This window comes from Muscardinus avellanarius (assembly GCF_963383645.1).
Source record: "Muscardinus avellanarius genome assembly, chromosome: X".
In the NCBI taxonomy this organism is placed as follows: domain Eukaryota; kingdom Metazoa; phylum Chordata; class Mammalia; order Rodentia; family Gliridae; genus Muscardinus; species Muscardinus avellanarius.
Genome location: NC_137792.1, coordinates 8,459,588 through 8,603,766, shown reverse-complemented (window position 1 = coordinate 8,603,766; position 144,179 = coordinate 8,459,588). Strand labels below are relative to the sequence as shown.

General features: G+C 37.5%; 2 protein-coding genes across 2 annotated transcripts in view; one reads left to right on the top strand and one right to left on the bottom strand.

Annotated features, from left to right (window-relative positions):
* MOSPD2 (motile sperm domain containing 2) overlaps positions 1–46,098 on the bottom strand; it is a gene marked incomplete at its 3' end in the record, with an annotated part of 54,498 nt that extends 8,400 nt beyond the window's left edge. Inside the window, exons 1-10 of the mRNA XM_080719365.1 lie at positions 46,035–46,098; positions 23,428–23,583; positions 21,138–21,224; positions 16,389–16,543; positions 13,082–13,142; positions 9,747–9,785; positions 7,923–8,047; positions 4,975–5,151; positions 4,249–4,361; positions 698–794 (exon numbers count right to left, since the gene is read on the bottom strand). Of these exons, the coding sequence (XP_080575491.1) occupies positions 698–794; positions 4,249–4,361; positions 4,975–5,151; positions 7,923–8,047; positions 9,747–9,785; positions 13,082–13,142; positions 16,389–16,543; positions 21,138–21,224; positions 23,428–23,473 (900 nt within the window). The 5' untranslated portion in view covers positions 23,474–23,583; positions 46,035–46,098. The remainder of the gene's footprint in view (positions 1–697; positions 795–4,248; positions 4,362–4,974; positions 5,152–7,922; positions 8,048–9,746; positions 9,786–13,081; positions 13,143–16,388; positions 16,544–21,137; positions 21,225–23,427; positions 23,584–46,034) is intronic.
* Positions 46,099–52,102: 6,004 nt separating this feature from the next.
* Positions 52,103–143,652, top strand: FANCB (FA complementation group B; the record flags this gene model as incomplete). The annotated part of the gene is made up of 12 exons (XM_080718798.1): positions 52,103–53,029; positions 55,977–56,129; positions 57,089–57,187; positions 59,651–59,776; positions 61,665–61,828; positions 65,775–66,199; positions 66,317–66,554; positions 67,065–67,468; positions 90,376–90,577; positions 92,691–92,775; positions 141,641–142,131; positions 143,502–143,652. The coding sequence occupies 12 exons, from the start codon at positions 52,103–52,105 to the stop codon at positions 143,650–143,652; spliced, it is 3,465 nt and encodes a 1,154-aa protein (XP_080574924.1).
* Between the last annotated feature and the right edge of the window lie 527 nt (positions 143,653–144,179).

Genomic DNA, 144,179 nt, shown 5'->3' with positions numbered 1-144,179 from the left:
AGTCCAACTGTCACTTAGCTGTCCTCGTAAAGAAAAAAAAAATAACCTACCTATTTCATATTTATCCTGTCTGCTAATAGCTGGAATTTAATGATGCAAAGTCACAAAATAGAATGCACATGGGATCAAATGTTACAACAGTTTTTAGAAAATAAAAACAGTGGATAAATCAAAGCATATCTAGAACATCCTAGTGGCCATATTTAAATCAAATAGGAGATTAAAGAAATACCTACAATATGGGTGATTGTGGACTCAGTCTTCTTACACTTATGTTTAGTATCTGGTTCGTATTCAATACAACTACACTGCAGAATATGCTGTGCTTGAGAGAAAAATGCACTGTCCATTTTTTTGTTTTCTCTCAAACTGTTGTTATGAATTAAAATATTCATATGATGAAGCATGATTTACATGGCCTGTTATTTATAATGAACTTTAAACCCTGGAGTTAATTTGGCCATTAGCCTATGACCTCACATTGAAGACTAAAATGTGGATAACCTCTGCTACTTGGTTAGAAAGAGAAGGTATAAGAAGTATAACAACCCTAAATGCATCATGAATAAAAACACTGGTCAAGTTCAATCTTTGCACAAAATTGTTGACCGTCCAATTATTAGTCTTTCAATCAGAGTATGTCCTAAATCACTTCCCATGTCACTTTTAAACATAATTATATCTTTAAGATAATTACCTTAAATGCCACTATATTTTTAGTTACATTTGTCAGCACTATTAAAGTTTTCTTCTCTCCAGATTCTGCACTTCCAAAATACAGTTCTTCTGCTGGGCTAGACAGTGACAAAAACATTGAGCATTTGGATTGTTCAGAATAAATGACAATATAATCATTAGCTTGAAAAATATTTGATTAGTGTTTTATGTTCATTTGTATAAAGAGATTTCACTAAAAAGACTACAATTACCTAATATAATTTTGCATTTTAATCTTACTGATCTGTTGCATGATATTTAAGAAGCCCTATGGTTTTTTCCCTAAGATCAAAAGAAAAATAGAGAACAAAAGAGAGAACTGTAATGATTGAGAATCCTATAATCAACACAATCTTAAGGTGCACTTACTGAAACTCTTATATTAGATTATAAACCATGATTAAAGCAAAGAAAGTATCTATCATGGTTTGGATATGGAATGGCCTGTGAAGAGCTCATGAATTAATGTTCAGAGTTGATAAAATAAGTCATGATGGTTGTAATATCATAAGCAGATAAACACATTGTAATGGATTTATTGGATGGCAACCAGGACAGGTGGGGCGTGGCTGAGGAGGTGGGTCTTTGTGGGTGTGTCCTTAGGGATTGTGCTTGTGTCTTTGAATGTTCTTGTTTACTCTGTTTATGGCCTCCATGATGTGAGAGCCGAGCCCTATTTTTCTCTCCCTCCAGTTACCATGCCCTAAACTCCTCATAATTGGCCTCATGTGGACTGAACCTTTGACATCTTCAGCATAGTGAGCAAATAAATCTTCCTTTCTCTATGTTGTGTGTAGTCAGGCTTATTGGGACACAGCAGTGAGAATGCTGACTGAAACAATATTGCTATTTCAACTTTGCCTAGTTACAAATAGCTTAGAATTGGGTATATATATTTTTAACACCAACAGAGAAGAACATAAAAGACCATTAGGAATATATTTAAGTAAGAGAATAATTTCTTACTAATCAATGAGTTTTCTAAGTAATAGAGGAGAAAATAAACATAGAAATCAATCTGGGGTAGTAACTAAGAGAAGTACTTGTCAAACAGTATAATTAGAGAGTCTCAAAGTTCAAATTCTACTATTACTATCCATTTTAATGCCCATGGAACTACTAAAAATCAAAGACTCAAGCAAAATTTGTGTATTTAAATCACATTAGTCAAATCATATCAGGTCCCTTAAAACAATGGGGAAGGCATTTTGGATAGTGTTTCTCTTTTATTAAAAAAGGTTAATCCAAAATGGCTAAACTATAGAATTAGTATTAACAGATGAATGAGTTATGAAACTGTTTTACATACACACAGTGGAATTTTACTCAGCCATAAAGAAGAAAATTATGTCATTTGTAGAAAAATGGAGGAAACTAGAGAATATTATTGTGAGAGCAACCAGTCTCAGTCATGGGTCATATGTCTTCTTTTATATGAGGAAGTTAAAAATAAAACAAAACGCCGGGTGTGGTGGCGCACGCTTGTAATCCTCATGCTTGGGAGGTGGAGACAGGAGGACCGCGCTGGTTCGGAGCCAGCCTCACTGGCTTAAGAGACCCTGTTTCCACATAAAAAAAAGTTAAAAAATAGGTCTGGGAGTGTAGCCCGTGGGAATGTATCCCGGAGGTACCACACACACACAAAAAAATAATAATAATAATAAATAAATAAATAAATAAATAAAGGGACTTGAGATAAATGAGGGAGACCAGAGTAGAATAGTAGAATGTTATTTGGGGAAGGTAGTCAGGAGGGGAAAAGGAGATATGTTGAAGGAAACAGTTCAAATGATGCTAGGTCCATATACAAATATATAATCACCAATATAATTAACATGTACAGGGAGCTGGGAGGCGGGAAAGGATAGGATTCAGTGAGAATCATACTAAGTGTTGTGGGTATGTGTATTTATACTACATTGGACCTTATTTTGCTTTATAATTAAATTGAGCCAATAAAATATATTAAAATTATTCAAAGGCGGAGAATGGCAATGTATGTATATGTCTCCTAATTCATATACATATACAGACAATGGCAATAAATTTAATTACAGCACTACTCAAAATATATGAAAACAAACACATTTTGTCAACTAGAGAATCTTAGATTTTTTTAAATGTCTGTTGGTGGTGTTGACATGAGACATCTCAAACAGTAACAGAGGAAATTTTCAAGGGACAGAAAATGCTACATTAGATCATCACTAATGGATGTTGGTTTAGCAATATTAACATAAAATATAAGGTTAAATAGATTTACCAACTTTCAAAAGCACCATTGAGAAAGAGGTCCTTACATAATATTACAAGAAATAATTCTAACTATTTCTTGGTGGTACTGGGGATTGAACCCAGGGGTATTCTACCTCTGAGCTACAGCCCCAGCCCTTTTATTATTTGTTTTGAAACAGGGTCTTTCTAGGTTTCTGAGAGTCTTATTACTTGCTGAGGATGTTCTCAAACCTGTAATTCTCCTGTCTTAGCCTCCCAAATACCAGGATTATAAGCACGTGCCATTATGCCCAGCTTCTCTAAATCTATTTTATGGGGCCAAATGCATGCCGGGCTAGAGCTCTAAACTGAAGTATAGCCCTGGCCCCCAATCCTAATTTTTTTAAATTTTTAATTGGTGCATTATATTTATACATCATATCGGGGTAAAAAACTTGTGTGGACATGCATGCACACATCACTCATTTAGCCCCTACCCAATTCCCACCCCATTCCCTCCCCATCCCTCCTTCCCATGCTTGGCTTAGTGGTTGACTTCGATATATTTAAGTACATCGTGTGCTTTACAGAGTTTCCTTCTTCCCCCTTCCAATCCCCTCATTTAGGTTGTCTTGTTTGCTCCCCAATCCTAATTTTTTAACAGAAGTGGAGATGTGCTGAAATTAGGCTTTATTAAAAATCCTGTTTTTAATTCACTTTTGGCTTTTAAAAAGTAAATTAACAAATGTGTCTTTCAGTTCCATTTTTGGCACCACTCTAATTGTACAAGTATCAGAAATAAGAGAAAAATACATGCCATTTAAATTTATTAGCATATGAATATTTTATTACCTGATGGATGATAAGGGCCCTTTATACATATTGAATGGAATAAAAATAAGAAGTTGGCTTTAAATACCTACTATATATGGAAAGCAAATCATTTTTTTTTTTTTTTGGTACTGGGGTTGGAACCCAGGGGCTCTCCTACCTCTGGGCCATACTCCCAGACCTATTTGATGTTTTATTTGGAAATGGGGTCTCACTAAGTTGCTGAGAGCCTCACTAAGTAGCTGAGGCTGGCTTCAAACCTGTCCAATCCTCCTGTCTCAGCCTCCCAAGCACGGGGATTACAAGCGTGCGCCACCACACCTGGCTCGAAATCTTTTAAATAACCCTTAGTTTTGTATTCCCAGTTTCAAAAACACTGCAAGTTTTCCTATTATTGCAGTGATTCAAGATGATCAAGATATGTTGTCACTTTGTGTTGAAAGCTAATGTTGTAACAGGATAGTTAATAAAACCTTCAACTATTACCTGATATGTAATAGGGGTCCTTTGAATACACTCAGTGGTTTCTTGAAAGCTTTCATCTTTGAATCAACTTTTTCATTTTCTTCTGCTTTGGGAATAGATTCGGTTGGGTTAATCTAAAGACACATACACCAAGAAAGAAAAGATAAAGATATTTTAGTTTCCCATGGATAGCTGGAAAGATCTTTAGGCAAAAGAATTGATATTATTTTGATTCAATCCAAATTAACATGACCCTGAAAATATATTTGACTGCCTGGTATAAACATGTCACTGTAGAAAATATAACAATGTTCTTCCCTTAAGAACCTTTAGGTTTGTTTGAAATTACAACATTTTATTAATTTATCATAACTCTTGAAAATGTGTCAAAAGAGTGACAACTAATTTATTTAAAAATGAGACAGAAAAAGGAAGCAGATCAAGGAAAAGGTTTAAATGAATCAATTTTATTTTTAAATCTCCAACAAGCCAAAATAATTTAGACCAAGCAATTCCTTCCAGATGCATTTTGCTGGTTTTTATACAAAGCACGAATGGAATCAACCTTTCATACTCTGCAGCCATGCTATTGGCCAGCTCATTTTACCCTTTCTCTTTCTTTTTATACATAAAGATGTGGTAGGGCAGTGAGTTAGGTAAATTATCCCAAATCCCACAGCCAGCTAGTGGCAGAATTGGGGCTAAGTCATAGCTTTTGATTCTATTTTATCTTATTCATAAAATTACCTTTTTTGGAACAGTTGTTGGTTCCTCATTAGAAATTGTTTCCAAGTTTTCTTTGCCATCACTTTCTATATCTTCTTTACTTGAAGTTTCATCCTCACTGGCAACAGGGCCATTTTCACATAATGGTGTCTGGAAGTCATCATCTACTAGTGGTGGATAGCTGTACTTGAAAGGATCCTAAAAGAAAAGAATTTTGAGCCAGCATGGTGGTACAGTCCTGTATTCCCAGTACTTGGGAGGCTGAGATAGGAGGATCACAGTTTTGTGACCAGCCTTAGAAACTTAGTGAGACATTTAGCAGCTTAGGGAGACTCTGTTTCAAAATAAAAACATTAAAAAAGCGCCAGGGGTATAACTCAGAGATAGAATGACCCTGGGTTGAATCCCCAGTACCACAAAAAAAGGGAAGAAAATGATTTTATATCAGTCTGCTAAGAGGTAGACAGAGAAAGATTTCTTATTAGTTTGGCCAAAAAAAAAAAAAAAAGCCAGACTTGATTAGACAGAGTAATTCAAAATACAGGAGACATTTCAAACCAGGAAGGAAAAGAATAAAAAGGTAGTGTGGGACAATCACAGGTTACATATCTAAAGAATCAAGTTAGAGCTCTAGCTCATTCTTACTCCAAAAAGAATTTCAGATGGATCACATATCTGTGTATTTTTTAAACCAGAAAAGCACTGGAATGAAACAAAAGAGGCTTAAAAACTAACAGATAAGAAATCTAAGTAGTGAAGGCCTTTCTACACATGCTATAAAACCTAGAAGGCACAAAAATATCAATAATGGGCTGGAGGTGTAGCTCCATGACATGGTATTTTCTTAGCACACACAATGCCCTGGGGTTTAATTCCCAGCACTGCAAAACAATATCTAATCAGTCAACCGGCCAACCAACCAAGAAAAAGCCTCTAAAGACAAATAATATAAAGGAAGTTTTTCTCCCTTTTGGCTTTAAGACAGCCATAACTAGAAAAATATGCACCACCCATATCAGAAACAAAAGATGATTTTTGTTAATATAAACCTAGCAGAACAAGGGGTAAATGTGCTACAGACTTCACAGGAAAAGGCTGCCTTTGAAGTCATAAAAAAGTGCTCAACATCACTTATAATACAAGAAATGAAAATTGAAATCACCACAAAATACTTTTTACCCAAGATTGGCAAGGATTACAATGATGAGAATATGAGGTTTTGGCAATGATGTGGCACGAGTGTTCTCACACTATTTTGCTAAATGGATACAGTGTTGTTAGAAGAAATTTGGCATTAACTAACCAAATTATAAACTAAATATACCCATTGACTAATATAAACTAAATATAAACAATGATTTTACTTCTAGGACTTTAATATATATATACACACACACACACACACACATATATATATATATATATATATATATATATATATATATATATATAACTTTACATTTTTTTTGGTGGTACTGGGGTTCCTGGAAACCCTTCTACCTCCGGGCTACACTCCCAGACCTATTTTTGTACTTCTTAAATTTGGAAACAGGGTCTCTTAAGCCAGCGCGGCTGGCTTCGAACCAGCACGATCCTCCTGTCTTTAGCTCCCCAGAGTGGGATTACAAGTGTGCTCCACCACGCCCTGCATTATATTTTACTTTTATATACTATATCTAGTATACTTGCCTAGCAAGTATATATTCTCTGTAGCAATACTATATATATACACATATATATATTTATATGTATGTATGTATGTATGTATGTATTCACTACAGCAATATTAGTAATGATAAAAGATTAGGTTAGAAAATAACTATTGGTCCAAAGAGGACTAATTATGGTAACAGTAGTCCTACTATCATTTTTGCTATGGCTTCAAGAAATATACCATTAGCAACACGAAGATGAAAATAAAATAACCTTTTCCATAGGCAAATATAAAAATAACTTTTATTAAATGCTGCTGATTTTGAGATCATGGGCAGATTATTAAAAGTGACAATTCAAATAAAATTGTTACCATGATTTTCCATAGTATTACTTAGCTTTAAAACTAGGTGGTAAGCCAAGCATGATGGTTTGCGCCTGTCATCCCAGTACTTGGGAGGTGGAGACAGGAGGATCACACAGGTTCAAGGATAGCTGCAGCAACTTATTGAGACCCTGTTTCAAAAAAAAAAAAAAAAAAAAAAAGAAAAGAAAAAAAATAAAGGAGCACCGGATGTGGTGGTGTATGCTTGTAATCCCAACATTCCCAGCATTCAGGAGGTGGAGACCAGAAGATCTTGGATAGTCTCAGCTACTTAGTGAGGCTTTTTGCAACTCAGTGAAACCCTGTTTCAAAAATAGACTAAAAACTAGGGCTAGGGGTGTAGCTCAGAGGTACAATGCACCCAGGTTCCATCCCCAGTACCACAAGAAGAAAAAAAAGGGGTCTATGGGTTTCTATCAGAGGTGACATATCCCTAGGCTCAATCCCTAGTACAAAACTAACTAGCTAACTAACTAAATAAATAAACAAACAAATAAAATGAGATGGTAATATGGTAATATCAGGAATGACGTTTTACTAAATCATCGGTAGTATCTGAAATGAACAACTCTCATTTGTACTAGGCTAAAATGCAAAATACAAAGCCTCAGAAAAGGAAAGCAACAGACTTCAATTTAAAAATTTTGGTTTGAGACTTTTCTAATGAAAGAAAGAAAGAAAGAAAGGAAGGGAGGGAGGGAGGGGACATACTAAAATTTTTTTCATCTTTTTGGTCACTGGTTCTCATTGAATACAATTTTGCCAGGCAGATAGTATACACAGTAGATTGTAAAAACCAAACAACCTAAATATTGTCAAGTTATATTTAATAACTATATTTAATAAATATGTATTAGAAATATTTTTAAGAAATAAAACTGTGCTGCTCCACAGTGCTATTTTATAAACAAGTTTCAAGGTCTATACTTACAGTTCCACCCATATGGGGAGGCAGGTATTCTATGCTGACATAGTCTTGGACTTCGTTTTTACTTGTAAACTTCAACAAACTCACTGCTTCTGGGCCAAGCCAGCTCTTCACAATTTTGAAAGCAGCTAAAGAAAGAAAAAGTCACTTCATTAAATTATTTTTATTCTCCTTATCAATCCATTGTTTGTGTTAACCTGGGTCTTATGAAACCTGTTTGGGCTATAATCTGTGAATATTTATCTTTACAATAGAGGGCACTTAATTAACATTGTCAATTCCTGTAGGCTTTTATAGCGCGACTGTCACTTAGGGGTTTGAATTGTTCCATCCAGATGCGGCAAGATTAAATTACCCCAATGCTCATTAATAAACGTATCAGGGCTTGGGACTCTGAACATATCCACTGATGATCCCAACTACTAAGATTTCTAGACACTGAATCACACTGCCACATGATTTAGGGATTATCTACACAATAGAATGGAGAGTCATTTACTTTATGATTCTGATAAGCCCTCAATCTGGAAAACCTTCTCAAAGGAGAAATCAGGAAGAGAAGGAAATAGCCTTCCTCATTATGGGTGTGACCTGACCCCAGATTTCCTTCCTAATTCTAAACTTCTCTGCTTTTTTCCCAGGCTCTGCAGTTTATATAACTGCAGGGAACTTACTGAATCTACAGGAATAAACTGTTATTAGATGCAGCTGTTTGGTAATTACAATCTTGTCCTGTCATGCCATTTCTTATTTATCCTTAATTTTTAAGTCTCATTTCCAATGTGACATTCTAAGCACATTTTAAAGAAACTAAATGCGGAATACTGCATTAAATGTGCAAAAGTGTTGGTGAAGAAAACAGGAAATAAGAACAGCATGATAAACATTAAATAGCAGTTCAGAAAATTACATTTCTACTTCGGCTCACTATGATTTAAGGGGTTTTCTTCTTGCACAACAACATTTAAATTTTCAATAATTTCGATTTAATGTTTGTGAGTTGACAGGTTTGAAGCTATGGCACTGGAATTAACTAAAGTGCTAAATCTGACATTTTATAATAGCTTTATTGAGATATAATTTTTAAACAATGTTAGTTGTGGGTTTTCATTGATGCCCTTTTCCAGGCAAGTGAGTTTTCTTCTGTGTTGTGAAAAATTAGCCTCACCAAAGAGAGGTCTGGCCCTTGCCCTCAGCTTCAGGGAGGTAATCTTCACGTCTGATGGGATTGTCTTTCTTTACCTGGGGGCTTTGGATCACAGGAGAACAATATGATTTAGGGTGGGAGCTGGTCAGGGCAGAAAGACCAACGTGATTTAGAATAGGATCACTCAATATCAGTAGTCTTCTGGAGACTGGATATTGAGATCAAGCATAAGGTTAATCAATCATGTCTATATAATGGAGTCCCAATAAGAACTCTAAAAGCTGAGGCTGAGGTGAGTTTCTATGCTTAGCATATTCCGTGGGCATCCCACCTTCTTCCCGAACACTTGGAAGTCCATGAGAAAATCTACCCAAGGATTGTGTTCTGTGACACACTCTAATTTATGCATGACAAATTGAGGCTTTTGGATAGAGTTTTACTTGAATGGCTGAATACCTTAAGGCTATTTTTAGAAAAGATTAATAGGCACCCCCAGGGTCTAAGGACAGAATGTCAGCCCCATTTGCTTGGAACCAGTCTTTGACTATTCTAACGCCAGCTTTTTAACAGTATACACTAAGTATATTAAAGTTTTTAATTTAAGAGATGTAGAACTTGACAAAATAAGGAAAAAGCAAATCAGACATTTCGTTTTAGGAGAACATAAGTAATGTACTCACCATTCATTATCCAAGGCATATCAAAGATCACCATTTTTGCTGAAAGATGAAAATAATCCATTGAATGTGACTTAGTTTCTCCACCAATATCACTTATACCTGGCCTAGAAAAAAACTGGTCACTTAAGTAGAAGTAAAACCTGAGCTGGTTGACCGAGTTCTAATTCAGTGAAGTGTGAATAGTGCTGGGACTGAACTAACATCTCACAATGGTTAGTGTCTTGCCCAAGAGGATGACTGGTAGGAAATCGATAATGCACAGTCATTGTCCTTTGGCAAACAGTCGGTTCCTTTGTTCATTTATTGCTTTTGGTGATTGCAGAAAGGTAACAAAGAAAATAAGTGAAGTCTTTGAACATGATATGTCATACAAATACTGAAGACCACAGGATTTAAAAAATTCCATATCTAATTGAGGGTTTCAATTATAACTGAAAATCTCTAGCGATTATACTGTTAAACCAATCTCATAGCTGTCCTCTCCACTTTTAATAAATCATAGTGCTCTAAGAAACAAACAAAAAACCCATTCCTACTTTTTTAATCTTATGAGTTCCAGGAAGCCAATAATTCCAAAGTACACAGAAGTACTATTTACACACTGACTTGAAGATATTAAAGAGCCTTATTGACAACTATGAGAAAGAACCAGACACCACAAAGAAGAGTTTGGAGGTCCAATTAATTCTTCTATTCCAGATGAACTGCTACGCCATTTCACTCTTCTCTGAGCAGAGAACCTCCAAGAATGACTATAATAATGTAGGACAAGTTAAGTACATAAAAAAGAATAAGGTAAAAGTTAAGAGTTACCCTGGTTCTTCACAGGCCAGTCTTCATCTGGAATATGCTTAAGATATACTGGTCATACTTTTTTTTATATACTAGGGATTGAACTGAGAGGCATTACCTCTGAGCATTTTCAATATTTATTTATGTATTTATTTATGTATTTATTCATTTATTTATTGTGGTACTAGGGATTGAACCCAGGGACATTCTACCTTTAAGCTACACCTACAGCCCTTTTTAATTTTTTAAACTTTGAAACAGGGCTTGCTAGGATGCTGAAAATCTCACCTGTGATCTTCCTGTTTCAGTCTCTCAAATACCAGGATTATAGGCATGCACCACCACTCCCAGCTTCATTTTTTAAAATTTTGAAACAGGGTCTCCTTAAGTTGTTGAGGGTCTTGTTATATATATATTGCAGGTCTAGGGATGGAGCCCAGGAGCATTCGACCTCCAAGTTACACCTGCTGCCCTGCTTTTTATTCCTTATTTTGAAACCGGGTCTCACTGAGTTGCAGAGGGCCTCACTATTTAGCTGAGGCTGTCCGCGAACCATGATCCTCAGGTCTCAGCCTCCTGAATGCTGGGATTACAAGCGTGCGCCACCACGCCCGGCTTGTTAAATCTTTTGATGATGGCCTCAAACCTGCAATTCTCCTGTGTCAGCCTCCCAAGTACTGGAATTATAGGCATGCGGCCCCAAGCCTAACTGAAATCATGGTTATATGTCATGATAGATATTGAAGAATGACAAATTTAGGATTCCACAAAATTCAAGTCTGCAAAACTATGCTACATTGGTAGAATATATATGTATATGAAATGAACAGCATTCCAAATCACATTTACCTAGATCCCTGAATTTATTAATAGTTCTCTCAAAACTATTTGGATGTATTTTATAAATATGGCATTCATATTATTTCTAAGGGGCTCTTCACCAACTCCTTTAGATATTCAAAAATCAAGTGGATATTTTATTTTCACTTTGTTCATAAGAGAAATAAACTAATAATATGGAGTATCTACAGACTCCATAGGTACCTCTATGGATTGGCACTGCTCAACAAGCCTTAAGAATCAGAGTATTGCCAGATATAGAGAGGATTCTTTTTTTTTTTTTTTTACAGTACTGGGGATGGAACCTGGGGTCATTCTACCTCTGAGCTACCCCCAGCACTATTTTTTATTTCTTATTTTGAAACAGGGTCTCACTGAATTGTAAAGCACCTCACTAAGTAGCTGAGGCTGTCCGAGAATGGTAATCCTCCTGTCTAGCCTTCTGAATGCTGGGATTACAAGTGTGTGCCACCACAACCAGCTGGAAGGATTCTTTTTGTTGTTGTTGTTTTTGGTGGCACTGGGGTTCCTGGAAACCCTTCTACCTCTGGGCTACACTCCCAGACACCTACTTTTTATACTTTTATTTGGAAACAGGGTCTCTTAAGCAAGGCTGGCTTCGAACCTGCGTGATCCTCCTGTCTCTGCCTTCCAAATGCGGGGATTACAAGTGTGTGCCACCACACTCGGCTGGAAGGATTCTTAAGGGACTGTAGATCCTACAGGTTTGCCAAACTGTATATTACAGGCCATTTTCTTTATCTAAGCACATTCACAAATACTGTCTCTATAGAGATGAGAGTATAGGGCTGGGATGGCACTGACTCAATATCCATTATGGTTTTTATCTGTTTCTCACTTCATGTTACCAATAATAATAATATGAAAACATGCCAAAGTCAGATGATTTAGGGAGTTTTGTGCTTTAGTGTTGCCTGAGTTACAAATCCCCAAAGACTCTAATTGAAGTATTTTCCAGGAGTATGCCCAGAAAAATCTGTGAATTTCCATTTTAGATGCCCCTATTGCCTCTCTTCTGTCTTTTCCTTTTTAACCCATTGGGGTTAAATATATTTGACTGCATATGGGCTTTGTCTGCTTCCCAGGGAAAACTCATCATCTATACTCAACAAAAGAAAAAGGTTTAGGAATTCTTCGTTTAGGTAACTAATTGAAGAGTTACAACTAAAAACAAAGAAATAAATGCCAAATGCCAGATTCAAATGTAGGGCTCTCTAGTCAAGTATTTTCTTATGACAATTTTTAAATAGCAGTTATTAATACAGAGTATTTTATGTATTGATGTTGCTATCCTTGCATATAGAAAGTTCTATATAACAAGTATGAATCAATTTCTAAATAACTATTCGAAGTAATTTCTCAATTGAAAAATTAATAAGATAGGCTAATCCTTAAATGTCTATTTGTATGTATCTGTGTATGAATATATGGTGTGCACATGTTACAGGATGCCATATATACAGTTTAAAGCTTGAAACTCTTAAAACTAACTGTAAAGGACAATAACTACTCATGAAAAAATTTCTCTTTATGTACTTAAAATGTCTATGTATGAACACATTTAAATCTCTTCAGAAAACAATATATCAGATATGAAAGTAAATAATAATAATAATAATAATTAATAATAATATAGTATCATTTCAATATATTATGTTTTTGTAAAGGAGTAAGTTACTTACAGAGGTATTTAGGGTAATAAACCTTAAAGCAGTTGATGATAAAGCGTACAAAGTCCATGTCCTAAAATAAAGATTAAAGCTTTAAGACTGCCCATAGTAGAGAAGTTTAAATTGCACATTTATAAAGGTCATAAATTATTAAATGCAGATGAGACAATTATTAAATTCTTAAAAACATAAGCTCATATATAAGTATTAAAGATTAAGATTTTAGGTCACTATTTACGATAATCAACCCTAAAATTGAACTGAAGAAATCAGATACTTTAGTGATGTTTTAAAAATTATTACTCAAACTAGTTATACACTTGAGGTTAGTAAGGCAATAGGGCACAAAGTGGATTTAAATCCAATCCTTATACAGAAGTACTGAATAATTACAGAATTATTGAAACAAATAAACATACAGTTTATAACCTACCTGGAATGATAAAAAGTACATATATAAATTTTGTTTTAGTGTTTGCTTTCTAAATCTACTTCTTATACCCCATAATTGCTTCAATTAAATGTATTTTATTAATTTTTACATAACAGCTAATTTGATCACACTGACCTGCTATTTTGCTTTACTTCTAGCTTCTTTTATTCAGGAACCTCAAATTAATGTTTTAGTTTATATTCAATTGTTGTTCATTGACTCCCATTTCTGGAAGTTTTGTCTGGGTAGTTTTAATGCTTTGAGCATAGCAACAGGAAATTAGGTCATTAGGGATATTATTCACATTTCATTCCATATTATTCTGTGGTCACAGGCTGTTTCACTAATCCTGATCAGCCACCTTATAATGACTGCTAGATGAAAGATAAAATCAGGCAAACTGAAATCCATTACAATTACTGAAAGGCAGGTTGTTCTAGAGATGAGACTCTATGAAGTCATCCCTAGCATTTGAGTTGCAGCATCTTTAAATGCAGTAAGCTGAGAGTAAGCATCCTTAACTAACTTAAGTATTTATTATGGGATACATTCTAGCATGTAGTAATACCTTTATAAATAATCATTATATCTACTGTGCATAGTTTCATAATTTGTAGTTAAGAAAAAGAAATTGCTAAGAACTAGTTATATAAAAACTTGGTTACCTAATTTATAATCTGTGATCCCTCCCGAGACTTTGCCTAGTCTATGTCTAGTGTTCTTGTTTCCATCATTGTTTTGATTAAATATCCTCACTCATCAAATCCTGGGTTACTGCTAATTCAGATGTCACGGAACACCACTAGTATGTCTATTAGGGGGGATCATATAAAATAGCTACATAAAACTTATTCTGCATTCTAAACGGATGCTCTTGCTTTTGAGGATATTTTTCATTATCATGTAAAGGTGCTTATTTTGATGACCCATAAAAGATTATTCTCTCTCATTCAACTATGAGGAATGGACACCATTCTACTAAAACACTGGTTTTATAGTATGACCACTTTATAATTTTGAATGGTTCCTCCATTTCTTTCAGGCAGCAGCTGGAAGCTTAGAGTCAAACTGGTAGCCCAACTATAACAAATGATTTATGTTTTGCCTTGTAATTTTGCACACATCTATGTAAGCTGACTTAAGTCTTTTGTGAATCATGATCGTATGTAAAAGTAAATTATCCAATATGGTTCAAGTACTTTAAAACATTAATAATGACTAAAACATTAGGTAATGCAGATAGACTTTATATACAAAATAAAGATGATGAGATATCATATTAGTATCTTGAAAAACATCACACACGCAAGTCAATTCCCTATGCCTATATTTGGTAATAGAAAACATTAACATTTATTTTTCATGATTCTGGGAAAATAGATATAAAATTATCATACCCAAAGGAAAAGAGAATTATGATTTATCTTTATGGAATGTTTATTTATCTAGGTAATTTGATTTGAATTTTGAATATAAAATGATTTATTCCTCAATTTAAAACTGATTCACATGAAAACTTGACTAGAAAAATCTAGGACACTGAATTCTTAAAAAAACAAAGAGAAATGGAAACATGAAAAAAAATCTATGCTCCCCCTACTCCAAAAATCCCTCCTTGGTAGTTCTTTCTAGCCTGTTTTTTAAGTCTAATGTTTCCTTTCTTGAGCTTTACGTCACCATATATTATAGACAGACTTTTCCATTAAAATTTCTCCGATATTGCTACAAATTTGTTATAAACACCATTTTCCATAGCTATATATACTTCGCCAATTACATACACCATAATTTACCACTTCACTGTGTTGGACATTTATATTTTTTCTAGTTCTTTTCACTATTTTAAATGATGCCCTGGAAAAATTTTTGATACACAAGGCTTTTTCCGTATTCAGGATTATTTATTTAGAACATATTTCCAGAAATTAGTTACTGGAGAAATAGTATAAATACAAACATTTAAAGGTCTTAACATACTCTGCCAAGTGGATTTCCAAAAAGATTTCAACACTGTTCTGAGTGGGTCTGCAAATGCCACTTTACTGTTACCAGAATCAGCCACAGTTTAAATGTGAGACAACAGAATAATTGTGCCAACTGGTATCAATTGCTGCTGAAAGGTTTGGAGTCGCCACTAAGGAGAGAAAGGCCCACACTAAATACTGATTAGTTTGAATTTTTTTAAAGATAGGGTTTTGCTAAGTTGCCCAGGCTAGCCTGGGATACCTGGGCTTAGGTGACTCTCCTGCTTCAGCCTCCTGAGAAGCTGGGATGAGAAGTACATAGCACTATATCCAGCTATCTAATTTTTTTAAGCTTGACAAAAATCACCTGAAAAAAAAAGTGGTTTTCAAAGTTAAAGAAATCAAATAAGCATATAGAAAACAAAACCAAATAAGCAAACCAAAGTATCTAACAAAATCACAAAGTGCTGTATGTTCAAATGTCAGGTGAACATCTTGCAATTGCAAAATATGAGATAAGTGTGTCATAGTGATCATACAAGACTTTACTTAATATTTACTTAGTGTGTTCCTCTGTGCCATGCATGGGCGTGGGCACAGTAGGATATGAGCCATGGAAGAAAAGTTCACTGTTATCACATTGACTCATACCCTGTCAATCTTGGTGTTCTCTCTCCATCCTGTGTATCCCACAATAACTATTTCTAGGAAATAAATCTAGTGCCAATGCCAGATATTGAAGTAAATTTAATTCTCGGCAAACCCACTTCCACATTTGACTTCACTGCAAGAGGAAAAAATAAAACCCCAAGCATAAATAAAGTTAGCTCCATTTTATAGCAATATTTGGTCGGCAGAGAGGAAAGGAGAGGGGGAGGAAGCCAGGATAAACAATGATTTGTAATTAATAAAGAATGCTTACTATGCTATTTAGTCCAGTTTCTGACAGGTCGAACATCACAGTCACAGGTTTCCCATTTTCTCTCTTAGCATACCGTTCCAACCAGAATGCTATGAGCTTCTTTTTGTCCAGTATGGTTTTGTGGTCCTTTATATGATACTTCACCCTGATCCAGACTTTTAGTAGAACAAGATAACAATAAGATTTATGGTACTTTAATATTATTATACCATATAGCCTTTCCATTGCCATGTCTCATGGATAATTCATTTTGTTTCACAAATTAAAAATATCCCTTCCTTCTTTTGGATAAGAAATACTTGTGCTTGGGACATCTAAATGAAAGACTAGCAGAGACCGACTATTTTTTTTCTCCTTTGGAAATGATCTTCCCTTTTAAGTAAGAGGAAAAAAAGAAAATGCAGGTGAACAAACACTACTTGGTAATAACCTGAGAATACTCTTCACTGTGCTTAAAACAGAGTCAAGGGTGCTGTCAAGCTCTAGAAAAAATGTTCCATTCAGAGGGAAGACACTGACAGGTGTGATGGAGGCCTGGGCAGGTGCTGTGCTTGTGACTGGAGCAGAGCAAACACTTCAGGTGGTGGCAGCTGCGACAAAATGTGACAAGTAGTGAGAGAAGAAACTATATAGAAAGATGGGCTGGGCTTGAATGGGTTGGAGAAGAATGCTAGGTCATTTTGATTTCCCTATTTTGAGATACCTCTTGGGCTAACAGGCTCACTGACCTGGGAAGGGACTGAGAGCAAGGAGGTGGTAATTAGGGAGTGAACGGAGGAAGTGGCTGGTGAAGGAGGAAAAGGAACCAAATCGAAGCTATATTAGAGGAAGAACCAGAACGAGAGTCAGTTGTGTGTGGAGATGAAGGCAGCACTACTGGGTGCGGATCTGGGCATGTGTATGTTGCCTGGGGATTATATGGGATCATGCTGTGTGGAGAGGTGGGATGTGTTTCAGATGACCCAAGGAGGTGATATCAGCTGGAAAGTAAGAGGCCAAGAGAAGACTGAAGCCCACAAAACACATTTAAGGAGCAAGTGGAAGAGGAGCTATGAGAACAGGAGATTGAAATGCAGGAGGATGTGATAAAAAGAGACTACAAAGAGAATACTGTTACTGTCCAACAGTACAGATCACAGGCTAAAGACAAGGCAAGTGAGATGAGTGCAGGATGTTTGTTCAGTCCAGGGCTCGAACACAACTGCCAAGTTCTACCCTCTGTGAAAAACCAAGCTGAATTTGGGGCAAGCAGGAGAGAAGGACAGCACTAGAGTCATCTGAACAACAGAGATGACTGGTCCTTTTCCTCCTGCTATTAGACTCATTTTGAAAAAAAGTTAAAGGGAGACAACTAGGAGGCATGAAAAGAAGTCCAGTTAGCAACCTTTAGTGACTGTCAAAAACAGTATCCATAAAATACTGGGCCAACGAATAACAACACAGTCAAATCAGAAGTAAGACAATGAGTTTAAATAAAATTATTTGGGCAATGTAACAGGATGCAGTTTTTACTGTCACATTTTATTTTATTTTTTTTTAGAGATTAAGAAGATTTTTAATAATAATGTGAACAGAACCAATCTTCTAACAATACTTGAAATCAGACATGAACATGATAAGTAACTTTCTAGTGATCATAATCAATTGAAATTTTTTTTATTTATTTTTTTTACTGGTGTACTGTATTCATACATCATAGTGGGATACAAACTTTTGTAGACATACATGCACACATCGCCCAGTCAGCCCCCACCCGATCCCCACCCCATTCTCTCCCCATCCCTCCCTCCCATGCTTGGCTTAGTGGTTGACATCTAGTATTATAGCAATTTATCCAAAATTAAAAATGATAATCTCACATAACAGTTTCATTTGTCTGATACCAAGCGTTTGATGATTTAAAGATAGCATTTCAATATTTCTTTTTGCTTTCTTTCTTACTAGAGCATATTTTTTTCTGTTTTTTTAGGTGAAACTATCATATATTTATATATTTATTTTTCAGAAAAAAACTCTATCCTAATATGGAATATGGACTCTAGATACCCAAAACGATCTTGAAAAAGAACAAAGCTAGAAGATATATATTTTCTGATTTCAAATCATATAAAGCTACAATAATTGAAACAGTATAGTACTATTCTAAAGGCAGATATATAAACCATTGGAGTTAAATACAAGCCTAGAGCTAAATTCTTCCCTATATTGTCAAGTTATTTTTGACAAGGTTTCCATGAACATTTGGTGGTGGAAATAATCTTTTAACTAAATATTGTTGAAACATAATAATTACATGGAAAAGAATAAAGTTGGACCCTTACCTAATCCCATATACAAATATTAACTCAAAATAGATAAAAGACCTAAATATAAATCTTAAGACTATAAACTTTTAGGAGAAAATCTGGGTCATAAAACTTCACAACATTGAAATTGGCAGTGATTTCTTGGATATGATTTCATTGGCACAGGCAACAGAAGAGTATACAAGCTCCATAAAAAAATAAAAAAAATACTGTATATCCAAAGACAGTTTAAACAGAGTTAAAAGTTACTAATAGAATGGGATAAAATGTTTCCAAATGCTATATCTGAAGGTATATTAATATTCCAACTAGAAATCCTAAAAATTAACAACAATAAAGGCAAACAATACCATTTAGAGATAGGTAAAAGACTAACATAAGTAATGAATCTCCACAGATAACCAATCTTAGTTGACTGTTGGATGGAAACTCTTGTTTCTCTGGTTCTGGTGTGTGTTACCTATTTCTTCTTTGTAGTTAATCTCTTTGAGTATTTTCTCTAGTGCTGGTTTTGAAGACATAAATTCCTTCAGTTTCTGTTTGTCATGGAAGCTTCTTATTTCTCCATCTAATTTGATAGAAAGTTTTGCTGGGTAGGAAATTTTTGGCTGGAAGTTGTTTTCTTTCAGAGTTTGGAATATGTTACTCCAAGCCCTTCTGGCTCTCATGACTTGGTTTGGGAAGTCTGGAGTGATTCTAATTGGCTTGCTTCTGAATGTCACTTGGCCCTTTGTTTTTGTTGCCTTTAAGATTCTCTGCTTGGCTTCCACATTGGTCATTTTGACAATGATGTGGCGTGGGGATCCTCTTCTCCGATCCTGTCTAAAGGGAGTTCTATAAGTTTCCTGGACCTGTGTATCAACCTCTTGCTCTATGTTTGGAAAATTTTCTGCTATTACTTCCTTGAAGAGATTGTTGATCCCTTTGGTTTCTCTTTCTTTTTCCTCCTCTATTCCAATTATTCTTAGGTTAGCTCTCTTAAAATGGGCCCATATTTTTTCAATGTCAGATTCCTGCTGTCGGATATTTTTTCCTAGATTAGAAACTATGCGTTCATTTTTGGAATGACCATCTTCTAAGAGCGAGATTCTGTTCTCCATGTGGTCTAATCGGTTGTTTGTGCCTTGAATTGAGGCCTTTACTTCATTAATTGCATCCTTTATCTCTTTTTGGCTCTCTCTGAGTTCTTTTCGAAGCACCTCTATTATTTCTACAGTTATTTTCCTGATTTGATCTTCTAGAAATCTCTGATTTTCAGTTTTATCGGGTTCTGATGTTGTGGGGTTGTGGGCATTCATTGCTCCAGTATTATTCCTCTTTCCCATGATTTCGGATGTTTGTGCCTTCTCTGGGTTCTTCCCTTGGGTCACTATGACTTCACTTAAGGTGTTCTGGATCTCGAGTCAGTAGTATCTCAGACCCCACTACTCCTTTACTGGGTTGTATCACAGAGTCTCCGACCCAGAGAGTCGATAGAGGCTGCTTTAGACTGTGGGGGGTGCCGGGTTGCACGTTCTCCTATGGTGTGATATCTCTGCCACCGCCCCTCCCCCACTGGGTCAAGTCCCAGGGAGTACAGTACTGGGATTTTTCCTCTGTGGCCCGCAATTTGACTCACTGTTCTTGAGTACACAGATGTAGCTGTACTGGATTCGGTGAATTCTCCGCTGCTGCCGCCGGTGGCAATATGGCGCCGCTGCCACGCCCTCGGCTGTGAGGCTGGCGTATTTCTTCTTGGTTTTGATTTCCACTCTGAATCCCTGTGGCGTGTGCTGAGCTCAGCCACTGGGAGCTTTAGATTTTACCTGCAGCGAGAAATCCCGCCTGGCTGTTCCGCAACGGCTCACCTCGGCTTGCTGTAGCCATCTGGTGAATTTGCCGCTGCCGCCGGCAGTATGGCGCTGCTGCCGCGTCCTCGGGCGTGAGGCCAGTTATCTCCTCTGTGGCTCTGACCTCTGTTCTCAGTCCGCTTTCTCTCTGGTCTTGGTGATTTTTTTGTTTCTCTGGTGATGGTGTTTTCTGGCTATGAAAGGCGCTGATTTTGAGGTAATGGAGATTGGTTGTTAGCGGGGCTCTTAAGCCCCGCTTTTCTCGGTCGCCCTACTGTCACATTTTATAATGTGAACAGTATGCACAACTAAGTCTCTAACAGTCGATAAAGAAGGCCTTGACCATTCCTAATTGCAGGAGAATTGTAGTGTGCTATGTATGGAGAAAGCTGTACTAATTATTAATTCCATTGAGACAGATACTTAAGTTACCTAGATGGACTTTGTTATGAATGACCCTACCTATAAGACATTTTAATAAGCTATTCCTTTGAAAGTATTATTGGATTTTTATAAAAAATTATACTCTGGTGTTTATGATGACTGCCAAGAATATGTAAAAATGCACAATCTGAAAACATTCAAAAGCCAGTGCATAAATTGAATATACTTACATAATTTGTTACCTTCTTTGTCATAGCCATGGAGATAAATACCACCAATTTCTAATAACCATCTTGGAATGGAGGATTCACTAAGATCTAAAAAGTGATAAGCTCTGGTCAATGGCTGTAATTTAAAAAAACTAACAATAAAGCTCAGAATGTAATAACAATGTTCTTAGAAAATTTGATTTAAACAAGATATAACTTATTCAAACATCTGGAAGAATCCCTGACAACAAAATAGCATTGTCTACCAAGGACACAAAACACAGAAGGATGTATGGGAGGGCTGGGGAGTGTATTTCAAGTGGTAGAGTGCTTGCTTGGCAGGTGCAAGGCCCTGGACCCCTTGAAAGGAAAAATCTTCATTTTCTCTGATATGTCAGGCATTATTTACTTAGATACATTTCCTCATTCTGGTTGTGATTCACAATAATGACCTGGCTTGCAAGCAAATATAATCATTACCAGATAATATCAAGAAAACATGGTAGGGGCTCAGGGTGCTGCAGCTCAGGAGTAGAGTACAGGCTTAGCACACAACCAAAAAAATAAAAAATAAACAAACAAAACAACAACAAAAAAGAAAAAAAAACTGAAAATATGTTGGTAAATAAAATATTCACATATTCTTAGATTTAGGAGGAAGAAAGGTAATTTTCTATAACATTTGATATCCGGATGGAAAACCCTTTAAGAAAAATGCGAAATCCTCTAACAGAAGGTACACACACAGGGCCTGTCTAGGCTCTGGGGAGGCTGATGACGATGTGGCAAAAGGCTTTTGTTTCATTTTCCAGAAGTTTCCCAAGAACTTTCAAAGATTTCTCTTTCCCCACACTCCCACACCTTATCATATCTCTGTTGTTTGCCACAAGAAAGTAGCAATTCTATGTAAAACACAAGCACTGTTGAGTTTAAGAGTTCATCTGTACTTAGATTAATTTAAAATATTCTATTTATTCTTTGCCTGGTTAATGAATACTTTACTGTTGGTCAAAACTACCCAATCATTTTCTTTCTTAGATACGCTGGGGAGAGTATTTGGTCTAGATTTACTTGTGATTGTCTTGGATTAAGTCTTGAGACCCAGTCAGTCACTCCAGAGTTTATAATTTTCAAAGGCAGAAAATCTTTCTTTATACCTAACTGAAATTGGTGGCTGAGTGTGGTAGCACAGACTTGCAATTCTAGTACTTGGTAGGCTGAGACTGGGGGATTTCAAGTTTAAGGATAGCCTCAGCAATTTAGTAAGGTTCTCAGCAATGGTAAAGTTCTTATTTGTGAGACCTTGTTTCTGAATAAGAAATAAACCGGTTTGGGGATGTAGCTTGGAGGCAGAATGCCTTTGGGTTCAATTCCCAGTGAAACACACACACACACACACACACACACACACACACACACACACACGAAATTGGTGTTTTATGCTAGTTTCTTCTTTGTTTGTGTGTGGTACTGGGGATGGAACCCTGGGGGCATTCTACCTTTGAACTACACTCCTAGCCCTATTTTTTTTATCTTTTTATTTTTGAAACAGAGTCTCACTGAGTTGCGAAGGGCCTCGCTAAGTAGCTGAGGCTGTCCACAAACTGTGATCCTTTGGTCTCAGTCTCCCAAATGCTGGGATTACAAGTGTGCGGCACCATGCCCGGTTTGCTAGTTTCTTCTTGTTAAATTTTGGGGAGGAGACAGGTAACAGGTAACCCTTCCTGTGCAGTTCTTCATATAGTTGAAGACCCGTATAAAGATATCTCAGGGATTTAAAACTCTTATTTTATTCGGATAACTTTCAATCTGGTAGTGATCCTAAAAATTATGCAGAGAAGTCTCCCATGGGCAGCCCTGGGGATAAGCTTGCCTTTCTGGAATCACTATCCCTTTAGCAATTCTATATAAACACAAAGGATCCTGGAGCTAGGGAAAGATGTGAGTGATGGCTGAGAAAAAGTGGGAAATGATATTTTTTATTTCTGGGCCTACCAGTGAAGATTTTGTCTTGCTCGTGTTTAGTGGTACGGACTGAACTAAACAAAGCTTAGGAGACTGTGCTCTGAGTGAAGAATGTGAGTGTAATTTTGCTCCCTGGTGATCTGATTCCCTTAGGAATTATCCTACTTATAAGAATTTTTTATAAGCTATTCCTTTGACAGTATAACTGGGTCTTTATAAATAGTTATATTCTGGTGTTTATGATGACCACAAAGAACATTGGTGCAAATATGCAATTAGAGAAATGTAAAACATTAACATTTACACAGACAATATTACCCTGTTGAGGTTAAACTGAACAGCTTACCATTGACAGTAAATTCTTTCCTCCACTGAAAACTCTCATCAAGCATCTTCAGTGTATCATCTACAATATTGTGTCTCCAAGATAAGTAACTTTCAACCCAGTTATCATCTTGTTGTAGCCTTTCAAGATCACGTGAATCATATTTATCTGACTTATCTAGGGAAAACAGTAATAAACATGAGAGCCAGGTGAATTCTGCAAAAAAATTTAACAAATGTTAATGCCAAAGAAGAAAGACCTGGAAGTGAACAGACCTAGGGATGTAATTCAGATGAAAATATACTTCAAAGGACTGAAGGACAGTTTTTAAAGTGAAGACCAGAACCTGACATGGTGGTGCATGCCTGTTGTCTCAGCTACTCATGAAGCTGAGGCAGGAGGATCACTTGAGCTCACTAGGTTGAGACCAGCCTGGACAACGTAGTGAGACCCCTATCTCAAAAACAGAAGACCCTGGAAATGAGACTACAGTAAAATATTAGGCACGGACTTCTCTAAAACTATAAACCAATATTTGGAAGATCAATTATGTTATATAAACTTGCAATCCTTAATATAGTCAATGACAATAAAGAGACCTTATATAGAGAAATTAAGTTATTCTTTAAAAGGCAGTTGTTTGGCAAGTGTCATCTGAAAAAGTAAACTAATCACAAAATGGAAAACTGATTTGGTGTGTGTGGCATTATGGTATTTACTGTTTCTAGACTATGAAGCCAACCTTCCAATAATTTTCTGGAATGAATTTTTCAATAGCCACAATTTCTCATCCTCCTCCTACACAAATGTTATCTTCTGAACTTTTATACTAGATACTTCTTCATGCACGCTGCATTCTATTTTTCTGCCGTTGAACTCTTTGTCTCCACACAACCATCTCTGTGAATCCAAATCCTACTATTCTTCAACACTCCTTTCAGATGCTCCCTCTTCTATGACATGTTCCCTGTCCCGAGAGGTTCCTTTTCTCCCATAAATGGCAACAGAGGAATTGAACTAAGCCTATTTTATGGCACTTACCAGTATTTTTTTTATCTTGCATTAGAATTACTGGCATGCATACCACACTTCCCAAACAGACAGTAGAGACTCGGAATCTACACATATTAAGAATCCTCCAAAGAATTTGGCAGTAATGTCAATGAGAAGACCTTCAGTAAACATCTGTCAACAGATTCTATTTTATCTCAATTTTTTTTCTTCCTTAGCTACCCATACCTTCCCAGGGGCCCAAGAAAAAAGCTTCAGAAAACTCCCTGGCTCCTTCATTTCCTTTTCTTTCACATCTAGTTAGCTGCCAAGTTTGATATATTCTACTTCCTTTCCATTTGTACTGCCTTTTTTCAGGGTCTCTGAGATAATAGCTGAAAGGACAGCAAAAATATAAAGTGCACTCAGAGAATTATCTTCATCAAGTCTCAATTTCCTTATCTGTAAGCCTTGCTATACATCCACAGTGCTGTGTAAGGAACAGATGAAAACGTATACATGAAAGTACTTGGGAATTTAAAGCACTGTAAAGTATGAGACCATAAATCACGCATATGTAGCATGCCACCTTGGATGTGGCTTTTAGTATCTGGGCTTTATTTTCTTATCTATAAAACAAGTGGTTCTGTACTATTTAAAATGTGGGAAACCTTTTTAAGTTCTGCTATTAAAATTCATCAACATTCAAAGAACACTTTTTCTTTAATTGTAAGTGGTATTTATAAGCAGTAAGTTGAAATGAAAGCATTACAGGGTCTCCTGTCCCCTGAAGAAGAGGCCATCCAGTTGGGTCACTGGATCAACAATTTTCCTTGAAATTACAAGCTGACTTCATGCATTTTCAACAAACTGCTTGCCAAATACCCAAATCTGCATAACCATAGTTTAATTATTAGTCATTCTTTCAAATGAAAATGGTGGTCTATGAAAAAAATCTAACTAATTCTGCTGGAAACTGAAACATCATAAGCATGCAATAGTGTTTTATGTGTACTTCCCCATTTTCTCACATAGAACATTGAAAGGACATGTCTTTATAAGTCAAGATTTAATTGAACAATACTGTATCAGTAGGGACTTTCTAAAATAAAATTAGTTCTTTTTCATCTTTTGTTTTCACTGATAAGTATGACAACAAAAACTGCAGTGACTACTGGCTTTGATTTGGGTCACAGAATCAGCAGTTTTACCCACCATTGGTTCTTAATCACTACAAAATGTCAATGCAGTGAGAAAGGTAATGATCTTAGAATTATTAGGAAAATAGATTTGACTTAACAGGCTTCTGAGTCTTGGGCATCCCAAAAGGCCCCAGACTACACTCTGAAAAGTTCTCACTTAGGATATTTCACAAGGGTCAAAAATTCAGTATACATCAGCCATAATAAGAAAAATAAAACATCACTGCTACTGTCTTCATTATTACTACCATTGCCAGTACTATCATCAGTGATGGTATAAACAATTCAGTAGCCATTAATAGGAAATTTAAAGCCCACTGTCCTTTCATAGCTTTCAGGGATATAGAGCTTTGAAATGAGAAATATCTACTCCAAAAGTAGATATTATTACTACTAATGGGTATGTACTTATATATGAAATGCTGGTTTTTAACCAGTTACCCCTAGACAAATAGAAATAAAATCAGAGAAGGGGAAAAAGAGAAAGAGATGACTGGAGGGGGGAATATGGGCCTTGGGAGAGAGGGGCAGGAAATAGGTAGAGGCAGAAGAGGGTGGACAAGGAGATGGAAAAGAGGAGTGAAGGAAGGAGATGTAGGGAGAGAATAAGACAGACAAAAGAGAAAGATGAGAAAGACAAAAACAGATGGAGGTAGAAAAAGAAAACGGAATAAACTGAACATGCATGGTAAAGAAACCATGCCATAGGGCCACAGGACCAAGGAGAAATAATTAACTGCACTTAAAGCAATTAAATCTGCCCTTTCAAACATAGCCTTCAGATAATTGAGCCCTCAAGTGATTGAGGGTTTTCAGAAAACCAGACTTTTGGCAGGTCACCATTTGTTATGGTTACCAATGTGATTGTTTTAAGACATGGGGACTTCGAGAGGTGATAATCATGAAGGCTTCTCTTGTTAATTGGAGTAAGCCCTTATAAAAGAAGCTTCAGGAAGTATTAGCTAGCTTGCTCTTCCTCCTTGTGCTGTGTAAGAATTTAGTAAGAAGGACAAACAACAGTGCTGAAGCCTTGCTCTTAGACTTCTCTGCCTTCAGGACTGTGAGAAAACAAATTTCTGTTCTCCATAAATTACCCAGTCTGGGGTATATTGTTATAGTAGCACAAAACAGACATCACAGAAAGAATTTAACCATGGATTCTTAAAAGGTACATGAACATATAAAAACAAGAATGCACACACACACACACACACACACACACACACTCATTTAGGGCATCACCTTGAAAGAATTTACCTATCAATAATTAAAGTGTAGAGATGAGGAAGAGTTTATATTTATACACAGATTTATGTGCATATGTAAATATAATCTCATACTACTTTGTCTTTATTACCTTCATCTTGCTGTTGACCAGTTGAAAACTTCATCACAAACCATTTCTGCATTTCTTCAAAATAGCTCATTTCCGTCATTATGTTGAGAAGCTCTCTTAATGAACCATCAGTGTTCTGGTCTTACACAAGTTTGATACCACTAAATAAATTGTAACATCCATACTTTGGCAGAAAAATATCTAAAGATAAATGGCAATGGTGATTCCCCTCTAGGAACAGGCAGTATTCAATGTTTTAAGTAAAAATTATTTATCTAAGCTTCTTCCTCCCCCCACCTCTGATACACACACACATTTTAAAAAATTGAGCTATGAGATAATTGGACTAGAGTTCTTAAATCTGAAAAAATGACACAATTAACCAATCAGAAAATGGTTTAAGGTAAAACATATGTAAAAATTTTCTGACCATATTCAGTATATGGGGTGGAGTGATAGAATCAAAAGTCAAAAAGTCCTACACTGCCATGTACAGTGAGGCCAAGCAAGTCATTCTGGGCCTCATCTTATCTGTAAAATGACGATAAGGACTGCCAAGTGACTTTGAAGTTTAAGAACACTGAAAATATGAACATTATACAAATGAATTTCTCTTAACATAAAGTAGAATGTTAACCATGAGAGAAAGAATAAATCCAAATTTATCTACTTGCTAACTAGTTGAGAAAAAGTCTCTTGGAAGTATATTGTAGTTATGTATGTTGAGATTTCAGATAAATGTTGAAAAATACAGTATTTTTCTGACATCAAAAATTAGAGAACAGTTATTAACTGGGTATTGATAATGTTTGAAAGGATCGATCAAAACTCTAGATCATTATATTAGTTGAAAACATTTTATGATTTTTTATTTTTCCATGATTTTCAGCATAGATCCATTGAAAGTTCTGATAGGGCCTTGAATGAGCATTTGTATTGGAGATACTAACTCTATTGGCTGGAGTGTGTAAATGTCATCAATGGGAGTGGTCAAGCTAGCACATTAACATACTTCCTCAAGAGCATCCTCTGCTAGTTGGCCATGACCTACCCTGAAACTCCACTTTCATGTAAATATATCAATGCAATTGAATGACAGGTCATCTTTATAATGGGACAAAGCCATTGGCCTCTAGCACTGATATTCAAGCTTCAACATGCATTAGAATTAATATGACCTGTTCAAACAGGGATTACTAGGTCCCAACCCTAGAGTGTCTAATTCAGGGTAGCATCCAGGAATCAACATTTGTAACCAGTTCCTAATTGATGCTGTGGTTGGTACAGGGACTACACTTTTTATATGGGGACAGATGGCAAATACCTAAATACCTTGGGCGTTGAGGGCCACAGATGTCCTCTGTTATTGGCTTTTTTATTGGATTTATGTATCTTTGGAAATCCTTTAAAATATGAAAATAAATTCTCAGTTCCATGATTTTACAAAAACAGGATTTAGCTGATCTCTGATTATTCTATACACTAAGTTATCTTATATAATAAAGAGTTTTAAAAACAATGGCATGCATCAGTCTTTTTCCTGACCGTATGGGGACTACCCTAAAGTTTTATAACTAAACATGATGTTTGTGTAGTTTTTTTTGTTTTGTTTCGCAATTTCCATTGTAATATCCTGGTTAAACCACGTGCTACTTAGCCAAAGTGAGAATTACATTGCTGGGAATTTACTAATTCATAGGTTACTGGGAAGTGTGTTATTTTAATTTCCTAAAATTTGATTTGTTTTAAAGTACCCATTTACTGTGATCTCTATTAGAGTTGCTGAAAGGTGTGAGAAACTGGTCTGTGTGATTTAGCTTCTTTAGAACTTTCTGAGACATCTTTTATGCCATATTATGTGATGAATGTTTGCAAAAGCTCCAAGTAAAAATATATATTCAAAAAGCATATACTTTATATTTGTTGCCTAGGGAACTCTACATACACCCCATGTGCATGCATTTGTGTCTATGATCAAGTTTGTTCACTGTGCTTTTAAAGTTTTTTAAAATCCTAAATATTTTTTCCTGCTTGTTCTGTGTATTTCTGAAAGAAGTTTATTAAAATCATTCAAAATATTTATAATTTCTTAGGTTTGCTTTAGCATTCTGGGAGCTTTTGTTCTGTATGTTTTAAGACTATATGGCTCAGTAGATTTTATGTGTTAGTCCCTAATTGTTACACTTTTGTAGGGTTTCTTTTATGATTAGTTAGTGTGTCCCTTTTTATATGTTTCTCATTCTAATATTTTGTCTAATGAAGTACTGTCATTACAGGATTACTTTTGGTTAATATTTGTTTTGTATACCCATTTCCAAAATCCTTCCTTCCTTCCTTCCCTCCCTCCCTCTGTTCTTCCTTTCCTTTCCTTTTTCTATGCTGGGAATCAAACCTATGGTCTTGTGTTTGCTAGGCAAACACCTACCGCTACCACTGAGCTACCCTCAAACTTCCATCTCTTTATTTCCAGTCTTTCTACAGTAATTTATTTTAGGTCTCTTGTAGGGTGCATGTCATTAAGATTTGTAAAAATCTAATAGTTAATGCAAAAAAATCTGCTTTTATTTGTTGTAACTATCAATAGTCAGGATTATTTTGTTATCTTCTGTGTTTTCTAGTTACCATTCTTATTTTTTTTATCCTCTTTTCCTGCTTCTTGTGGGAAAATAAAATGACATTTTGTTCACCTTCCCTTTGATTATTCCATGGGTTTGAAAGTTAAAAAAAAAAAAAAAATATATATATATATATATATATATATACAAAATATGAAACTATATATATATAAACAAAATATGAAACTATATATATAGTTGCCTTTTTCATATTTAAAATAACAAAAACCTAAAGTTACTATTTCTATCCTTATTCTGAACAATATAAGTCCTTATAATGTCTTATCTCCAATTTTCCCTATTCCTGTTACAATTAATGTTGATTTTCTTTATTATTTTACTATACATTTCTTTGCTTTTCACTGCTTCTTGCATCTTACTGTTTCTCTTCTGCATTCTATTTACTTATTGATGAAATAGTCTAAGCCAGGCATGGTGGCACACGCTTGTAATCCCAGTACTTGCGTGGCTGAGACAAGAGGATTGTGGCCAGCCTCAGCAACTAAGTGAGGCCCTCTGCAACTTAGTGAGACCCTGTTTCAAAAATAAAGAGTAGCCTGCATGTTGGTGTATGCTTGTAATACCAGTACTAGGGAGGCTGGAACAGGAGGATCACAATTAACAGACAGCCTCAGATACTTAGTAAGACCTTCTGCAATTTACTGAGAACTTGTTTCAAAATAAAGAATAAAAAATAAGACTGGGGGTATAGCTTGAAGGTAGAATGCCCCTGAGCTAAATCCCCAGTACCACAATAAATTGTCAATCTTTGTATGCCTGCAATATTTTAGCTTTATTTTTGAAAAATATTTTAATTAGGCAGTTTTTTTCCCCCTCAGTACTTTCAGGAAACCACTTCTTTGTTTCCCAGCATAGCTATTACTGAGAAGAAATCAAGTATCAGTCTGATTTTTGTCCTTTTGTGAATCATCTGTCATTTCTTTCTGCTTATTAGATTTCCTCTTTGTCTTTGATGTTTTCGGTTTTACTATGACATGCCTTGGGAATACTTTCTTTCTTTAATGATGCTGAGATTGATGTGTTTCTTAAATGTGAGGGATTCATGTTTTGGTTCGGTTCTGAATGGCCCCCAGAAGTTCATGTGTTAAAGGTTTGGTTCCTGTTGCTTCCTGGCCACTAAGGGGTGAGCAATGCTCTAGCATGCCCTCCCTACAATAAGGTTCTGCCTCACCACAAACTCACAGCAATGGCATTAAACATCATGAGCTAAGACAAACATTTCCTCCTCTAAAAGTTGATTTTCTCAGGTATTTTGTCATAGCACCACAATGCTGGCTAACAAAGATGTCTTTAATAAAGTCTTGGTAACTGTCAAATATTATCTCTTACAGCACTGTTTTTATTATTTATTATTTAGCAGAACTTAAAAGTTCTACTAAATGTATATGTTTCTTTTATTTTCTCTTCCACATTTTGATCCAATGATTCAGATAAAGAGTAAGTATGTGTATAAAATATTTGTTAGAGGAAACATATGTCCCTTCTCTTTCTGTGCTTGACTAATCTCACTTAACATAATGTCCTCCAGTTCCTTCCATCTTCTTGCAAATGCTATTATTTTATTCTTCTTTATAGCTGAATATAATTCCATTGTGTGTATTTCCCATACTTTTGCAATCCATTCATCTGTTGATGGAGATCGAGGTTGGTTCCATATTTTGGCTATTACAAACTGTGCTGCTATGAAGCTAGGGAGTACTGGTAATACCAGAGGGACTCCAGATGATGGAGGGGAAATCTCAGCAGAGCTAGAATGGAAGGACAGGAGAGGAAGAAAGCTGAGGTTTTTCAATGGAGGAGCTACATATGAATATGTGTAATAGTATAAATATAACATGGTTAACCTGGACACACTATTGGGAGGGGGAAGGGAAATGGGGGGGAGAGGGCATGAAGAACAATCTAAATGTACACCATTTCAATATGTTCCACTTATAAATAAAATAAAATATGGAAAAAGTTGGATATACAAATAAAAATAAATAAAATAAAATATTTTTATAATTTTATTAGTGTATTGTAATTATACATCATCTTGAGGTATAGAGTGATTGAAATGTACATGAACAAAGTTCTTAGACAAGAATAAGTATCTGCATAAAAACTTAAAAATTGTCTAGGAATATCCTAAGTCAATTGAGAATATACCACAGTATAATAGAAAAAGAAAATCTGCAAATTATAGCCCAACTAATTAGGAAAAAATAACTATTATCAAAAAGGTTTTTTATTCATAAATGTCAAATTTCTATAGTCAATACAAATTTAGCTAAAATGGTTTTATTTGAAATGTTACATTACTTATAAAATGGCTGCGGGGGGGATATTTTTATAGAATTTCCCTGAACTCTATTCAATCTCATAATGTCTTATCAAATAAAAATTCATGTTAGAGATTACTCAGTACTAACAAACCACTCATGTATTCTGATATATAGAATATACAGTAGGGCTAGGGTTGTACTCCAAGATTATTTGCTAAATATGCATGAGGCCCTAGGTTCTATTCCTAGCATTGTTACAAAAATTTCAGTGTTATAAAGGATTTAATATTTCAAATGTCACTAAATATTCTGAATGATGATATATGAAGAACTGGTATCAACAACTTAAAATATGAATGAGTTTCCCATAAAAAAACATTTGCTAGGCAGTATAAAAAGTCAGTTCTAAGAGTAAAGGTTTAGGCTATAATAAGCCTATTTAGATATGTAATAAGGATAAAAGTAGATTAACTTTTAAAAATTATTTAATTTTTAAATTAATAAAATTATATATGCTTATTATATACATGATGTTTTGATATCTATACACTGTGGAATGGCTAAATCAAGATAATTAACATTATTACTTTATACATATTAATTTTGTGTGAAGAGCATTTAAAATCTCTCTTAGCAATTTTCAACTATCCAATGTTGTTATCAACTGTAGTCACTATGTTGTCCAATATATACCTTGAATTTATTCCTCTTGACTAACTAAAATTATGTATCCTTCAACCAACATCTCTCAAATTCTCCCCACCTCCTACCCCCATTTCTCAGATGAAATCACCATTCTACTCTCGACTTCTAGTTCAACTTCTTAAAATTCTACATGTGAGATCATATAATAGTTGAGTTTTTGTTATTTCACTTAATACAATGTCCTGCATGGTCATTGACATGTTGCGAATGACAGAATTTCATTTTGAATAGTATTCCAATTGTGTAAATATACTATATTTTCTTTATCCATTCATCTAATAAATTTTTCAGATTGTTTCCTATTCTGATCAAGACAATTTTAAACAGGTTGACCATGTGAATGTAAAAGATGAAGCAGAATTTAAGAAAATGAATGTATCTAGCTGTCTATCTTCTAAGGTTTTCTTAATTGGTGATAATAACTTATTAGTTATGATGACTAATTTGTGATCAACCACCATATGCTAGCCCAAAAGAAAGCTAGGTATTGCAAGGACAGGTGAAATATTAGTTGATCCCATGGATGGTCTATAAGATAGACATTTAAACAAAGTATCCAATAGTATATATTATTATTATTATTATTATTATTATTATTATTATTATTATTATAGTACTGGGGATTGAACCCAGGGGCATTATACCTCAGAGCTACACCACAGTCCTATTTATTTATTTATTTATTTATTTATTTATTTATTTATGGTACTGGGGTTCCTGGAAACCCTTCTACCTCAGGGCTACACTCCCAGACCTACTTTTTATATTTTTATTTGGATACAAGTTCTCTTAAGTCAGTGAGGCTGACTTCGAACCAGCACAATCCTCCTGTCTCTGCCTCCCAAGAGCGGGGATTACAAATGTGCACCACCACGCCCGGCTTATTATTTTGAAACACAGTCTCACTAAGTCACAGAGGGCCTCACTAAGTAGCTGAGCCTGGTTGCGAACCTGTGATCCTCCTGTCTCAGCCTCCCAAGTACTGGGATTACAAGCATGAGCCACCATGCCTGGCACATATATCTACATTTTAAATGTCATTTTCCTTTCACCTTTCCTTTTCAGAGAGAACAGTAAATAGGACAATCTCTGTTATATGTCCTTTTTACCTAGAAGAATTCTTTCCATTTACTTCTGATCTTGTTGGCCTCAATTCTCCTTTCTTGTGGGCTATGATACTGAATTTCTTGTTTTCTAACCACTGTGAATCCTTTAGCCTCATAAAATGAATTCATCCTCAAACTTAATTGCTTAATTTAATAAAAAACCCACAACAATAACTAAGGACCATATAAAGATATTTTCAAAATTAAAAGCATTTACTACAATAGATCCCCCCATCAGAGAAATTAAACATTAGATGAAACAATAATTCTAGATGTAAGATTCAAAATCGAGAAGAAATGGTAAAACAAAGTATTATTAAATCTGCTGGGCATGGTGACACACACTGGTAATCCCAGCATTTGGGAGGCCGAGACAGGAGGATCATGGTTTGTGGCCAGCCTCAGCTACTTATATAGTGAGGCCCTTTGCAACTCAGTGAGACCCTGTTTCAAAATAAAGAATAAAAAACAGGGTGGGGGTGTAGCTCAGAGGTAGAATGCTCCTGGGTTCCATCCCCAGTATTACACACACACAAAAACATATAAACACACACACACACACACACACACACACACACACACACACAGCATTACACACACACATATATTAGTAAATATATGGTAAGTAACCAAATCACTGATACATAGATTAATATTAACACATTGAGACAGGTGGGAAATATAGAGAATTAGAGTTGAACAATGAACACATCTTCCAGGGAATAGAAAAGCAGAAATACTTCTAAGCTTATATAATCCTGGTTGATATTAATATTATACAAGAGAAATTAAAAAATACATTTAAGCCAATTCAAGAATATAATATGTGAAATTCCCAAATTATTGTTAAGCTAAAACTAGCAGTTTAACTAAAAAGTCTAATAAGTACAATACACCACATTAGCAAACTCAAGAAAACAGAAATAAAAATTTTATCAGATACAAATTATGAGTAATAGATGAAGAATTGAGTAAAATTAAATCATTAATCTCGATGAGAACAAAACAAACACCTCCTCTCAAAAAAAAAAAAAAAAAAACCCTAGCAAACCAAGAACAGAAGGACATTTCTTCACTCTGATAAAGGATACTTTACAAAGATAATACTTAATAGTGACATATTCAGATGTGTCTTTCCACAAACAGGAATGACAAGTAGTCTTTCAACACTGTTTCTATTCAATAGTGTTCTAAAAGCTCTGGCTAGTGCAGGAATGAAAAAGAATTGAGATATAAGGCTTGGAAAGTTAGAAAACTGTCAGTATTTCAAGATGATGTTATTATCTACATAGAAATCTCATTAACCTAGACCCTGGGCCCCGGGCCGAACTGCGCGTAGCACGCCAGACCCCTGGAGAAACCAGGCCCAGTAAGACGCTGGGTTCTGGGTGGGGGTCGCGGGCGGGGCACGCCTAATGGGGCCCGGGTCACGGGACTCTGGGCCCCAGCCGAACTGCGCGTAGCACGCCAGACCCCTGGAGAAACCAGACCCAGTAAGACGCTGGGTTCTGGGCGGGGGTCGCGGGCTGGGCACGCCAGATGGGGCCCGGGTCGCGGGACTCTGGGCCCCAGACCGAACTGCGCATAGCACACCAGACCCCTGGAGAAACCAGGCCAAGTAAGACGCTGGGTTCTGGGCTGGGGTCGCGGGCTGGGCACGCCAGATGGGGCCCGGGTCGCGGGACTCTGGGCCCCAGGCAGAACTGCGAGTAGCACGCCAGATCCCTGGAGAAACCAGGCCCAGTAAGACGCTGGGTTCTGGGAAGGGGTCGCGCGCGGCGCACAAAAGCCGGGGCCTGGGTCTCGGGACCCTGGGCCCCGGGCCGAACTGCGCGTAGCACGCCAGACCCCTGGAGAAACCAGACCCAGTAAGACGCTGGGTTCTGGGCGGGGTCGAGCACAGGGCACGCCAGCTGGGGCCCGGATCGCGGGACTCTGGGTCCCAGCCGAACTGCGAGTAGCACGCCAGACCCCTGGAGAAACCGGGCCCAGAACAGAAAAAGATAAAGAAAAATATCGGAGAGGTGGTAAGAAAGCCGTTATGGATGCCAGGACACTGGAGATGCAGACGAAACTTATCTAAATGCACTGGAACTTATGGAAAAATTCGCCGTGAAAGAGGACTGCTATTTCTCTATATTGTTAAGAATCTCAGACATCACATATAAGGAGAGAGTTTAGCGGAGACCAAGGAGAAATGTGGTGTTGAAAGAGTTCTTCGCGATGGTGGTAGAGACTTGTATTCAGGAGAAGCAGAAACCGGATCTTACCAACTTTATTTTTTTGGAGAAATTACACCAAATGTCGAATGCTACCATCACGCATGCTTAGGAACACTGGACAACATTCAGAGTGGAAAAAGAGCCTGGGAAGGATTTGAAACGGTGGAGGCAGTGGCAATGCCAGTGGCCAATATTCGGGGGAGGCAGAGATCTGATACATTACAACTGGAACCTTTGAAATACTAACCACAGAGACAGTGATCGGAACCTGCTGAGGGGTTAGGCGGGCGCCGGGGCCAGTGGCCGACATCGGAGCTTGCTGTGAGGCAAGGCCACTACTGAGGCCTCCGTGGCCGGGATTGGAACCTGCAGAGGGGTTAGACCGATGCTGGGGCCAGCGAAGCCGGCATTGGAGCCTGCCATGATGCAAGGCTTGTGCTAGGGCCTCCGAGGTCGGGTCCGGAACTTGCTGAGGGGTTAGGCCGGTGCTGGGGTCAGTGAGGCCGGCATCGGAGCCTGCCGTGAGGCAAAGCCGGTACTGGGGCCTCCGAGGCCAGGATAAGAACTTGCCGAGGGGTTAGGCCGGTGCTGGGGCCAACGAGGCCGGCAGCGGAGCCTGCCGTGAGGCATGACCAGTGCTGGGGCCTCCGAGGCTGGGATCGGAGCATGTCGAGGGGTTAGGCCGGTGCTGGGCCAGCGAGGCCGGCATCGGAGCCTGCCTTGAGGCAAGGCCGGTACTTGGGCCTCCGAGGCCAGGATAAGAGCCTGCCGAGGGGTTAGGCCGGTGCTGGGGCCTCCGAGGCCAGGACAAGAGCCTACTGAGGGGTTAGGCCGGTGCTGGGGCCAGCAAGGCCGGCATCGGAGCCTGCCCTGAGGCATGACCAGTGCTGGGGCCTCCGAGGCCGGGATCGGAGCCTGCCGAGGGGTTAGGCCGCTGCTGGGGCCAGCGAGGCCGGCATCGGAGCCTGCCTTGAGGCAAGGCCGGTACTGGGGCCTCTGAGGCTGGGATCGGAGCCTGCCGAGGGGTTAGGCCGGTGCTGGGGCCAGCGAGGCCGGCATCGGAGCCTGCCTTGAGGCAAGGCCGGTACTGGGGCCTCGAGGCCAGGATAAGAGCCTGCCGAGGGGTTAGGCCGGTGCTGGGGCCAGCGAGGCCGGCATCGGAGCCTGCCGTGAGGCAAGGCCGGTACTGGGGCCTCCGAAGCCAGGATAAGAGCTTGCTGAGGGGTTAGGCCGGTGCTGGGGCCAATGAGGCCGGCAGCGGAGCCTGCCGTGAGGCATGACCAGTGCTGGGGCCTCCGAGGCCGGGATCGGAGCATGCCGAGGGGTTAGGCCGGTGCTGGGGCCAGCGAGGCCGGCATCGGAGCCTGCCGTGAGGCAAGGCCGGTACTGGGGCCTCCGAGGCCATGATAAGAGCCTGCCAAGGGGTTAGGCCGGTGCTGGGGCCAGCGAGGCCGGCATCGGAGCCTGCCTTGAGGCATGACCAGTGCTGGGGCCTCCGAGGCCGGGATCGGAGCCTGCAGAGGGGTTAGGCCGCTGCTGGGGCCAGCGAGGCCGGCATCGGAGCCTGCCGTGAGGCAAGGCCGGTACTGGGGCCTCCGAGGCCAGGACAAGAGCCTGCCGAGGGGTTAGGCCGGCGCTGGGGCCAGCGAGGCTGGCATCGGAGCCTGCCTTGAGGCAAGGCCGGTACTGGGGCCTCTGAGGCCGGGATCGGAGCCTGCCGAGGGGTTAGGCCGCTGCTGGGGCCAGTGAGGCCGGCATCGGAGCCTGCCGTGAGGCAAGGCCGGTACTGGGGCCTCCGAGGCCAGGATAAGAGCCTGCTGAGGGGTTAGGCCGGTGCTGGGGCCAGCGAGGCCGGCATCGGAGCCTGCCTTGAGGCAAGGCCGGTACTGGGGCCTCGAGGCCTGGATAAGAGCCTGCCGAGGGGTTAGGCCGGTGCTGGGGCCAGCGAGGCCAGCATCGGAGCCTACTGTGAGGCAAGGCCGGTACTGGGGCCTCCGTGGCCAGGATAAGAGCTTGCCGAGAGGTTAGGCCGGTGCTGGGGCCAATGAGGCCGGCAGCGGAGCCTGCCGTGAGGCATGACCAGTGCTGGGGCCTCCGAGGCTGGGATCGAAGCATGCCGAGGGGTTAGGCCGGTGCTGGGGCCAGCGAGGCCGGCATCGGAGCCTGCCGTGAGGCATGGCCGGTACTGGGGCCTCCGAGGCCAGGATAAGAGCCTGCCGAGGGGTTAGGCCGGTGCTGGGGCCAGCGAGGCCGGCATCGGAGCCTGCCGTGAGGCAAGGCCGGTACTGGGGCCTCTGAGGCCAGGATAAGAGCCTGTCAAGGGGTTAGGCCGGTGCTGGGGCCAGTGAGGCCGGCATCGGAGCCTGCCGTGAGGCATTACCAGTGTTTGGGCCTCCGAGGCCAGGATTGGAATCCTGCCAAGGGGTTAGACCGGTGCAGAGGCCAATGGCCAGCATCGGAGCCTGGCGTGAGGCAAGTTCACTCCTGCGGCCTCCAAGGTCGGGACCAAAGCCAGCTTAGGGGTTTGACCGGTTCAGGGGCCAGCGAGACCAGAACTGGGTCCTCCCATGAGGCAAGGCCGCTGCGTGAGCCAGCGAGGTCTGGATCAGTCCACTGAGTAGCCAGGCCACTACTGGGACCATCAAGAGTGGGATTGGTACTTGCAACGCAGCATGCACAGAGAAATATCGCAGAAAATATAAATCAGATGCTTCTCTTAATCAGCAATAACTAGGAGGAAAAGGGCAACAGGAAGAGGTTGAGCTATAGAAAGGGCCCTATAGTGAAGCAACTAATGTGACCAATCAGAGGGTATGTAATACTGGAGGACGGAGCCTCTTTAAAATGCAGGCGGTACATAAACAAATGTATCAAAGTAAATCACCAAAGAAGTGTGGGATGGAGGGAGGGGGAGGGAATGGGACAGGGGCTGGAGGAGGGCTAATTGGATGATGTGTGCTTGTATATCCTCTCAAGTCTTGTACTCCAATGTGATTGATATATGACTACAATGCACCAATTTAAAAAATAAATTAATTAAAATAAATAAATAAATAAATAAATTAAAAAAAAAGAAATCTCATTAACCTAGAGATAAACTATCTGAATGAGTAAGTTAGTAAAGCTTCAGAGTTCAATATTAAAATAAAACGTCAAATGCATTTCCTATAAACTGGCAACCATTAGAAAATAAATTTAGAAAATAAATAAAAAATATGTTTTAATAAAAATTTGTAGGCCAATTCAAGAATATAAGATGCAAAATTCCAAAATTATTGCTAAACTAATTTAAAGCACACCTGTGCTTTAAATTCAATTTAACTTTCTCTTCCTGGATTCTTCTTTATCTCTCTCCCCCTCTGTCTGTCTGTCTGTCTCTCTTTCTTCCTTTCATACCGGCTCCTCCAATAAATCTCCTGGCTACAAAACTAAAAAATAAAAATAAATAAAATTAATTTAACTTTAAATTAAATTAAAGCATGGTGCTACATCTCCGTGATCCTAGTACTTGGGAGGCTGAAACAGGAGAATTGCAGGTTTGAGGCCAGCTTCAGCTGCTTAGTGAAACTCTCAGCAACCTCTTGAAATACTGTTTCAAAATAAAAAATAAAATAGGGTTGGGAGTGTAGCTTCAAGGTAGAATGCCCCTCGTTTCAATAATCAATACCAAAAAAAAGATATATCACTTATATCACAGAAGCAAAAATAAAATGCCTATAAATAAATATTTTAAAAGATAGATGAACCATTATGGAGAAAAATACAAGTCTTTCAATAAAGAATATTTTAGTGAGAAGGTATATAATCTAGGTTCTTAGATAGGAAGATTTCAATAGAATGATGTTAACTCTCTGAAATTGATCTTCTGATTACTACAATTCAACTTGAAATCAAAGCAAAAGGTATTTTTTTAATTTTTGCATACGCATGAGAAGCTAATTCTAACATTATATAGATGAACAAAAGGACCATGAAAATCACACAAGATCCCGAAGAAGTTATTTTCATGAAAGCAGAAACCAAATGGCCCATAAATATATGCAAAAAAGTTCTCAGCCTCACTCCTATTCAAAGAAATACAAATGAAAAACACCAAAACTAACATTTCCATCAGATGAGCAAAAAGATAGTTTTTTAAGAAAAGTATGAAACTTTAGAATGTCAGGGAAACAAGAACATTCAAAATACTACTGGTTAAAATGAAAACCCGAGCCGGGCGTGGTGGCGCACGCTTGTAATCCCTGTGCTTGGGAGGCTGAGACAGGAGGATCGCGCAGGTTCGAAGCCAGCCTCAGCTACTTAGTGAGGCTCTCAGCAACTTAGTGAGACCCTGTTTCTAAATAAAATATATATTTTTAAAAAAAGGTCTGGGAGTATAGCCCAGAGGTAGAAAGCCTCTGGGTTCCACCCCCAGTACCACCAAAAAAAAAAAAAAAAAAAAAAAAAAGAATACCCGTACAATCAGTTTGGGAAACAATTCTGCACACCTAGTGAAGTTGAATATTGTTTTTACTACCTAGCCCATTTCAGTGTTAGGTACAAATTCTGAAGCAGCAATTCTCCAACCCCTGGTTTCTAGACCCCTTTTACATAAAGTTCAAAAAGAGGCCAAACCCAACGTGGTATTAGTGAGGTATACTTCACTGGTAGAAAAACAAATGAAAAGCAGGAGAATGAATAACACCTCAAGTAGGAAAAGTAGTTCCTTGAATGGCAGGCATGAGGATACATAGGAGGCTTCTAAGGTACTGGGAGGCTCTAGTTCTTTGGCTGAGAAGTGAGTACATAGTGGATATTTTGTGTTTTATACACTCTGTACACAGATCACTTCCAAAGTTAACAATAACACATAAACAAGCACAAAGCAGAGGTGAGATTAGTCAGTTACAAAAGTGAAGGGCTGGACGCTGTCCCTCATACACTGAAGCTGGGGAGAAATTGGGACACAGGAGGGCCTCCAGACAGAGGAGCACCCTTAGTGGAGTGAAGGAGGGGACCTAATGGGTGGAGAAGGGAGGGGAAGGCAGACTTGAAGAGGGAGACACCTCAATGGACAGGATGTACATACCCATACTTATCAAAGCCAATCACTGTGGTGAGCCGGGAAGGCAGGAGGGAGAGGGAGAGGGAGAGGGAGAGGGAGAGGGAGTGGGGTGGGAACTTGGGGACGGCTCAACGAGTGCTGTGTGCAGGTATGCCTCTAACACCCTGAACTGCATCCAGGCAGATGATTACAATGCACCCATTAAAAAAGTCATGGAAATCATTTAATAGGATTGGGTCAATTTGAATGTATTCAAGAACTGCAAAAAAAGTGACAGAAACAAAGCCCATACCGATATTGAAAGCAATACTTGGTGAAGGAAAAAAAAAATTTTAAACTGCAAACGGATGCATACATGAGAAAAGTTTACCCTCACTAGCAATGGAATACAAACTAAAAGGACCATCAGTTAACAAATGATAACACTAAATCAGCATACGGGTGGGGTGAGACTAATACCTTCCTACAGGGTTGGTAGGAACGAAGATTACTGCAATTTCTAGGGAAGACGTATAATACCTATCATCAAATATATCAAGACACTCACTAGTGAAAGCAACAATTTGATTTTTATTTACTAATTGAAAGGAAATAATCTGACCTACTGTGCAAAAGAAATTATATTAACAAAGCTGTAAAGAGTCTAAGTATTCAAAAAGGGATCATCTACACTAAAAGATAAGTAAACTGTTTTGATTTATAGATCCAATTATTAAACCAATTTAATACCTATCATCAAATGTATCAAGACACTAGTGAAAGCAGCAATTTGATACAATGTTGCTTACTTCATAAATATAGAATAAGATCATGTTGACAAAAGATGTGAGGTACAACATTCTATACAGAGTGGTCTTCTGCTCTCCTAAATGGATTGTTTTTCTTTTTTAGACTGAAAAATTGTATCTTCTCTTAGCAGAGCTATCTTTGGATGGAAAGCTTATGGGCACTTACAGGCTTTTATTGGACATCAACCAAACTCCCTTCAATGAATTCATACATTTGTAAAGTCACGTCACAAACCTAAAATAACAAAACCACAGACCTCTCAATGGTTCTTCACACTCACTGGAGCAAAAACACATGACCTGGGTGCCCAGTGTTCTCAGTGGGAATATACTCACACTTTTTTTTTGTTTTTGTTTTTACCATGTATGCATCTCTCGTTAAGACTTATCAAAGTGGACTTTCGATTGCATCCTGAATACCTGAACAGGCTCCATACCTTTTCACCTCAGTGCTTAGCTCAGACTTTTCACCCATGTAAGACACTTTCTTTACCTGGCCAAGTTTGATCATCTTCCTAAGTTCATGAGAAATACCACCTGGATAAGTCTGTCTTCTTTAACAAATACCTGAGCTAATCAACCTATAAAGAGGAAATGTTTATTTTTGGCTCACAGTTGTGGAGGTTCTAGTCCACACTGGGTTGGCCCAATTGCTTCTGGTCGTGTGGTTAGAAAGCATTTCATGGTGAGAGAATGTGGCATAGCAAAATCGCATATCTCATGACCAAGGAACAATAGAGAAAAAGAGGAAGAAACAGAAGTTCCCAAATCCCCTTGAAAGACACCCTCCCAGTAACCTCTCACTAGATTCTGCCTTCTAAGGTTTCCAACACCTCCAAATAACACCAACCTGGGGAGCAAGCCTTCACCTCACAGACATTTGGGAGACATTAGGATCTAAGCCATAAGGATCACCTTTTCTATGAAATCCTAACTCTGTGCTAACCCAGTCACCAACCAGCAGTTATTTCTCCTTGTCTTTGGCTCTTACAGGCAATATTTTAGTATTCTTTTTTTTTTTTGGTGGTACTGGGGTTCCTGGAAGCCCTTCTACCTCTGGGCTACACTCCCAGACCTATTTTTACATTTTTATTTGGAAACAGGGTCTCCTAAGCCAGCGAGCGCGGCTGGCTTCAAACCTGCGCGATCCTCCTGTCTCTGCCTCCCAAGCGCGGGGATGACAAGCGTGCGCCACCACGCCCGGCATTATTTTAGTATTCTTAATACTCTTAATACAATCTGCCTTAACCTTAAGAGTTACACCTATTTTAATGTCTCTACTAGATTGTAGTAGTTTGGGAAGGGCTTCTCTCTTCACATCTTTCTCTAATACTGACACATTGTACTTGAGAAACTGAATAAATTATTGTCACATGTGATTAATCTCTTGGGCATAAGGAGGAAAAAGAAGGAACAGGAAATGTTTCTTATCTGATACTCTGCATGGCTAGAAGAACAAAGTACAATTATGGACCCATAATTTGTTGTCAGCTAAAATTGTATCCATAATTGGTAACAATTTCTATGGGCACAAAAATTTGTAGCAGTATTTACCAGCACAAAAATGTCCTTGAATTCCCAAGAATTTACCTCCAAAAAATCCTTGTAATATAGTTAGTGCCTGAAGTGACATACTTGCAGATAGTAAATATTTTTCTTTAGGAAAAGCATCTTGTTTGCTTAAATCTACCTTAAGCCTCTAAAAAAACCCTGTATTTTAAATTGCAACAGAAACCCTGAAAGACAAAGGAAGATGTTCTAACAATCCACATTAGTATCCACAAAGTGAACTTAAAAAGAACATAGTAAAAACATTTTTTGCTACTTTCCAACTCCACCTTTATTAGATATTATATATCATGAAAAAACTGAAACTTTAACAGTCGCAACAGAAAACTTTAAAGACTTTCACACATCCCCAAGTGTGTATATTTAAAGGCAAACCTTTGTATATTTAATGTTATACTGCACTTTGAAATAATGCTTTCTTTATGAGACATTGTGAGGACTACTCTTTGCCAGAGTTGTGTGGGAAAGGGGAACTGGTTAGGACGGTTCTTAATTCAGAATTGGACTAATCTTCCAATGCATATCTTTAAGTATTGCTATATTCATTCATTGAGTATGTACTGAGAACTGTGCTAAGTATTCCAAGGCAAGTGTGATACACAAAGCCTCTGCCTTCAGTTTCTATAGAGCCCATACATGATAGATTGGAGGAAATGAACAATAGTCAAATATATGTACAAGTGGATTACAGATTAGAATAAGGGGTGTAATGGAGAGAAAATAAACAGGAAATGGAAGCTATAAAATAAATCAGTGAAGGCCTCTCAAATACATTTAAACCTCGAAAAGAAAAAAAAAGAACTAGCTATGCACTATAAATGGGGAAGAACCTTCCAGGAAGACTGAAGAAGTGGAAAGTTTCCTAGATAGAAACAGACTCATTCTGTTTGAAGAACACAAATGAGGCAGTGTAGTCCTGTTTGTCAAATCATGGGTCATGATTTAGATTGTGATGTCGATTTTGGGGGTCACTGCATTTTTCAAAAGGACATCAAATACATAAAACACCAGAGTCACATGGTTTCAGAGCAAATGTTCTTTAATGAACTTTTTCTTCGGTTATCTGAGTAGTGTAAGTGTGTACTGAATTGGAATATATTTCTTAGTGCAGGGAGTGGTCAAATCTGTACCATGCAAGGAGAGGAGTTAACAGGTAAGGATGGAGGGATGGGCGAGAGCCAGATCATGTATGATACTGTGCTGCGGGTCTCCATGAAGAAGTGAGATTTGACGATAAATGTAATGCGGACAGAATCTAATTTGACCTCATGGCCTTGGGCAAAGATTACCATAGTGAAATTTAGAAAGCCTGGCCAAACCATTAACACCAGGGATTTTTGAGGAAACTACTTAATTTCTCTATATCTTCCTTTTTCCATGTGAAAAATGAGAAGGCTGAACTAAAATGACCTTTAAGATCTTGTCTCTTGCTAAATTTGTCTGTTTTCTGCTTTTCCCCTTGGGCATAAGCAAATGACTTGCAGAGACACCAGTTTAGTAGGTTTAGTCATGATTTGTTTCTTATAGTACCATAAACCGTGTATCTATGAGAGTTACATTTCCACAGAGAGGCATTTTAGAATTATGTCTTTACTGGAACCAGTAATGTTATTTGATACGTAATCGCTGGGCTAAAAGTGAATTGAGTGCTTTTGCAACTCTCTGGTGCAAAGTTTGGAGTGTGAAGAAAATTGGCAAGGAGGCATGAAAAGATTTCCTGAACAGGTTATTTGGAACTGATTTTCTTGTTTGTTCTGGGTCATCAACGGATATATAATTGAGGACAGTTTCAAGTTCCAGAGAAATTTGGCTGAATACTAAAGTCAAGATGTGGTAGCTTAACTTCTTTTCACAGTAACCAAAGTAACTATTTAGGAAAAACATTCTTTAAAAACCTACTATACGTTAAGACCATGCTAGAGAGTTTGACATATGCATCTTCATTTAACCCTTCTAAACCTATCTGCATTTCACAGATATTGAAACAGAGGTTCAGAAGAGACTAGTAAGCTATTTAGTGGAAAGGCCAGAATTAGAATCAGTCTTAAGTTAGGCAAAGTATAGGTCCTTTTGTAATGCCATATTTAATTTCTCCTGAATCTTTAAAAAATTACTGTGTGCTTATTAAATCATCAGTTAAGTACCTGACAATTCAGGGATATGTGACATCCTGACACGGAATGTTCAACCAAGAAACCAATTCTCCACTCATAGGTACTTTGCCAGGTATAGTAGGAGACTGAAAGGTAAGAACTTGTAAAGGTAAGAACTTATTCGAGGATCTGAGGGGCTACACTGTGGGTAGCATACTAGGTTGCATGAAGTGGAAGTAGGCAAAAGATCAAAGGATTTGGCATGTGTAATTAAGCACTCAGCCAACAGTATCATAGTACTTCCCAGATTTATTTTCTCCAGTGTTGCTGGTGGAAGGCTAGTAGAGGAACCGTGGATTGGCCAGTGTCACCCTTGTTGTAGGCCTAACAACTGTTCTGAAAGTTCCATAAATGGGAAGGAGATGCTAGAAAACCACCCATTTTCAACTTACATTAACCCTTTAAAGGAAGCATCCGATGCATCCCTTGCCCACTTGGAGCTCCGTACACGGCAAGTTATGGAGAGCAAAACCTTTGAAACTTGCCGAGTACTGTTCCTGTGAAGGTCGAAAAGGGTCCCTACCACCTCCCACAGAGACAGCCACAATCCTCCTAGCAAAGTTGGGGATGCTCCTTGCACATCTCCCTTGCTCCAGAGAAAGCAGTTGCTCACCTGCCACGTACTCGGCTTCGAACCTCCTCCGGGTCTCAGAGATGAGCTTGGCTTTATTCTGAGCGTGATTCTGGTGGGAGACAGGACAGGACAAGGACCTTAGATACTCCCCACACCACCCGGCTAACCGTCAGCCCAGCCCACTTACAACCGGGCCTCGGAGGCAGCTTCCGAGTCCCTGGGGCCAGCAGCAATGCAGTGGGCTCCTCACCTCGGCCATGATCGCGGTCGTGGATGTGACTGCAGTTGCAGTAGTTGTCACCTCTTCCACCTACGCCGCCCGAGTACATCACCCGCCAGTCAGGCCCGGAGGTAGACCGAGAAGGGCGGGCGGGGGAGGCGGTCGCGTGACACAGGAAGGCAGACGGAAGTGAAGCTATTCGGTTCTATCCGAAGCGGCCTCTTGGGCTTGAAGGCGGGACCAAGCTCTGAGCCTGGGTTCCATTGGCTTCTCACTGGGGTCCCGCCCCTAACCGCCCCCCCGCACTGCGGTCCCGCCCCCGCGGGCAGCGAGCTCGCCAGCGCTTCCCCAGCCCAGCTCCGCCCTAGAGCTCGGCGGGCCAGTCGCTTTCACAACACTCCCTGGAGGTTCCGCCTTCTCGGCATCCCTTGGCAACCATCTCCAGGCAGGCGCGGTAGGCTCCGCCTTCTCTGTGTTCCACGCAGCCTCCGTGCTGGGCGTCCCAGGATGCAGCGCATTGGCGGGAGATTTGCGGCCTAGGGACTAGGTATCAGCCTGAAGCTTCAGGAAGGTGGCTGCTTACCAAGGTAGGGTAGGTAGGGGGAATTTCTTCTCCCTCCTCGGGCCTTCACGGAGAAGGCAGCGGGAATTTCTTCTCCCTCCTCGGGCCTTCACGGAGAAGGCAGCGGGCAGGACTTTCACTCCGTGTTCCCCGGCATGGCAGGACAGTAGGAGTGTCCCGGGACTCGCATCTGTTATTTAGTGGTAATTAGATTTAAAGTGCTTGCTGTATTGGGGGATCATTTCTCATGAAACGTTCATTTCTTCCACATCCTTCCAATATGAAATGTGAGATGCCTAGAATGCAAATATCTTTGGAATTTTTAATTTAATTGTAATTAAAGTGGAAAGCTTCTTTCAGTTCTTTAAAGGGGCAGAGGGTGGTTCTGCTACCCAGGAGCCATTTGATTTTTTTAAGGAGACATTTGAGGTTGTCATAGCTGAGGGCTGAGGGCGGGAAGAGGTTTGCTATGCGTTTCTAGTTGGTAGAATCCAGGGACCCTGTCAGACAGCCTGCCAATCACAGCACAACCCACAAGGTTGTCCAGCACAAAATGTCAATAGTGCCAAGGTTGAGACACATTTAGATTTATAAAGTACTAGAACACGTTTTGGGTTTGTTACGTACAAATAATTGAAAGGAAGTTGTTGTGCGGACACAATTGGCTTTCTTAAACATGGAGAGATACTGAAAACTACAAAGAAGTTTGAAGTTACAACAGCCCTCCATATTAAAACCAAACATAGCCATGATAATACAGTACTTGAGTATATTTCGCCCCAGACTGCTTTATATCTTTACATATTATGGGGAAAATGAACCCAATGTCAAAAAATGGTTTAAATACTTCCTTGAAAATTATTTCACCTGTGCTGGGCATGTAGCTCAGTAGCAGAGCACTTTTTATTATTATTATTATTATTATTATTATTATTATTATTATTATTAGTGGTACTGGGCTTCCTGGAAGCCCTTCTACCTCCGGGCTACACTCCCAGACCTATTTTATTTTTGGAAACAGGGTCTTCTAAGCCAGCGCAGCTGGCTTTGAACCTGCACGATCCTCCTGTCTCTGCCTCCCAAGCGCGGGGATTACAAGGTGCGCCACCACGCCCGGCTGGATATTATTTTATTATTATAAGCTAATGAGGATTGAACCCAGGGTCATTCTACCTCTGAGCTATACCTCCAACCCTGTTTTATCTTTTATTTTGAAACAGGATCTCACTAAGTTGTAGAGGGCCTCCCTGAGTTGCTGAGGCTGGCTGTGAACCTGTGATCCTCCTTTCTCAGCCTCCCAAGTACTTGGATTACAAAATTTGTTCCACCATGCCTGGCTAGCCTGAATATTTTTTATCAGCCATGGTCAAATCTATGGGTACAGAACCCATGGATGGGTACAGAGGGTTGGCTCTATGTACAAACATTATGCCAGTTTATATAACAATTTGAGTTCTCATGAGTCTCAGAATCTTCTGGGGGACCTAGGACCATTCCCCCCCATGGACCAGGGGATGATTGTGCTCCAAAATGTAGCAATTTAAAACATTGTACATTTATTATGTCACAATTTCTGAGTGTCAGGAATTTAGAAGCAGCTCAGCTGGCTGGTTCTAGCTCAGGGTCTCCCTGGGCCTATAGGATCTAATCCCAAGAAGGCACACTTATATGGCTTCTGAAGAATACCTTAATCTTTTGCTGCTGTTGTTAGGAACCATAGTTTCTTGTTGTGTGTATATCTTCATAGGGCTCTCTTAGTGTCTCCATGTGTATATCTCCATGGGGCTGCCTGATTATGGCAGATGGCTTCCCCCAGTGCAAGTGATCTAAGAAAGAGGTGAGAGGGGAAGTCAAATTACTCTATGACCTGATCTTGGAAGTCCCCCAGTTACTTTGTGTGTGTGGGTGGGGGTACTAGAGATTGAACCCAGGGGCCTTCTACCTTTGAGCTATATCCCCAGCCCTATTTTTTAATTTTTAAACAAGGTCTCACTAAGTTGCAGAGGATTCCAGTAGGTAGCTGAGGCTACCTGTGAACCTGTGATCCTCCTGTCTCAGTCACCCAAGCATGTGCCACCACATTCCACTAACATATTCTCTTGGCTAGAAGTGAGTCACAATGCTCAGCCCTCACTTTAAGGGAGAGCTGTTATTTGTTACTTCTTGATGGAAAGAGTAACACAGAATTTATGGTACTATTTTAAAACCACAAGTGATATATTTGGTCATTCAATACTAAGATGTAGCACCCTCAGCTTGAAGGTAAAAGGAAAACAATGTTATTTGGAAATGACCTAGTTTTTAACTATTGCTAAACAGTTGCATTTCCTTATAAACAAGATGTTCCACAAGTAGGAAAAAGAGTATGAGTTAAGAGTTATTTATAGCCCAGGGGGATCTTTAGCTTCACGAATTCTTAAGTTTGTACCTATTCTTTTTTTCCCCTAGCATGTATGTTTATTTTTATTGATACATTGTAATCAAACTTCTTGATGAAGTTAAAAGTAATGGAGACATACAGTACACAGTGCTCACTGAGCCCCTCCCCCCAATTCTCCTCCCACTCCTCCCCACCTTCCTGTGCTCAACATGGTGGTTTGCTTTGATGCTTTTGTGTATGTGCAACGTGTCCATTGAAACGTTTCGTCTCTCTCAGGTCCCCTCCTTTACGCCATAAAGTTCATCCTTTGTATGGAGTCCCTTCTGTGTCCTAATTTCTCCCTAGCTTCCAAATAGGTTGGAATACATCTGGCCTTTTACTTAATTTTTTCTTTATTATAAATAAAATGCATTTTTATTTATTTTTTAAATAATTTTTGTTTTCTTTTTGTGACTAACTAATGGGGTGTTTCTAAGATTGGATATTATATGAGCTGAGCCAGCCATGAGGATGATGATGATGGCAATGGTGACAATCATTGAGTGTGGTAGTTACTTCTTATCTTCAGGGGATATGTTGCAAGACCCTCAGTGAATGCCTGAAACCGCAGATAGTACTAAGCCCTTATATACTATGCTTTTTCCCCTATGCCCTGCAGCTTTACCATATAGTACCAAAGTTAACCTGTCCTTCCACATTTCATGCCCTGGTACTTCCTTTGCATTGCTCCTTTTGAGCTTTGGAGTCATTATGAAGTAAAATAAAGGGTTATTTGAATATAAGTACTTTGATACTACCATACCCCATTTGATAACTGAGACAGTTACCATGGAATTAACCAATCAGAAGCATATACACTATGGATATGCTGAATGAAGGAATGATTCACATTTTATCCTGGAGGGGAAGGAGCAGGGCAGCATGAGATTTCATTTTGCCCCTGAGAATGGTGCACAATTTAAAATAGTGTACATATTAAAATGTATGAGTTTCTGAAATTGTCCATGTAATATTTTTAGACCACAGCTGATTGTGGGTAACTAAAACTGTAAAACTGCTGATAAGGGTAGACTATTGTACCTCCTATTTGAAAGTCTCTATTTCATGTCCTTTATATTGAATCCTAGTACCTTCTGAGTCAAATAATGTTATTATACTCCTTTATATAGCTGTAGATGTGAGGAACAAAGGGATTAAGTAATTTGCCCAAAGTCACACATCTAGTTAAAGGCAGACCCAAGAAGTCACACCTGCTCTCTAAGCATATACCGCTTCTTTAGCATATGGTAGGCAGTAGGGCTTTCAGACACTATTAAGGGAATGAAGCATTATGTGTAGCCACTGAATAAAGACAGAACAGCATCTTTTTAAAAATAATGTGTGTTCACTTTAGAGGATGTTCTTTTGATATTTATTCTATTTTACTAATTCTCTCAAGTTGCCTTTCCTATATCCATTTTGTTCAGAATAAGGAAATGTATGCCAGAACACTGTGGTGGTTAACAATGTATAGTCTGAGCAGGTCATAGTGGTACCTTCCTGTAATCTCAGTACTTGGGAGCCTGAGATAGGAGGATCACAGGTTTGAGGCCAGCTTCAGCAATTTAGGAAAGCCTTCAGCAACTTAGTGAGACCGCATTTCAAAATAAAGTTGGGCTGTAGGTGTAACTCAGAATGTAGAATGTTCCTGGATTCAATTCCCAGTAATATATATATATATATATATATATATATATATATATATATATACACACACACACACACACACATTCTCCCTCTCCCTTTCCCTCTCCCTCTCCCTCTCCCTCTCTCTCTCCCTCTCCCTCTCCCTCTCTCCCTCTCCCAGTCTCTCCCTCTCTCCCCCCCTCCGTCATAGGTTCTGGAGTTAGAGGACCTCTTTTCCAAATCTAGTACCATTTCCAATTAGTATTATAACTGTGGATATATGCTACAACCTTGGAAAATGTTCTTACCTTCATTAAAACAAGACTTTCACATGTAAAAGATAGAATAAGAAGAATACTTATTTCAGGAGAATGACTGTAAGTAGTAAATGCAATAGTATATGTAGTATACTTGGCATATGCATATGTACCTACATATATGACGTTATATATAGTATGTGATGTGCATGAATGATTGATAATTCTGGTCATTATAATAAGTTGTATTACTCTCTACTTTGAATAAGAATAATGTTTCTCTACTTTGAATTTTTCCCTACATTGAACAAGAGCAGCGACTTCCTTAGGTCGTAAAATTTCAGTGTGCTTACAAAGTAAGATTTCTTGGTATTATTCCTATAGAGATTTTTAAGCCTTATTTTAGGATCTTTGATTTTTATTTCTGGAAGTTTATTTTTGTCATAGAACCTCTACAAGCTCTTGTCTCCAGGAAGCAGGTGTCTAAGTACCTGGGCTATGGGAGCAGTCTAATTCAGGAATCATCATATTTGGAGAGAGCCTGAGCTTCAAGACAAATAAATTGGCTAAGGCAAAACCAGAATAGAGTTGGTATGTTTGAACCACAAAGAGAGGTAGAATACTTAATTCCCTGAGCCAGAGAGAATATCCAAAGTATAACTACATATAGTTAACACATCCATGTGTCTTTTTGATTTAGTCATTTGCATTCTTAGCAAACATTTTTTAAGGCATGTATTGAAATAATATTGGGGGTATGTTTTTTTTCCCATGGGTGCCCAGTGCAGCCTTGTTCTAATCGTGTAAAAAGCTTAAAAGTGTTTACTTAATAAAATTTATATTTACCTATATTTACCTGTGTGATAGTCCTCTAACAGAAATATCTGTTTTCAAGTCTTCCTACTTCATGGCAAATTTTCTCATTTCTCTTTTAGGATTAAAAGTATCAATTGGAATCAATTTGTACTTGAAAATTGGATCAACACAAAGAGTTGATTTTGTGGAACACTTAGCAAACAAACAATGTCATCTAAAAAAGCAGTCTTGAGTTATAATGGAGAAGTCCTTATTTTTCAGTTGTCTAAAGAAAATTTTATAGATAAATGGCGTACAACAACCTCTGTATTACGTGTCAAAAGAATGGTATTTGACAGAGCAACAAGAACATTTGTTCTAAAGTCTTCTAGATTCGTTACCATGAATGAAGAACCCACTTCTTTAAAAATTTTATGCTGCAACTGTGTGTCAGATTTCAGAACTGGAATTAACCTTCCTTGCATTTTGATACAAAGAAATAAAAAGAATTACATTTTCAAATATTTTTTACTGTTTCTTCACAATGATAATAAATTGGAATGTAGATTGAATTTTAAACTAGGCTATGAGTTGAAAGATGACCTAAGAATTCTTAATGGCCCTCTAGTTTTATGGCGATACGTCAAAACATTCTTTTGTATCTCTTCCCGAACTGGCAAAGTTACTAGTGTGCCATTTAACTTTTCCTCTATTGAGTGGGCAGGTGATATTGGAGGTCTAGGTATAGTTTTATTGGGACTACCGGAGTGTTATTTATCTGAGGACAACTGTATCCAAAAGACTTCAGAATCTGATTATGCAGTTTGGTATACCAAATTTCGGGCATATTCTCTTGAAAGCCAAAAAGTAGTCAGTGATACATACATTATTCCTCCTGCTTATTGTGAGGTGATAACTTGTGTGCACATCTATAAAACTGAGATTTTCAACAACCAGTTAAAAACATCTCTCATTGCCCTTACTAAAAGAAATCAGCTGATTTCCTTCCAAAACGGGACTCCTAAAAGTGTGTGCCAGCTGCCATTTGGAGATCCTTGTGCAGTTCAACTTCTGGATTCATGTCAAGGAAACCTCTTTTTCATCGTGTCATTTAGGTCCAATGAGGCATGTGCTGTTCAGGAAAAGAACTTTGAGGTAAAGTATTTAATATTGTGATAATTCAGTTGGTCCTAGACATTTCAAGTATTCCCGTGCTTCATAAAGTTCATTCTGGAGTTTTGTTATCTGTGTTCATTTTTAGTGCCGCATTTAAATTCATGTATTACATTATTCTTTCTTTCTTAAAGTAATCTGAATACTACCTGCTAATGTTTTTTTTTTCTTTTCTTGCTCTGCTCTTTTAAGTTATGAAGCTTTTGAGTTTATACATATAAATATGTAACTGTAATGATTTCATATTTGTCTTTAATGTAGCTGTCTCTAATATTTATTAATGCTGTCATGTCAAAACTTAGTTTAAGGAAAGTACAGTACTTGAAATTGAGCATTTATACATAACAAAACAAGTAAGCATGATGAATTTAATAATTGAATGGAATATATTACAAGGAAAATTTTTCTAACTTAGAGTTCTGAGAGAGATTTACTTTTTGTGGTATTATGTAAGAGATTTTGGCTAGTAAAATGACTACCTTATTAAATAATAAGATGATGTCTTTGACAGCACTTTTGCCCCCAAACAGAAAACAACAGAAGCAATCTTCCTTTGGGTTAGCTATGAATCCATCCATTCTTACTTTAACTATCTCATTTCAAGGGGCAATTGAGGCAGATTACAAAGATAGGTTGAAAAACAAGCAAGCATAAATCTGAGTCAGTACTAAAAACCAAGGTTAGTGTATTCCCAGATCAGCCCTTTATAAAAGCTCCAGGTAGGTTTAATCTAGTGGTCGGACTTGAAATAGAGCTGAGTCTAGAGGAATACATAATTAGTTTTTCTCTTCCTAGGATTTCTCTCATGAGACATTGTCTCTGCAAGTTTCAACAAGAATCTGTTTAGCAGGCACTTCAAACATGAGGTCATTGTCAGGTATACCTGAGACATAGATATTGGTAGCTTGTCAGGAGAACAAGGTTAATATATCCTAGAGCTGTACTGGCTAGTATGGTAATCACTAACCAGATGTGATTATCCCATACTTAAAATGTGTCTGATCTAGCCAGGTATGGTGGCACACACTTGTAATCCCAGCATTTGGAAGGCTGAGACAGGAGGATTGGGGTTTGAAGACAGCCTCAACTACTACCTAGAGAAGCCTTTTGCAACTCAGTGAGACCTTGTTTCAAAATAAAAAATAAAAAATAGGGCTGGGGGTGTAGCTTGGAGGTAGAATGCCCCTGCGTTCCATTCCCAGTATCGCAAATAATAATAATAATAATAATAATAATAATAATAATAATGTGACTGATCTGAATTAAAATATATTATAAATGACAAGTACACATGAGACTTCAAATACTTAAAGTCAAATATTTCAATTTTTAGTTGTTTATATTGAATTCAAATTGCAGTATTTTGGGTGTTTGGGGTTAAATGCAGCCAGCCCTCTGTCTGAGGATTCTATATCCATGAATTTAGCCAACTACAAATTTTAAAGATTTGAAAAAAAAGTCTATAGTTAACACGTACACACTTTTTTCTTAAATTTATTTCCTAAATAGCTCAGTTAACCACAATTACATAGCGATTATATTGTGTTAGGTATTAAAAGTAATCTAGTTAAAAGTACACAGGAGAATATGGGTAGATTATATGCAAATACTATGCCATTTTAAATAAGGGTCTTGTCCATCTGTAGATTGGTATCTGCGGAGAGTATAGGAACCAGTCTTCCACTGATATTGAGGAACAACTACATATTAAAAGTAATTTCATCATTTCTCTTTGCTGTTATTGAGGATTTTAAAATTATATGTGTACCATGCATCTGTGGCTTACCTGTATTTGTACTAGATAGCACTGTTCTCAAGGTATAGATTATGAATGTATGCATGCGTGTATGCGTGCACAACTCTATCTTTGCATGCTGAGGACATTCGTATTACTAGTGTCTCTTTCCGTAGTTCATTATCCTCCATGATAATCACGAGTGGGTATATGAGTTTATAAATGAGCTGCCTTCCTGCACAACTGAAGAATTGCAGCTTTAGAAATTAGCCTTGTAGGAACAAGAAGAATATTTGCTTACATAGATTGAAGAGTGTTATGTATGTTTTTGTCGTAATATAAGCCACCCTCCTGTAACATCTACATCATGTATTTGTGCCCCTGGCGTATTAAGTGGGAATTTTAGCTTCTCTGCATCCGGGAGAATGAGGAGAACATCTTCAGGGTGTTATTTTTCCAAGGGATCACTATGGAGGCTTAGGCTTTATGGAATCTTAAGCAGTTATCTTCTATTTAAAACATGGTTTCTCCTGTTCTAGTATAAACTGGTCAGATCGTTTCATTAAGCTAGGATACTTTTAGGTATCACACAATTAGTGTCCTTCAGTTTCTTTTCCCCTGATAATAGCCAGCCTTCCCAACCAAGGTATAAGCTATTAAGTTCATCTTAATACTTGTAAGCGTTGAGAACTCTTTATGTGTGAACTAGTACCTCAAGGCTGTTACTTAATGCAGCTGAATTCCTTGGGTAATTGATCTGATCATAAATATATATTCACTAAAGATCACGGGAATGAGGGTCATCCTTAAATTAGTCATGCTAAAGGAAGAATCTGAGAATTTTACCCACGATAAATGTTAGGATTTTTTAAAGATTTAGTTAGGAGAAGCAGTAGAATTTATGAATAGTTATAATAACATTTTCATATAGAAATCAGGAATGTGACAGACCTTGGAAAAACATGAATAAAAATTAAACCTAATTATCTTGGTATTTACAATGTTGTTGTAATTCCTTATGATTTATGATCCATGTGTCTATTCTATTTTACTTTTCACATGACTCTTTTTTCATTTCTTGTTAGTAAGATTAAAGATAACAAATTACAGTCACATGACACAAAAGGAATAACTAGTTTATTTCCTATCTGATCTTTTCCTTATCTATTCCTCTTTTAATGCTGTGTCTCTCAGGTTGCTGCTAAGTGGGAAAATCTTACCTCCATACTGGTAGATGACTTTCTTGGAACTGGAACTGAACAAGTACTGCTCCTTTTTAAGAGCTCCTTGAACTCAAGTTGCCTGACTTCATTTAAAATAACAGATCTTGTCAAAATAAACTATTCAGTAAGTTCTCTTTACTTATTATATGCTACTTTTAGAGCCATATTAGGAAATTTAAGTACCTAGGAGATTTTGACTCACCTTCAAATATTTGTGACTTCATACCTAAATTTTTGAATTATAAAAATACATAGATTGACTCTTTCACATATATACATTTTATCTCCTCTTAATAAGTGCTATACAAATTGACTATGCTTCTTATTTAAATTTGGAATGAAGAATATTTGGTGGTCACTCACATGATTGTAATACTATAAATTAACTTTATTGTTACTTTGGAAAAATCATTTTATACCAATAAAACTGATTATACTGTATTAAGGAATAAAATCCTATAAAACTGCTTTTTGAAAGAAGTAACAGTTCAGCCAGGTACAGTGGAACATACCTATAATCCCTGTACTTGGGAGCCTGAGACAGGAAGATCACAGGTTCCTGGCCAGCCTCAGAAACTTAGTGAGGCTCTCCACAACTTAATGAAATCCTGTTTCAAAATAAAAAATGAAATAGGGTTGGTGGTATAGCTTGAAAGTAGAATACCCCTGAGTTCAATTCCCAGTCTCACCAAAAAGAGATGGAGATTTTTGAGATATTGAACATAAGAGGAATTATACTCATGAAGTTTCAGATATGTGGAAAAATCTCTCCAATCCTTGTTTATATTCATTTGTAAAATGAAGACAATTTTTATTTTTTCTAGTTAAGGAGTTTTAGGACTTTATAAAAGGAAGAGCTGATACTCTGTAAAGCGGTATATAAATCTTAGATAATAATTATAATGCCATAAGAATTTTTTTAGTTACAAGAAGATGATGGGAAAAATACATAATTTATCTTTCATAAAATAGTAGGTAACAGAACTGCCCTTTGACTAAATAAACGTTAATTGCATCTTTTTAATCTTAAAATGTTCGGTTTATTTCAAAATTTAATTTTAGGTTACTTTTTAATTTTTTAAGAGTGAACCACTGGATTTGCATCGTAAACAAGGTGATGTATTTGAAGACGAAATAAATAACAGTGACTTGGTGGTTCCGCCTCTGGAAAGAAGATTGCAAGTTAGTGTCTGTATTTTGTAATAATGAAATCGGTAGAGATACTTTTATATATGCGTATAACATAATTTGAACTATTTCTTTTATTAGTTCTTCCTTTCCCCCTCCTTTCCCTTTCCCTTTCCCCTATTCTATTAATCTTTCTACTTAATTATCTAATGTCTTTTTTCTTTCCGATTTTCTCTGTCATTTCTACATATGAGGAAAAACATGACCATTGACTTTCTGAGACTGGCTGAATTTATATGGCATACTATTTTATAGTTGCGTTCATTTTCCTACAAACAACATGATTTTATTTTTCTTTATGAGTAAAATTCCATTGAGCATATAAACCACATTTTCTTTATTCGTTTATTTGTTGACAGGTACTTGGGTTGGTTCCATAATTTGGCTATTGTGAATTATACTGCTGTATACATGACTATGCATATATTGCTACAGTATTATGATTTTAATTCTCTTCTAAACATACCAAGTAATGATATGGCCAAATAATATGGTGGTTCACTCCAGTTAGAATGGCAATCATAAAAAAAGAATGGCAATCATCAAGGATATTTTTGCTTTTTGATTAATGCTGTGAAAATTAATAGAGAACAGTGAAAGAAAGGTACTTAAGTTATAAGCAATTCTTTGCTTAGGGAGAAATAGTATTTTGAAGGATCTTTACATTTTGTGCAACCTGTGGAAATACTATTATGGTCTCATTGCAAATATATCATCTAAAAATGACAACATTTTATAGTAAGATTGGTGAAATTTAATAAACCTCATAAGAGAAAATATAAGAAGCTCACTTTTGAAAATGCATTCTTTCAGGTGTATGGAATCAGAATACCATAGTATCTCTTAGAGGGACGGTGAATATAAAAAATCATAGTATGTTTCAAACATAAACAGTGTGCTCTCATGTTTTCATAAAAATTCCCTAAACAGTTTTTAGTACTAATGTACCAGTTTTATATACACATCCCCTTTAAAATTATTGAGACTATGCAACAAATTATTAAAAAGAAACTAACCAATATCTTTGATTCCACTACTAAGAAATAACCAGTTTTAACACTTGCAGATTTTTATAAATTTGTGCAAAGTCACGTAGAAATGTGATTATAAGGTGAATGTTCTTTTATAACCTTTTCTGATTATAAAATATTGAAATGTATAAGAAAATTCAAAGGATATAGTGACTCTCTCTGTACTCTTCATGCAGATTCTGCCAATGATACTTTTGTACTTTTTAAATTTTTTTTCCAGCTTTCTTAGAGAAGTTTATTAATGCCTAATAAAACTCAGGGCAATGATCGCAGTCTCTGATTTTAATTCCAGGTTTGGGAAAGTGTGGGGCATTACTTTAATGCTCATGAAAACAGGCACATGTAAATTAGCAACTGTTTGCAAGGAGTTAACACAGTCAGAAGGTTTTTTCCCTGGTTTTCTAGAGGATACGATAATATACTAACCTTTTAGAATTGTGCAACTAAGAGGACATGAGAAACCTCTCCCCAGGGGCCGGGATCTATTTCTCTTTTTTAGTTTTTTGAGATGAAGTCTTGCTGTTCTGTGCGGGTTCTCTTTGAACTCTTGAGTTCAAGCCTCAGATTCCTGAATAGTTGAGACTACAGGTGGATGCTACTGCGCCTGGCTCTTTTGTTACTTTTCAAAATCACATTTACCTCATCTGTTTGTATATATGTATGTATATGTGCATGCATGTGCATATCTACAGAACCATGTGAAAATTGCAAATGTTTTAATACTTCACTTCTAATTAGTTCAGCAAGAATTTCCTAAAAATAAAGACATTCTCCTACATAACCACAATACCATTATCACAAACAGAAAATTAATAAAGTTCCCTTAATCTTATTTATTTAGTTCTTATTTAAATGTGTTCACTTATTGTAAACATTTTTTTTTTGAGGTACTGGGGATGGAACCCAGGGACATTCTACCTCTGAGCTACATCCTCAGCCCTATTTTTTATTCTTTATTTTGAAAAAGGGTCTCACTAAGTTGCGGAGGGCCTCATTAAGTAGCTGAGGCTAGCCTTGAACTGTGAACCTCCTGTCTCAGCTTCCTGAATGCTGGGATTACAAGTGTGTGCCACCACATCCAGCGTAAACATGGTTTTTGCAACAAGAGTGTTGGTAGGTTTTGATTCTTTTTCATATTGATTCCTAGTTACTTAAGTCAGTAATGAAATGAATGTTCTCTCAGTTTGATACATAAAGTCTATATTATAGTTATTTGCTATATTTTTCCTTTGAAAGAAAAATCACTTTTTAAAATTGGAAACTTAACATCTATAAATAAAATAATTTTGCTTTGAGAATTTTTAAATTTTCTATAGTAAAAATGAACTGAAAAGCATATTTGGAGAAAATACTTTCTGAATTAATGGTATGTCTAGTTTCATCTGAAATTATGTCTCTGCCAACTGCTTTTCTTTCTCCTTTACAGGTTGGTTTGGCTTTTGTTGGGGAATTAAAGCAGAGTCTCTTGCTTAAGGAAAAAATTATTTCAAAATCTTGTAACGCTCTACTAAGTTTGTTTCAAGGGAATGATCATAGTACATCAAGTGCTGAGGTAAAATTAATCATGTGACAATTTTATTATTTTATAAATAAAAAATCTACAAGCTGTTGTAGAGTTATTTGAATTGGAATTTTGGAATATACTAGAACATGTTGCTCAGTGGATAAAGAAGAAAAGTGGCAGGGGTGATATGGTAGACTTTCAATTATTAACCTTTTTTTATTTGTATGGTTTGCATAGGAATTCCTCCTGAGTATATCATATATTTCCTGAATTCATAAATGGAATATATTGACCATTATTTAACATCTGTTGGTAGTGATGTAATTTCATTATTACTAGGATGTTTGTTATTGTATTCAGTTGCATTGTTTGTTTCTAAGGATATCTATTGCTCTAGTAAATGCTCCTTAATTGCTCTATTTTCTCACTCCTATCTGCGTTTTATAATTTTAGTCTTTTTTCCTGTCGCTGATCATTATAAGAATGTCTTCAGGGAATTTGTAGTTACTAAGAAATGTAGAAATTAAAATGCAGTACAGTTAGGTAAAAGCAAAAACTGTTCAAACTTGATAAAAATGGTATTCATCTTTTTTAATTAAAAAGACCCTCATAGCGATATTACAGATAAATTACGAAAAGGTGAACACAGAAACTTAACGTTTCATTTTATTCTCTCAAGTCACTTAGTTTCTAGCTCTGACTTCCTCTAAATTGACCATTCCTACCATGGTCTTTTGCTTGTATCTACATTTTAGTCTTCGCATTATGAGGGATTTGGTCCAAAATACGATCCTTTTAATATAAAAGAATGAAAAAAACACATCATGTTACATTTCTGTATTTTCTAATTTTCTGGAAGAACTCAGAAAAGTCATTGTTAAAATTAAATCTCCTCATTCCCTTTCCCACCTCACTTTGGTGATTTTGCTAGTATTAGAAAGGAGAGAGAATATTTAGAAACGAATATATTGAGGTCACCATGTGTAAGACTCCATTTGGGGCCCTTTACATAGCTAATTTTTAAAGCAAGCCTGGTCAAGTGTAACAATTTTCTCTGTGTCAGATCTCACAGCCACTGGTAGAAATGTCAAATTCCTAGGAACATGTTGGGCCACTATGGTGTTGAAAGTGCTGATATCTTTTTCAGTAGTTACCACACAGACACTATAGAGTGAAGATTAGAGGACAGGCTTTGTAACCAGTTGGCTTTGCTTCATACCCAGCTCTGCCACTTGCTAGCTGTGTTACCTCACTCAAAATATGAAACCTCCCTAATGCCTCATTTTCCTTATCTGTAAAATGTAGATAATCCAACTGATTTAGGATATTAGGATTATTGTGAAAATTAAATGAACTGATAGATGAATGGAGTTTAGAACGTGCCCAAGAGGAAGTGAGAACTCAGTAAATACTGTATATTACTATTGTTACCTCTGCTGCTACTACTACTGCTATTTCTACTGTTATTATAATTCGTTAGGTATGTGAAAATTGCTGAATATGGCCTGAACTTTAAAGAAATAAAATTTTGGGGGATAATCTCTATGCAGTCCAATGATAAGTTTAATTGGTTTTATTAATAAAAAGTTTGTATTTATCAGCTTAGTTAAAGTCACTGATAAAATAAAAATTGGGTTGTTTTCAGTGTACATGGAATACATTTTATCAAATTATTTTTCAAAGTGGACTCCAAGTTCACATCCCAGTTGCCTCCTTGTTGGGCAACTCTTTTCTAGACATGCCATGCTTTGTAATATGAGTAATCATATATGTTTAATAAATTTTATTTTAGTAAGTTACACTAATCCATAATATCTTATGGTTCATTTTTAAATATTTAGGCCATAAGGCCTGAACAAAGGCTGATATCCATTATTTTAATTTCATTATATTTGGTACATTTTTTATAACGGGCTATTTAAATGTTTTTCATAAGGAATATCTTGTTCCTTTTTGTGGTGATGAAGAACATTGTGTTCATGCCTCTGATGACAAGTTACCAGTCAATTTTCAAGATTCAAAACAGCAAGTAGAGAAGGTATGGTATCGTGTCATGGACGATAACTTAATCGTTGGAGTGAAAACCACATCTTTGAAGCCGTAAGTAAATTGGAACATGATTACAGTATACTGACACTCTAGACAGTGCTGTTTCCAGAAATTAATGCAAGCCACATCTGCAATTTTTTTTCCAGTAGCAGGGATGGAACCCAGGGGTGTTCTACCTCTGGGCTACATCCCCAGCCCTAGTTTTTAGTCTTTTGTTATTTGGAATTGAAACAATATACACTTGGCCCTTTTTATTTATTTTTTAATTTTAAAACAGTATTCCTAAGTTACCATGCACTGCCCTAAAAACCTGGGGCTAAGCCTCCCAAGTAATGGGGCTACACATATGCACCAATGCATTGGGCTCACATGTGCAATTTTAAATATTCTAGTAGTGATATTAAAAGTACAAATAGAAGCAAGTGAAATTAATTTAATGATCTCTTTTATTTGACTCAGTATAACAACTCAATGTATCTATGTATAACCAATATAACATTATTATTGGTAGACTTTATTTTTTTTTTGTGGTACTGGATATGGAACCCAGGGGCATTCTACTTCTGAGCTCCACCCCTACCCCTGTTTTTTATTTTTTATTTTGAAACAGGGTCTCACTGAGTTGCAAAGAGCCTCATTGAGTAGCTGAGGCTAACCACAAACCGTGATCCTCCTGTTTCAGCCTTCCAAATGCTGGGATTAAAAGCATGTGCCACCACACCCAGCTCTTAGATTTATTTTTATATCAAGTTTTTAATTTTTCATTTATTTATTTATTTATTTATTTATTTATTTATTTAGTGGCACTGGGGGTGGAACCCAGGGGCATTTGACCTCTGAGCCACACCCCCTGCTCTATTTTTTATTCTCTTTTTGAAACCAGGTCTCACTGAGTTGCAGAGGGCCTCACTAAGTAGCTGAGGCTGTTCACGAACCACGATCCTCCTGTCTCAGCCTCCTGAATGCTGGGATGACAAGTGCGCCACCACGCCCGGCTTCTAATTTTATTTATTGTTAAATGAACTTTGCTGATATTTTTCTGGTCATTTATCCACATCACTAAAGTCATCACATTTATTCCCATCAGTTCCTAAGATAGTCACCAGTATTTATCCATTATATTGTAAATAATTTTTGTCAATCTATTTTCATTCCAAATCTTGTGTTTCCTCTTGATTAATTTTGCCACAAATTTATTTATTTTCTTAGTCTCTTCAAATAATTTTAGGTTAATCCTCAATTGGACATTTCCTGCTTTAGTAATTTCTTATATATTATTATTTTCTTCTAGTTTCATCTCTTATTATCTTTTCTGTTTCAACATAATATGAGTAGAGATAGATGTCATTTTTATTCTATAAGTGGTTGAAATTCCTGGCTCTGAGAAGTGATTGTTTTTTTGTTTTTTTGTTTTTTGTCAACTCAAGTAATTCTTAATGATGCTTTCTGGTTTTCTCCAGTGTATCTCCTTTTAGAACTCTTCTTAATCCAGGAAGTCCTGTTAGTCCTGCTCATTCTCTGCTTGATGCCTCTGAAACTTTTTTAATGTTTTCCGCTCATCTCTCTGTGTGACTCCTAAGTAGTTTCTTCTGATCTCCATTCTGTTCACCAATTTTATCTTCATTTTCTCTATTCATCTGTTTTATCTAGTCAATGAGTTTCCTATTTTTGTTATTATTTGCATTTATCTTAAGTTTCATTCACTTTTCTTCAGATCTCCCTGGTCATTTTTTTATTGTATACTTGTCTTCTATTTCTATAATACGGTAGACAGGATTTTTGTTTGGGAGTTACTGGAGATTGAACCTAGAGGCATTTTACCTCTGAGCTCTACCTCCAGCCCTATTTTAATTTTTGTTTAGAAACAGGGTCTAAGTTGCTGAGAGTCTCACTCTGTTGCTGAGGTGGGCTTAAAATCTGTGATCCTCCTGTCTCAGCCTCCCAAGTATTAAGATTACAGGCATATGCCACCATGTCTGGCCTTAAACAGTATTACTTCTAACATGTTTTTGTACATAGACAATTTAGAATATACCAAGAGAACAACATGGTGAATCTCATCTTCCCATAATTGAGCTCCAGTATTTCTCAACTCATAGCTAATCTTATTTCAGATGTACCTCTATTTATTCTTCATCCTCACCCCAGATTATTTTGAAGCAATAAAAAATATACTATTTCACCTGTAACTATTCCAGTGTATGTATCTGAAAAATAAGAACTTAACCATGTGTGTAATCACCTCCTCAGAAATAAACAGTAATTCTCCTGGTAAATATTAAAATTTCCCCACTTATCTCAATTTCAAAAGATTTTTCTTCAAATCACGAGTCAAATCAAGTCCATAATTCATATTTGATGGATATCTCCAAGTCTCTCATAAAACTCTATGTGCTCCTTTCCGTTTGAGTGTCTGTGTGTGGGTATCTCACTTGCATAGTTTGAGGAAACCAAGCAGCTTCCCTTGTGAAGTTCTATAACCTAGATTTTGCTGATTTCATCCTGTCGCATTGCTCCATATGTTTCTCTGTCTCCTGTGTTTCCTTTAAAGTGATAGATCTAGAGACTGGAACAGATTGATGTTTGGATTTTCGTTGACAGAATACTTAATAGGGGATGTTGCTTTCTTCCATCAAGAGGCATATATAAAATCTGATCCTTTTTATTTTTGATATTTATAGCTATTGATGATCATTGCCTATTTCTATTGTTTTATTAGGATTTGTAGGATGATGGTTTTCTGATTCTATCATGGCTTTATTCAGCAGCTAGAATACTTCTATAAGGAGAAATGTCTTCAGTTATATAGTTATACCATCAAATAAAGTTTATAATTTAAAAACAGTTGATAAAACGGTGTTCATTTTCGTCTGTGTGCATTGTTGTTTCTAGGCCTTTTTAGTTGGCAGAGGGAGGAGGTTGTTTAGTTGGTTGTGGTTATGTTTCTATAGTGAAAAATCCCAGCATGAATCCATGTAGATATTTCTGATTCAGACTAAGGACTTCAAGATCTTTGCTTTTCTCCGCCAAAAATCTTGAATTTGTATTTCCTTTATTTCTTGTGGGAAATCTCAATTCTCAGTTGCACCCACCTAATCACTCATTTTTTTTTATTCCACAATCTCTGCAATATTCACAGAATAACACCACCTTTAATAAGATTGTTATATAATTTGTCAAAATTCTTTTTTAACTTTTCATATAGCACACTAGATAAGCAGCAAAATTCCTGTGTATTAAAAGCATCTCTGTAACCATTTCACCATCCTAGCCTGTTGTGCTTAGTCGTGTTAGCAGTGTTGGAATATACTAAAATCCGCCAATATCATCTTTGTAAATTGTTAGAAATGTAAATCTGGATCCCAGTTACTTGGGAGGCTGAGACAGGAGGATCACAGATTCAAGGCCAGCCTTAACTACTTAGTGAGGCCCCCCACAACTTTGTGAGACCCTATTTCAAAATAAAGAATAAAAAATAGGGCTGGCAGTAGAGCTCAGAGGCAGAACATCCCTGAGTTCAATCCCTAATACCACACAAAAACAGAGAAATGTAAATCTGAAAAGAATGCCTGAGGGATGGGCAGCTTTCCGTATTTAAAGCAGATTCTATTCTGAGCTATGTAAGGGACTATAAAGCACATTTTTACTTAGGAGATATTGGCATGGTAAATTATTACCAAAGTAAACTGTTAACAATGAGTACTTTATTATTTAAAAAACCCTACTTCAAAAATAAAATCCAGGCATTATTTCTTCATTTTTTATCTTCAAATTTATTTTCCAGTAGCCTAGCATATTTCTAATACCTTTGCCTGCCTATTTTCATAGAAGTGTTATTACAGGACCTTTAAGAAATTGCTTGACTTTTACTTTTGCTTCTGATAGAGTTTACATTTGAAAAGATAGAATGAAACTCTTTTGTCATTTGGTACTTAATCATCCATTTGATTCACAAAAATAAGCTTTTAGCATTAACCAAACTATTTTTTTTTTACAGGTACCTGAATGTCGTGACTTTATCACTATTGCTGGATGAATCCTTCAGCTCCAGCAAGCCGCTTATTAAGTGTCAAAATAGGGTGATTAATTTGAGTATAGGTCCTTTTCCACACTCCATGCCACCGGAAATAAGAGCAGAGGCAAAAAGGGTCAAGTTGACCCCTGAGAGTGAGGAGGGAGGAAGCTTTGTTTACGAACATCCACTGGAGAACACGTATGTCCATATAATAACCGCTGTAACACCTCTCTCACCACTTTCCGCACTCAGTAATTTTTGTTGTACTGTGCTGCTACAAATTGGGGAGAAAGAAAATGATAACTATTCTCAACTTCATTATATTCCTTGCGGCAGACTGATTTTTAGTTTAGAAGATCTTTCAAGTGGGAAATACTTATCTACATTTTCAAAGAAGAAAACAATAGGTAATTTGGGTCGGTACTTTTTAGTCTTATACCTAACTGAATCAGAAAATTTTACACCTGTTTATTTGGTGATGAACAGAGTTTAATGATAGATCACGTGTTCTATGTGTCCTGTAGAATGCACGGAAGATCTCTTTGCGCTTCTGGCAGTGTTGCACAGATCTTGTATTCAAGTCACGTCCCCTGGCAGTTCCCTGAATTCAGTGAAGCTGTGGCTCTTAGAACACATGAAATGTGAAGTAATCAAAGACTTTCCAGAAATGTGCTTTTGTAAAAGGCTCAGCCATTTTTACGGGACGTTCTTCAACTGGAAACAAAGAACACCATCTGAAGGAATTTTAACCATCTATTCCAGGTAACGCCACATCAAATTGGAGTCAGTCCAAAGAAGGGAGCGGGTGTGAGTGTGGTAAATGGTATGGCACAGCAGTGATCCCCATGCAGTCATCTGTGCTATGACTAAACAGGTAAAAACAATTGCCTGGTCTAGAGTAAATGGACAGGTATAGCCTCCGTTAGAAACTGAAGATCTATGCATTATTTTATGTTTGTTATTTGTCTTTTTTTTAGTGGCTGGGCATTATTTTAGGATTTCCTTTTACTCTTTTGAGTGAATTAAAAATATAACTACTGACCTTATTACTCAGTAAGATAAATTAGGAAGCAACATGATGAACTGAATTGGTATAATATATGTATATTTGATCGCTACAGTCTGAATTTTATCAATGATTGCATGCATTTGGGGTTCAGTTCAGCATTTTAGTGTTTATAAATGAATAGTAATTGGTTACTACAGTATGTCCAATGTGACTTCTTTGTGCTGTCCCAGTCTTGTAACATTATGTTTGTTTTTCTATTTTAGGAATCAAACAATTTTGTTCCAGTGCCTTCATAATCTCATCAGAGTTCTCCCTAAAAATTGTGTCTTCAGAAACCTAAAGTTAGAAAATGAGAATTTCCTAATTGATCGTCTGGCATTCACTTTGGAGAAGGAACTAGTTATACTTGGTTCTTTTTCTTCTTCTGCCTTAGCTAAGGCTGAAAGCAACTTGGTGCAGAGGTATGAAGGGAGTGAAGGAAAGAGTAGTGTCATGGCTGCTTCGTCAGACAGAGAGCAAACAGTCCATCTGTGCAGAAAAGAAGCTCAGCAAGAAAAGAAAATGTGGGGGATGGACCTAAAAGTGAGTGGTACTCTTCATAGAGACATGACTTTGAAATTAGCTGAGATCCAGCTGAAATCAGATTTCATTACACAGAAACTGACCGGTTTCTGATGAAAGTGTCAGTCTGCTTATATTTTAAAATGCATTTTCATTGCCATAAAGTTGGAGTTCCACTTTATATATGCTTCCATTGTAAAAATAAGATTGAGGCTTATTGTAGTAGAACCTTTCATTTCGATACTGCACAAAATAGTAGTCTTTATGGGGCAGTGGTTCTCAAGTGGGGCCATTTTGCCTCCCTCTGTTCCCACCTCCCACTGCAAGGAACATAACATCTGTCTGGTGACATTTTGATTGCCAGAAGTTGTGGGTTAACATAATACAGGGACAGTCATAAAATGCAAGACAAGAAACTAATAACCTCTATTAGTGACAATGTGAGTATTACTGACATTGTGGGCTGGGTAATTCTTTTGTGTTTGGGGCTGCTCTGTATATAGTACAAGGTTTAGCATCATCTGGCCTCCTTTCCCTTCTAGTGGTAGGTACCAGGTACTTTGGTATGGGAAGCACCCACAACAAAGAATTATCTAGCCCAAAATGTCAATAAGGCAAAGATTAAAAATTTCTGTCTTAAACTGGATGTGGTGACACATGCTTGTAATCCCAATACTTGGGAGGCTGAGACAGGATGTGGACATCCACAGCTACTTAGTGAGAATTTCCACAACTGAGTGAGACCCTGTTTTAAAAATACAGAATAAAAAACAGGGAAGGGGGTGTAACTTAGAGGTAGAATGCCCCTGGGTTCTATCTCCAGTACTTCAAAAAAATAAAAAATTAAATAAGTAAAATTAAAAATCATGTCTTAAATTCATCATTTAAGTGATAACAAATGAATAGTATTTTGATCTATAGAAATGATGTAACAGTATTTTGATCTAAATTTTTTAAAAACAATCCTTTGCTTATATTCTGATTAGTAAAAAAAAAAAAAAAAGTATGTAAGCCTAGCATGGTCGCACATGCTTGTAATCCCCGCGCTTGGGAGGCTGAGACAGGAAGATCACACAGGTTCAAAGCCAGCCTCAGCTACTTAGTGAGGCTCTCAGCAACTTAGTGAGACCCTGTTTCCAAATAAAGTATAAAATGGGTCTGGAAAGCCTCTGGGTTCCACCCCCAAGTACCACCCCCAAAAAAGTATGTAAAACCAGTATCAGTTTAGATAAATTAAGCAAGGTTGTCAGATTCCATAAGTTTCTGTAAATATTAAGTGCCTTTGGAAGTTAAATGGCAGAAGGTTTGAATGAGCCCAGTTCTTGAAACCATGGTTAAATTTTATTAGAGAACTGCTCTGAAATCATGTATGTCTATAAGAATGTGAACATTTTAGGGCTTTTTTTCCCTGAAAGGCACCTATTTTTCAAAAGGCTAAGTATACCTCACAAACCACTATTAAAAATAAAATCGAAAATGCTTTTAAGCCATCTGAAATTCCAACTCTAGGCAAAGCTAATATAAAATTCTAACTAAAATAAAGACTGTGGTGCTCCCTAGGGACTAAGAAATTTAAGAATAAGTGAAAAGTCACTTCAGTAAAGAAGTGGTTTATGAGGAATCTAGTGAGAGACATTTCAAAGGAATAAAAATTCAACCTAGTCTCCTCTTTTGAAAAAGAATTCTAGACTTAAAAATAATGTCAGGAGTAGGAAAAAGACAAAAAGAAATGTTCCCGATCCTTTTTATTCTAAAATCCTTAAGTGAGATGGAAGTTTCCATCTCAATTTAAAGAAAGATGACTGTAGAAAGTAGGATCTCATGCTTGCAGCTATAAAGTACTAATACTCATCCCATTGCCTTCGAGATGCTAATATCTAATGATCTAGTGACATGAATGGGTTTTTAGAAAATGCGGTTTGTTTCTTGCCTTGATTTTTATGGCTGTCCATGTAATAGGTTATCTCTTTTTCTGGTAACCTCTTGCCAATTGAGATAGAAACTACAACTTTATTTTCATGAAATGTCAATGGAAAACATTTCAGACTTTTTGCAAATTGAAATGGAATAAATTCTGGATTAATTGTGCAAATCTGGAAATAGTATGTGTTCATGTGTTATGTTTTGAAACTACCCATAACACATTCTAAAAGAACAACCAAGTATAAAATATAGTAAATTCAGTTTTAAACGGAGGCAATCAAAAGACTAAACAGAATTTAATTGTAATAGTTTATCTGTGGGTAAGCTAAGATACTAAAAATAGCATGTTACTCATTTTATATTTATAAATACAACTAAAAGTATTAATCTATATATGGCAAATAACTCCTTTACAAATGAATTTTGTACTCTTGATATGCTTTTTCTATACTATAAACTAGTAAATCCTGAGTTTGAGAAATTGATACTCTTGCCCCTTTCATGATTCAGTTTCATGTTTATATCTGCAATCAAATTGTATTGACCACTTCCCTGATCACAGAGTTGATGTTCCCCTCAAAAACAGTTCTTCCAAATCCATAGCACTGAAACACAAACAATTTTTGTTTGGGAACAGAGCATTCCAGTTTTTGAAAAATGATAACTATCTGTTGGACTCTGACCCCTTAACTAAGGAATGCATTCAGTTTATATGTGATACTATTCAGTTCAGTGACCAGGCATAGGAAAGGGATAAGAAATGCACCATTTAGTTTATTGATTGTCAGGTTTATTCCAAAGAGTAATTTTGAAATACCCCCAATACACAAACACACATTCATATGCTTATCCATACATATATATGGTTAATTCTTCACAACAACCAGTGAGGTATAGTTGCTAGTATTGTCCTCAACATAATCAAATGCTAAGCCAAATTAAGGGAATGCACAAAAACTCCTGTATGCTCTACACTTGTTACAAATTATTTCAAAAACAGCAGGTTCTATAAAAACTCTAATAACATACAAGTGAATCTTTTATTGTCCTGATAGCATCTTTTTATACACTTAGAATCAACTAAGTTTCTTTCCCAGTTTCAGAAAAGATGTAACTAGTATACATCTCTACCTCCTATTCCCCCCCAAAATAAAAAAAATGAACTGTCTAGGCTAGAAACCTGAATAAAACTTTCCTTTCTTCTTTCCTCCCTTTCCCTCTCCTCTTTTCCTTTTTTCCTTTTCTTTGCTCCTTCCGACCTTGACAATAACAGATATTAAGAGGAATTCTTTTTTATTATTCTTTTTTTTTTGCGGGTCTGGGGATGGAACCCAGAGGCTTTTGACCTCCGAGTTACACCCCCTGCCCAATTTTTTATTATTTTGAAACAGGGTCTCACCGAGTTGCAAAGGGCCTCACTAAGTAGCTGAGGCTGTTCACGAACCACGATCCTCCAGTCTTAGCCTCCCAAATGCTGGGAAGATAAGCATGCGCCACCACGCCTGGCTTTATTATTCTTTACATTGAAAAAAATTGCTTTCCGCTCTCAGAATTTGATGGTGCATGCTCTTTCTTAAGTAACCTCATCTACAGAACATTAAGCTTTTGCTTCTAAAGATTCTGGAGACCGTATGTAGTACAATGGAAAGATTACTAACACATTAACTATACACTTCAATAGACTCTTCAAGGTTTTTCCATATTCCATTTTTGAATCATCTGTGTGTGTTTCTTGAATTGCTTTATATCTCAACAAGATAGCTCTAGCCTATAAAAACCCTATAGTTATGAGTGTTCTTGCAATACTAATAGGCCGGTCACTTTGGAGGCCCTTATTTCATGAATGGCGTCAACTTGCCATTTTTACTTAGTTGGATACCAGGTCCTATTCAGGTGCTGAACTTTCATAAGGGCAGTAAATCAACCACAGCACTTTTACTGTTTACATTTTTTTCTGTAACAAACTTAATGAGCAGCTGTGTTGGACCTAAGTACCTGTGTGTGTAACTGTGTCAGTATCATGACCCTGAGTTCAGCTAGGAAGTTTCTTTACCATCCTCAACTTCCATTTTAATTGTCCATTTCCCCAGAGCAGCAGCCATGTAGGCCAAAGTCTAAGTAGTGTTATGGCCAGTAAAGAACACCATTAGTGATGGGTCAAAGCATTTAGCTCTAGATACCAGGTCAGTCAGGTGTTACAAGTATGGTATGCTTTATCAATGGCCTCTTCCACAACCATTTCTTCCCTTTTTTTGTACCAGAACTCTTGTTTTGTTCAGGAAACTCCTGTTTCCACGGTTCGTGTGATTTGGGAGGTGACCCATCCCCAGTTCTAGAGGTTAGTTCAGGCATTGCAAAACCTTCCCATGGCAACCATTTCTGATCTTGGGCCCAAACAAGAGTACCCTATTGGGCTTAATTGGACTAAGGATAAGGACTTGGTTCTTTTCAAGGAAGAGACACCATTCAAAAGTAAGTGGTCCTAATTTAATAAGTTGAGGGCTATCTTATAATCTCCAGGAAATTAGGCCTTAGAATGAATTTGACTCTGGGTCATCACATTTTTATTGTTGTGCCCCTGAATCAAGCCTAATTCCTACTTTTTCCCTGGGCTGCTGGTTGCTGCAGAAAAAAAGTTTTTATAAGAGAAATCAATGTTTTTGTTCTCTAATATTCAAATTGTGTCTAACTACTAGGAATGGGAAAAGAAATCTTAGAGAATAAAGTACATGAAGTCCAAAGACAGAAACATTTTACTACAGAAACAGGATGCTCTTATATTAAAAAAAAAAGTATTTTAGAACCACTGACCCTCCATCCCCATGCATACCCTTATTTCTGAGCAGAGGCTCGTTTTTTTCCCTTTTTTCCCCCCAGTTTTATTCATTTTATAATTCAAATTACTACACACTTGATATCAGTATATACCTGAAATAAAAGTTCTAATTTTTTAAAATGTGTCTTCCCTATTCCTTATCTTCTCTCTGTTATTACACTAGGCCAGTTTTCTTTTTATGCCTTCTTCATTGGGGTAGAGGCATAAGTCAGGTTATTTAACCTATTTCTGAATATTTTCTGTTTTAGGACATAAAATTATAAGTACCATATCTGTCTGATATGTTTATTAGCTATCTGAAGGATTCCTATTTTCAGTTCTCATTTCTTCTGCCAACTGTTCTCATGTTCTCAGCTATATCCTCTCCAGGCTGAAGAAGAAATCTTTATCAGTTTTTATTGTTCTAGGAGTCTTTGTGCTAGAGAAGACTGATTTGATGTCACAGGACTATCTGGGAACTAGAGTATTACTGCTATATCAAAAAGATATATAGTATTATTAATTTAGAGCTTTTCAAAGATCATAGATCTATACTAAAGAATGAAGTTAAATAACCCTTTCTAATTTCTTCCTAACCTTGTCATAAAAACGAGGTGATAATTTTTACTGGGATTTTTTGTGTGAACCTGATGGATGACTAATTGGTTTTATCAAAGGCAATAATGAAATCCCTTTTTAAGTTATCAAACAGGAAATTAATATATTCCAGTACTTAAAAGATTATGATAAAAACAGTAAAAACATCAATGTGGGGGGGGAGTAGGGTTTGAAAGAAGCCAAGTTTGAGTGGGTTATAGTTGCCAAAGTCTTCAGAAAGACTAAATATTCATTACATGAGTTGGGCCCAGGAAGAGTAGGTGGTGCTTGGCATGCTGTTTGGTCTGGTGTTGCGTGGAGCCAGTGACACTGGGAAGGGGAAGGAATTAGCAAGGGAATACAAGTATTGAGAAAAAAAATATCCATAAGATTTAGGAAAAGAGTTGAAGAAAAATGTAACCTACAGGCCGGGCATGGTGGCTCACGCTTGTAATCCCCGCACTTGGGAGGCGGAGACAGGAGGATCGCGCTGGTTTGAAGCCAGCTGCGCGCGCTGGCTTAGGAGACCCTGTTTCCAAATAAAATGTAAAAATAGGTCTGGGAGTGTAGCCCGGAGGTAGAAGGGCTTCCAGGAACCCCAGTACCACCAAAAAAAAAAAAAAAAAACGTAACCTACATTTGTAGACCATTTTTCCATGATGTGACATATTATGGAAGAATATTTATAGTCAACATGTATTGATTATTATGTGGCAGACCTTTCCTAAATGCCTTTGCCCATATGATTTTTACAACTCTGTAAAACTGTACCTACCAGGATAGTTGTGTGTACCTATAGTCATGTGTGCCTATGCAAATTTACATTTAAATTAGATGCAATAGAACACAAATTTAAACTTTACTTACTTTGTCTAGCCACATTTTACTGGTCATTGCAGAGTACATTTCCATCACTACAGAAAGTTCTATTAGACAATGGTGCTCTAAGATGTGTACTAGTAACTAATTCTTGTTTATAGATAAAGAAACTGAGACCCAGGTAGGTTAAGTATTATACACAAGATCACATTGCTAGTAAGGAATAGAGCCAAGTTCGGAATCCTTCAGAATAGCTCCAGAACTTTCATTAGTACACCATTGTTCTATTCTGCTTGTAAAGTTAGTTTGTAATAAATCATTGTCATGTCTTGACAATTGTATAGCAACAAAAAGCATTTGTTATTTTAAGAAGGAATGCAAAAGAAATATATAATTCTCTAAAAGTATAAATCAGTATATTTTAAACATCAGGGGAAATGTGGGCCACGGTACTCTAAAGCTTGTAAAGATAGATTTCTTTTAAAGATAGCTAAGCTGTGGGTTGTCTCTTAACTATGTCCCTCCAACTATACTAAATACCAAGTACTTATGTAGTGACTCCTTACTTTCTTTCAGTTGTCTTAATTTGTTAAAAACTATCACTTTCTAGAATTAGTGTGACTATTGTTGGTTCATACTTGAGAATTTCTTAATGAAAGTGTCAGTTCTCTAAATAAACTTTTAAGTATTTTCTCTTTGAAACATATGTAGGTCTTGTGAGTTGCTGAAGTATTTGTGATTGGCTGGCCATCAGTAAAGCATAGGGCTTGGAATTGTAGGGAAAGTTGTGAGCTATATAGCCTAGAAACTCCCATCTTTATTCTATGTGAGTACTACATCTTTGAAAAGAAATGGAGGTGGAATTGTTTTCTGTTGTCATCTGTTTGCCTGCTCTAATCCTTCCAAATGATATGCCTGGAGAAAACACTTCACTGCTTTGAAGATATCAGTAGTGTATAAAATGGAAGGAGATATAGTATGAGCTCTCTCATTCAGTCACATGCTTTATTTTATTTTATTTTATTTTATTTTGGTACTGTGGTTCCTGGAAACCCTTCTACCTCTGGGCTACACTCCCAAACCTATTTTATATTTTTATTTGGAAACAGATTCTCTTAAGCCAGCGGGGCTGGCTTCGAACCTGCGCGATCCTCCTGTCTCCGCCTCCCAAGAGCAGGGATTACAAGCGTGCGCCACCATGCCCGGCCCCAGTCACATGTATTTTTACAGACTCATTGAATACATTGTGATTCACATCTAGGTTCTGGAGACCCAAAGGTATATAAGCTTCTTGGTTAAAAAAACAAAACAAAACAAAAAAAAAAAAAACCTCCAGCCTTGGAGGTTCAGAAAGGTGGATTGCAAATTCAAGGCCAGCACATGGTAACTTGGCAGGACCCTGATTCAGAATAAAAATAAAATAGGGCTGGGAGTGTAGCTCAGAGGTTACCTGCCTTTGGGTTCAGTCCCCAGTACCTCACACAAAAAATGCTTTCGGTTTTAATTGGAGAGACAGTGACACAGAGATGTATGCTACACTGAGGTATTTAATACAATATTTCCTGGAGTTCCCTGGGAAGACCTTTAAAGGGCACTATACCCCGTAGAGGTATGCATCTGAGAGAAGGAGATCTTGATTTGGGGTAAGAAGAGCCTTTGTAGATCTGATCAAATCTAAGTGTATTTGTGTTGGACATAGTTAAGAGATTAAAGTGGTATTATAATATAATGATACTTTACCTAATGATTCAGAGAGAATCCTAGAGAGAAATGTATACACAAAGAAGTAGTTCAAACTAAAGCACTTTGAATAGAATGAAAGAGTCCAGTATATATAAATTATACTTTTAAAGTATTCCGTGTGTGTGTGTGTGTGTGTGTGTGTGTGTGTGTGTGTGTGTGCGCACGAGCATCCTGGGGATTGAACCCAGGGCTTCTCACATGTTAAACATTCATTCTATCATTGTGTTATAACCAGAGTTCACTTTTGAAATATTTTTTCTTGAAAATTTTATCAGTAAATCTATAAAATAACTATATTCAAATGCTTTTAGAAATGAAATATACTGCTGGTACATTGGTGTATGCTTATAATTCAAATTCTTGAGAGGCTAAAATGAGGATTTCAGGTTTGAGGCCAACTCAGCAAGTTAGTGAGACCCATGACAACTTAGTGAGAACCTGTTTCAAAAAATGAGAAAATAAAAAGTGCTAGGAGTGTAGCTAGGAGGTAGACTGCTGCTGGGTTCAATCTCCAGTAACAACAACATAAATGAAATAATATTTGTTGTAAAAATAAAATAGCATATACATGTATATTCAAGCAAATAATTTCTTTAAATTCATTATCTGAACCATTTTGCCTAATTCATTTATTGTGGCAAAAAAAAATTACACAACATCCATTTTACCAAGGCTCAGTACAGTAGTCTTATTCTCAGTGTTGTGCAGCAGATCTCTAGAACTCTTTCAGCTCACAAAACTACAACTCTGTATCCTCTCCTCCACTCTACTGAACCTTGGCAACACCCTTTCTTTTTTCTGTTTCTATGATTTGACTACTTTAGATAGTTAATTCATATGAGTAAAATCATACAGTACTTGGCTCTTTTGTTTCTGGCTTGTTTTATTTCGTGTAATGTCCTCAAGATTCCTTTATGTTGTACCATATGACAGAATTTCCTTCTTTTAAAGGCTGTATTATATTGGAATATGTGTACCTACCACATTTTGTTTATTCATCTGTAGGCAGACATTTAGGTTGCTTGCATTTTTTGAATAGCTACTGTGAATAGTGTTGCAGTGAACATGGGGGTATGATGTTTGGAGATCTTGCTTTCAGTTCATTTGGATATGTACTCAAAAGTGAGATTGCTGGATCCTACAATAATCTAATTTTTATTTTTTTTGCTGAAACTCTATACTGTTTTTTTTATAACAGCTGACCCATTTTATATTCCCACCACCGTTTGGGAAGGGCTCCGATTTCTTCCTATCTACCCAACATTTTCCATTCTTTTATTGGAGGCCTTCCTAATGTGTGTGGGGTGACCCTGGGTAGCCTTTTAAGTTTCCAGTTCAGTCAGTGTCCTTTCTTTACATCAGTCGTTTTCACGGTGTGCTTCTGGAAGGAATAGCATCAGCAATATCTGGAAACTTGTTAGAAATGCACATTCTCTGGGCCCTACCCCAGGTTTGCTGACTCAGAAATGGTGTCGGGGCCTGGCAATCTGTATTTTAACAAGTGTTCTAGGTTATTCTGAAGCACACTCAAGCTTGAGCACAGTACTTCACACTAATAATTCTCAGCCAGAGGTTTACATATGAGTCATTAAAGGCTTCTCATATTATACCCCACTCCAAAGACTTTGATTCATTTGATCTTGGTTCTGCTTTGGGTTTTAGCAGTAGTTTAAAAGTTCCTCAGGGATTCTGGTGCATAGCAGGATTGTAAAATAAATAGTAAAATAAATAAATAGCCACTGTTATAAAATAAATAGTAAATCAGTTTGACCATTTCAGGGAGCAAGGCTTCACAGATTTGTCTTTATCAGGTGTATCTTTCTCTTGACCATGTAATATGCCAGAGCTTCTAAAACTTGAATAATGTATACATAGCACCTGAGAATTTTGTTGAATTCCACATTGTTATACAGAGGGTCTAGGGTGGGGCCTGAGCCTACAGTTATTACAGGCTCATGGTTGATGTTGATGCTGTTGGATCATGGAATAGTCTTATTTAAGAGGCAAGGTTATAAACAACACTTATCAAAGTCAAGGCTTATGTGTTTTTGAATAGAGCCGTGTCATCATTCCAAAAATTCCTCCTGATCTGATGTGTTTTCTGAATGGATAAATACAGGGCAATCCATCTTTGGTATTGTTGTGCTTTGGTTGATAGAAATTTTGCACAAAAGCATTGCCCTGTATTATCTATGCTCCTTTGGTAATGAAAGGAAAACCAAGATACATAAGTTTAATCTTCCTCTTTGACATTTTACTTTTTAGGTTTTCTTCCATGCCTTATATCACTTATCATTATGGAAGGGGATGTTTTCTTTGAAATGAAAAATTACTCTGAATGCAGAAACAATGGGGAGATGATAATTGAACAATGCTAGGACATACTTTATCTATTAGGAATTACACTGAAAGAAAGCCCAACTCAAAACAAATTTACAGCTGAGTATGGTGGTTTGCATATGCTTGAAATCCCATTACTTGGAGGCTAAGACAGGAGGATCACAGGTTTGAGGACAGCCTCAGCAAGTACTGAGACTTTTATTAGCCTAGTGAGACCTTATTTTAAAATAAAAATAAAATAGAGATGGGGTTGTAGCTCAGAGGTAGAATGTCCCTGCCTTCAATCCCCAGTACCACAAAATAAATTTCCATGTGAAGGAGACATAATGGTTATCGTAATCATTGGGAGATGTTTCAGCTAGCGTGAGTCATTTCAATTCAGTAGCTCAACAGCATCTCAAGGATGTTCTTATCTTCATGCTAAGGTCTCCCCTAGGGTAAAGGAGCTGCAGACATCCAGTATACCTGTCTGCAAACCACTCAGTCCAGGAAAGAGCTTACCAAAGAATGAGGAACCCTCTTTATGTTATTTTAAATTTTTTATTGGTACAGTATACACATACATCATAATGGGGTAAAAAACTTGTGTAGACATACATGCACACATCATCCAGTTAGCCCCTACCCACTCCCCATCCCATTCCCTCCCATGCTTGGCTTAGTAGTTGACTTCAATATGTTTAAGTGTGTTTTAGAGAATTTCCTTCTTCCTCCCACCCATCCCCTCAGTTAGGTTGTCTTATTTGCTTCTCTATAGGATTTCCTTTTTCATCTAGAGTTCCTCCTATGACCCATTTCTCCTTAGCTTTCACATATTAGGGACAGCATCTGATTTCTTATATTTTGTGACTGACCAATCTCACTTAGCATCATGTCCTCTAGTTCCATCCATTTCCCTGTAAATGATGTAATTTGTAATTGTGTTTTTTATGGCTAAGTAAAATTCCATTGTATACATATCCCACAGTTTTGTAATCAATTCATCTATTAATGGACGTCTTGGCTAGTTCCATAGTTTGGTAGTGGTGAATTGTGCACCTATGAACACAGATAGTATGCATTAGTATGGTAGTGTGGTTTTCTTTTTTTGGGGTAGATACTCAGAAGTGATATTGCTGGATCAAATGGTAAATTTGTTTCCATTCTTCTGAGGATTCTCCATACTGTTTTCCAAAGTGGTTACACTAATTTGCAATCCCACCAAAAATGTTTTAAGAGTTCCCACTTCTCCACATCCTCGCCATCATCTGTTGTTGTTTGTGTTTTGAAAGATTATCATTCTAGTTGGAGTTAGGTGAAATCTCAGGGTAGTTTAGGAACCCTCTTTTTCAAAGGAAAATATTCCCATGTGGCTCATTGCCCCACATTCAGTCACACATTCAATCCCAAATTAATGCATGTGCCTCACACATGCCAAGCACACATTCTATCACCGAGCTCCCTCTTCAGCTCTTGAGGGTTTTTTTTTTTTTAATGTTACTGAACTCTATGGCTTCTGGTATTTGGTGACCTAGATTGGTAACTCTTTCCCTCCAAATTGTTGGGAAACACTCACATTCTACAAAGCCTATATAACCATGATAACAAAAACATACTCAAGGAAAGATTTATGGACTAATATAACTTCATTTCATCGAACAGTTTTTGTTTTTTTCTTTATATTTAAATTTATCTATTGTATTGGGTATTACTAATGTTAACTATTATTTTATATTAATTAAACAGGATGTTGAGTTTCACTGTTTTATAATGTATAGGCATAAAAACATACTTTGATCACTTTTACTCTGCAATACCTCTTCTACTTTCACCGCCACCTATCCCTGCATCCCTTCCCTATACCCTTCTGGTCTCTCTTCTAATTCCTTGGAGTCAGTGTTTTTCAGGATTTTTTTCCCCATTTGATTTCCACATATGAGATAAAACCTGCGATCCTCCTGTCTTAGCCTCCCAAGTACTAGGGTTACCAACCATGGTTTTTAAACTTATGGTTACTATCAGAATCATTGGTTCTCTCTTTCCCTCCTTACCCTAGACCACCTCCCTTGCTCCACTACACTTTCTCCTCCATTATCTTAAGTCCCTCCGGGAAACTCAATTTATTCCCCAGTTTCTACATATGAGTGAAAACTAAGACCCTCCACTTTCTGAGACTGGCTAATCTCACTTAACACAATGTTCTCCAGGTCCGTCCATTTTCTTGCAAATGATACAGTTTTGTTTTCTTTATTACATTTGCTAATATTTTATTGAAGATTTTTACATATATTTTCATTGATGATATTAGTCTATAATTTTTTTCCTTGAAGTATGTTTTTGTTATCATAGTTATATAGGCTTTGTAGAATGAAAGTGCTTGGATATCCATATGTAGAAAAATGAAACTAGATATATCTCTCACCCTGCAGAAAAGTTAACTTAAAATGGATCAAAGAACTGTAAGACTGGAAACTTTGCAACTGTAGGAAAAAATAAGGGATACATGGAATATATAGGCACAGGCAGACTTCCTGAATAAGACCCCTATAGCACAGGAAATGAGAGAAAGAATTGATAATGGTATGGCATCAAATTTATTTATTTATTTATTTATTTTGCGGGTCTGGGGGTGGAACTCAGAGGCATTCAACTTCCGAGCTACACCTCCTGCCCTATTTTTTATTCTTTACTTTGAAACTGGGTCTCACTGAGTTGCAGAGGGCCTCACTAGTAGCTGAGGCTGTCCATGAACCGCGATCCTCAGGTCTCAGCCTCCCGAATGCTGGGATTATAAGTGTGCGCCACCCCACCTGGCTATGCCATCAATTTAAAAGCTTCACCAGGCGTGGTGGTGCAGGCTTGTAATCCCCGTGCTTGGGAGAGCAGAGACAGGAGGACTGCGCAGGTTTGGAACCAGCAGCTAGCTTAAGAGACCCTGTTTCTATATATATATATATATATATATATATATATATATATATGTCTGGGAGTGTAGCCTAGTGGTAGAAAGGTTTCCAGGAACCCCAGTACCACCAAAAAAGAAAAAATTAAAATATTCTGTGCATCCAAGGAGACAAATAGCAGAATGAGAGAAAAATCTTTGCCAGGTAGTCTTCTTTGTTTTTTATTTTTTTTTCAGTACTGGGAAATGAGCCCAGGGGCATTCTACCTTTGAGCTACACTCCTAGCCCTACTTTTATTCTTTATTGGGAAACAGGGTCTAAATAAGTTGTGGAGTTCTCACTAAGTAGCTGAGGGTGGACGCGAACCTGTGATCCTCCTATCTCAGCCTCTCAAGTACTGGGATTACAAGCCTTCGTCACCATGCCTGGCTGCCAGAGGATTAAGATCTAGGTCATGTAAAAAAATACAACCCAACATTAAAAGAGCAAATAACCCAATTGTGAATGAGCAAGTGAACTGGACACTTCTTAAAAGAAATAAAAAGGGCCAAGAATTATATCAAAAATATTCAACATTTTTAGTTATCTGAGAATTGAAAATCAAAATTACACTGAGGTTCCATTTTGCTCCATTTAGAATGGCAAACATGAAGAATACAGTAAATTGCAGTAAGGATTTAGCGGGACAGGGAGGAACTCTATACCATTAATTGAACGTAAATGAGTATATCCACTGTGGAAATCAGTATGGAGCATTCTCAAAATATGAAATATCATCCAGCTATTCTACTCCTTGCTATTTATGTAAAAGAACTTAAGGAAGCATATTTTAGGGATACATGTATATCCATGTTTATTGCAGCACAATTCGCAGTAGGCAAGGTGTGTAATAGACTATGAGCTGATAAATGCATGAGGGAAATGTGGTATGTATACACAATGGAATTTTATTCAGCCATCAACAAGAATGAAATTATGTCACAGAAAAACAAATGGAATTGGAGAACATAATTTTGAGTAAAATAAGTCAGACTCAGAAAAGAATTGTGTTTTATCTCCTATGTGGAAATCAAATGGGGAAAAAAAATCCTGAAAAACACTGACTCCAAGGAATTAGAAGAGAGACCAGAAGGGTATAGGGAAGGGATGCAGGGATAGGTGGCGGTGAAAGTAGAAGAGGTATTGCAGAGTAAAAGTGATCAAAGTATGTTTTTATGCCTATATATTATAACACAGTGAAACTCAACATCCTGTTTAATTAATATAAAAATAATAGTTAACATTAGTAATACCCAATACAATAGATGATAAATTTAAATATAAAGAAAAAACAAAAACTGTTCGATGAAATGAAGGTATATTAGTCTATAAATCTTTCCTTGAAGTATGTTTTTGTTATCATGGTTATATAGGCTATGTAGAATGAGAGTGTTCCTCACCAATTTGGAATGGGAAAGAGTTACCAATCTAGGTCACCAAATACCAGAAGCCATAGAGTTCAGTAACATTAAAAAAAAAACCCTCAAGAGCTGAAGAGGGAGCTCGGTGATAGAATGTGTGCTTGGCCTGTGTGAGGCACTGGATTCAGTTTCCAGCATGAAAACAAAAGTATCAAACCATATTCATTAAAAATATAAAGTAATGCCGGGCGTGGTGGCACATGCTTGTAATCCCAGCATTCAGGAGGCTGAGACCTGGAGGATCATGGTTCAGGGACAGCCTCAGCTACTTAGTGAGGCCCCCTGCAACTCAGTGAGACCTGGTTTCAAAATAAATAATAAAAAATAGGGTAGGGGATGTAGCTCGGAGGTCAAATGTCCCTGGGTTCCATCCCCAGATCTGCAAAATAAAATAAAATAAAAATATAAAGTAAGTCAAAGGACAATGATACACATCAGAATAATATTAACTACTCATACCTCTCATATAGTATTCATCTCTATAAAGGAAATGTCTTGATAAAGAGTCAATAGAAAATGGAGCAAAGAAACTTTTAAAAAGTAGTTAATGAAACTGGACGTGGTGGCACATACTTATAATCCCAGTACTTGGGAGGCTGAGACAGGAAGATTGCAGGTTTGAGGTCAGACTCAGCTACATAGTGAGGCCCTCTGCAACTCAGTGAGACCCTGTTTTAAAATAAAAGAATAAAAAAGAGAGATAGGGATATAGCTCAGAGGTAGAATGCCCCTGGGTTCCATCCCTAGTACTACAAAAAAAAAGTAGTTAACGGAAAAATAATTGCAAATAAACTTTTAAGGATGTTTAATTTCACACAAGTGAAAGGAGGGAGTTCAGTGGGATCTGGAGGAAAACATCAAGAATATTAAATTGATTGAAAATATAACTTTCATATAATATTGAAATGAAGTATGTTGCCAGAAGTCTACTCTTCCACTAAATAAGATGATATACTACAAAGTCCCTTCAGGGCCTTAGGGTATATTTCAGAGGTAGACTTCAAGTTCAAAATTCTTGACTGGGTTCAGTCCCCAGCACCATTATAAATAAACAAATAAATTTTAATGACATCAGAGAGCTGAGAACATCAGTTAAAATTACAGATAAAAGAGAATTATTCCAAAATAACTTGATAATTGCCAGCCCTTTGTTTATTTAGGGATAGGTTGTGGATCAGCTTTCATCCAGGCAAAGGGCTGGGGGTGGGGGTGACAGAGAAATCAGCAGTCCTTTAGCAGTTGCATCATGCTATAGTGACACCTTGGAATATTTTCATAGTTCTGTGGCTACACAAGAAATGTGGGAGCTAGCCCAAAAACTTCTAAAAGACAGATTGAAATCTCTAAGTTGTACAGTACTGTCAGGGAGCAGCTCTACTTATAACACATGGCTGGTTTCTCTTTCAAGACATTTGTTAGGTTTTGAAACTGAATGAAGCAGGTGGCCAAAGAGCTAAGCTGAATGCTTCTAAAGGTCAAAACTGCCTTCAGTTTCAGAGCTGAGGAGCTATATATCTTTCAGGATTTAGGGATAGGAACATACTAGAGTCTTCCTTATGTTGCTGTATATTCCTGATAAAACACTTTTTCTAATTGTATTGATTTGATTTGCCATTCATCCTTCTAGCCTCATGAAGTAAAAAGGAAATTCTCTCTTTCCCTTGGGAAAGATAAAATCACCTGGAACATCTGTGCTACTTAGCCTAGAATTCGATGTCTAGTAAGAATATGCTTCAGAAATGAAGATGTGATAAAGTCATTTTTAAACAAAAATTAAGGGAATTGCTTTCTATCAAGGCATTGTCATATCTTTTTTTTTTTTTTGTGGTACTGGAGGTGGAACCCAGAGGCTTTCTACCTCCGGGCTATACTCCCAGACCTTTTTTTATATTTTGTTTGGAAACAGGGTCCCACTAAGTTGCTGAGAGCCTCGCTAAGTAGCTGAGGCTGGCTTCGAACCTTTGCGATCCTCCTGTCTCAGTCTCCCAAGCGCGGGGGATTACAAGTGTGCGCCACCACGCCCAGCTCATTGTCATATCTTGACTTTGCTATTGGTAGAACTAAAATGTAACTATACTCAAAAGAATTCAGGAGGGCAAATGGAATTCGAGAATTATTAGGTTCTAGAATTATGAAAAAACCTTTTGTATTACAATGTATTAAGCCAAAACTGAATGTTATAATCTATAAATTAACCACTGAAATTCAATGGAAGCATTTATGGCTTAGCAATCATAGGTACTTACCCAGTTCATATGTCTAAAGAAACACTTGTACACTAATGCTCATGGTAACTTCGTTTACAATATAACAAAACAACTCGAACGACCTTCTGTATTAGAAAATATAAACAAATTGTGGTTTTACATCTATATTTCAGAATACTACTCAAATAAAAAAATATCATTTCTTGAACTTTTGGCTAAGATCAAGTATAGTTTCCATTCTTATCAGTTTAAAAAACAATGACATGGATTAATCTCATCAACAGAATATGTGAGAAGAGGCATACAGAGTGAGGAATTAATGATTCAATTTACATGAAGTTCTACAGCATATAAGACTAGCAAATAATTGGGGTGGGGTTAACTGGAAAAATGGATGAAAACTGCAATGATAGAATGTTTCATCTCTTGGTTGAGGTAATGCTTACATGATATATAATATATAATATATATAATATATACCATATAATATATAATGCTTACAAATATATATATATATATATATTTGTCAAATATCAAAGTACAGTGTATTTTATTTTTACATAAATAAATTGTTGACAAAACAAACACAAAGAAAAAGTAGCAGGAATGCTATTGATAAAAAATAAGGCAAAGAAAGAGGGAACATAAACTAGATAGCCAAACAGAAGACAAATAATGTGATGGTAGATATAAATTCAATCATATCAGTATTTATATTTAATGTGTAGCGTCTGGATATCCCAGGTAAAAGAAACAAGTTAATGTTATTTGTAGTTTCCTCTGTTTATACTTTTCTGTGCTACATACAAGAGAAATACCTTAAATAAGATGATGTCAAACTGGGCATGGTGGCACATGCTTGTAATCCCAGTACTTGAGAGGCTGAAACAGGAGGGTCACGGTTCATGATCAGCCTCAGCTACTTAGTGAGGCTCTTCACAACTTAGTAAGACCCTGTTTCAAAGTAAAAAATAAAAATAGGGCTGGGGGTGTAGCTTACAGGTAGATGCCCCTGGGTTCAAACCCTAGTAGTGCAAAAAAATAAAATAAAATAAAATAAAAATAGTAAGGTACAGAAAGGTAGGTATAGAGTCGAGTAAAACAGAGTCTTAAATATGCTATCACTGAGCTGTACCTCTATCCTAGCACATTGATTTTTAATCCTCAGACAGTAAGAACAGTGTCATTTTCAGGCTCTATCTTTATACTAATGAATATGTTTAGATATAAATAAACACTAAGTTCATATTAGTGAGAAATTTTTTTCAGATAAAAAGAGCAGGCAGTTTTTTATGATCATTAGATGGAAACCTAGAAATTATAGTTAATGGCAAGTTTATAGAGTTTTCAGATCCAGAAGAAAATTATTTCCCTCAACCAAATACTCAGCTTCTGGAGGGCTCAGGGTGAAAATTAATACCAGAACTTGGTATATTATTTGCAATGAGTAGCAAGTCTACCATTTTGGGAACTCTTCATGCAATGGCTCCTCTCATGGGTTTAATTACTCTCAGCCAACTTTATAAAGTAAAAGATACCTTTTAGGAAACACCCAGGATTCAAATCTGGGACCTATTACTTATTAGCTAATAACCTTAATCTAGTTACTTAACCTCTATTGATCTTAGATTCTGCCAGGAGTTCAGCTGCCCTGGAGAATATGAGTTTTCAGGCTTCAGGATAGTTGATTTAGACAAGTCAAAAAGAAAATAATATTCAGCACTTATTCACTTATTGCTTAATATACTAGAAGGCTAAACCAAAGAAAGAGCTCCCTCCATTCCCCCCTCCCTCCATTTTCCCCCATGGAATAGTATGTGGATGGAGAATCAGGCTGAATATCAGAGGCAGGAGTTGTTTCCTTGCTGGACTAGTCCCAAACAAAAGGCTCTTGAGATTTTATGGAGCCAGGACTCAGGGGTAGGAGTAGGGAAAATGGTTAGGAGTAGAAATGTCCTCAAACAGAGGAGATAAAAAGGTCTTCAGTATCCTTTCCTGATAAAAAAGAGTTCTCCACTAAAGGTCCTTGAGCCAGGTACAGTGATGCACGATCCCAGTACTTAGAAGGTTGACACAGAAGGATTGTGGGTTCTAGGCCAGCCTTAGAAAGTTAATGAGAAACTAAGCAAGTCCATGAGACCCTGCTTCTAAATAAAAATAAAAGGGGCTGGGAGTGTAGCTCAAAGGTAGAGTGTCCCTGGGTTTAATCCCCAGTACTACATAAATATTATATAAATAAATAAATGGCATTTGAGTCCTTGACTGCAATTCCTGCAGTATTACTGGCTGTGTATCATCTGTGTATGGAGAACAGCTTTCCTTTCCCCTGTGAGGTATACTCAGTAAAGCTTTTTAAATTCTCTATAATAGGGTCTGAAAACTCACACACAGATAGATAGTATTTTTGGCTAGGAGATGGAGGCCTCAGTTTCCTCTACTGTAAAACAGGGTTCATAGGTGAGATAATGCCTTTAAGATTTAGGAAAATACCTGGCATACAATAAGCTCCTAGTATACTCCTGAGCTAAAACCCCTTACTCATAAGCAACTCCTATAAATAATTGCAAGCAAGATTTTGATCTTTGACCCTCTTGCTACTGGTGAAAAAAACAGGTAAAACTTTTGTACAAGCCTTTTTTTTTTACAACACACATCAAGAACCTTAGATACTCAAACTCTGAGCAAATACACTGCTAGTAACATATTTTAAAGGAGCAGTCCAATATATTGGAAAAATACATGCTCAGAGATGATAATTGTACTGCTTCAAATAATAAAAAAATGAAAAGTCCGACTATAGAAAAATGGCTGCAGAATTCATTTGTATGATGGAATATTCCACAATTCCTAAGAATAATGTTCACATATACACAAGCAATTCATCGAGATGGCATTTTTCATCTAAAAGATTGGCACAAATCCAAATGTTCGTTGACAATATGTTCTGCTGTCAAGTACACGAGGAACTGGCACGCTCATATTTTACGGGTGGGAGTGTAGATGGATATGTCCCTTAGGCAGCAATTTGGCAATATCTACACAGAATTACAAATACGTATGCCCTTTGACAAAGAGATTCTGCTTTTGGGAAATTATCTTAACCTGTATTGGTAAACGTGTATATGTGTGTACATGCATATATGTATATGCACACGTACAAAACTCTTTACCATTTTTTTGCAGGTTTGGGGTTGGAACCCAGAGGCATTTGACCTCCGAGCTACACCTCCTGCCCTAATTTTTATTCCTTATTTTGAAACAGGGTCTCACTAAATTGCAGAGGGCCTCACTAAATAGCTGAGGCTATCCATGAACCGCGATCCTCCAGTCTCAGCCTCCCAAATGCTGGGATTACAAGCTTCTGCCACCATGTCTGTTTTCCATTGTTTTTAATGGCAAAAATGAAAATAACTGAAAGGAACTGGTTAAACAAATTGAAATATCCATTCAGTGGTGTCCTATGTACTTGTGAAACGGGGGTTTCTTGAGAGAAAACCCAGCGAGTTCTTGTCTACGGTGAGCGAAGAATGACACCCGCAGACCTCAGGAAGGGGAGTAAAAGGTTTATTGGAAGAAGCAGGGAATGGGGGGAGAGTGGCTGAACACCCCCGAACGGGCTGGAACTCTGGGCCCAGCAGCTGCCGTCAGGCAGGACAATACATGAGAGTAGCCCAAGCCAAATTGCCTTCAGGTGCAGGCTGCTTTCTTCAAGAGTCCATGCGATCTGCGGGGTCCAGGCCTGAGCCAAGTGCCCATCAGTTGCAAACTACTTTCTCCCAGAGTTCACGCGATCTGCCAGAAAAGAGGTGCAGGTCACCCCTAGGGGCCTGGTCAGCCATGATGTCCAGCAGAGGCCTTCAGGTCACTACTCGAGAGTCGCCCCGAGCCACGTGCCCTCAGATGCACTCTGCCTTCTCTCAGGACCAACATGACCTTCGAGAGAGAGAGAACAGCTCCCCAGAAGGGGAGGGGGTCCCGAGCGGGAAAGTCCCCTCTGCCTTCTGACTGGCCAATGCCTGACCTCTTGCAAGTCCACTTTTGGTTAGGGTGACTTCTGGGATTCCAAGGAGAATTTGCATAGGGTATTTGCAAGTCCTTTGAAGGGTCTCCTTTCAGGAATGCCAGACTTGCACCTTGGGTTTGTTGATTAGTAAACAGATGGCTTTTGTGAAGCTCTGATCCTTCTTATCTCTGAGCCTTTGGAATTTCAGGTATTCCTTGCCTCTCAGGAAACTCAGGAAATTAACTTTTTTCTACTGAGGCCTTTTCCCTTTCTGCCTATTTCCTTTCTACCTCCTCACTTGTAAAAATGGAGGATGCTGCTAGGCACTGTGGCACATGCCGTTGATCCCAGTAACTTGTGAGTCTAAGGCAGGAGGATCCAAGTTCCAAGCCAGCCTCAGCAACTTAGACCTTTTCTCAAAATAAAAAATAAAAAGGAGCTGAGGATGTAGCTCAGTGGTAGAGCCTTTGCCTAGCATATGTGAATCCCTAGTTTCAACCCCCAGCACAAAAATGAAAAATAAAAGGACTGGGGATATAGTTCAGTGGTAGAGCTCCCTTGGGTTTAATTCCCAGTACTAAAAAAAAAAAAAAAAAAACAAAACAGAAACAACAACAAAAATGGAAGATGCTCACTCTACATTATTAAATTAGTAAAGGAAGGTCCAGAACACTGCATAGTCTATTATCTTTTATGTGAGAAAGTAAAAAAAAAATAATATATAAAATCAAATTTTAGCCAGGCGTGGTGGCGCACACTTGTAATCCCAGTGCTTGGGAGGCTGAGACAGGAGGATCGCACAGGTTCGAAGCCAGCCTCAGCTACTTAGTGAGGCGCTCAGCAACTTAGTGAGACCCTGTTTCCAAATAAAGTATAAAATAGGTTTGAGAGTATAGCCCATAGGTAGAAAGTCCCTGGGTCTCACCCCTAGTACCGCAAAAAAAAAAAAAGAACAAATTTTGTATGTATGCATTTGCTCATATTTTAAGATATGCATAAGAAATTGGTACACTAAATAATGGTCTCAAAAGATATATCCACTTCCTAATCTTGGGAACCTGTAAATATTACCTTCTATATTACAATAATTTGATTAAATTAGGGGATTATCCTGGATTGTGGTAGAGGCCTCTAAGTGCCATCAAAAATCATTATAAGAGAGGCAGAGACAGAGAGAGAAAGAGCGAAAGTGAGAGAGAGGGAGGGAGAGAGAGACAGAGACAGAGAGACAGAGAGGAGAGTGAGGTTACACATACAAAAGAGGGGAGACAATTTGACCTTGGAGACAAAGAATGGAGTTTCTGTAGCTAGGATTCAAGGAACGCCAAGAGCCACCAGAACCTAGAATCTCTGGAAGGGGTGTGGCCCTGCTGGCCCCTTGATTTCTACTTCCCAAGTTTAGACTTCTGGTTTCCAGAAACTTGAGAGAAGAAATTTCTGTTGCCTTAAGCCACACTGCTTGTGTTAATATATTACAGTAGCCACAGGAAACACACAGAAATGAATACAAATATTCACCTCTTAAGAAGAATTGGGAAGATGAAAGCGCAGAGGTGAGAATAAGACTTTTCATTGATGATATTCTGATATTGATTTATTGAACAAGAAGAATCCATTTTACAATTTAAACTGTTAAAAAATAAATCTCTCTTGCCAGGTGTGGTGCCACACGCTTATAATCCCAGCATTTGGGAAGCTGAGACCGGAGGATCACGGTTCCCAGCCAGCCTCAGCCATTTAGTGATGCCCTTTGTGAACTCAGTGAGGCCCTGTTTCAAAAAATAAAGAATAAAAATAAGGGCTGGGGGTGTAGCCCCAGGGTTCTATCCCCAGTACCAAAAAAAAAAAAAAGATCTCTTTGTATTCAAAACTGCTGCCTTGCTCTTCTTAGCTCAGGCCTCATCTTAAATTCTGCAGAATAGCAGTGGGGAAAGGAACAAGACTGTATTCTGGACCTCCAATCTCTCTGCTGATTTTATTTTGTTCCATTCACAGTGACTGGAAGCAAAGGACAGTCTCTCTTGACTAATCTTGGCACAATCTAGCTATTAGTACCTGTGTCATAGTGGAAGATGGCCGGCTGCAAGCTCTTTATCTGATAGCTTGTGTGACCTTTTCAGAGGTCCTTGTGGAGGCCTTGGCAGGGTCAGCGATGATTTCATGACTCCCCTTTAACTTCTACCCTTTGATATTACATCTCTCTGGGTGTTCCTCTCTCAACCAGGCAGCCCTTTCAGGCAAGATCATTTCAAAATGGCTCTGGTTGGCTACCTGCCACAGACTCTGGGCCACCCTGTGCCCATCATTCTTGAAAGTATGCTTGCTTCTGTGGCTTCCTTCTCTTTTATTGGGGGCAGCTCTCAGGCCCCTCTAAAGGAGCTTGAGATCTGTTTGGCACAAGTTTTGGTGCACACGTCAGATGCAGTGTAAGCTGCCCTTCTAATAAACATTCCTCCCATTACTCAAGAGGATTTGCTTGCTTCCCCTTTTTCCTGGCATGAAGGAGGAGAGAATGTTCTCAAGAGGAGGGAAGCAAAAAATTTTAAAACCTAACTTCTACTCTCATTGAGAGGTTACCGCTCCTCTTGTTAGAAAATCGAACAAATCTCTCTGGGTTTCTCCCAAATAAGCTAGAGGTAGGTGGTCACTGAACCGGTTTGTCCACCTCCCAATAGGTCAGCACTTGTCTTAAGAATGCGTAGACACTTGATGACTATTGGTCTCAGCTTTGAGTTTAACAGTATTCCTGAGACAATAAAGGAAAACTCTGTGTGAATTTGTAGCAGACCAAACAAGAACCAGAATAATCATCTGTTTAAATAATTAGGTTATATATGTCATATATTGTATAAAATGTTTTGTTTTATTCTGTTAGACGAGGTCATGTCATATGTCATAAATATTTGTTGGCTGTATGAATGAAGGTTAATTTGTTAGAGGGCAGCCTTTACTGGATAGATATTTTAAAATATAATGAAAACATGAAATTAGACTCTTTTTCCCTTGCTTAACTGGATTATACCCTCACCAAGGGGCTACAGTTTTCATATAATGTTATTCTCTCTCTCTCTCTCCCTCCCTCCCTCCCTCCCTCCCTCCCTCCCTCTCTCTCTTTCTGATTTTCTATAATTGAGACATATAACCTGTTAACTGAACTGTGATACAATTATAATGCATTTTAACTAAATTGATTTGACAGTTTTTTAACTAAAACAATATTTAACTATTGTGGAATTTTTAGAATCAAATCTGTTTATGGTATCTTAATTGTTTATATCATTTATCTTTATAAAAAGAAAGTTGTCATAGGCTGACCCATGATGAAACATTTGGTTCTGCAATGAAAAGGATATTTTAGGCACTCTGAATATATATATATATATATATATATATATATATATATATATATAATTATTAATATTGTTTTGGACATTTTTCAGATTCTCATTCCTTTTGGCTTGACATTTTCATGAAGTTCCTTTCTTAAAAGAAATTACACAGCTGAGAAAGAGAGGGTGCATACAAAAAAAAAGCATTTTACAAAGCTTAGATTTGAAACCATATTAGATTTGCTCCAGAAGAGTTGAAAAAAATGATACAGAGAGTTCTTGTATACAAGCCTCTGACGTGTTTTAAACAAGGAGATGACATATTCTGATTTATGTTTGGAAAGAGTACTCTGGCTACCATTTGTAGAGGGAATTGGAGTGGAGTAATACCAAGCAGGGTATATTGGGAAGCTGCCAGAATAATCCAGGTGAGAGATATATCCTGAACAAACTAATGGTGAGGCACAATGTGGTTGAGAAATATTTTGATATCCTAAATGTCAGAACTGTGTGATTGCTTGTGTAATAGATTGCCTGTTAAGAAAAATATTGAATGGGGTACTCTTGACAGGTGGTGTCCCTGAAATCGATCTTAATAGTACTCAGTGCCTTTGATTATATAATCTCCCCTATGAAAGGCACATAGAAGAGATAGTAGAGGAAAAAAGCAAACCCAGAAACAAAAACCCAAGACCAAACCCAAACAAGCAAACATCTTGTCTATTTTTCAGTCTTGATGATTCTTCTATTCAGATGTCTCTGAAATCCTTTGTCTCCTTCCATTTTTGCCTTAGTGTTACAGGGTAGAGGATGTGGAAATTATTCTGCACAACCTCAGTCCTTGCTTGTCTGGAAAGCATTGAATGAGAAAGCATGAATGGGGAATACAGAATGTTTATTTAGAGAAGTGAAGGCATTGTATGAGAAAGGCCATGAAGAAAAGGGGAAGGGTCACACTCCAGGAGAAAGCATCTGAAATTGGCCATTCCCATGGAATGAGAGGTAGCCTGGGCCAATGGGGTTATGTTCCAGAGGTGAGATCTGGATCTGTCTGCTCCCTAGGTATGAGAATGCTGTGGAGTTTTGCATGTGTCAGGTTTTATATCCCCTCTGGACACCTTTATACTTATTATATTTTAAGGTGGTCCATTGCCCTTTGCACATTATACCTTAGTGACCCTACATTGTTTCTCTGCCCTGTTTCCCACAGGGCACGGGCCAAAATGAGTGAGGCTATGCAGGTGGACTTCTGGTCCTTCTCGGGTGACCTCATCTGTGAATGTCTAGCTAGATACGTAGCTCTCCCCTCTCAAGAACTTATAGCCTTGAATTCTTTTAGGAAATAAGGCTGGAATCCATGTTTTATAGCTTCATTGAGTTGAGTAGGGATATTGCCAGGTGATGGCCTAGAGCTGGAAGAAAACCAATTGTCATTATCAACTTTAGGAGACTAGGGCTAAAAGGAAGAGAAAGAGGCCTATGAAAGGCTGTTTTGTTTGTTTACTTAAAATTAAAGTAAGATCTAGTCTTGAGAAAGGAAACTAGAACTAGAAATACACGTGGAATTTACTGAACTGTTAAATGTTTCACTTTTTAAAAGTAACCTCAAATTTTCTATGGGTTTGTAACTCCATACAGGTTTGGTCTGATTCTGAAGTTTAGAATTTTCTTCCAGTATATTTGGCTTAAATCAAGTATGATAGATCCAGCTAGACATCCCATGCCCTTTTACTGTTGTTGTACTAGAGAACAGAACAATAAAAGGGGCCCTCCAAGAGGGATTAACTGGGATCCTGGAGACCTATCCCTATGAGAACTTTAATAAGGAATTGGCTTCCAGGTTTATAAGAGAGGAGTTGTTACCTGTTTGGCTTTGTTTTCTACTTCTTGTCCATAGACATGTATTGTCTATTGGAATTGATAGAGAGAAATTATACATTTGGTTAGGTCAGTTCTTTTTGTATCAAGCATCAGGTTGGTATTTAGGAAGGGCCTGTGCACAATTTGTCCTAGTGGGAAAGGCTTTCATTTAGCAGGTGAAGGTATTAATATATACCCCTCAAATTTATAACTTCTGAGAAGGAATGACTGTGTAAAGTCTATCAACTCTGAACTGTCTTACCTGTGGCTGAGGCGAATAGACCATTGAGATTTTAGCATTGATGTATATCTATTCCTTTGAGAGTGCTAGGATATTTAAACATAATAAAAATTGATGGGAGAAGATTTCCCCCACTAACAGTATGGATGAAAATTACCATTTTGTGATCTTTTATTTGCTCACATTGCCTGGCAGGAATATAGAAAGGAAGACTCCAGAATAGGATGTTAACACAGAGCTGGAAGGTCTTGATTATAAAGGAAATTTAGTATCCTACCTGTAAAGTCCAAGGTTGCCCTGGGTTCCATTCCTTTGATGATAATCTCTGATGTGAGATCCAACTGAAGTGAAGGGCACTCTTAGTCCAGGGTCGGCATTGGGTGAGAGTAGGACCCATGGTCCCTTTGGCCCATAGGGCAGGATCTCCTCCAACAATTTGGTCTTTGTTCAAAGGACAGGGTACTGAGGGTCCTTTATTTTTTCCTTTGGTCACTTGCTTCATCAGTGTCCAGGCTTCCTATGGAGGCTGGCAGTCTCTGAATTGAAGTAGGATCTCTGAAGGACACAACCTAGAGTTGTCTGTCTAACTTTTAAAGCAGCCAGTTGTTTGGCCTGCCTTTCTTTTTCCTTTACCCTCTTCCTCCATATCCTGATCTTGGTTATAAAAGACCAAGAAGAGCTGGATGTGGTGACACAAGTTTTTAATACTAGTGCTTGGGAGGATGAGACAGAAGGATTGCCATTTAATAAAATCAGACTGGGGCTGTAGCTCTGAGTTAGAATGCCCCTGAGTTACATCCCGGTAAAACACACACACACACACACACACACACACACACACACACACGCTATTTTTTTTTTACTTTTGTCACTGGTGATTGAACCCAGTGACATTCTGCCTTCAAGATACACCCTAGTTCTTTTCTTATGTCTTATCTTGAAACAGTATTTCACTCGGTTGTTGAGAGTCTTGCTACATTGCTGAGGCTGACTGGGAACCTGCAATCCTTCTGACTCAGCCTCCCAAGTATTGGAATTATAGGCATGTGCCATAATACCCGCTTCCATAGGGGTTCTTTTAATGCTGGGGCAGATTGGGTTATAAACTTATTTAAAACCAATGTCCCTTTAGGGGAATCAAACTTTAAAACAGTAGAATTAATAATAGCCTAGAACTATATAGCCAGTGTATTATAACATGTGGGCTGCATTTGATCCAGTCTTAGCTTAAACTCATATAAGTTGGCTTGTTGGGCTTGTCACCTCCTATAGAAGGCAGATCTAATTGGAGGACAGCCCAGAACACATCAGAGGAGAATACTTATTAGACTCTAGCTATTGTTTCCTATTATAGAGACAGAAGACTTAGAGTTAGTGGTCTGGGTGCTACTGGGTTTTTGTGGTAGCTTCATCAGGGGCTTATATCATTCCTTGTATTAGTCCCAAAGGGAAAACAGGAAATTTAACATCACCATAATGTTCAGGACTACTTCACAGGTTAATAAAGGTTAGGACTGTCCTTCAGAGTTATAAAGCCATTTTTCCTGACCTCACCAGTATTTGTTAGTTTTTATCCCCAGCTAATGTTGGGACAAGACTACCTTACACACACACACACACACACACACACACACACACACACACACACACACAAAGATTCTGTTGCCATGTGTGGAGGCACATGCTTGTAATCCTAGCATTCAGGAGGCAGAGACCAGCAGAGACTGGAGGATTGGGGTTCGGTTTGCAGCCAGCCTCAACTACTTAGTGAGGCCCTTCGTAACTCGGTGAGACCCTGTTTCAAAAACAATAAAAAGACTAAAAAATAGGACTGGGCATGTAGCTTGGAGGTAGAATGTTCCTGGGTTCCATCCCTGGTACTACACACACACACACAAAAATGGATTTTTTTCTAAGAGTTTGGGGTCCTAATTCCTTAATAGGCAGTTTAGTAGTGAGTATTGTCCTATAGATATTTAGTTGTCCATCTGTAAAAGCACATAGCCTGTCAGAAGATGTAACCTTGCATCTATCTCAACACTATTCCCTTTTGTCAAGTTAGAACTGGAGATTTTAAAAGCAAAAAGTATGCAAGACAAGGTGGAGGTGTTCCTTCCATCCTTCTTAGCATACAGTCTGATGAGTGGAGCATTCTTTGCATTGAGTTCAGTCTTCATTACTATACATTTTATTTATGATGTCAATGAGCAATCCACTGGCCCCCTTGACTGTTTCCTTTTTTTTGTTTTCTCTATACAGTTGTAGCTTAATCTCCATAGAAATCTGGTTTTGTCTTTATACTCTTCTCTGAGTGTTGAGTGGTATAGAGTGCCACCGTTTTGTGGACATCATATGCAGTCTCACTGCAGGCACTTTGACAACTTTCCAAAGGCTTTATGTCACTGGGAAAATCGACTTCTCAAACCTAAAACCTACCTTCCAGGCCTGAGCTGCTTAATGTACAGCCACTAGCTACATGTGTGATTGAACCTTTGAAGTTCTTCAGTGTGCCTGGGAACCGAACCTTTACTTAATTGGCATTTAAATTTAAAAACTGAAGCAGTTTCATCAATGTGGAAATGAATATTAATGAAATTTTTTGGGTATTTGATTCAATTACTAGAAAATTTTAAGCATATTTAGAACATGATTAAATTCTCTATTCTATATCACTTGATTGGGGAATTTAATTTGTTTACACTAAAGGTCATAATTGGTAAGTAGGAATTTATTTCTGCCATTTGTTTTTTTTTTGATTTGCTATTCTTTGCTTTTTCTCTCTTGTTTATTTTTATAGTTTGAAATTTTTCTGTAGTGGTGAGGTTTGATTTTTTTTCTTATTTGTTATTTGTATTTCTGCATTGCCAGTGAGTTTTACTCTTTTACATGTTTTTATGAGATTAGTTATAATTTCCTTGTTTTCAGCTATAGAACTATTTTAAGCCTTTCTTACTTTTAGGGTTGGTTTTAAGATGATAGATTATTTCAGTTTTGTTTGTTTTGAATATTCCTTATTTTTCCTTCATTTGTGAAGGATAGCTTTGATGGTTATAATATTCTTGGTTGGCAAGGTTTTTTTTTCTTTCAGAACTTTAAATAAATCATCCCATTCTCTTCTAGAATATAAAATTTTAGCAGAGAAGTCTGTTAGTCTAATGAGGGTGCCCACAATTATGACTTCAGATTTTCTCACACTGTGTATAGAATTTTCTCTTTGTCTTGAAATTTTGCCTTTTAAATTATAATATTCAACAGTGAGGATTTTTAAATCAAATATATCTGGGGTATTTGGGCCTTTTTTGTGGTGCTAAAGATGGAGCCCAGGGTCATTTTACTTCCAAGCTATACCCCCAGCCTGATTTAGTATTCTTTATTTTGAAACAGGGTCTCACTAAGTTGTGATGTGCCTAAGTAGCTGAGGCTGGCCGCAAACCCAGATCCTCCTGTTTCAGTCTCCAAAGTACTAGGATTCCAGATGTGTGCCACCACACCCAACTTACTTGGGCCTTTTGTACCTGAATGTCCATAATTTTTCTAAGATTTGGGATATTTTCAAGCTATTATTTCATTGAATGGGTTTATTATCCTTTTTTCTCTTTACCTTCTTTGGGGCTCCTATAAATTGAATAGTTGTTTTTAAAAGTTGTCCTGTAAGTGCCAGGAGTGGTGGCACATGCTTGTAATTGTAATTACTGTACTTGAGAGGCTAAGACAGGAGGTTTGCAGGTTTGTGGCCAGCCTCAGCTACTTAGTAAAAGCCCTCTGCAACTTTAGTGAGACCCTTTTTCAAAATAAAAAATATAGAAAATAGGGCTCAGAGGTAGAATGCACCTGGGTTCACTCCCCAGTATCAAAAAAAAGTTGTCCTATAAGTCTTGGAGGCTTTCTTTCCTTTTTGTTATCTCTGCCATATTTCAAAAGACTTGATTTTAAGTTTAGAAATTATTTCTTCTACTTGATCTAGTATGTTCTCTATACTTTATACTGTTTTTTGTTTGAAGTTGATTTGAGTTCTTCAGTTCCTAAAATTCTGTTTGGTTCTTTTTATTATTTTTATCTCATTATTAATTTTTTGTTTATATCATACATTGTTTTCCTGATTTCACTGAATATTCTGTCTGTATTCTCTTTTATCAGTCATTTTGCTAATATCCTTTTCCTTGAGCTGTTGCTAAGAGAATTATTTTGATGTTTGGAAGGATTATGTTACATTGCTCTTTTATATGTCTTATATCCCTATACTGACATTTTTTTTAGCAGGTCTGGGTTGGAACCCAGGGACATTCTGCCTCAGAGTTACAACCCCTGCCCAATTTTTGATTCTTTATTTTGAAACAGGGTCTCACTGAGTTGCAGAGGGCCTCACTAAGTAGCTGAGGCTGTCCACAAACCACGATCCTCCCGTCTCAGCCTCCCAAATGCTGGGATTACAAGAGTGCACCACCACGCCCGGCTTATATTGACATTTATATATCTGGTAGATCAGTTGTCTCTACCAATTTTACAAGGTGGCTTTCATAGTAAATGGCTTTCCCTGAATATATAGTTGCATGTGCATTAGTTTGATAGACTGCGCTGACTTTGGTTCCATTTGAGTGCCATAACGTCATCTCATAGTTTCTTCAGCTTTCAGTGCAGTACATGTGGCGGTAACTTAGGAGTACGAGCTCTCTAGTGGTCCAGGAAGGTGTGGTGCACACAGTAATGGGAGTGATACTACAAAAATCAAGTGGTGGTAGCAGAGTTGTGGCACATGATAGAAGTTTCCTCAGGCACTGTGGGTACAAGCTTTGCTGTCAAAGGGTACCTCTGGTAGTGCTGGGGTGTGACGATTAGGAATGTGTCCCCAGAACCCAAAGGGCATAAGTACCAGTAGTGGCAAGTCCTTTTTTTTTTTTGGTGGTACTGGGGTTCCTGGAAGCCCATCTACCTCTGGGCTACACTTTCAGACCTATTTTTTATGTTTTGAAACAGGGTCTAGTAAGCCAGCGCAGCTGGCTTCGAACCTGCGCGATCCTCCTGTCTCCACCTCCCAAGCGTGGGGATTAAAAGTGTGCGCCACCACGCCTGGCGTGGCAAGTCCTTTTAACAGTGACATTGGTGATCCTATAGATTGTGGACCATGGAGGATTTTTTTTCATGAGCCTACTAGACAATTTTAAATTGTATTTCTATCAGATTAGAATAATTGTTATTCTAGAACATTTATTCTTATTATCTCATCTCTTAAAAATAAACACAATTTTTTCTGGTGAAGGTTCAATTTTTAATATTTTTGTGTTCCCTAAATTTTTATAAATAACTCATCGTTATTACTAATCTCTTTGAGTGAATAGAAAATATGATCCATGTTTCCAACTCTTCCCTGTAGTTTTGTGTAAGTGGCACTGGGGATTGAACCCAGGGCCTCAGTACTTTACTGCTGAGCTATACTACCAGACTCACTCCCAATGTTTTCTAATGTTCTTTGAATCTGGAGCCTCCTTGGTTTCTTTTCCAAAGCCTACCTATACTTATGGGTTCAACTCAGGTAACCTGCTTTCTCATGCCCAAGTCTTCCTTGACCACTTGCCATCTGTTGCTGTTTCCTATCTCTCAATTTCCGCAACACTTACAATGAGTTCATGAACTCAGACTCATTACGTGTATTGCTTTGCATCACTTGACTTCTTACATGTGAATCTTCCCTTCCTTTTAAGAAATTGAAGTCACTGGAGTTAAAGATTATGCTTTCTTCCTCCTTTGATAAACCCACCAGATCTGTTCATTTTTCTTTGAGCAATAGAGAGACTCAGTAAAGACCAGTTGATTCATAATAACCCAGTAAGAGAACATTCCAAATAACCCAGTAAGAGAACATTCCAAATAATGGGAGTATGTTCCTATTCAGTTGCTACATATTAAATTTATCAATCTTAATAAATTGAAAGTACATATGTGTGCATGTCTATAAAAATTTATAGTAGTGGGAAAAGCAATTGCTTTGAAGTCAATAAACTAAGACTTTTATTCTAGTTATTTTTTTATCTCTAGTGCCCGACCTTAGGCAAGTATACTTCATCTTTCTTTGGCTGACTTTCTTCCTCTAGAAGACAGATTAGATAATCCTTAGGGTACATTGAAAATCACATATTTTATAAGTCTATGATGGAAATCTTTCTCAAATCTCTTATATGCTACCCTGAGTGTTCTAAATAGAACATGCCAAATAGAAATTAACATTTTAAAAAATGTCAGAGTCATTATTAGGAATGTCAATTATTGTGCACTGACAGTGTAATGCAGCTAAGGGGTTATTGTGATGTTTATTGCTGCTTACTCTCCAGAGTCTGTGGTTTTTATTTTAAATTAATGTCTGCCCTTTAATTTCCTCTTTTAATGTCAGACTGTTACCTATCACTTCTTACTGCTGATATCAGTGCTGCCTTTTTTAATACCTTCCTTGCTCCTATCTCATCTAATTTGAGACTTCTAACCCGTGATGATGTGGTGAAATCCAGTAATGTTAAGTTTATTTAACTTATGTCTGAAATTGGTCATTTAATACCTCAGCAACTATTTATTGTGTGCCTATACATATATGCAAGGCATGGGATGGTATGGTGTCTGAGGAAGAAATACTTAATAAAGCATCTTAATAACTTTGGGGGAGTTTTACGATGAGAATAGTATCTGAACTTAAGTGAAGGGCTTTTTTCTTCACTTCTCAGTTTCCTTCCCCTTTCATGATGGCTGAGTTGTTTTTCAGAAAAGTCATCTATGGATAATAGAGAGCTTAATAATAGTAACAGTTGAGGAACCCTGTAAGGAACTCTCACAGAAATATGTAAGAAGACAAGTAAAGCAGAACTGAAAGTCCAGAAATAGACTTCTGTGTATATAGGAACTGGATGTATAATAGCAGTAGTTTCCCAAAACAGAGAGAAAAGAATGAGTTAATGTTTCATTTATTATTTCATTAGGTTTCTGAACCAGGTAACATTCTTCCCACTTTATACACAAGATAGAGTTTCAGAAATGTGCCCAAAGCCATAGGGAAAGTGAGTGGTAGATATGAGAGAAAGTGTTTCATTCATCTCTACCTGACCTCAGTTTTGGGTAATTTTGTGTGTTAGGTCATTTTAAGTCTTCCAAAATGTCTCTAGTGGTCAAAGGAAGCAAATAGAAAATTTGTTTCTCAACCACAAATAATCCCCCCCCCCCCACGTACACTGCAAGGAACATTCAACAATTTCTGGAGACATTTTTTATGATTTCGCAGCTGGACTTGAGGGCAATGCTATTGGTATCTGGTAGATAAAGGTCAGAGATGATGCTAAAACATCTTATAATGCACAGATGGGTGCCAGAGAATGTTTCGGTCAAAAATGTCAATAATTCTCAGGTTGACAAACCCTATGTTAGATAAAAGCTTTTAGTCCGTCTCTAATGGCATGTGTTGTATTAAAATAAATAGTGTATCTGAAACCGATTTTGAAGTATATATTTTATTCCTATTCTACCCTTGGTTATGCTAGACTAAAGTACTGAGTAAGTGGGAGGAATGTGGGCAACAGCTTCTGATGTATTAAAATACATGGGATCATGTAAATTTTATTTTTCCTATAGGAATACAAATGAAAGTCAAAAATTTGCTATGAATTTGTAGCATATATTACTAATATTTACCAACATCATCATCATCATCATTATTATTATTATTTCTCCTCCTCCTCCTCCTCCTCCTCCTCCTCCTCCTCCTCCTCCTCCTCCTCCTCCTCCTCTCTTCCTCCTCCTCTCTTCCTCCTCCTCTCTTTCTCCTTCTCTCTTCCTCTTCCTTTGTCTTCTTTTTAATTAAGCCTTACTTCTTGCCATTTTTTTCAAGAGATAAGGTCTTGATATGTTCTGTGGGCTGGCCTCCAATTCCTGGGCCCAAGCAATCCTCCTGCCTGAGCCACCCAAGTGGCTGGTATTACATGTGCATGCCACTGTACCCAGGTAACCGACACTTCTGATTCTCTTTTTAAAAAAATATTATAATATATTTTTATATTTGCATTTCTTATTTGTTCAGTATATTTAATTTTTGTTTGTAATTGAAAATGATTGTATATATTTATGGGTATAGCATGCTTTTTTTGCTTTTTTAATAGCAATCATCTTACACGTTTATCATTTTTTCTGGTGAAAGCATTTAAAATGTACTTTTGCTGCATAATTTTAGGTGACAACTTGATTGAATTGAAGGATGCCTTGAAAACTGGTAAAGCATTATTTCTGCATGTATCTGTAAGGCTGTTTCCAGAGAAGATTGCCATCTTGGTCAGCAAACTGAGTGGGAAAGACTCTCCCTTGATGTGGGCAGGTACCATCCAATAAGCTGGGGGTCTGGATAGTACAAGAAAGTGAAAGGGGAAATTTGCTCTCTGAATCTTCCTTCTGGAGCAGGATATACTTCTCCTGCTCCTACCCTTTGGATGTCAGACTTCAAGTTCTTTGGATTTTGAATTCTGGGATTTATACTTAGTGGTTCTCTGGGAGCTCTCAGACCTTTGGCCTCAGACTAGGGACTACACTATTTTTATACCTAGTTCTGAGGCTTTCAGCTTCTTGGAGGGACCCAAGAAAGTGATTATTAACTTTGGTATATTAATCAGGATAAGTTAGGATGTGCTATGGTAATAACCACAAAGGTCTCACTGGTGTAACACAATAAGACTATTTCTTATACATACAAAGTTTTTAACAGATCTGGGAGACTGGGCTCTCATTATAGTTTTATCAGGTTCTCCAGTTTAAAGATGGCTTACCATGGGATTTTTCAGCATTTGTGATCATATGAGCCAATCCTCTAATAAATCCTGTCCTGTTTCTCAGGAGAATCCTGACTAGTACAGTATACTTTTATCAATTTTGAAATACACACTGCACAAAGGTGCCAATAACACACAATAAAGAAAGGACTGTCTATTAAATGAATGGTGTTGGGAAAAGTAAAACAAGCAGAAAAAATGAAATTGGACTCATCTCACACCACATACAAAAATCAGCTGAAAATGGATTTTTAAGGTACACATGTTTTCTTACAGTTCTGTGTATTTATGTGACTTCACTATGAGTTGCAATATGGATATATTTAAAATTCAGCTTGTAATTTTTGGAAATGTGTGTTGAAATTGAGAATCCATAAAATCTAAGTGGCATAAAAACCTGTGTCAGTACATGGAGGCCAATGGTCCTGCACAACCTCCCATATCTGCTGAAGGCTTTGTATGAATAAGAAATAATCTTTTTTGTGCCCCACCACTGAGAACTTTGAGGTTGTTAGTGTAACATGTCCCAACTTATACTAATACATCAAATTTAATTAGCAACTACTTCAGAATCCTCCACTTCCCAAATTTCTGGGATGTTGCTTCTGCTTTGAAAATCAAGATTTATTAATTTTACATACATATTCACTCTGCGTTCTTAAATTCTGATTAGCATAAAGGTCCTAGAGAGATGTTAGCCTTCATAAAACTTTGGTGACTCTGCAATAAGTACAAAATGTTCTTACATATAATAGTAGAGGCTATGTGTAGAGGAATATTTTTTAGGCTTTGGAAATACACTTAATGTCTGAAATGATTTCTGTTGGCATTAAAATATGTCCTGAATTGTGACATCTCAAGCTTGATGACTTTTACCTGCCTCTTATATAAATTCTATTATGTAAGATATAATGGAAATTTGATTTAGTTTCCTGGATTTCTAGATTAGAAAGTGTGAAAATTCTAGGGCAATTATAATACATCTCTTTTCTCTTTTCTCTCTCTCATCCTTGCTCACTCTCATTTGAATAAAAACCATGTCATTATTTCTGTGACCCATTGGAAACAATACACTTTTTTTTGTAAATTAAAGAACCAGAGAATAAAGACCAGTGTTCTCTGGGGATTGAACCCAAAAGTATTCTACCTCCATTTTTTGATGAAAAGAAAAATTTAATCTTCTACTACAGAAGTTTCTTTCTTTTCTTAACATATTAAAGCATGAGGCTATTTATTTTATATGTTTTTATTGGTATATTATAGTCTCAAATCATAATGTAAAGCATGTTGACAATGACATACATGCATACAACACTTGGTGCCTCCCACCTCTGAGCTATATATACCCCCAGCCCTATCTTATTTTATTTTTTTGTGGTACTGGCATGGAACTCAAAGGTATTATACCGCTGAGCTACACCCCCAGCCTGAATTTTTTGTTCTTTATTTTGAACAGGGTCTCACTGAGTTGCAAAGGACCTCATTAGCTGAGGCTGTCCTCGAACTGTGATCCTCCTGTCTCAGCTTACCAAATGCTGGAATTACAAGCGTGCACCACTACACCTGGATCCCTATTTTATTTATTTATTTTTATTTTGGAATAGGGTCTTGTTAAGTTGAAAAGGCTCTTCTTGAACTTGAAATTCTCCTGTTTCAGCCTCCCAAGTGTTGGGATTACAGGCATGCACCACTATACCTGGCTCGTGTTATCCTTTGAAATTATTCTCAGTGAGGAAGTAAAGTTACTTTAAATATCTAGTGTAATTTTAACCAACCTTTTTCTACAAGTATACCTGTTTTAATTTCTATTTTACATACTTATTATACTCATCTATTCAAAAGTATTTATTTACTTTATGGCCGTTATATAACTTTCTTATATGAGATGTACTGTAAGTTAAGCGTCATCTATCTGGATATCCATAATTCTTTCAGCCTTAAAAGAAATGAATCTTCTTTTTCTGTGTTGTCAAATAAGCTGCCATGAGACACAATTCCTCTGGTGGTAGAAAATCCAACATTTTAGTCAAAATGCCTAGTTAGCATTGTGCATTTGACTTTTCTCGCGGCCAGTCCACATATGGCATGCTTTCCCGTTATCTCTTGGACACTGAAATCTGCTGTGTGTCTCCAATGCTGTATCACCTCTGGTTTGGAACACTGTTTGCACCATCATAAAGTACCTTAGTAACAGATTCTTATTGAAAGTTTGGAGATAATGAAGGGGATCATGACTCAGAAAAGTCAAAACAAGCCATATAATATTGAATTACCGGCACTTTAGTTCTCAAAAGTCCCTTGGCATTCTCATCGCTGGGATTTCTCAATGGATAACATTATTTTCAAGCTATATAGCCTCTTGGTACAGACATGGGCTTTCCTTTTACTTCCATACTTTCCTCATATAGCCCCTTTTTTCAAAGCCCAAATAACAGATTTTCATTCTGTTAGAATCTCATCTCACTCCTTTGAATTTCATACTTGTCCTTACTCTAGCATGTATTATAATTTGCCTAACCCAATCCTGGACTTAACCGCTGTTCCTACTTTTTCATTTTATGAATTTTAGCCAAGCATTCGGCCAAATATAAGCCACCTCCTCTCGTTAGGTGCCATATAGAGCATATACTTTTAGATTAGCATTTTATTTAATATGACCACATTATTAGACATGGACTTTCTTCCTACTCATAAAATTTTTAGAACATGGAGAAAGCAATGTTAAGTATCAAGGCATGGTCAGGAGTACTATGTAAGAGTGCAGGAATATTGCTGAGTTGTAGCCAATGGGATTGGGGTAATTAGCATGGTCCATGGCAAGGAGAGTCTTTGGGATTCAGAAGGAAGCTATTGAAAGAACTAGAGTACATTATGCTGAGTGAGATTAGTCGGTCACAAAAAATAAGAAATCAGATACTTTCCCTAATATGCTAGGGAGAAATGGGTCATAGGAGGAACTCTAGATTGAAAGGAAATACTATAGAGGAGCAAACAAGACAACCTAAAGGAGGAGAAAGGAGCAGGGAAAAAGGAAAATCTCTAAAACACACAATCTACTTAAACATATTGAAGTCAACCACTAAGCTAAGCAAAGGAGGGAGGGATGGGGAGGGAATGGGGTGGGAATTGGGTAGGGGTTAAATCAGTGATGTGTACATGTATGTATACACAACTTTTTTTTACTCCAATATGATATATGAATATAATACACCAATAAAATTTTTTTAAAAGTTGTAAAAAATCAGAACACTGCTCAAAATTGCATTCAAGAAAGAATCTTCTGACCACAGTCAAAGGAATGAAGTGGAATCAGAGAGTTTAGTATGGAGTAGAGACAGGGAGTATAGTTATAAGACTTTGAGTTCAAAATGAAATGTAAAATGCCTGTTCTGAAACATAGCAGGGATAATTAAGGGAAATGGATTCAAAAGCTATTGAGGTGGGATGGATGGGGCATGGAAGCTGGATGAGCCTGTGAATCAGTGAGAGGATGAAGCCAGCTTAAGCACTTTAAGAGGGTGATGGAGAATTCTCTTAGATAAGGGAACAAAAAAGCAGGAGTTTGGGGTGAGGGTTAAGATAATAGATTCAGTTGTGGCCATGGTTTGTTTGAGGTGCCAATGAGACACTCTCTTAAAAATGTTGAGTAGACAACTAGATACCCTCAGATACGAATTTAACACACTTGACGTTTTTGTGATACTGGTGATTAAATCCAGAGGCCCTCTGCCACTGAGCTACATCCCCAGCCCTTTTTGATTTTTTATTTTGAGACAGGTTCTGGGCTAAGTTGCCCAGTTTTGCCTCAAACTTGTGATCTGCTTGACTCAGCCTCCCAAGTTGCTGAGATTACAGGTGTGTGCCATCACACCCAGAAATATGCCTGATCTTGGTGCTAGAAACTGAACTCAGGGACATTTTACCTTCAAGCTACACCCTGTCCCTTTTTAATGTTTTTTATTTTGAAACAGAATCTCACTAAGTTGCTAAGGGCCTCACTCGTTGTCATTGAACCTGCAGTACTCCTTTCTCATTCTTCCAGGTACTGAGATTAGAGGTGTGCTCCACCACAACTAGCAATACACTTGGTTTTGAATGTTCTTGGGGGCAACAACATCACTAAAGCATAGATTTGAATCAAGAGGTAAAACACTGGTATTTAGGAATGAATTGTGTAGTATATGAGAGACACTTGCACATCCACCCTTTTGGAGGTTAGGAAAATTCAGAAACTGTGCACACAGAGACAAAATGGAGAAGTGGTAATGAGGAGGGGCAAAAGAAGATGATTAGTAAAATTCAAATATGTGAAGTGTGAGGGGAAAGAATGATGTTCCTGGAACATACCCAAAAGCCATTGGAAAGACAGGATTGGAGTTTGGGTGGTGTCAGGACTAGAGGTGCAGATTAGGTAAATAAGTCTATTTCCATTTGCCAAACTGAAGCTTCTGATTTCTTAGCTCTGTCAAGTGATGTGGAACTGAGAACTGGACCCCAGCATTTGCAATTTGCTCTACTTTGTACAAGATATTTCATCAAAATTGGCAGAGACAGGTAGGTTTTTAATAAATTGTGAAGGGATGGAAATAAGTAATGAATTTGGAAAAGAGGATGGAATGTAGTTCATATCAGCAGAATTATATTTTTGTTGTCTCTGCATGCCATGAGTAGAAAGCAAACGTGATATTTGAAGCCAAAAAAGTGCTAAATTTTCAATTCTGGCACTTTAATTTTTCTTATTTTAATATTGCTGATGTTTGTTTGATGCTGTATCCTGCTACCAGAAAAAAAAAAAAAGCTTGGTGAGAGTTTTTTCTTCCTAACTTCTCTCCTTCAAAACACATAGGCACATGCATCTTGAGTTATTATTAGGTGCTTTCCTGTCCAAAAAAGACATTTGAAAATGTAATTCCTTTATTATTGAAGAAACACATGGTGATTATTCAAAAAAGAAGTATAAAAGAAATACCTGAGGATTTTTAAGACAGTAAATTCAACTGAAGTCTTGTTCTGCAGTAAAATTTGCTGATGTGAAATTTATGGCTAAAACTCAAGCAAGCATTTGTTATTTATTTATTTATTTAATTTTTGCAGCACTGGGCATGCAACCCAGGGGCATTTTACCTCTGAGCTACACCCTCAGCCCTAATTTTTATTCTGTATTTTGAAACAGGGCCTCACTGAGTTGCAGAGGGCCTAAGTAGCTGAGGCTGGCCGCAAACCTGCCATCCTCCTGTCTCAGTCTCCAGAATACTGGGAATACAAGTGTGTACCACCACGCCCGGCTTAGCAAGCATCCTATTTGACCTAGCATCATATATGTCTGTAGACAGTTGACAAGTCTTAAAGTCCATGAGTGATTTGCACACCCATAAAAATTACTCACTTTGGGATAGGTTGAATCTCAATCATTCATAACCATTTGCTATTTTGTCTATATTAAACAGTTGGTTTCTTAAAGTCAGGGGAATTTTGTGAGGTTAGGACCACAGAAGAGCCTGACTCTTCCACTATTGCAAACATCTTGGCTCTCAGAATGTAACTTGGTTGTTCATATACTGGAATGATGACAATGTATTCAAATTTGTCAGTACCTAAGTTGGGAAGATGGTAGCTTCTCTGCCTTAATTTTTTCCAGAATTATTGTATTCAGTGCATACTGACACTTTTTTCCTAAAATAGTTTCTAAAGAAGCATAGTAGAAAGCATTGCCTGATGACTCTGAAGAAAAGGATTGATTGACTAAAGACTTGGGTTGTTTTGAGTTTTGGCTTAGAGGGCAAAAGAAGGGATGTCAGATCTAAATGTCCAGCATCCTAATTCCTCCGTATGTTCTACAGTCATATTAATTTAATTGACCCAAAACATACTTATTTTTCCTAACACCTGCCCATCCACGCAATCAGAAAGCTTGGTACTTATCAAAGACTTTGACTTTATCAATACCCATATTCAATTTTTTTCACTTTAAAATCTAGTTCCATTCCTTCCTCTCCATCCCGAACACTTTAATTAGGTCCCCACCATGTCTCATCTGTTTTGTGGTAGTAGCATTCTGCGGAAATGTCCTGCTGTCAAACAATTTGCCACCAGTCTGCTCCCAGTAATTCTCATGGCTTACTGTACAACATGACCCTTCTGTGATGCAAATCTGTAGATTTTATTACAATTTAAGATGCCTTTCTGATTTCCCATTACAATAGGATAATATGTGAACTTTTTTGACTATTTTTTTACAAATTTTTTATTGAACATATTTGGTTTACATTTAAACTATACTTGGTGCCCTCTCCTCCCCCGCCCCCATTTGCCCTTCACCCCTTCCACCAATGATTTTCCAGGTTAACCATGCCACATTCATAATTTTACACATATTCAGATGTAGACCCTCATTAATCAAGATCAGCCTTCCTCCTCTCCTATCCTTCCATTCTAACTTTGATGGTATTTCCCTCCATTATCTGTAGTCCCACTGGTATCCTCTATGTTCCCTAGTTTGGGCATATTAAAGGAAACATATGTATCTTCTCCTTCTGTGCTTGGCTGATCTCACTTAACATAATGCTCTCCAGTACTTTCCATCTTCTTGCAAATGATATGATTTTGTTCTTCTTTATGCTGAATAGAATTCCATCGTGTGTATTTCCAAAAGTTTTGCAATCCATTCATCAGTTGATGGAGGCCTGGGTTGGTTCCATATTTTGGCTATTACAAATTGTGCTGCTATGAACATAGGTATGCATAAGTTGTTGTAGTTTTCTGTATTCAACCCCTTTGGAAAAATACCTAGGAGTGGTAGAGCTGGGTCATATGGTGGATCTATTCCCAGTTTTCTTAGGAATCTCCACACAAATCTCCATAGTGGCTGAACTAGTTTGCACTCCCACCAACAGTGTAAAAGAGCTTCTTTTTCCCCACATCCTTGCCAGCATTTGTTGTTGTTTGATTTCTTTATCCTTGCCACTCTGACTGGGGTTAGATGGAATCTCAGCATAGTTTTGATTTGCATCTCCCTGATGGCCAGTGATGAAGAACATCTTTTCATGTATCTATTGGCCCTTTGTATCTCTTCTTTTGTGAAGTGTCTACTCAGCTCATTTGCCCATTTCTTGATTGGGTTGTTTGTTTTGCTAGTGTAGAGTCTTTTGAGCTCTCTGTATATTCTGGATATTAGCCCCCTTTCAGAGTGGTGGCTGGTAAAATTTTTCTCCCATTCTGTAGGCTTCCTCTTTAGGTTTTTGATGGTTTCCTTTGATGAGAGGAAACTTTTTAGTTTGATGCTATCCCACTTGTTAATTCTTGCTTTAATTTCCTGAGCTTTGAAGGTTTTGTTGAGAAAGTTACTGTCTGTGCCAATATGTTGTAGTCTTGAGCCTATGCCCTCCTCTAATAACTTCATAGTCTCAGGTCTAATTTCTAAGTCTTTGATCCATCTCGAGTTGATTCCTGTGCATGGTGAGATGTAGGAGTTAGCTCCATCTTTCTACAAATGGATAGCCAGTTCTCCCAGCACCATTTGTTGAGAAGGCTGTCTTTTCTCCAGCGTATGAGTTTGGCCCCTTTGTCAAAGATTAATTGACTCAAGATGTGTGGGTTTGTTTATGTATCTTCTATTCTAATCCACTGGTCAGTATATCTGTTATTGTGCCAGTACCATGCTGTTTTTACTACTATTGCTCTATAGTATAATTTGAGGTCTGGGATTGTGATGCTTCCTGCATCTTTCTTATTGCTGAGAATTTCTTTGGCTATTCTGGGTCTTTTCTTTCTCCAAATGAAGTTCATGATTGATTTTTCTAGGTCTCTGAAGAATGTCACTGGTATTTTAATGGGAATTGCATTGAATCTATAGATCAGTTTTGGCAGGATGGCCATTTTGAGGATATTTATTCTGCCTATCCATGAGCACGGGAGATCTTTCCATCTTCCAAGGTCTTCTTCAATTTCTTTCTTTAATGTTTTATAGTTTTTGTTGTAGAGGTCTTTTATATATTTGGTTAGGTTTATTGCTAGGTATTTTATTGGTTTTGAGGTTATAGTGAATGGGATTGTTTTCTTTGTTTTTTTTCATTGTGGATTCATTGTTGGCATATAGAAAAGCCACTGATTTCTTTAGATTGATTTTGTATCCTGCGACTTTGCTGAATTTTTCGATCAATTTCAGAAGTCTTTCGGTTGAGTTCTCTGGGTCTTCCAGATAAAGGATCATGTCATCTGCGAATAAGGATAATTTTAATTTCTCTCTTCCTATGTGAATTCCTTTGATTTCCTTCTCTTGTCTTATTGATGTGGCAAGAGTTTCAAGGACTATATTGAAAAGGAGTGGTGATAGTGGGCATCCTTGTCTTGTTCCTGATTTTAGAGGAAATTCTTGCAGTTTTTCCCCATTCAATATAATTGTGGCTTTGGGTTTACAGTATATTGCCTTAATGATGTTGAAGTATGTTCCTTCTATCCCAATTTTCTGCACTGTTTTTAACATAAATGGGTGTTGGATTTTGTCGAATGCTTTTTCAGCATCTATTGCTATGATGATGTGGTTTTTGTTCTTGGTTCTATTTATGTGGTGAATAACATGTATTGATTTGCATATGTTGAACCAGCCTTGTTTTTCTGGGATGAAACCAACTTGGTCATGATGTATTATTCTCTTGATATAATTTTGAATGTGTATGGCTAGTATTTTGTTTAGAATTTTTACATCTATGTTCATTAAGAATATAGGTCTGTAGTTTTACTTTCTTGAGGTATCTTTATTTGGTTTGGGGATTAATGTGGTACTGCCCTTATAGAAGGAATTTGGAAGAGTTCCATATCTTTCAGTTTCTTGGAACAGGTTATGAAGTATTGGTATTAGTTGTTCACTGAAGGTTTTATAGAATTCAGCTGGAAACCCATCTGGGCCTGGGCTTTTCTTTGGTGGAAGAATTTTTATTGCCATTTCTATTTCTTTGGCTGCTATTGGTTTGTTTAGGCTTGCTATGTCCTCTTGGCTGAGTGTAGGAAGGTTAACTGTGCTTAGAAATCTATCAATTTCTTCCAGGTTTTCAAGTCTATTGGAATATAAATTTTTAAAGTAGTTTCTGATAATCTTTTGAATTTCTTCGCTATCTGTGGTGATATCTCCTTTTTCATTTATAATTTTGATAATCTGAGTTGATTCTCTTTTTCTTTTGGTTAGGTTGGCCAGGGGTTTATTAGTTCTATTAATCTTTTCAAAGAACCAACTTTTTGTTTTATTGATTCTTTGAATTGTTTTTTTTTTTTGTTCTCTATTTCATTTATTTCTGCTCTAATTTTAATGATTTCTTGCCTTCTTCTGGCTTTGGGAATAGACTGTTGCAGACTTTCTAGGTCCTTGAGTTGTGTCATTAGGTTCTTTACTTGGTGGTTCTCTGTCCTTCTTATGTGGCACTCATTGCAATAAATTTTCCTCTTAGTACTGCCTTCATAGTGTCCCATAGATTTTGGTAGGTTGTGTCTCTGTTTTCATTTGTTTCCATAAATTTCTTTATTTCTTCCCTAATTTCTGCTCTTACCCATTCATCATTCAATAGTGTATCATTCAATCTCCATGTAGTTGAATAATTTCTTTTGCGCATCCTGTTATTGATTTCTAATTTTATTCCATTATGGTCTGAAAAGATGCAAGGAATTATATTATATTTTTTAATTTACTGGCGCTTTCTTTGTGTCCCAGGATGTGGTCTATTTTAGAGAAGGTTCCATTGGCTGCTGAGAAGAATGTGTATTCTGTAGTTCTTGGCTGAAATATTCTGTAAATGTCTATTAGGTCCATTTGGTTTATAGTTTTCTTTAGTTCTAAAGAGTCTTATTCATCTTTTGCCTTGAAGATCGATCCAGTGGCATGAGAGGTGTATTAAAGTCTCCCAGAATTATTGTGTTTTGGTCTATTTGGGATCTGATGTCCAGAAGGGGTTGTTTTACAAATGTGGTTGCACCCATGTTTGGGGCATACATATTTACTATCATTATATCTTCTTGGTATATTGTTCCTTTTAATAAAAGGAGGTGCCCTGTTTTGTCTCTTCTGATGTGTTTTAGTTTAAAGTCTGTTTTGTTGGATATTAGGGTTGCTACCCCTGCTCTTTTTTGGTCTCCAATAGCATGGTTTATCTTTTTCCATCCTTTCACTTTCAGTCTGTGAGTGTCTTTAGCTATAAGGTGAGTTTCTTGCAGACAGTATATATTTGGATTATGTTTTTTAATCCCCAATTGCCAGTCTATGTCTTTTGATTGGTGAGTTAAGTTCTTTGACGTTAAAAGATATTATTGAAATATGATTTTTGTTTTCTGCCATTTTGTGTTCTATTACTGGGTGGTTTTGTCTTTCTTCTTTACTTAGATGGCATACTTATTTACTTCCTCTCTTCTCTGGGTCTGAAGTCTGTTTCTTTTTTCTTCCTTATGGTTTATTTAAGAATTTTCTCTGGTGTTGGCTTTAAATTCATGAATTTTTAAAGATTCTGTTTGTCCCAAAAGACTTTGGTTTCTCCATTGATCTTGAATAGTAGTTTTGCTGGATAAATAAGCTTTGGTTGGAAGTTATTTTCTTCCAGGGTCTGAATCACGTCGTACCAGTCTCTCCTAGCATTCATGACCTGGGTTGTATAGTCTGGGGTGATTCGTATTCTTTTGCCTCTATATGTCACCTGTCCTTTTGTTCTCACTGCTTTTAAGATTCCTTCCTTGGCTTGGTCATTTTGGCTATTATGTGGCGTGGGGAGGTCCTTCTTTCGTCCTGTCTCAATGGTATTCTGTATGCCTCCTGGACATGAAGGTCCAAGTCTCTTTCCATGTTTGGATAATTCTCTGAAGTTATTTCTTTGAAGAGATTACAGATGCCCTTGGTCTGTATCTCTATCCCCTCTTCAATGCCTATTATCTGTAAAATAAAATAAGAGAGGAAAAAAAAAACAAGAGAGAGAGAGAAGGAAACAGTCCTACTATTTTACTAACATGCTGTGTGGCTCTGTGTAAGTGTCATGGCTTAAGCGCCCTTGCTCTGTCAATGGGTTTGAAGGCGTTACCCTGTGTGGACACTGGCACCCTCAGTTGTCGCCGTGTCAAGTGACTCTCACTGTGTGCTCACTGGCTCCTGTAGCTCATCTGAGCACGCAGTTACCTGGCTATCCAATCAGAAGCTCTGACAGGCAGGCAGTACATCCATATCTGGTTGTCTGGGGGGGATGACAAGTCCGTGTCAGGGACTCTGTAGGTCTCCCAGTGTCTCTGTGGGTGCCTCTTCTGTTGTGCCAACTGTGCCGCTCAGGGGTTTGGCTACTCTTGCAGACTGGGATGTTAAAGTTCTATGAACACTTTCAGACTCTTAGTTCACAGGGCTGTCAGTGTTGCCGTTCCCTAAAACCCTTTTTGGGCCGGCAGCTTGATATGGCACCTTTTGTGGATGTTGCAGAGACTCTTGCAGGTCAGAATTCCTGGGTCTCTTCTGCAGTAGTCTGAGTCCATTTTGGGAGGTAAGTTGGGCTGGGCTGCGCCCTCTCCTGGCTGGGCCTTTGATCCTCCAGGTGGGGCTGCACAGATTAGGGATTTCTGTATATCCCTATAAGGATATACAGCTTCATAATTACCCAGTACACATGCAAACACATAGATGAAAACAAGTAGGAAAACAAAGTCCCTGAAATACTTTTTACTCCATGGCAGGCTTTATGAAATTTTTTATTCTATTTAATCTATCCTGTTCTATTTTACTTTGTGTTGTGATACTGGTGATTGAACCCAGGGGCATTCTACCTTCAAGTAACATCCCTAGCACTTTTTTGGGTCTGGGTCTGTGATGTAGCCTATGCTGGAGCTCAGCTGCAGCAGCTGAGAAAGTGGGGGCTGGTGCCGGAAGGGGGCGGAAGGGGCGCGGGGTGAACGGAGCCTGAGCCTCCTTGAGGGGGGGGGGCAGCTTACCTGCGGCTGGCGGTCTGGCACGGAGGTGGCTTACCAGCAGAGGACTATCCGGTGTGGAGGTGGCTCGGCTCGCTGGCAGCCTGGGTCCCTGAGGGAATTTTCCTCTTGGTATAAGTCAGGTCCCCGGACTCAGGTTTGGGCTCCCCAGCCCACACCGGAGCCGGTGGCCGTGCTATGTTTGCAGCGGGTCCAATACTCGATATGTGAACTTTTTAACATACCATCTAAGGCTTCCCTTCTATGATTTTGTCTCTTCAGTCCCTTCTTACACACAACATACCATTGTACTGTATAACCCATTGTTACGATGCCATGACATTCTGTGACATACCACGTTTCCTGTACTTGCTATTCATTTCATGTACACTGCACAGGCTCTTCTTTCTCTGGAGTGCCTTTCTTCCCTAGTCAGTCAGACCTCAGGCATGTCCCTAGTTATCTTTTCAGAACATCTTATCTTTGGTAGTGACCTACTATGCTTTCTCTAACCCCACCCCCACCAAAACACTTACAACATTACCTTGAATGATAATATCTTAAATGCCTTTGTTATCAGCTTGGGTGTACCTTAAGGATAGGCCACAACCATTTATCTTTGCTTCTCTCCCACCTAAACTTATCATAATAAAGAGAGGAAGATAAATTATGTGGCCAGAGATACAAGGTCTCAAGAAAATCACACAAGTCTATTAAAGGAAACTAAGCCACAAAGCTCCTCTTATTTTTTAATTATTTATTTAGTTAGTTAATTATTTTTGCAATATTGTGGATGGAACCAAGGGACATTCTACCTCTGAGCTACACCCCCAGCCCTGTTTTTTATTCTTTATTTTGAAACAAAGTCTAAGTTACAGAAGGCCTCACTAAGTAGCTGAGACTGTCTAAGAACTGTGATCTGAACCATGATCCTCCAGTCTCGGCCTCCCAAGTAGTAGAGCTCCTCTTATATTGTCAATTTTGCATTTTTCTTTGTTTTATGGGGACTGAAGTATTTAGTATTTATCATTTCATATTGTTTCTAGAAGATATCAGTGTTATTAGTCTGGAGACATGGTATTAATAAGAAGGGAAGACAGCACCTGCCTATAATCCTAGTACTTGGGAGGCTAGTAGGGTGAGACAGGAGGATCACAGGTTCAAGGTCAGTCACAGAAATATTATGAGACTCTCAGCAACCTAGGGAGATCTTGTTTCAAAAACAAATTTAAAAAGGTGACTGGTAGTGTAGCTCGGAGGTAGAACACCCCTGAGTTCACTCTTCAGTAACACAGACACACACACACACACACACACACACACACACACACACACATCAATGGAAGGTTGGCTACATAAACTCCTCCAGGGGCCAGTGGTAATTTTTAAAATGAAAGGAATTTGGAAATAGTGATAATGCCCTAGAGATAATTCTTCAAACTTTTAATAATATCCCTAGAAGGATATACAGCTTCATAATTACCCAGTACACATGCAAACACATAGATGAAAACAAGTAGGAAAACAAAGTTTCTGAAATACTTTTTACTCCATGGCAGGCTTTATGATATTTTTATTCTATTTAATCTATCCTGTTCTATTTTACTTTGTGTTGTGATACTGGTGATTGAACCCAGGGACATTCTACCTTCAAGTAACATCCCTAGTACTTTTTTGGGGGATGGAATCAGAGTCTAGCTATGTTTCTGAGAGTCTTACTAAGTTGCCAAGTCTGGCCTAGAACCTGTGATCCTCCTGTCTCAACCTCCCAAGTACTGAGATTTCTGGAATGTTCCACCATGCCCAGGTCTATTTTTTTTTAATTCTGACTACAACACATCAAATGATTTCACAACTCACCAATAGATAGTGGCTCAGAGTTTGAGGAATCCTATTGCCTAAGCTGTCTCACTTTCTGTTTTAGTTAGCATTCTCACTTCTGTGACACAAAATAATAAACACACAAAACTTAGACACAGAAATTTATTTGCTTATGAATTTGGAGATTTCAGTCCATATATACATAGGTCCTTTGGTTGTGCCTGGCAAGACAACGTTAGAGCTATAGATACTTAAGGCTTAATTGTGGGGATCAGAGAAAGAAGGAGACAGTTAGAAATCAGTTCATGGTAACAGAGGACAGAGAAGAGCAGGAAGCTGCAGCAGTGTGGCCCAGAAACACTGTCCACAGCCATGGCTCTAGGAACCATTACCCAGCAAACAAATCTCACCTCCAATATGCCTTGTCTACCACATGAGGTCTGGGGAATATTTAAAATCTAAACTATAACATTTTAACTCAGGTGCATGGTAATTCAGGTACATGGTTGTATGTGGCCAAATATAGGCCACATTCTAGGAGGTCCTAACAAGAAATAACTGTGGGAAGGAGCAATGCATGGTCAATGGGATCAGTATCAAGCTGATGAATAGAATTCCTTCCATTTTAAAGATCTGAAAGAAATGTGCAATGTAGCCCAAGCCTGATTCTCCCAAGAGCTGCCAAACATTGCCTCTCAGAGCATGAACTCAGAGACTAGAACTGCTGATCACCATTTGATGCCAGCTACTTAGTTCACAGGGATTTGGAAGGCTGGCCTATACCTCTACCATCTGAGAACACTTCTAGTACTCATATCCACTGTCAGGTTAGTCTAATCAATGCTCTCCTTTTGCTTTGGCATTTTCCACTGATATGGGCTATGGTCATTCCCTGTGCATATCAGAATGACTGATAATTAGCAGCTTAGCACATAAACAAAGTCCGTGCAGAATTTAAATCCCTTACTAATGAACATACTTGTCAGAAGAACACTATTGTTTATGCCATTGGATTTCACATGAAAAAAATATTGCGTGAGATTTTTGTAATCACGTGATAGGGGAACAGAGGAAATTAAAGATCACATTTTCAAAGAAATTAATGTTTATTAAGTTAAAATGTTTATCTGCTGCTCCCTAGGCAGATACAAAATATATGTGTAGGTTTGGTACAAGGTACAAGAAACTGGCTAGTCAATATCTTTTTGATACCTCTTATATTAGTTTTCTAGGACTCCTAAAGCAAAATTGGGTACCTTAAAATAATAAAAATGGGCAAGCTAGAAGTCTGAAATTAAAGTATCAACATACTGTCCCTGAAAGCTCTAGGTAAGGATCTTTCTTTGTCTTTTCTTGCAGTAGTTTTTGGTAATCCTTTACTTTTCTTGCTTGTAAATGCTCCACTCCAGTATCTTCTGTCTTCATGTAGCATTCTTTGTATGTTTCTGTCTTCACATAGTGCTCTATTTCTTTCAGTTCAGGATGATGGTGTTTCTGCTACTATACATTTCCCAATGATTTGTTAATCTTCTGTTAAATTTATGGGGGTCCATGTCATCACACAGGAGGGTTCTCCACAGATCGTTCTTAGATAACCTCTTACTATTCCTGGCTGCAGCAGTGATGGCTGATTGTATCCATAAATCACATGCTCGATTTCTTTAATAAATGTTTTTACAAACATGCCTTTGCTATTCTTTCCAGAGCATATTTTTCTTATATTTCCTGCTATATAAATAGGCTTAAAATTTTCCAAATAATAAAGTACTTATATCTTTTTTTGTGTGTAAGGATTGAACCCAGAGGAGTTCTTCCTCTGAGCTATACTCCCAGCCCCTTTATAGTTTTTTCTTTTGAAACAGGATCTCACTAGATTAATGAGTCTTCTTAAATTGCTGATGCTGGCCTCAAACCTGTAATCCTCATATCTCAGCCTCCTAAGTACTGGGATTACAGTCATGTACCACACCATGGAGCTCTAGGCTTTACTTCCTTTTTGCATAACAATTATTTCCTTAATTCATCTCTTTTCTCTAGAATTTTATTGTAAATATCAAGGAGAAACCAGGTCACATTTTTCCAAACTTTGCTTAGAAATCTTCTCAGCCAGATATCTAAAGCCATCACTTATAAATTCTACCTTACACAACACCACTTTATAACCAGTGTCACATTTTCTCCATTTTCCAATAACTTTTTTCCATATTTCTGTCTGAGGTCTCACCAGAAGCACCTTTAACTTTCACATTTCAACAGTATTCTATTCATGATTGTATCCAAAAAATGTGTGCAATCTCAGATTCTGTATCAATCTCAGAATATGTGGGAGATGATAGATTCCACTACTGTGCTCACTTCCATCTGCATCCTCATCATTCACCTTTAACATTCCTATTTCTACCGACCATCTCTTCAAGGCAATCTAGTCTTTTTTCTTTTGTCAAGCTCCTTAAAAGTCTTTGAGCTTTCCACCCTTCATAGGTATAGAATTACTCTTTTGGTGTCTACCCAAAATTTTGTATTACATCGTGTTCAAAAGGAAATCGAAGATCAAAGTTGAGAGTCTCTTCTCCAGATATATAGTAGAAGAAGCAAACAAATGTATTCGATTTAAATCAGAGATGTATCTGGCTGGTGGTCAGCTAATTGACTAATAGCCTCCTTTAAAAAAAAAAAAACTTTTTTGGTGCAATATAATCATACATCATTGTGAGGTCCAAAGTGTTACAAACATATGTGTACACAGCACTAGGTGTGATTTCTTCTGGATCCTATCCTCCGCCCCATATATGTAAGCAAGATTGATGTTAATACCTTCATTTACAGACATAGCATAGTTTGAACTGTTTCCTTCCTCAAGCCTCCATTTTCCCTTTCCTACCTCTTCCCCCAGTCCCATTCCACTATTCTACTGGTCTCTTTCCTCATTTATCTTATCCTTTTGCTTCATATTTTGTCTCTAGGATCCACATTTGAGAGAAAACACCTAACCCTTGAATTTCTGAGACTGGCTAATGTCACTTAGCATCATATTATCTCGTTCCATCTATTTTCCTGTAAATGACATAATTTTGTTCTTCTTTATGGCTGAATAAAATTTCATTGTATGCATATAAACCACATTCTTTATCCATTCATCTGCTGATGGACACATTGGTTGGTTCCATAATTTGTCTATTGTAAATTGTGCTGCTACAAACACAGATATGCATATGACCCCGGTATACCACTCCTCACCATGTTTCCAAAATAACTCATGGCATCTTTATAGCACTTAAAAGTATAAATATTGAAGTTGAGAAGCTGGAGGTCCAAGATGCCCTTTCTCATATTACTACCCAAGTGGTCTTGACTTCTGTTTACTTTATAAAGTCAAAACTCACATTCACCTAAAAAGCCTAATGAAAATTTCTCTAGGAAGCCTGATAATAGTCATATCAGGTGGGAGAATCACTGTAGAAGGGTGGCTACTCCTTATCAATCACACCCTTTATTATATTATCCTTTTGGAATGTACACTACACACAATCACACCCAATATTTTTCCTCTACTCTCCTCACTCTCTATGCTTTTCCTGGACCATCTTACCCTTTGCCCTGACTGTGTTACTTAGAAAAAGTCAGCCAGAAATCAAGGAAAAATGCATGGACTTGGCATTTAGTGAGAGTTACATGAATCCTGGCTCTGAATTTACTAGCTGTGTGACTTTGGGAAATTACTTGATCTTCTCACAATCTCATCAATAAAATTAATGTACATCTCAAAGTTGTCATGGACATTTAATGAGATAATTTTAAAAAGCAATGTTTATTGTGGCAGTTCCATTGCCTTCTAAAATCACAGGTGACTTCTCAATATATGTAGCCCCACTTTACTTAGATCCAAACTCAGGATTCCAGCTGTATATATCAAAACCATCTAAAATTTCACCATGGTGACTCATCATTATCTTCCTTCTCATACTTTCTTCTCTCCTGTATTCTCTAATTTAATTAGCAGCAACACCACAAGTCACATAACCTAAACACTTTTGCATCATCTTTCATTTTCTTCTCCTTCAGTCTTTATCCATAGGACTTGTCAGTCAACAAACGATGTTAGATACTCCAAAATACTTTAAAATTTGAATCTCTCCTCTTCCTTCCTACTGCTACTGCCTTTCCTGTGGCCCTTTGCATGGATAATTACTTGGCTCTATGTAGAAGAAGCATGTCACTCATCAGTTCATATGTATGACACATTTATAACAGTGTTCTAGGTTCTACAAGGAAATCTCATATTTATTGGAGCACAGGAAATGCTTTATATGTTGCCTTCAAACTAGTTTTGCAACCTAGTTCCTATAACTCTCTGTTCTCTTCTCATCTCCTGCCCTTAGATACTTTCCCAGCACATTTCTTTCTTCAACCTAAAATGTTGTTTATTCTGCAAATCCCATTCTGACTCCTGACTCCCTAAAATACAAGTTACCATTTATCTATATACAATTTTCAGAGAATATATAATAGAGTACTATTTAGATAAGAAATATTACACTTCATCTCCCATATCTCTGTATTCACCCCAAGGCAGGAGTTTTCTTTTTTTCTTTTCTTTTTTTTTAGCTGTATTGAGTACTTACTGAGCCTTTGAATCTTGTTTTAAATATTTTTTAATTTTTTATTGGTGCATTATATTCATACATCAAATTGGGGTAAAAAACTGTGTGTACATACATGTACACATTACTGATTTAACACCTGCCCAATTCCCACCTCATTCCCTCCCCATCACTCCTTCCCTTGCTTGGCTTATCTTTGCCCCCCTCCTTTGTTAACTCAGGGTTTGATTTCTGCTTAGTAAATGAATTGCTCCAAATATTATAGAATTAGAGTTTAATTAAATTGATAAGTCAGAAAATAGTTTGATAGGGCTTTTTATTTGTTGTTGTTGTTGTCGTTTTGTTTTGTTTTTGTGGTCCTGGAGCCTGAAACTAAAATCTCTCATTATGCTAGGTAAATGTTCTATTTCTTAGCTACATCCCCTAGGCCCTCATAGGATTTAAAAAATTAATCTTTTATTTATAACAGATTTATTGTGACAGATTTATTGTGATATAACTCAAATACCATACAGTTTTCTTATTTTAAAGTATACAATTTGGTAGGTTTTAGTATATTCACAAAGTTGTATAGCCATTGCTTTGACCAACATTAGAACATTTTTTTGGTGGTACTGGGGTTCCTGGAAGCCCTTCTACCTCTGAGCTACACTCCCAGACATATTTTTATATTTCTTTTGGAAACAGGGCTTCTTAAGCCAGCAAGACTGGCTTCGAACCTATGCGATCCTACTGTCTCCACCTCCCAAGCGGGGATTACAAGCGTGCACCACCACGCCTGGCCTAGAACATTTTACCCAAAAGAAACTATTAATCTACTTTAATTCTTTGTATGACTCAATATGTTATGGGGATTTTCTGTTCTTATTGTTGTTCCTAGGGATTGAGCCTAGGGGCATTCTATCTCCAAGTTACATGACCAGCGTTTTTTATTTTTAATTTTAAAACAGGGTCTTATTAGGTTTCTGGGAGCTTCACTAGATGGTTGAGGCTGGTCTTGAACCTTCAGTCCTCCTATCTCAGCCTCCCAAGTACTAGAATTACAGGTTTGCACCATCATGCTCGGCTTACTCCTGATTTTATTTATGTATTTTGAAACAGAATCTCCTTAAGTTGCTTATGTCTCGCTTATGTTACTGAGGCTGTCCAAGAACTGGTGATCCTCCTGTCTCAGCTCTTAAGTACCAGGATTACAGGTGTGCACCATCTCGCCTAGGACTAATAAACATAAGCACCTTTTAATTTTGTTTTATTTTATTGGTACCAGGAATCAAACCCAGGGCCTCACACATGCTATGTTTGCTCTACCATTGAGCAATATCACTAGTCCACAAAAATTTTTAATCCAAATTTTAAAGCCCTTAAAATTTAAAAAACTCAATAAGAAATTTTATGTGTTAATATGAAGGTATTGCTCAACCTGAATTATCAATATATCATATATATATTTACTTTCCTTTGAAAATTTAATTACTTAGCTTATTGAAATAAAAGTATATTCCAATAGGTATATATGGAAAGAAGTTGATTAAATCACGAACCACTGAAACATCAATGCAACTTACAATTAAATAATGCATTTGGAAGTGTGAAACTGGATAAAATTCTTCTAATTTTATTTGATATTTTGTTTGGCATAAAACAATGTAAAATTATAAATTCAAATTATGATTAAGAGAATATATAAATTAGTAAATTAAATATTAAAATAAAATCTCCTCTACGGAATGATAATATCCACCATGAAATAAAACTTTGCCTTTGATTTCCTTCTACTTTAAAAATTTTGTGAAGGGGGACAGAAAATTATTTTAAAATGTATCTTAAACAGCATTTAGTAACGAGATTGTGTGTTAGCAAAATGCAACATTTTTCATTCTTTATCCAATAATATGAAACCCAAATGGCACATTTTCTTTTTAAAATTTGCAGTATTGTAAGTGGAAATATTAATTTTGACAAATGTCTAGGTTATTTCCAAACTACTTTTTTGTGTTTTAAAACTCTTGACAAATTATGACTCCTTTAAGAGGGAAAAATACATTGAATTTTTGAATTGAATTTTTAAAAAGCTTGATTGATTTTGAAACTCAGCCCCTGCTTTCAGTTGACCAACAGGGTTCAATGTCTATTAATTCCAGAAAATTGCTGAACTTCTGGAGATTATGATCAGGTACAAGGGGAGGGAGAATCAGATTCTAATCAAAGTAGGATATGGGAAAGTCTTCTTTAAGGAGCTTTGTTCTTTCTTCATATCAAACCTAGTGTCTTGAAAAAAATTCTCTTCCTAATTTGTTCACATATTTCTTTTGAGATAGATGCTTTTGGAAGTAAAGTACAAATTGACAGTGTTGGAGAGCAGTGCTTTTAGCACAATATTACTGACCTAGTTAAAGAATCTCAAAATTCTCAGGCAAAAAAAAAAAATCCTCCAAATTTCCTTGGTACTTCTAGGATACATTTTTAGTGAATTCATTACACTTTTGAAAGCTTTTTCAATATAAAGATTATGAGGATAAATATAAGAGTTTTAGGTGTCACGGTTGTTGTAAATCTTTTTGTTTTTGTCATTCTCCCCCTAGAATGAATGGAGGAAGTTGGCTGTTCAAATGTCCCTTTTTCAGATGTGTTAAGAAATGTAATATGGTGGAATTTCAGTGGGTACTTAAAAGAAGGAAGGATATATTAACAATTGAGAGTAGAAAAGGAGGGGTTAACACTACTTAAAATATAATGAGCGCACCGGGCATTACATGCTTGTAAACCCTGTGCTTGGGAGGCAGAGACAGGAGGATTATGCAAGTTTGAAGCCAGCCTCACTGGCTTAGAGACCTGTTTCCAAATAAAAATATAAAAATAGGTGTCTGGGAGTGTAGCCCAGAGGTAGAAGGGTTTCTAGGAACCCCAGTAACATCCTCCCAATATATATATATATATTATATAGAGAGAGACAGTATATATATACATATATAGTATATATACATATATAGAGACAGTATATATATAGACAGTATATATATATAGACAGCATATATACATATATAGTATATATACATATATATAGACAGTATATATAGATAGATAGTATATATATAGACAGTATATATATATACACAGTATATATATATAGACAGTATATATATACATATATACATACATATATACATACATATATATATATATATATATATATATATAGTGAGCTCAAAGAACAAGCCTTGTGATAGCTTAGGTTATACTTCTAGCCATGGTGGGTTGTAGCCTTCTGGCATTTTCTCGAGGGTTGCTGAGAAACAGCAAGCTAATCTCTGAACTTCGTTCTATCATCCAAGGGATTTGTAGCAGATGTCTGCAGTGCCCATGTCACCTCCCTTGTCCCCTTGTAAATTCAGCTACAGCTGTGTTGCACAGGTTTTCCATAGCAGTGTCTTTATTCACTTGCTAGGGCTGATGTAACCAAATACTACAAATCAAGTCACTTATTCAACAAAAAACAATTCTTGTCTGACAGTTGTGGAGGCTACATGTTTGAGATAAAGCTGTCGGCAAGCTTTGCTCTCACTGAAAGCCCGAGGGAATGCTCTGCCCCAAGTCTCTCTCCTGCCTTCTGGTAGTCCCTTGGTTTTTGGTGGTGTTAACTCAGCTCTTCCCATGACATTTTCCTCTCCTCATAAGGACATCAAGCATATGAGATTAGGTCTCACCACAATGACCTCAGTTTCACTTGAATACCTCCACAAAAACCCCATCTCCACATAAAGTCAGGTTCTTTTTTTGTGGTACTGGGGATGGAACCCAGGGTCCTTCTACCTCTGGGCTATATTCCCAGACCTATATTTTTTTATATTTTATTTGGAAACAGAGTCTCATTAAGTTGTGGAGGACCTCACTAAGTAGCTGAGGCTCGCTTCAAACCTGCATGATCCTCCTGTCTCAGTCTCCCACGTACTGGGATTACAAGTGTGCGCCACCACGCCTGGCTTAAAGTCAAGTTCTGAGATACAAGAGGTAAGAACTTCAGCATGTAACATTCAAGGGCACACAGTTCAACTCTTATCATTGTTTCACTTTAAATTAATGCCTTGATGTTTTTTTTTTTTTTTTTTTTTGTGGGGGACAGTACCAGGGATAGAATACAGGGGCATTCTACCTCTGAACTATACCCTCAGCCACATTTTTTATTGTTCATTTTGAAATAGAGTCTCACTGAGCTGCAAAGGGCTTCGGTAAGTAGCTGAGGCTAGCCATGAACCGCGATCTTCCTGTCTCAGCCTCCCAAATGCTGGGATTACAAGCTTGCACCACCATGCCTGGCTCATGCCTTGATTTTCATCTCCTGGCCTTCTTCAGGCTAAAGCTATGAAGCCAGCTGAGGTTAGGAGGTGAGGCTGTTGATGTCTTTGGCCGCAATCATCAGTCAATCAATAATACAACCTACTATGAAAATGTACCAGCCTCCTGTCCTTTGGTTGGGCAATTCTGGGAAGTTTTCTCAGAAGTCCTGGTGTAACTGGAACCTAACTGCTATAACAGCAATCCTACTAACCCACCTTAATTTTAGCTTTCTCTCCTGTCTCACTGTTCTTTTCCCTTAGAGAATGTTCTTGAAATCCCCATTCAAATAAATTTCCAGCACTCTATAACATCACCTCCTTATCTCAGACTCTATTTTTGAGATGATTCAGTCTATTTTCATTATCGTTGTTAGAAAAACTAAACTTTAGGATCACACATAAAGTTGTATCTCAAATCATACATGGTAATAGTGACTGTAGTTACAATATTAAATATGTAAAGCATTTTTACGATCTCAAACTTAATCTTGTTATACTAGCATCATCATAGTAGACATATAAGATACATCTTTATTTCTGAATATACTTTTTTGTTATTGAGAATTGAACCCAGGAGTGTTCTAATTCTAAGCTACACCTTTAACAGCCCTTATTTATTATTTATTTTTAAACAGATTCTTAGTAGGTTGCTGAAACTAGTCTTAAGCCTGCAATTTTTCTGTCTCAGCCTCCCAAGTACTAGGATGATAGACATGTGCCACACTGAAAATATCTTTGAGAGCCTACTCTATTTTGGCGGTGAAAAAACTGAAGCTCAGACAGTATATCTGATAATATAAGAAGTTAGAAGCAGAAATAGTGCCAAAACCTAAATTCTCTGAGATCTAAATTAGGAGTTTTCTTAGTACACATTTAATTCCTATTGCCCGGAATACTTCATTTGTTAAATGCTGCTTCTTGCAAATCTTGTTCTACATGCTTTTAGGGTAATGAAACATAAGTTTCTTAAGGACAGGGATGATTCTTATTTATATTTGTTACAAATTGAGTTATGCCTTTCATAGAATGGATGTTAAATAGATAAGTTTAACTCCATGATGGCAGGGATTTTTGTCTTTTATATTCACTGATATATCCCAAGAACATAGAGCAGTACCTGGCATGAAGTAGAAATTCAATAAATGTTTATTGAGTGAAGAAATGAACAAATCTCTGGTTTTAAGACAAAGAATAATTATTTCTACTATGACTTCTAGTAGAGAATTGCCTAAAATCCATTAATAATAGTACAATTCTATATGCTCAAGAGTACTTTTGATTGTTTACATATGCCCATGATCTTATGATTCTAATGGCATACCGATTATTTACAGAAAGTGAGGTGTAAAGGAAATTAGTAAGTATTGTAATATCACAAAGCTAAAGAACCATGTTTTCACTATGTTGCCTCTGATTTGGGTCAGTGTTTCCATTAAGTGCATGACTACAATGCACCAATAAAATTTTTAAAAATGAACAGGACTATGTATATGCAGAAAAAAAATAAAGAAAAGAAAAGAAAATGCTAAATGGGATCTAGTTTACTAAAGGGAGCCAGGAGTAGTAGCACATGCCTGTAATCCCAGTATTTGAGAGGCTGGAATAGAAGGATCACATGTTACAAAACAAACAAGAATTCAAGGAGTTTTTATTATAACCAGTATACTAAGCAATCATCTAAAAAATGTCATAAATTGGAAGGTAAAGGACTCAGTCCAAATTATTTCCAAATATGCAGTGTTATGGGGTGTGATGGCTCATGATAAAACCATAAAGCCAATCTTTATTCCTCCCTGTTCAGTTATTATAAGTCCATTGGGAGTGAGGTTTATTAAACTGAAATTACTTTCATTGTCATAATTTCTTATATTAATTGTTATCATTCTCTGTCCAGTTTTTTTTTCTGAGAAAATAACATTCTGCTGAACAATAGCAAGCAAATTCAAATCCCTTCTGTGAACTGTGGGCTGGCTCTCTTTCACAGCCTCAAACTCTACTTTGGAGATAGTCCAGACTCAAATAGGTCCATATATATATTCTAGAGGTTATATCAAGGGCTCTGGAAACCACTGTTTCGTTTATAAGTCTCTGATCTGCTCTAAAATCCAGGTTCTATATCTCAAAGGTAATATAAAAAAGTACTTAGATCATAGTGCTATTATATTAAATAAAATAATGCAAAGTGCTTTGTACAAGAGCTAAGTCTAGTTGTAGTTATGCAAAATATTGCCATACCACCACCACCATCATCACCATATTGAAGAAAAGTATTTTGGTAAATGAAAAAATACTGTTACCTGTTTCAAATAGATTGCTTTTAATGGGGTATAGATTGTTTCCTTGGGTCTTCAGACACAACACAGAAGGTGAAACTTGTCAAGATGATCTGTGTTCCTTCTTATGTAACTTAGGGTCATCCCATACCATCAAACTGTGCTGTCATAAATGGTAGCTACCAATTGTTTATGGCTCTCAAACACTCCAGATTGTCTAGTGAAAATGAGGGATTGAACTTTTAATTTTATTTAATTTTCACATATTTATGTTGAAATTTAAATAGCCACATGTGTCTAGTGGCAACCTGAGTGGATAGCACTGTATTTTGTTGGTCTAAGGCTGGTACTTTGCAAACATTTGCCAGCTGATGGCCCATTAGGCCCTGGTGCTAGAGGGAGATATCAAGGGTAGAAGAAGAAGGGGCTTGTTCCTTTTTCTTTTTGTCTACCTCTGTTCTTGTCAGTCATTGTCACTGCAGAAATGGTTCTTCACTCTGATAGTGGAAATTGGTTTTGTTTTTATTTATTTATTGGAAAAATTAAAAGAAGAGACTTTATTTTGAGAACAGTTGACAATTTATTTGCCACATTCTGAGAAACTAATTTTATTGTACTCAGAGATGCCAGAAACAACTGGTCATTTCCCCTTCCTTAGAAATGTGGGTCCATTTCCATGGGGTTCCTCCCTCAAACATTTAGGTTCCAATAATATATCTCTTAGGTACTAATTGGTTGCTCCTTAAGTATCCTCTGTTTTTCTTTTCAGACATCTGACAACAAATAGTTTAATAAATTCCTTATATTAAATATTTTCTGTTAAATACCTCTTATGGTGTCTCCTTTTCTACTTGGAAGGTAATCCAACCTATCCTATGCTCACAGTGCATGTGGAGCACATTCCTGCTTTTAGTGTGGAATAAAGTTCCAACCCCATGTCTTTACCCAGGACTTCCTTCTGATGCACTCTAGCCAGATGTCACCTTTTCTTGCTGTAATTCTATATTATTATTTTTATCTTGTGGTACTGGTGTTGAACCCAGGGGTACTCTACCACTGAGCTCTACCTCTAGCCTTTTTTATTTTTTATTGTAAGACGGGGTCTCACTAAATTGCCTAGGACCCTCGAACTTGTGGTCCTCCTATCTTAGCTTCCCAAGTACTGAGATTACAGGTTACTCAATCATGCTGGCTCTTTTTGCCAGTTCTTAACTGCACATTTTAACAAAAATTTAAAATTTTTATTTTAATCAGACATCTTACAACTTCTGTTTCTATTGCTTTTGCAATGGATCATAGTTTTGTGAACATATTATTTTCATTAAATAGGGCTTTCAATTATTACTACTGTTTTTGTCTTGTGGTTTGGTTTTTTCCAATTTTTAATTTCCCCTTTTATTTTTGGCCCTGAGGATCAAACCCAGCGCTTTACATATGAGAGGCAAGTGTTCTACCACTGAACTGCTACACCAGCCCCTCAGTTCCTTATTTAAAGTCTCATCTGTTTCCATTATATTTTCTTTCTGTTTTTCACTCTGGGCTCATGAAAAACTCAAATGTAACGAATTCACTGTATTTTAGTTTAATTTATAGATTTATATTTATTTTATTTTTATTTTTATTGGCAAATAATATTTTTTTGTGGTACTGGGGATGGAAGCTTTCTACTTCCAGGCTACACTCCCAGACCTATTTTATATTTTATTTGGAAACAGGGTCTCTTAAGCCAGCAAGGCTGGCTTTGAACCTGCGTGATCCTCCTGTCTCCGCCTCCCAAGTGCGAGGATTACAATTGTGCGCCACCACACCCAGCTATAATAATTATTTTTATATATCTATTTAATATATATTAATATATATATATATATATGGGTTTTGATGTGATGTTTTGATCTATGCATATACTGTGGAAAATTTAAATCAAGATAGTTAACATATCCAACACTTCACTTACTATCTGCTCTGTTAGCAATTTTGAAATACATATTTTTCTATGTCTATGAGGAATGATCTTGGTAGTTTAATGGGCATTGTGTTGAATGAAATATGGCCATTTTGATAATATTTATTTTGCCTATCCATGAGCATGTAAGATCTTTCCATCTTCTAAGAATTTCTTCGATTTCTTTTTTAAATTTTTTATAATTTTCTTTGTAGAGATCTTTTACCTCCTTGGTTAAGTTTATTCCTAAGTATCCTATTTTTTTTGTGGGTGATCTTGGGTGGAAGTGTTTTCTGAATTTCTTTTTCAGTGGGTTTATGATTGTTGTAGAGAAAAGCTTCTGATTTTTTTAAGATTGATTTTGTATCCAGACACTTTGCTGAATTTGTTGATCAGTTCTATAAGCCTTTTGGTTGAGTTTGTTGGGTTTTCTAAATATAGTATCATGTCATCTGCAAATAGTGAAAGTTTGAGTTATTCTTTTTCTATTTGTATTCCTTTGATTTCCTTTTCTTGCCTTATTGCTCTGACTAGAGTCTCAAGTACTATTTTGAAGAGAAGTGGTGATAATGGACATCCTTGTCTTGTTCCTGTTTTTAGGGGGAATTCTTGAAGTTTTTCCCCATTTAGTATGATGTTGGCTGTGAGCTTATTGTAGATTGCCTTTTTGATGTTGAGATATGTTCCTTCTATTCCAATTCTCTGCAGTGTTTTTATCATAAATGGATCTTGGATTTTATCAAATGCTTTTTCAGTGTTTATTGAAATGATCATGTGATTTTTTTCTTTGGTTCTGTTTATATGAAGAATTACATAGATTGATTTTCATATCTTGAACCAGCCTTGCATCCCTGGGATGAACCATACGTGCTCATGATGTATGATTTTCTTTATGTGTTTTTGAATGCGTGTTGCTAGTATTTTGTTTAGCAATTTTGCATCCAAATTCGTCAAAGTTATAGGCCTGTAGTTCTCCTTCCTTGAACTGTCTTTGTTTGGTTTTGGTATTAATGTGACGTTGGCTTCATAGAATGTATTTGGGAGAATTCCATTTTTTTCTATTTCATGAAATAGATTGAGGAGTATTGGTATTAGCTCTTCTATAAAGGTTTTATAGAATTTACTTGGGAAACCATCTGGTCTTGGGCTTTTCTTTGATGGTAGGCTCTAAATTTATTTGGAATAACAAAAGGACCAGAATAGCCAAAGTAGTACTCAGCAACAAAAAACATGCAGGAGGAATCACAATACCTGACTTTATACTACAAAGCCATTGTAATAAAAACAGCATGGTACTGGCAAAAAACAGATACATAGACCAATGGAGCAGAATAGAAGACCCAGAAACAAGTCCACACACTTTCAGCCAATTGATTTTTGACAAAGGGGCCAAAAACATACTGGAAAAAAGAGAGCCTCTTCAACAAATGGTGTTGGCAAAACTGGTTAACTATATGCAGGAAATTAATCCCACTTTCTCACCCTGCACAAGAGTCAATTCAAGATGGACCAAAGACTTCAAAATCAAACCAGAGAGCTTAAGGCACCTCGAAGAGGGCATAGGTCCAACACTGCAACACATAGGCACAGATAAACACTTTCTCAACAAGACCCCAAAGGCACAACAAACCAAAAGGCGAATCAATGCATGGGACTGCATGAAACTGAAGAGCTTCTGTTCAGCAAAGGAAACTGTCAAGAACCTCAATCAAGAGCTAACAGAATGGGAGAAGATTTTTGCCACCTACCCCTCTGATAGAGGACTAATATCTAGAATATATAGAGAACTCAAGAAACTCAACACTAAAAAACACAAATCATCCAATCAAAAAATGGGCAAGTGAACTAAATAGACACTTCTCGATAGAAGAAATTCAAATGGCCAATAAATGCATGAAAAAATACTCAACATCATTGGCAATCAGAGAGATGCAAATCAAAAGTACCCTGAGACTTCAACTAACTCCAACAAGAATGGCAATCATTCAAAACATGCCGGGGTCTAGCCCTAGCAAGAGTCGCGTTTGTGTGTTGGTGAGAGGAGAGTCGAATACGAGAAGATCTGTCACACGAGACCAGGTTCAAACTTCTCCACTTTATTCAGGGTTTGTTACAATATATATATATATTTTTTGGGGGGGGTGGGGGGCAGAAAGCAAAGGCATAGCCATGCAATCAGGAACTCCAAGGACAGGAAAAGTTTTTCTTTACAGACTTCAGGTCAGGGTGTCAGACATTTAAACAATCATAGAAAGTATGCTTTGTCTCACTTCACAAGGCTAACTTGAACTTAATCTTATACATTGGCCCAAACTAAGGTCAGTTTGAACTTAATCTTTGGCCCAAACTGTATCCTTGGGAAAAAATCTTTGCTGCCTGAGTCTCTCACAAGCTGCTGCCCATCAGTTTTAGTTATGATGCTTGTACATAAAATTCCAATTATACATATTGATTCAAATAATCCTAAAATGAGTTTTTGAAGAAGGAAATGGTAAACATACATCATGGGGGAATCTACTCCTTTGCAGTTCACCTGATCGAGCTTTCTCAAGATCTGCATGAGATGCTGTAGCAAAAACACAAACAACAACAGATGCTGGCAAGAATGTGGAGAAGTGGGGACTCTTAAAACATTGTTGTTGGGATTGCAAATTAGTGCAACCACTTTGGAAAACAGTATGGAGAATCCTCAGAAGAATGGGAACAAATCTACTATTTGATCCAGCAATACCACTTCTGGGAATCTACCCAAAAGAAAAGAAACCAAACGACCAAACTAATGCATGTGTATCTATGTTCATAGCTGCACAATTCAGCATAGCCAAACTATGGAACCAGCCAAGATGTCCATCAACAGATGAATGGATTACAAAACTGTGGGATATGTGCACAATGGAATTTTACTCAGCCATAAATAAATACAATTGTGGTATTTTCAGGGAAATGGATGGATCTCAAAGACATTATGCTAAGTGAGATTAGTCAGTCACAAAAAGTAAGAAAGCAGATGTTTTCCCTTATATGTGAAAGCCAGGGTGAATAGTATCATAGGAGGAACTCCAGGAGAAAAAATAGATCCTATAGAGGAGCAAATAAGACAACCTAATTGTGGGGACGGGAGGTGGGGATAGGGAAACTCTTTAAAGCGCATGATGTCCTTATTCATATTGAAGTCAACCACTAAACCAAGCATGGAAGGGAGGGATGGGGAGGGAGTAAGGTGAGGACTGGGTGGGGGCTAGCTGGGTGATGTGTGCATTTATGCCCACACAAATTTTTTACCCCATTATGATGTGTAAATACAATGCACCAATAAAAAATTAATAAAAAAGAAATATATACTATATTAACTATGGTCATTGTGATGTGCAATAGATCACTACATTTTATCCCTTTTGTCTAAGAAACTCTGTGCCCTTTGATCAATCCCTCTCCATTTTCTCATCTTCTTACCTCCCATTATCTGGTAACTACCATTCTCTGACTCTATGAGTTTGACTTCTTTAAATTCTACATAACGAATGAAATGATGTAGTATTTGTCTTTCTCTGTCTGGCTTGTGTCACTTGTAATTACTTCTTTTTCTTAGTTTAAATATGGCCTAAATGACTTTCATTCATAAGGAGAACAAGAACTAAGGGGATCCCAAAGAGTATTAATGAGAAAAGACTTTAACCACTAAAACAAATGGAGGTTTCTCTCCATTTAGCTTTCTGCATCTATTTCTCTGGATCCCCCAGCCTAAGTTAAGCTTGTTATCTAAAGAACTGAAGCCACACACAAGGTAAATTTTCTCAAAGTCACAATCTTCATTTTTCCCTTTGACCTACTTTCTTTACTGGAACGCTTTCGTGTGCACATCTCACATCATTTGATTCACTGAGCTCTAAATCCGTGGCCTGTGAAATATATTATCATTGGATTCCTAACAAATCTTTCTGGTGTCATGTCCCAAATCTGAAGAGCTTGGCACTAGGAAGATGACAGCCTGGCAACGTTGATCCCATGTTCTCAGGTGGAAATGAACTTCTCATTACCAATGGAGGTCAGTTAGAGATTGTCTTGCTGCCCCTTGGACAATTTTACTCCAGTCCTCTTTCTACCTACTGTTAGGTTCTTTCTTCTCACTTTTTCATCTGGGCCATAATTTCCCTTTTGGATGTACTTTTCTTCAGCTTCCTTCTCAAAAATAGGAGTTTGAAAATAGCTTATTTTCTTTTGGGGGGATTCTTTCATTTGTGAGGTTTTTTATAAGAAAGGCCAGACCTCATCATATTTAGATACTGGGTGTAAGATGTAATACCCCTCAGCCCTACTTGGAGATCAAGAAAAACTTCTCAGCATGTTTGAAGTGCTTGGCCAAGGTTTTTTCCCCAATGTTTTAGCATCATCCTTGAAATAGATACTTCTGTGAATCACTTAGATTTTCCTTTGGAACTGAAGAAGAGGATTATATTACTGGATTTTAAGGGTGCTAGATCAAGGGAAAGGGAATAAAAGTTTGGATCAAAAGGAATATATTAATTTAGAAATGCTTTTGTATGAAGCAGGATTCAGCACCTTGGCAAGGATGCAAGGAAACCATGCTGAGACTCAATTAGGATCTCTCTTGGAACCTTGATGAAAGCAGTGGTCTACACAGAGTCAAGTAAAAATGGCAGAATTTTTATAGAAAATGAGGTAAAAAGACATCAGACATTTCAGAGAAATGGGTAATCTAGCTTCAATGGACAGTATAAGGCTAAAAACCCCAATATCTAATTATATTCTTAATTCAAAGAACCTATAATTATATTGCTCAACATGGTAAAAAGGACTTTGCAGATGTGATTAAATTAAAGATTTTGCCATGGATTTAAAGGTTTTATCTTGGATTATCTGAGTGGGCCTACTGTCATCATAAGGATCTTAATATAATGGAGGCAAAAAAGTCAGAGAAAATGTGAGGACTGAAGCAGAGGCTAGAGTGATATGATTTATGGCCTTCAAGATGGGATAAGGGACATGAGCTGAGGGATGTCGGTGGCCTCTGAAATCTGGAAAAGGCTAGGAGATAGGCTCTCCTTAAGAAACTCCAGAAAAGGACTGTAGCCTCACCCACATCTTGATTTTAGCCCATGAGGCCTCTTTCAGAATTCTGGCCTCCAGAAATGCAAGAGCACACATTCACATTGCTTTTAAAAAGCTACTAAGTTTGTATGGGAATTTGTCACATCAACAATAAGAAACTAATACTAATATAGGCTGTATTGATAACATAGCACATCTGTATCCATTGACATTATAGTTGTCGATTCATGGTAGTAGAAGCAAGTATCCTGCCACTCCAGAATGTTTTTACCTATAGTCACACTCAAGAACTTTTCATATTGAAATATGTATTGTTTTCTTGGGAATAGCATTCTTTTTATTCTTCCTTTATATATTCTTCCCTTTAGATTTAACATCCATTCCCACAAATATCTGATTTTTTTTCTCTTCTAACTTGACAAATTGTGATAGACATTCTATTGTATAAGCACTCTCTCTCTTAATTTGAGTCTATACTTGATCCCCTTCCAGGGTACACTAGATTCTGATTATGGCTATTGATTTAGTGACAATCACTGGTAAGGTATAAATTGCTAACCTCTTTGTGCAAAGGAACACACTTGGTCCAGGAAGTAAAAGTTTCTTTAAGCAAGCATAGGAGAATTGCTCTGCAGGCCCAGGGTCCTCAGTGGGAAGCAGGGGGCTGGGGATGTAGGGAACCCCTTAGAGTGTTCCAGATATTTCTTTATTTCTTTTTTTTTCAGTACCATGGATGTAACCCCAGGGCATTGTACCTCTGAGCTAGCCCTTTTTTTAGTCTTTTTTTATTTTTTGAAACAGGGTCTTGCTGAGTTGTAAAGGGCCTAAGTAGCTGAGGCTGTTCGTGAACTGCAATCCTCCCATCTCTGTCTCCAGAATGCTGAGATTACAAGCGTGCACCACCACACCTGGCTTCCAGATATTTCCATTGAAACTACACTCCTGAAATCACACTCTTTCCAGGTCACTGCCTTTACTCACATCAAAGACCTGGAAGGGCTATGAATTCAACTGATTCTATAATTAAGCAAGCAGACTCAGATTTGATCAGAATCAAAATATGAGTTGGATTGTTGGATATTTAATTCTTAACTGCTGTAAGAGGTGAGATTTTTTTAAAGCATAGTTTGAAAGTCTTTGATTTAATCTGTGCCTTGGGGTGAAAATTTAGGCATATGAGGGTTTTTTTTCCTTCTTCATTTTGTCTTGCACTGCCATCAGGAACATCCATCCAGCTTAATTATCTATCTCAGTCCTGCCTCGTTTCAATTGCTGGGTTCCTACATCAGATTGTAGACATAAGGTTCAGTACCTTTTCCCTTCCTTGCTTCTTAGAATATGGTCTACAGAGCAGCCATATGGACATCCCCTCAGTGCATATGTGCAGTAGTGTTTAGGAAGTATATACCACACTCACTTGTCCAGGTAAGCATGACTGGATTCCAAGTTCAGCTTCTCACTGACTCTTGGCTCTTCCTTTTTTCCTGTGGCTTTCAATTTGAGGCTAAAGTGCTGGCCGTAACCTCTGCATACTCTATGTCATTTTAGACATAGGGCTAAGGAGAAAGAGCACTGTCCTTTCTCCAATAAGCCCTAGAAATGGATTGTCTTGCAATTGTTCTGACTTGGTCACACAGTATTCTTGAACCAATTAGTGGCCAAAGAAATAAGGTATACTGACTACAGTCAGAAATTCCAATATTATAACAAGGGATGAGATCCAGTTAGAAACACCTAATGAACAATGTCCAAAATTAATAAATGGAATGTCCCAAGAGGATATCTAAGGGTCCAATGAACATTATTTTACCAAAAAGTTGGACAGACACAACAGCAGTTATTCACAATACATTTCTCATTATATTTTATGACAGCTCCCACTGAGAGTGAGTTCTCTTTCCTAATGGGTTTTGCCCCATCATCGAAGGTCCCTCAGTACAACTCAGTTTCAGGCAGTGATATCTCCCCTCAGTCTTAGTGGTGGCTGCAGGATGATATTATTATATTGCCTTTCCACCTAGAAAGAGAGATTGGGACTCATCCTTTCTTGCCTGAATAGTGCCCTCTATACTTCTGGTGACCTTATCTAAAAGAAAGACTCACTTGTACTTATAAGTGTCTCTGGAGCATTCTACATTGTTCTACTTAGACCTACAATTGTAAATATTTATTTCAGAGGCTTGCTTTCCTCCATGACCAACATTCCTTTCTTGGTATGAGATAAGTTGGGGAAGGCTAGGAAGTTAGCATTCCTCCTTGTATCTAACTTTACAACTTATGAGTAACCAGTTTTTAGAACGTCAATCCCCTGTGATTTTAGACTCCCAGAGATACAGAATATTATGGAAATAAGGGTTAACATCTGTGACAAATGTGTTTTGTTCCCTCTACTGTCTCTTCTTTGCCTACCTGTGATAAAGAGTTAAAAGGATGCTGTTCTGGAGGAAAGTTCCCAGGTTGGCTCCAGCATCCTATCTTGAGTTTTAGTACCACTCTTTACTTTTCTCCATGCTTCTTTTTATACTACAGGGGATTGAACCTAGGGACATTCTACCTCAGAGCTACACTCCCAGTCCTTTTTATATTTTTTTATTTGGAAAGGGGGCCTCACTAAGTTAATGAGAGTCTCAGTTTGCTGAGGCTCTCCTAAAACCTATGATCCTCCTGTCTCAGCTCCCCAAGTAGTGGGATTATAGGAGTGTGCCACAATGTCCAGCTCTTCTCCATGCATATATAAAAGCTGAGTAAGCTTTAATACTCCATAAGTAGAGCAACTTGAAGTGAAAGGACTGTCACCAATAGATAATGTCCCTAGATTCCCATCCTGTAGAGGGACATTTCTGAGTCATATTCTTACTAGTTTCTCAGAGGGACTATAGTAGGATGGAACCCAGTTTCCCTTAGTAACCAACTCAATAACATACTCTCTTTATTGTCTTTCCCTTAATTGCTTTCCCTGTTTCTCTTCATGCTCTTTACTTTTTGCTTCCTGGGCCTACTTTCCAAATAAAGGATCTGCACCCAAGCCTTTGCCTCAGCCCTGCGTTGGGATAACCCAAATTGCAACACCAGATTCTTGGGCCAAATCTTACCCAGTACCTGTTTTATATGAGCCACTTGTGAACTAAGAACCATTTTATTCTTTCAAATGATTTGTAAAAAATGTGAAGAAGATTTTATGGCAAGTGAGAATCATACAAAAATCTAATTATAGTGTCCATAAAACTTGATTGATACATAGTCACACTCATTAGTTTATATATTTTCTGTGGCTGCTTTTGAACTTTAATGCAGGGTCGAGTAATTGCAACAAAAACCATATGGCCCTCAAAACCTAAAATAATTTTTATATGGCTATTTTCAGTTAAAGTTTGCTGACAACAAACAAGCATTCTGCAAGAAAATATTTGATGTGAGTAATACAGAGGGTTAGAGTTTAGACCATATTTGATAGATAATATTATACAGAGAAGGTTAGAGTTCAGCTTATAAATAATATTTATCAAGTATGAACTGAATCTAACCTCTGTGTTACTCACATCAAAATAATTTATTGTAGAATACTCTAGATATTAAAGAGGTTATTAGACTAAATCATTAGACTAAAATATTCTGTATAAGAAATTTTCTTCTAATTATATGTTTAAAAATAGGGTTAAAAACACAGAAAACAATTTTGTGTATATGTGTTTTGAGATGGGAGTCTTACAGTGTTACCTAGGCTGGTCTCAAACTTTTGGGCTCAAGTGATACTTTTTCCTCAGTCTCCAAGTAGTTGGGACTACAGGCTCATATGACCATGCATGGCTCAGAAATCTATTTTGATATTTAACTTTATTATTTACTTTACATACCTTATTTAATGTTTTCCAAGTAGAAAGTACCATTTGGTAATAATAAAACCATGAACATACTTTCCTGAAATATCAAGTAGTTCTCCTATTTTATATTAGAAAATTTACTTTTTACAGAGACAAGTATTTTCTTTTGTAAAATAAGTGGTCCCAGGCCTCAGGGAAACAAGCCTTCTTTTTATGGCTGGCCATAATCATATTTCAAATTCATTTGATCTACTTGTGTATTTCCAGAGCCTGAAGTTCCTTTGTACACAGAAAGTAATCAACACCTAAGAATTTTTCATTTCCCTCTATTACATTTACATTGCTATACTTGTAAGTTCCCCATTACTTAGTAATGCACTTGGAAAATTCCAATAAATTATGTTTAGTATCAACTAAAGTTTATTAATGTAACCAATTCTGTTTCATGCAGAATGTTCTCCCTTACTAAAAAATCATTAATGGTTTTCTACTGCTCACTGGATACATCCAAATTTCTTAGTTAGGCTCATCCTTGATGCAGCCCATCTTTCTGACCTTGTCTCCCACTATCATCTACCCCCATTTTCCTCTTTATCTTTCTAAATATTATATACCCATTGACATTGGTTTTTGTGTTACTATAACAAAAATATCTGTGACTGGGTAATTTATAAAGAACAAAATTTGTTTTTTCACAGTAGTAAAGCTTGGGAAATCCCATATCTATATGCCAGCATTTGGTGTCTGGTAAGGGCCTTCTTGATGAATCCTCACATTGTGGAAGGCAGCTCACGCTGGGTACCTAAAGGGATTTTGTATGCACTGAATTGGTTTTCCCAGAAGTAAACCCAGAGAGAAGGATTTGAGTTCAATGATTTCTTAAGGAAATGCTCTCAGGAGAAAATGGTGAGAGATTCGGGGAAGCAAGACCTGGAAGATTATGATTTCAAATCAAGTCGTATAAGGTTACTTCGACCTGATTTTGCAGGAGAATTTCGGTATGTAAGCATACCGAAGGCAGTAGCTCAGCCTTTGTCTTGCCTTGAGGATTAATATTTAGACTTTCTCTCTCATATTCCTGTGTTTATGGCTAAGAAATGTTAGGGTTCAAGAAGAAGCCCAGGCATTATGTATGGTAGCAAGGTGACTTTAGGTACCTAAAGGGATCTTCTGGAACAAAGACATAAGTTACAGGCTATTATAAGCAGAAGCACGCCGGGCGTGGTGGCGCACACTTGTAATCCCCGCGGTTGGGAGGCTGAGACAGGAGGATCACTCAGGTTCGAAGCCAGCCGTGCTGGCGTAAGAGACCCTGTTTCAAAAAAATATATATATATATGTGTGTAAATATATATATATGTATGTATGTCTGGGAGTATAGCCCAGAGGTAGAAGGGCTTCCAGGAACCCCCCCCCAAAAAAAAATATATATATAGTCTGGGAGTATATCCCGGAGGTAGAGAAGCCCCTGGGTTCCACCCCCAGTACCACAAAAAAAAAAAACAAAAAACACAGAACACACTGAAACCAGGGAAGAGCATACAGAAGTGATAAGAGGAATCTTAATTTCTGTCACATCATCTCTAGTGTGTACTTGGCACATGTAATGTGCCCCTTTCCACTTCCAAATACAGATAAAAACAGAGAACTCTAGAGGTTACGTATCTACCTAAGGGACCTTGATCATATGACTACTCTTAGTCTCAGACTGTACATCTTTAAATGAACATAGTTCTAACTACCTCAGAGGATTATCTAGAAAATTAAAGAGGTGGCTTGTGAAGCCAGTATACAATAGCTCTTTCATACATGTTAAGTCTGAAATTGCTAAACTTTGCCAGTCTCTGGCAACTCTTGCTCATTTTGGCCATAATCTAGCATTAGCTTTTTATTATGTGACACAATGGAATGAATTAGGAACTTCTTTACTTAGTAAATCTAAGGATTGGAACATTTTTTGTCATGGTTGGTCATCCTGTGCACTGTTAGATGTTTAGGCATATCCTAGCCTTTGCCCACTGCATCCTAGTAACACTCCTCCAAGATGTTAAAAACTAAAAATGTCTCCAGACATTGAAAAATTCCCCCTATGAAACAAAATATTCCTTGTTGAGCATTACCTTTTAAATTCTGGGAATATTTCTCCCTTTTTCTCATTAAATAATAAAATTGTACATGCATGACAGTTTAATTTTTGTTCTGGAGGGTGCTTTTGTTTTGAACTTTGGAGAGAAGTAGAAGGGAGGAACCTCACATAATTCAAGTGTGAAATTTTGAGAAACACCATACTGGAAGCACCATGTGGGTCTTAGAGATTCAGAGAACTCATATATATCTCACCCTAAGTCTGCAAAGTAGCCAGAATTTGAATTCAACTTACCTGCTTAATCCAGTGTTAGAAAAGCAGCCATTGAAAGCCTATCATATGGGTAATGGTTGTTGATTGAAAATGGGAGGGCTAGAATGAATGTTACTGGATATGACAGGATACACCAACCTCCCTTTTTTGTGGTGCTGGAAATCAAACCCAAATATCCTTTGTATAAGGAAAAATTGGCAGTGTTTTTCTTTTACTGTGATTCTAATGAGGCATATTTAGGATTGAATATCTCCATACAACATTCCGTACAATAATGTTACCTTTATATGACCTATTGGTTCCAATTTTAATTTGTTTCAGTTATCCGTGTCAAAGAGAAAGCCAGATCAATTGAAATCATCAAATTACTATAATTGCAACTTTATACTAATCCATAATTATCCCCTGAATTCAGTTTTCAACACTGAATATTTATGTCGTTATTAGGAACAGACAGAATTGAAAAAAATATTAACACAAATTGTAATCTCAGGAACTTGAACTGACTGATAGGAGTGCATTACATTTCCATCCTAGAAAAGTAATTTGCTATTTTCAAGCTCTCCTGATGTGATGCTAGGTAACTGCCAACTGAGACACAGCTCTCGGCAGGAGCTAATAAGAGACCCCTGAGAAAAATCAGCTTATTTACACTACCAGCAGACCTTAATTTAAGAGAGCTTTTGAATCTTTGGAAGTTGAATTTGTCAACCTCTAAGTATTTGAGCATTGTAATGATTGGTTTAATTTTTGTAAACCTGCTTTTAGACCTAGCAATGCCTGGCAAGGCTCTAGAAACAACCCATTTCTACCTGTGGTAAAGCAGAAATTCCTGCACAGACCATAAGACGGGGTAAAGCCATTGGATTGTCATGCCTGTTTCCCTCCCTCTCTTCCTTCCTTTCCTCTTTTTTTCTCATGATGGAACCCAAGGCCTCAAGCATGCTAGGCAAGCAAGCACTCCACCACTGAGCTACATCCCCAGCCCCCATACCTCCATTTCCTAAGCAAGTCTGAAAGTTAATCATTTGGGTGGCAATAAAATTACTCCTTTTCCTTTGTTCACAGAGATGCTGCAGTTTGTCAGCAATCAAGTGGGATAGTTCCTGGACTTGTTTTCTGAGCAGCTGTGTGGTTCCTTCCCTGGCGGCACCAGTAGCAATGGCGGCAGTGGCAATGGCAGGGGCAGCAGTGGAGCTGGGGACCCCTCCATGCAGCGGTCCTTCAGCCAGGTCCAGATGTCTTCCTTCTCTGCCTCAGCTGCCTCCCCCCAGGCTCCAGCTCTGCAGGTCAAGGTTCTGCCTACTGCAGTTCCCACCCCCGCAAGGGCAACTCCTGTTCTTCAGCCCCGGCCCCAGCCCCAGCCCCAGCCTACAGCCCAGCTGCAGCAGCAGACGGTGATGATCACCCCAACATTCAGCATGGCTCCGCAGACAAGGATCATCCAGCAGCCCTTGATATACCAGAATGCAGCCACCAGCTTTCAAGGTGATTCGGAGGTCAGAGGTGGAGCTACCAGTTGTAGTTTGGGTTTAGGAGCCATTTTGCAACTGATGCAGAAAATTCTGTCTTCTTCGAGAATGACAGAATATGTCAGCAGGCTCCCTCTGGATGAGTGGTCACTGGCCTGATGAATTGGTACAGGAGTGCTTTGTGTTCTGCTTCCTCAACAACCTGTCTCTTGGGCCTGCGTCAAGGGTTTCTGATCAAAGAGACCCAACAAGCTTGGTGGACACAGGACCCTCCCTAGGCACCTTCCAGTTACTCTGAGCCCACAGGAGTACCAAGTAGTTCTCTCTTGGTTCTTCTTTCTACCTTTTCTTTCAACTGATCTCCCTAGCTGCCCCCCCCCTCCACTGATTGCCCCACAGGCTAACCCAGTGTGGCCCAGATGACAAATCTTCATTTCTTGCTTAAGTGAGTTCATTCTTCCCAGCATTTTTACACAGTTTAGAATGGAACAACTACAAGATGAACACTGCCCCCATCTCAGTAACATCAATAAATGTTACTGTAATGTTCTCTTATGAATTATTATTTTAGTTTGGTAAAGTGGTTGTCCAAGTTGATATTAGCATCCACATCATTCCTTCAAACAGAAACAATTAAGCAGCCTCAATATGTGAAACAGATATTCATGCTGCTGCTCTGGGAGAGGTGGGCCAGAGGCCCAGGGCCATCTCAGTCTGTCTTTATGGCTCCATTCTAAACTCAGGAACCCTGTAAAGTAGAGTGCTCCGTATAAAATGGCAGCAGCTTTCCCTTACTGGTGTTTTCCTTTTTCTCAGTTTCAGTTACCCATTGCCAAACATGATACAACAATATTAAATGAAAAATCCAGAAATAGACAACCCATAAGTTTTATATGTTATTCCTAGTAATGTGTTGAAATCTAGCAATATCCTACTAGGAGGTGAATCATCCCTTTGTCCAGAGTATCCATGTTGTATATGCTACGTATCTATTAGTCACTTAGTAACCATCTTGGTTACTAGATCAATTGTTATGATATTTCAGTGCTTGTGTTCAAGTCATCTTTATTTAGATGAAAAATATAAATAATGATCCCAAAGTACAAGAGTAGTAATGAGAGCAATATGACATAGAGAAGCCAAAATTTGGTTCCTTTAAGTGAAAAGGTAGATGTGCCCAACTTAAGAAGAAGAAAAAATTATATGCTGAGGTTGCTAAAATTTATAGTATAAGAAGATACTATGAGAGTAAAACTCATTTATGTAACTTTTATTATGATATGTTGTTATAATTGTTCCATTATATTATCATTGTTGTTAATCTCTAGCATCTAATTTACATTTTTAATTTATTATAGGTATGTATGTATAGAAAAATAGGATATGTAGTATTCTTTACACTCCACAGTTTCAAGCATCCACTGGAGGCCTTGGAAAATACCCTCCCATAGATAAAGGGGAAACTTTGTATTTGAAAATTACTGATTTGGTTCAAACTCCTTATTTTACAAACAAGGAATGGAGGCCCAGAGAGATTCAGGCACAAGTTCCAAGGCTCACTGCTCATTTCTGACAGAGCCAAGATTGGAATTGGCTCAGTGCTCTTTCTCCAACAGCCCTCCCACCCATCCTGGCCAGATGTCCAGCAGGCGTTTTTGACAACCTGAAGCAGGTAGGCATTTTCCATAGAATCAGTGACCTAAATCAGTCTGATCTACTTGCCTTATCATTGCTGATGAACCAAAGAGAATTCTGGAAAAAAAATTACATCCAAGGTGAAGTATAGTTTCTTAGTAGAAGCCTTTCTTTTTGGCATATTCACCATTTCTGTAATTGCAGGACTTTTCTCCAACTCTGAACCCCTATATCAATGGATATTGAGAGTTACCAAGGCATAAATAATGTGCCTAAAACAAATCACTCATTTTATTATTGTTCTGATGATGATCCTCATCAGGTTTGCTGCGCTCAGGCTCTGGGCATCGATGACTTATTCACTAGGCACTAATGTTCTTGCTCTAGGATCTGGTGTGGAGTAGCTAGAGAAATGGTTTTTATCCATTGTCCTCTGCCTGGGGTCACTATAATTGGGTAATATGATCAAGCCTCTTATAGAGGATTTTTGTTTTGCTCTGTTCTGTCTCAGGAGGTCTCTTCATTATACAAACACAAGGTATTACTGGGAGACCCAACC